Source organism: Panulirus ornatus, chromosome 2, assembly GCF_036320965.1.
Source record: "Panulirus ornatus isolate Po-2019 chromosome 2, ASM3632096v1, whole genome shotgun sequence".
Classification (NCBI taxonomy): Eukaryota; Metazoa; Arthropoda; class Malacostraca; order Decapoda; family Palinuridae; genus Panulirus; species Panulirus ornatus.
The window spans coordinates 30,745,582-30,867,477 of NC_092225.1; the positions used below are offsets into that span (position 1 = coordinate 30,745,582).

Sequence of the window (121,896 nt, forward strand, 5' to 3'; positions counted from 1 at the left end):
AAGGAAGAGGATTACACCTGCTTTCAAGGAAACCTCAGGGGAAAAAAAAAAACTTGGTCTGGAATAAGGAGAGCGAGAGTGATGAACGCTAGTAATAAGGATGGGACACAGGGGGAAGAAGTCCTCGATACAACTATGATCACGCGGGGTGTGACCTGCAGTTGTCTGGATGTGAGAGGGACTTGCCTAAGCTGTCGCCTTTGCTCCACTTTCAGAGATAAACTGTCTGCTGGAAAATATCAGAATCACTCTTAATTGCCTGGCTAAGGAAACGTTCTATAAACTGTTCACAGCTGGTATGAGGCTAATGCTATTCTTCTCCAGTCTGGTCACTGTACTCGAGGAAATATAAAGACTAATAGAAAACATCCAGAGAGGAGCAGCAAATATAGTACTAGATGTGTGTCACCCGAGTAACAACAAGTGGTTAGAGGACATAAACTTTCCCATTATGGAAGACAGAAGAGTCAAGAGCGACTTTACCCTTACCTTCAAGTTTTCAAACCATTCTGATGATATCGACAAAGATACATTTTCAAAAGATTAAAAAAAAAAAAAAACAACCAGAAGCCTATAGTATGAAATAAGGCAAGAAACAGAAGATAGGTTTTAGAAGAGATGTAAAACAGTACTTTCATACTGTTCTGGTGGTGGACGAATGGAATGAACTAAACGGCGACTGTGTGAATGGTGATAGAATACAGTAATACAAAAAGTCCTAGAGATGGGACTCTCCTTCATCATCATCACTCTCTCCTACCCTAGCCACCAGTCTCCCTCACCACCAGCACTTCCTCCCTCCCTGGCTCATCAGTAACACCACTCACTCCCTCCATGGCCACTACATCTTCCTTTACCATAACCATTCCCTCCTTCCTTGCCCACCACACCCTGAGCGGCGGATGGCATTACCCTGAGCGGCGGAATGGCATTATTTAGTGGTATAACCCCTTATCCCCGCCATTTTCCCACATCCTACCTCCCTTATCACCAGCGCAACCTTCCCGTTCACCAATAAATTCCCGAAAACATTTCACCATGATAACCTTCCTGGGAAATGGATGTATTACTGTGTATAGCGGGTTATTCATCGTGCGTTAAGCATTGTCTTCGACAGAGGACAAGACAGCCTATTTCATAGTATAGATTTGCTATCTAGCAAGTTTATTGAATGTTCCGCATGCATCCTTGAGTTTAAATGTATCTCTAGATATTTCTAGATCTCCATTACTTACAGGAGTGACAAGAATCTTTGAAACAGTTGAGCATTTGTTGTCCAGACTAACTCACTACGAGGCAGCCCACTACACTGCCGTCCCCACTAATATTCGTGTTACTTACAACACGAATATTCACATCTACCCAAAACCCAGGAGATCCGGTGTAAGTTATGAGGCTGAAGAATAGAGGTGTTCGCCCTGCAAGTCACAAAATGGGTCAGGACTACGGTGGGGGGCGCGAAAGTGGCCTCTTGAGGTCAACTACTCTGGTGTGCCTTGCCTCTCCTCGACGTTGAGCGTCTACAACTGATCATACAGTGCTAGACCATATTTCTTAAATTTCGCCAAGTCATATGTTGGGGGCGAGAGAGATGTTGGAGGCGAGACAGGCCAATGGTGTGCGTGATGACACACTTTTCAAGGTGAGCAGCTGTCTGTATGTGGAGTGGTTCGCGTCTGGGGTCGACGAGTTATTTTTCTTGTGTCGAGTAATCGCTACGATAATCACAATGGTCTGTTGTTTAATAATGGCTTCCTGACCGCTGGACCTCACACCTACGTGTACTTCTTGCGGGCTGTGTCTCTGCTAACTCGACTAGGGAAGCAGGACAGCGAGGCACAGGGGTTCGAGAGGAATATTTGCTCGACAGGAATATCTTGAAGAGATGGAATACAAAGAAGCAGCTCCAGGCCTTGCTAAAAGCACGTTACCTCAGTGTACTTAAAGATGTACTTATAAAAATCTGCTGATACTACTACTACTACAACTAATTTTTCCTGGGGCTGATAGCACCTTCCCGGAAACCTTAGAAACGCAGCGTCAAAAACAGATGTGTGAACCTTAGAGGAATACTCCACACACGGCTCCATTTTCTGTTTCCTTCCTTTCAGAAAATTTTGATACGGCAAGGGAGGGTTTCTAACCTCCCTAACTATCTGGCTCCAATTAGTCCCCTCCTAGCACACACATGAGCTGCTTGCTGCTTGCGTAGAATTGTTTCGTCCTTATTCTAAGGGATATAATACTAATACTAATACTAATACTACTACTACTACTACTACTACTAATAATAATAATAATAATAATAATGATAATAATAATAATAATAATAATAATAATATAATGATAATAATAAGGTAGAATATGTTATCATTTATAAATGCAGTCTGAGTGTGTATGGTATGCAGGAAAACTTGTCCATGTTGTCGAGAGCTTTTATAAAGAGGGTCGTGCATGTGTGAGGTGTGTGAGGAGAGTATGTGAGAGTGAGCGGTGTGAGAGTAATATGAGAGTGCGTCAAGGCCGTGGGATGCAGCCACGGTTATCTATTGTTTTCTTATGGATGGGGCATTACGTGAGGCGGGTGCCAAGTGGGGCGATGGTAGGTCAAAACCGAGTCATGGATAACCGGGATGGTAATGGTTGCAGTTGGTGTGTGTAGATGACGCCGTGGTGTTGGGTCGATCTGAGGGAGAGATGGGCAGGCTGGTGGGCCGTTTCGAAGGCGTATGTAGGAGGTTGTTGCTGGAACCGAATGCGAATAAAAAAAAGCAAGACGCTGCTTCCTGACAGAGACGGAAGAGTGACAGTGTATTTGCATGGTGATAACGTGCAAAGTGTGGGACAAGGGAGGGAGGACACCTAGGAGTCACCAAGCTCACAAGGTGAAGTTGGAGTCATGCCAGAGAGAAATATCGGAGGTGAAGTGAAAGTTCTGGTGACTGGGAAAGCTTTAAGCCTTACAGCTTGCAAGAACTGTGCATAGAGAAGTTCTTGTTCCAACTCTCGAGATGAAAATTAGATTCATACGTGTCCTGAGGAGCTACTCTGGTCTAGAATATATATTGTCGTACAGAAGAAAGGATTCGAATCCACGAATTCCACTCGCAGTTTTTTTTTTCTTACCGCTTCTTCCCACTGCTTACTTGGATTTAGGTCACTACACATTATCACCCCCAAGTCTTTTTACGCATTTATGTTTAGTAGCTCAACAGAATTCCTGCTGTAGGCAAATTACGGAACATTTGGAAAGATGAACAGAGAGAGTGTGTGATGAGAGGTACGAGTGTTTCAGATGAAGAAGGTAGAGGAATCACTGAGGGTTGGGAGGCGAGGATATATTTTGTGTTGGAGGTCGTGTAAGAGGAGACTTGGCTGGTCCCACACCACCGGTCACTTTAACACACTGAACAAGATTTGAGGGTGAGTGAGTTGCGAATGGAGTGAATAATGCCTGAAACAGACGTGATGATACTACTACTGCTTATTACTACTACTACTACTACTACTACTACTACTACTACTACTACTACTACTACTATTACTACTACTATCAATACTACTACTACTAATGATATGATATATGGTCCCATTGTGGGTGTATGTGGCAGGTGTGGTGCAGGAGGTGGTAAGGTGTGACAGTTCTGCAGTGTTGCTTGAAGGCAGCCACAGCCGTGTGTGTTCTTGGTCCTCTATACCTGCGGGTGGATCTGGTCACAATTACTCCATGAGCCACGACCGAGTGGGTCTGGTCACATGTACCCCGTATGATGCTGGTCCCCCTAAAATAAGACAACGATACCTATATATATACGTATATATACTCAGCCTGTCATCAGCTTGATGCTTCTAGTGACTCCACCTTTCTTAAAGGGGCAGCGTCTACTGAGGACTTTTCTCAGCGGGGACGATAAGCCTTAGCCTTTCACAAGACTGAGTATAATGAGTGTATGATTACGACCAGGGCAATGATCATGATGACACCGCCAGGATAACGTTCGTACACGATACTGGGTAATCTTGAGCTCAGAGTAAAAGAGGGACGTTCCCTAAGCCATTACATAGTTTGGGTGTCAGCACACCAACCTCGGGTCGAGAGTTGTCAGCGACTCGTCTGTGGATGTGAGAGGCAGCAGGCGGGTCTGCTTCTGCTTAGACGGGTCGCGAGAGGTTGAACACCTCACACTCACCGCAGCCAGTTCGCACAGGATCACCTGTCGATTTCCAACGCCATGAAAGGCTCTGAGGTCAAAACTTTGGCAGTGACCTGGACTGAGTTAACACCAGTACTCCTCTGGACGTTAACGGAGTGTGTAGGGCTTCACACGTCCTCCTGGTGGGAGCCATGGTCCCTGGCCATGGTCAAGGGCGGATGTCCTACGGCGCAAAGTACACCACAGTGTGTAGCCCTTGATAAGGGGGAAGGGAAGCCTCGTAGGATGACGTCACAGTCTCTCTAGTTGGATGACATCATCGGCAACTTTGCTTCATCAGAATTTCTCATCTTTAAAAAACAACCAACGGAAGAATCAACACTTCAATTAGGAATGACAGGTTCTACGTTCATTTCTTATACACATCCGTTAAAAAAGATGAACTACGGGGATCGCAGATGGGTTCAGAAAGGCATCTTCTCAAGTTGGTATGGAAGAGAACAGATGCGATGCTGGACATAGTCATATCAAAGGTCTCAGGTGGGTTGGTCTGAGGTCTACCTCACTGACAGCTTCAACACGACCTCGGTACGGTTGGCCGGCAGGCCCGCCGCTCTCTGGAGACTACCAGATTCTCTGCTCTCGGTCATGAGGGATCCAGTGGTGTTGAGAATCCATGAACCTGGCTCATGATGCTTCCGTCGTGACGCTGAGGGCTATGGATTTACCGATGAAAGATGAGTTCTCTTCATCTGTTGTGGGTTTGTAACCTGATCTATATATCTATCTATCTATCTATCTATCTATATATATATATATATATATATATATATATATATATATATATATATATATATATATATATATATATATATATATATATATATATATATCCACGTATATCTCTGAGGTTATGATATACTCCCTATTCTCGCAAGTATACAAGGTCTTATGACATTATACCTACACTGGTCTCCGGAACCGCAAAGTACACTAAAAACTCCCTTACAAAAACTAAGATGCCCACCTCAAAGATGTGCGTCTGGCAAGAGTGAGCGATTAAGCTGCGCGTTGGCATGGGATGTTTAGCATCCCAGCACGGGATGATGTAATGGATGCGGAAACAAAGCGAGGCAACCACGTCAATACTACCTTACCTTACACAGACAAGACGAATGTAATGACCATCGTCGCTAAAGGATGGTATTTGTCACAAATCAACTTCACTGAAATTCTGAAAGTTGCAAATTTCAGCGTTGAGCGGTAGTGTGTGTGTGTGTGTGTGTGTGTGTGTGTGTGTGTGTGTGTGTGTGTGTGTGTGTGTGTGTGTGTGGGAACCCTGTGAAGTCGCCGAGACCCCAACGCTCCTCACACTGCCACAGTTCCACTCACTGCTCATGCTCAGTAACCTCTCGACTGTGCAAGGTGAAGTACGTGTGGCCTCTTCTCGCGGGATGTCTCCTGTTACACTTTGAAAATGTTTGTTTTCGGAGTATTATCTTAACTCACCAACAGTGATTTGCGGATTTTGAGGAACATACACAAAGACAAGGTATAGTTGAAGCATCATTTGCTCGTTATGAAGGTTGTAGGAGGTTGTGGGTTTAGTTTTCCAACTAGACTACTGAAAGAATTTACCTCATCTTTTCACAGTATCAAATATTTACTGAACTATAACCAAACAGGATGACCTTGTGTCATCATCCGTCAGTTCTACTGTAGCTGTATTATACTGTATCGTACGTGAACATGGGACAAACCACCACGGTCTTACAGCATGAACACAGCAGAGCCAAACAGCCCGCCCTGCGAGAGGCTGTTGGCATTCTACCACACAACCACCAACACTGGACGTCCTCACGTGTACAACCCAGGGTTTCGGCCTAAGCCGGTTGCACCGGTTCCTGTTTGGTTCATGTATTACGTAACCGGTTAGGTTAGTGACGGGGGGGGGGGGGATTAAGGCTGGGTTAGTGACTTAGGGGTTAAGGCTGGGTTAGTGACAGGGGGGGTGAAGGCTGAGTCAGTGACAAGGGGCTAAAGCTGAGTTAATGACAGGGGGTTAAGGCTGGAATAGTGACAGGGGGTGTTAAGGCTGGGTTAATGACAGTGGGTGTTAAGGCTGGGTTAGTGACAGGGGGTGTTAAGGTTGGGTTAATGGCTACGCGTTAAGGTGGAGTATTTTTTCTCCTCGTTACTGAGCCATTTTGATTCCTACTTGACATTCTGTAACGGATGGAAGTCTCGTGGTTGTGACATCATCTGATGGAAGGCAACACGTCACACGTCCCATATGCCGGAGCGACATGGGAGTTCCCGAAAACGTTAGTAACGTGTTTCCTGAATACGTACGTGTCTGTACGCCAGAACCAAGTGTTGACTTACGTCAATCATAAACATTTTGCCCCCACGACCAAGTGTTGAGGAGAGAACTGCATTGTAATATTTGAGTTGACCGCTGAAGTTGATAAACGTTGTGGTAGCTGGCTGTGCAATGTCTGCAACTTGCCGTAGGATTGACTGTGCTTGGATATCATTTCATGTGGTCGGTCCTTAAAGGAAACGCGATTTTGCCCTTTAATATCCGGTTCATTGTTAATCGACAACACAGCTGGGGGTTACTTATAAGAAAAAATAAACATGACCATCCTATATTTGACCCGTTTTTAAGTTGTTTCAGTAAACATATTTCTTTTTCATTTTTCTGACGATGTATATATCCACTGGAACACCCTAATAGGCTTATCTCATTCACATCTGAACTGAAGTAACTAACAATACGAAGTTATCTTTATATAGTTATTTCATCACTGGTAATACACATACATCTTTGTTAGATGTGAGTTGTTGTTATGTTAGATGACTATATGAACAGCTAATGTTATATTGTCTGGCACTTGCAAAATCAACCTGTGTCTGGTGTTTTTAACTTTTCTATGCCTTGTACCTAACATAGTCTGTGTCTTATTACATGGCTTTGAATCATTGATCGTTTTCTGTATTTATACAGTTCTGTAGTGTTCCCTGTCTGTCTTGTGTGGGTAGTAGCTGTGAGTACTATCAGACGTGGCACAATCTACACATAATAACGAAATTGGGTTTAAGGATGATGTTGAAAATACATTTATTCCACTGCAGAACACACTGCCATCCCTTGTAATGGAAAGATGAGTTTCGCGTCTCAAGGTTTCGGAGTAACCCGGTCATTTAACAATCATCCAATGGACGTGTAAATGTAGGTACACCGCTGAACTTTCGTTGTGTTTAGAATGCTGAACTCGTATGTTGTTTTTAGAGTGCTGGGATTTCGTACGCTTCACCACGTCAGACTCGAAAGATTCTGATGTGAATTATACTTGGTAGTCGTTACTGTAACTCTTGTGTGTTATCAGCAAAGTGCAGTGGTGTAGTCCACAGCTACAGCGAAGGGCTATATCTGTCTGAGGACTTCACGATACAATGTTAAGGTCGAGAAATTGCTGGGATGGAAAATGATAATGTGCCTTAACGCCTCGATCGATGCAGACAGATATGCGAGTACCTGGGGTTGGCCACAAGCTCTTAGGTTGAACACCGAGATAAGGTCGAGACACAATGCTAATATCAACACAGATGATACGAAAGCATCTAACCTTTATACTGAGACAAGAGCTCTCTGGGATGATACAGTGGGGAGCTGCTGGGAGACTTCATGTGATATCTACTGAAGGAAAGATGTTATGGGAAATATCAGAGCAGGTTGAATGTTCAACGTATGACGGGCAAACATGAGAGACTCCTTCACTTCCTCAGCGTACTAGAGCAGTAGTAACTTAACAAATGGAAACATGTAGCAACAATCACCCCAGTAGTACAGGCCCTCACTACATAGACTTACTCGCAGGGTAAGTCATGGACGGGGACAGAAGTCGGCTTCAGAAACTTAAAGGTCACTTTTTTCATATTTTTCCCCCGGCACAAACATGACATGTCTGTTGTGACGAGCACATGTTCGCGAATACCTGTTGGAGACGACGTATATCTGTCTGCATTCGAGGGATTCGGCCACACGGCTCAAAATTTCTGTCGTTGCAGACTTGAATGTTTACCTTTCCTGGGCATGCTCGACGCGTCCGTTAGTTACTTCAAAAGAAACACCTCGCGTCCCCCCTGACACTTTACCTTGCTCAATTTCCTGTATTGCCTTTGGTATGGAGTCCCGTCTGACGTCACAGAACAGCTTTGTATCAACATCATCATCATGGCCTCATAAGGATCTGCCTTAAAGCTGCATTTATTTTCTTACTTCATCGTCCTTGTTCTCCTACAGGCTGATCCAGCCTTCAGTGAGGAGATCAGGCCGCTGGGGCCTTGGTCTAGCTTGAGTGTGCGTCATTGTGTAGGTGAGTGAGGGATGGGGGTGTAAGGGAACGCTGGTCCTGGCCTCGGCCGCAGTGTTGGGTTCTTGGGGGAGTGAGGGATCTCGGTATTGCTTTACCTAGCTGTCCCTCCCTCCTCCTTGCCTCCAGTTGAATTACAATGTCGCTTCTGAAAACACATGTCTTTAGGTCATATGGTATTTGATATGCTGATGTACGACCATTTGGTGTTCGACGTATCTATGTCCAAATTATCGGGTGTTTGAAATACTGATACCTGATCATTGGTGTGTGACGTACTGATGGCCACTCATTTAGTGTTCAACGGACTGATATTAGATTACTTGGTTATTGACACACCGACGTCCAATCATTTCGTCCTGTCACACAAAGATCACTTTATAAATACATCATCTAGCTTATGTGTTACGCCAACCACCACAATGTCTTCATCACTAGGGAAGGGTCTTGCTACTGCTTCAAAGAAGGAAGAAAAGCCCATATACATATCCCTGATTAACACTATCCCATGTGTCCCCTGAAGAAGGGCCTCTGGTGTGTGTGTGTTGGGGGCTGCTACTGAGGCAAACTGGTCAGGTCCTGTGGCCTTGTAATCACAAGGTCCTCGGCATGTTGCTCTGGCTGGGGCGGCATCGTGATGGGTAAGGCATCTCACCCTCCAGTTCCCGCTCCATCATAGGTGTGAATGAATGACATTTGGCCCGGGATCCTACTGGGATCATACTGGTTTGTTTGGGACACCAGTAGCCCGCAGGTTCTGGGCCATATTGGATTGTGGGAAAATAAACCCTGGGGTATGATAGTGCAGTGTCCAAAAGGTAACTCGTGGGTGAAGAATCATATTGGTCTTCGTGCACTGCGGTAAACCACATTCCACGGGCTTAATAGTTTATCCAGCAGTGTCTGGTTTGACACGTCACTGTCCAGTGTCAAACTGGTCTATATAGGGGCTCAGCCCCCGAGGACGAGGTGCTCCTCTGGTGTCTGATGCTGAAGAGCTTAGTGACGTTAAAGGTGAGCGTCGGTACGGACCACCTGGCGCGGCGCGTGTAACCCTCCCATACATACACTTCACCCACACACACACACACACACTGTATCAACACCACTATAACCACAACCCCTCACACACACACACACACACACACACACACACACACACACACACGCTACTGTCACTTCCACCACAGCCTCTCCCTCCCTCCATACATACACACTGGGGTTATAACCCCTTCCCTCCCAGCTCACAGTCCACACCTAAGGTCAGCGTCTGTTAAATTGATAACAATATAAATGTGATGCTGTAGGCACGGTGTTGCTGACAGTGTCAGAATGGAGTGGGCGGCGCATCATATGGTATAGACAACTGCCACACAGAGTGGTCAGGGCACCGGAGGTTATCACCCATCGCAAGTTGGGTCAGGTCAAGTGGCTACCAGATATCAAGACATGGGTCAAGAACTTACGTGTCTGCTGCCACGGGTTATCTACTGCTGTGTAGATGTTGGTGGGTAGTGTTAGAGGATGTAGGTGACAGGGGAAAGAGCAAGGGAGGGTAGTGCCAGGGATGTTAGTGACAGGGGACAGTGTCACAGGAGGGCAGTGCCAGGGAAGGAAGAGCCAGGGAGGCACAGCCGAGGAGGGTAGTGCTAGGGAGGTAGTGTTAGGGATGTTAATGAAAGGAGGGCACTGCCAGGGAGAGTACAGAACCAGGGCTGGCACTTGCTTTAGTATGTTCTAGAATACACAGAAGTTGACCATGTATGTATGCATGTATGTATGTACGTATTATATTAACTATATCTCACACTTCGTGCTGCTGTGTCGACTTGAGTTGACCCGCTGACTTATCTGTGATGATGCCTCATACAGACGATCCAGGAGAGTCAAAACCATGATAAATGAGTACAGCTGTTGTCTTTGTCGCTTCGAACAAACTGGTGGTCAGCCTTAAAGTGCCTGCGGTAAGTGACTGGCCGGCGACGCTCGTAAAGCCAACACAAGACACTATCTTGCCTTCTCCAGTGTCCCACTGTAATTCTGACTCCAAGTGCCTAAGCGGCACTCGACCCAGCAGCCGGTGCCGGCGTTACAACCACACGCCACACACAAGACGCATGGCCGCACCTGTATGTACATCATGGCCGTCAACCCGGTGCCATCCACCCCTGAGAACCTTCCCGACAACCTCGACTTGACCAGATCGACTGAGCGAGAGTTGTATACGACAGTTCTGCAACTCTTGATACCTCAGGTTCCTGACGGTGGTCAGTGGAGGACGCTGACGCCGACCGTGGGACTCACCTGGCTGGTAGTGGTGGCTCCTGCTCCAGTAGGGTAGTGACGGAGACAACGTTGGGATCCGCTCGTCCGTGACACGAGTCTCCATCAGTGGAGTTACTTTACTCGTGGCCGTGAGGGAAGACATCGTCCTCTTAGGTATGAATCGTGACCTCCTCCCGCCACGTCCATCAGGCGACCTCTTCCCGCCACGTCCATCAGGCGACCTCCTCCCGCCACGTCCATCACACGACGCGAGCAGCTCTGCTGACGTCGTGGGAACAAGAGTGAGAAGTGATGCGACATGTGATCGTCTCTGGCACCTCCAGCTGTCACTGACAGCTGATTCAATCTTGTGGTGGCAGTGGTGGTCGTCATACCTGACACCTCCAGCTGTCAGTGACAGCTGGTGTAGCCCTGTGGTCTGTCATTACCATGATCTGGATCTCGAGACAAACCCAGCTGTCGTACCTTTGCCATGTGTTGTAGTGTCAGCAGGTCCTCCTGACTGACTCATGCCATGCTGCAGTGTCATGTGGTGTCAGATGTTGTATCCCTGAGTCTTACAAACATGACAGTTTCTAGTTGTGATCTTGGACTTACTACGGCGTGTGTTGTGGTGGTGTGTAGTGTGGTGGTGTGTGGTGTAGTGGTATGTGGTGTGGTGGTGTAGTGGTGTAGTGGTGTGGTGGTGTGTGGTATGGTGGTGTAGTGGTGTGTGGTGTGGTGGTGTAGTGGTTTGTGGTGTGGTGGTGTAGTGGTGTGTGGTGTGGTGGTGTAGTGGTGTGTGGTGTAGTGGTGTGTGGTGTAGTGGTGTGTGGTAGGGTTATCTGTCGTTGTCCTGGAAGCTGCACGTTCCTGGCTCTGTCAGCATCGCTGAATAGAATGAATTCTCCGTTGGCGTCACGTAATCATACGACCTTAACAACATTATATGTTATAGACTGACGTCTAAGTTTGGCATAAGCCAGGGGTCTGTTTGGCCATGTGTATCAACACGAACATGATGGTTGATGAACGGCATGCTACTATCTCTGTCCAGCCCTGTGTCATCACCGTCAGTAGTGTGTGTGTGTGTGTGTGTGTGTGTGTGTGTGTGTGTGTGTGTGTGGGAGGACCGTCACCTGCTGGTGGAAAGCAATTGAGAGGCTGGTGAGGCGCGGCGGCTCAGGCCGGTGGTAGGAAGGGTGTGTGTGTGTGTGTGTGTGTGTGTGTGTGTGTGTGTGTGTGTGTGTGTGTGGGCGGGAGAGAGAGAGAGAGAGAGAGAGAGAGAGAGAGAGAGAGAGAGAGAGAGAGAGAGAGAGAGAGAGAGAGAGAGTCTAGCGGCGCGCGCCTGGTAATGTTACTGCATGACCCAGGCTCATAGGACGGCAGGAGGCGCGCCAGGGCGCCCGGTGGAGGTAACTTCTGCGTCGGCGAGGGGAGGTTGGAGGGGCCAGGCGAGGGAGGGAGGGAGGCAACGGGCGTAGTGGAGGGAGGCTGGAGGGGCAGGGTGATGATGGGGGCGAGGTATCATTTGAATGAGGACAGTGAGGGACGGGAGATGCTGGAGGGGTTTGTGTGTGTGTGACTGTCTTCACGTGCCCGGGGGTGGGGGGTCTGCCTGGCCAGCACGCCGGCTCCTCTGGCGCAACCCACCAGGTTGGAACACCCCCTCCTCCTCCTCCTCCTCCTCCCCTTCTCACCCCCGTCATCCACTACAGGTCTTAAGTCTCCCCCCCTCCACCCCCCCACCCCCCAGCACAACGCTCCTACTCTAGGAGTGAGGTTGGCTCAGCTTAATACTCCCCTCCTGTTTTTAACTGTGGTTTCAGCGGGATGTAAACAACACACTTTGTATGTACGTATGTTTACGTAAATGTTCACCGTTTCCCGCGTAGCGAGGTACCGCCAAGAACAAATGAAGAACACCCTCATTTGCTCACATCCACTCTCAAGGTGTCATATCTATTGTACCCACACCATCTGTCGTGGGTGGGTCTGGTGCTGGCCTCACCCACCCACACCATCTGTCGTGGGTGGGTCTGGTACTGGCCTCACCCACCCGCACCATCTATCGTGGGTGGGTCTGGTGCTGGCCACACCCGCCCACATCATCTGTTGTGGGTGGGTCTGGTACTGGCCTCACCCGCCCACATCATCTGTTGTGGGTGGGTCTGGTGCTGGCCTCACCCGCCCACATCATCTGTTGTGGGTGGGTCTGGTGCTGGCCCCACACCAATATGTGTCAGCTACCTGCCTCAGGAACGTTTTCTCTGTAATTCTTTACGCGAAGGTAAGAATCCTCCAGCCGGAGAGAGAGAGAGAGAGAGAGAGAGAGAGAGAGAGAGAGAGAGAGAGAGAGAGAGAGAGAGAGAGAGAGAGAGAGAGAGGGGGGTGTAACCCCCCTCGCATACCGTATGCACTAGTGTACTGCGCATTTCTGGTGCATGTGCCTGTGCACTGAGCATTTCTGGTGAGTATGTCTGTGTACTGCGCATTTCTGGTGAGTATGTCTGTGTACTGCGCATTTCTGGTGTGAGTGTGTCTGTGTACTGCGCATTTCTGGTGAGTATGTCTGTGTACTGCGCATTTTTGGTGAGTATGTCTGTGTACTGCGCATTTCTGGTGAGTATGTCTGTGTACTGCGCATTTCTGGTATGTCTGTGTACTGCGCATTTCTGGTGAGTGTGTCTGTGTACTGCGCATTTCTGGTGAGTATGTCTGTGTACTGCGCATTTCTGGTGAGTATGTCTGTGTACTGCGCATTTCTGGTGAGTGTGTCAGTGTACTGCATGGGAGTAAGTCTGTACAAATGGTCTTAAGCGCCCACTCGTGTATGTGTTACGTTAACTAACTGGTCAGACCACATGGGAATCCGTTGTCTCACCTCCCATGACCTGTCTGCATGACCACACGTGTACTGCTCTAGCTGGTTGACCCCCCACCTCCCCACGTAACCCCCTTTCTCTAACCTATTCTGAGACCCCGATGTGGCTGACCCCCACCAGACCCCCTTGGGGCGGCCTGCGAGACCGTGGCACGTCATCACGTAGTCGGAGGAGCTTCGCGTGTCTCCCTCCCTCCCTCCAGCCTCACAGGTCCCACAGGCTGGGTGCATTACCACTTTAGCACATAGGACGCACATCATCAAGCAAGCAGCGGGAGCATCGGTAAACCCTGGCCCCCATACCCGAGTACCTGGGTTCGCGCCCATTTTTCAGGCCCGTTAGGGTGCCTCCGTCAGGCAGCGCGGAACGGACGCTGCCGAAGGCCAGCAGACAACTGTCGTACAAAAAAAAAACAAAAAAAAAGAAACATTAGTATCCCCCCCCTTGGGAAATTATAGGAAAAAATATATGAAGATATTTATATCCGACTCGACTGAGTTTTCTTTTTTTCTTATTCTTATTCTTGGTAAAGGCCGTAATCATGGTGCTGAACAAACACACACACACACACACACACAGAGTAGGAAAATTCTAATTTCCTTTTTTTTTCTCACCAAAAAAGGTTCTTAATAGAAAATTTTTATTCTTAGTTGAGAGAGAGAGAGAGAGAGAGAGAGAGAGAGAGAGAGAGAGAGAGAGAGAGAGAGAGAGAGAGAGAGAGTTATTTAAAACGGAAAATCTGAACTACTTCGTTAATTTTGCAACATCACAATCAAGAACCAACTTTTTCCTTTCATTCAAAAGGGGGAGGGTGTATTGTATGGGCCCCTAACTTAAGAATGTAATATACAAATTGCAAAGTGACGAACTAGGTGAATTATGAATATGTAGCGCGAACGAACACGTCAGGACACCGATTACCGTCCACATAACTAAACGGCTTAACGAATTCTCTTTGACGATGGCTCACGTCTATGGCAGCCATAAGGACCGACACAGATTGCGATGCTGCAGCATTTTCCCCCCTGTATCAGCGGCTGGTTTATTCTAAAGTTTGTTTCATTTTTCATTTTTTTTCTATCACACCTGTACATTCTGTTAGCCATCAGTAATACTATCAACAGCCACATTACCCACGCTTGCCTTCAAAGCAGCACCCATCACTCTCACTTGATCCCTGGCTAGTGTGGTGGCTGAACGGCTCTGCGTTCTCTCTGGAGTCCCGGAACTCCAGCTTCGAGTTTAGGGTCTGGTTGATGTACAACCCGGCGTACCTGAAGATGCATTACGACCATGCAATGTTCAGAGATACACGACATGCAGATGACTACATCAAAGTGAAGGCCAGTAATAACCTACTAATGTTAATTACCATTTTTCATATAATAAACAATCTAATATGAAAGTCGAGACGGCACGGGGGCATCGTATTTTAAAAGAGCATTTGAAAAATTATTTAAGAAATTCCGTCAATGATTTTAATTCAACTTCGCAATGCTTTAGATGAAGTGATTGTGATTCTAAGATGCTGTAATACAGACCAAACTGCTCTCAAGTCAGAGAATCGTACTCAACAAGGTACTCAAGGTCAGGCGAGGGTCATGGGTTTTTGCGCTGTTCTCTGGACAGGTGTTAGTGGTAGGATGATGCAGGACCCGACCTCATCCTGTGGCGGTGACCGGGTACGGTGCTGACCCCGCCCCTGAGGTAGGTACCTCACGGATGACCCTGTGCCACCTTCACTGTCTCGTGGTAGCAGGAGATGTACAGGAATATTCAACGACGTGTTTCCATGCCTCACGCGTCATGCGAGAGAACATACCTGACCTGCAGTGTATGAGGATTAAGAACATAATAGTATTGCATTACTCCAGCGTTCACCTGGCCAGCAGTGCAGCGTTATCATGTATTTAGCTGTCCTTCTGACCGTCGTGAACTGTGGTTTGTACGTTCCATTACGAAATACGTTACTGAGGTTTACGGCAACCCTGGCACGAGCCGCCTCTCCTGCTGGTGAGGAGATGGGACCCCCACCGCGCCGTCTCCGCACCAACCCGGCTCGGACCGCCCGTCCTTGCCCCGGCGCGTACCGCCCCACACCAACTGTTACGGTGGTAATTACGGAGAACATTCCAGGTACTCCAGGTGACTGTCATACTGATGGCTCCGTCATGAAGGACACTGACGTCCAACTGCAGAGTAATACAGACTCAGGGATCCTGATCAGTATGAAACACACACACACACACACACACACACACAACCTAGCTGTTCATCCTCCCCTCAGGGTTGGTCGATAAATGGGTACCTGGCTCAGACTGGTGTGTGTGTGTGTGTGTGTGTGTGTGTGTGTGTGTGCCTAAGAGTAAAGACGTCACATACGTACAAGAGACGGGGGTACACGAATGTAGAACTCTCTCCCCGTATCACAGGAATAACAATTACACACACACACACAAACACACACACACACACACACACACACACACACACACACACACACACACACACACATACATACATACACACACACACACACACACACACACACACACACACATACATACATACATACATACACACACACACACACACACACACACACACATACACATACACAAACACACACACACACACACACACACACACACACACACACACACACACACACACACACACACACACACACACACACACACCTTAGGCTGTTGTGTGTGTTTATACATACAGGAGTCAAGAGACGGTACATACTGTCTATATGCCAAGTGTCTCCGCATAACACACAAACAGCGACCACACCCGCGAGGGAGGGTGGCGACTCCTGCCTATCCTTGCTGGCCAGAACACATTCTCCTCATCAGTAATCACTGGGTCACCTTATCTGCCCTACATGTTAGGGGATGTGTCCCCTGACTTTCTCTGGCCACCAGCAGCGTGTCCCTGGTCAGTGTATAGAGACGACGGGGAGGACCTGTGACCTCGCCATAACCCAAGCCTCACCTTCACTAGCAGCAGTAGTGACCCATCTTCAGAAGGCCACCCTCATTCACCTCCTCTCATCCCCTCGTGATTCTTATTGATGGCTGGATCCCCATCCTGTCCTCACAGGCCACCGTGCGCCTACACACACACACACACACACACACACACACACACCACACATACACACACACACACACACACACACCACGGGTCTTCACAACCCAGAGGCGATTTATTTGTCCCCTTCCATACAACTGAATCATTCATGTTCATCTTAAAGGTGAACCAGGCGAGGCGAGCGTTAGCGTAGGTCACTCATGTCTGCTACATTGATCGAGAGAGAGAGAGAGAGAGAGAGAGAGAGAGAGAGAGAGAGAGAGAGAGAGAGAGAGAGAGAGAGAGAGAGAGAGGGGGGGGGGTAACCCCTCCTCCCATACCGTATGCACTTGTGCATTGGTCTTCCCAGATAATTTAGCGGTGGTAAAACCCCTGCCCAGAACTGACGGTTCAGGACGATGGCACGGGGAAGACAATGAGCTGTCGGCCTACAAGCCTCTTCACACACACACACACACACACACACACACACACACACACCAGTACCGCCGCTCTCTTCCTGTTAAAAGACGTCGCACGGGAGCAACTACACCATAAGAATACAAATTACTGGCGAGACTTGTGAGTTGATTGTTGAGAAATACAGGGATCAGACCACCGTAGCGTTCGTGTTCTTGTGTTTCTTAACCAAGCAACTAGTTAGCAACACACCCTATTAATATGATTCTTATATCGCAACAGTTTCAACATGTCTCTGTGTGATGAAGAGAAAGTATGGAAGAATATAAAAACAGTGCAAGAACTTCAGGGTAGGAAAGTGGTGGGGACAAACGGTGTGTAACCCGGGTGTGGCCGGGTCCTCACTCATCGACCAACCCTGTGAGGAGGATGAACACCTGTGTGTGGGCCGACAGCCACGCCCAGGATTCGAGCCCATGCTGGTCCGACCCCAGGCTGGTGGTCCTTTGATATGAAACTTTCTTCGCTTCGTATTCACCCCAGTTCGCTGCCTGATGGGTTAAGGATACACCTTTCTGAATGTGACGAATGATGCGACGTACAGTCAGGTTCAGCGGGTAGATGGTTGTGTTGTGTGGGTGGGGACGTGCGAGGCAGCCCGCTGCACCGAGGGAGTGTCATCTTAACATTATTCTCGGGTGCACACGACGCTACAACAACATTATGGTCATCCAAATTATGCCCAGACTTCGTGGGTAAATGGGAGAGTAAATGTCAGGTTATTGGTAGAATGGGAAAGCGTCACCTGCCACCCACCACCACCACCACACCTCAGTGTTCACCAGGACAGCTGGCATACTCATACTGTATACCTGGTTACTCATACCCCTGCTGTATACCTAGTTACTCATACCCCTGCTGTATACCTAGTTACTCATACCCCTGCTGTATACCTAGTTACTCATACCCCTGCCGTATACGTGGTTACTCATACCCCTGCAGCATACCTAGTTACTCATACCCCTGCTGTATATATTGGCGTCTTCCCATCATTACCTTCACACTGCAAACGGGTTACGACCTTCGTCCCATCTCTGAGACGCTTCACTACATTCCCAAATTTGTGTGTTAGTGTGTGTGTGTGTGTGTGTGTGTGTGTGTGTGTGTGTGTGTGTGTGTGTGTGTGTGTGTGTGTGTCACCCTGAGAAGCCCAGCACTCCTTCAAGTATACGTACCTGTCCAACCTCAAACCATCCTTCCTCACGGCCAAGGTGCGACCTGCTGTAGCAGGGGTGGAGTTCCCTCCCCCTCCCCACCTCCCTTCCTTGGGAAATCCCAAATGTGACCGACGCGCCCTCTCGGCGCCTGCTGGGGCAAACACGTTGCTGCCACCATGGCCGCCTCTTGAGTGGCGTGTGATACAAGGGCGCTGCATCACACGCCGGCGGCCATACTGCTCTCAGCTGTTGATGACCTGTGCCCGGGCCTGGGACACCGCCGTGTGCCCACATCTTGGGACCGCAGCCTTGCCCAGCTAAGCCAGCGTGTCCGCCTCTGCGGCCGCGCAAGATCAGACGGTGCCGCTGGGGTCTTCTGGCACGGGCTGGACGGGCGAGGAGCAGCTCGAGGCCGGCGGTGAAGCAGCTCCCCGGTCCAACACGTCTTGGCCGGGGAGTCGGCGACGGGGGAATACGACACCGTCGGAGGAGGGAGGCGCACAAGGCGACCATCTCCAGTGTCCTGTGCCAGTAAGCCAGACCCTTGAAGACCCCCGACCTGTCAACAGTTTGGGAGGTCAGGAGAGAGGACTTACGCTTCTAAATTCTGCACCAACGCCGCGGCAAGGGACCCACACCCAGCGCCCTGGACTGACATTTGAATTCCTCGTGACGGGCGACGCCCTTCGCGGGTGCGGCTGACGCCTCAGGTTAAAGGTCGTATTCTCACTAAGGACCTACGTGCGTGCTCCCAGGGAGCGTCCCGCCCCCATGGTCTCCTGCGCCAGCACCCGACGCCCCGCCCAAGTGCCCATCACACAGTCGACGGGGGTCTCTGGTGTAACTGGTTGGTCGGTCCTCAGAGCTGTTGCTGCCAGATAGTTAACAAGAGGGGCACGATGAGAGAGAGAGAGAGAGAGAGAGAGAGAGAGAGAGAGAGAGAGAGAGAGAGAGAGAGAGAGAGAGAGAGAGAGAGAGAGAGAGAGAGAGAGAGGCGGGAGAGGTCAGGATGCAGGTGAGGGAGAGCGTGTGTGTCGTCATGCTGTTACTGTCGGCCTCTGACGTCACCAGAAGTGCATGATGCAGATCCGGCCTCCCTGGGCCACGACACCTGCCTCAGTCACCCACTGTGCAGCCTCCTTACGTCGACCTACCACACCTTAAGGTTAATCATGTCCAGCCTTGTGTTGGAGTCGAGCATTAAACTAACGACAGAGGGGAAGTGATTGGTCTATCCTCACACCAAGCTGTGGGTTGCCACCCTTCCTGCCTGACCACCACCTTCACCTGAGACGCGGGATAGACGAGGTGTGGGTGAGCACTGCTGTGTGGTGGCACCGGTCGGGACTCCACCAGAGGAACGGTTGTCATCATACGTTCACCACGTGTAGTTACGGCGGCACTCGTCTGTTGTTCGGTTGGCAGGCGACATGACACGCCACTCACCCCCCTCCCCTCCCCTCCCCTGCCACCCCCAGGTGAAGCGCGCCTCCCGCGGCAGGTACCGGCACACTGGCCACCTGCACCTGTTACTGGCAAATTAAAGACCGCAAAAAAAAAAAAAAAAGAAGCTAGAGGGCGAAGATTGTCTACTTATGACGTACACAGCGCCACATCCGAGGTGTGTGTGTGTGTGTGTGTGTGTGTGTGTGTGTGTGTGTGTGTGTGTGTGTGTGTGTGTGTGTGTGAACTTCATGGGGAAATTCCTGTGTGTCTGACGAGGCTGTAGCCTCCGATGTTTGCCGGCCTGCGGCGGGGGAAGATCGTGCGCCTCACGACGGGCTCGCCGAGTATATCGACGCGTCATGGTACATACTGACACCAGAAAACTTTCTACACATTATCCTCTCAACACTTGCGAGGCGCAGGCCTGGCCACCCTCCTCAACGAGTGGGCACGAACCCCAGCGCGGGCCCCACTTGTCCAGCGGTGCCTCAACAATGTATGTGTTTGAGGCGTCGCGCGTTCCTAAGGATGGATAGTGCTGGGTTGATGTTCCTGAGGCGAGTCTCCTTCCCACCAGAACCTGGCGGTCGAGCGTGAGGGAGGTCTGGGGCAACTTGACGCACTGCACTGGTGTGGTAGGTTAGAGTCCTACTGGGCTGTTTGGTAGGTGGGGTTAGTGGTAAGTTTACCTGGTTGTCACGTGTGACGAGCGTTAGAAGGTCTAGGGTTGTGGCACTTGACTGAGGATTGGCGTGTACCATCGTCATCCTCTTGCCCACACAGCCTCCACACCCTCACCCCCTACCGTGCCTCACCTTGACCGTCCCGACCCGGCAGTTCTGACTGGTCTCAGCGGTCAAGTGGGTCTCTCTGCCGGGTTGCGCCACCAGGATCAACCATCCTTCTTGTAAAGCTTGGCAAGGCCGGGCTGTGGTGTGCCGACGTGCCTTGCCTTCCAGGGCATCAGGACGAACGGACGCTGGCTGGACTATGGTTCCAGAACAGAACGACACGGACGCTGCTGGCTGGAGTAAGCCGACACAAGCGTGAGTTAGGACAGCTTTAAACCCTGTGATATCAGGGTTCGTGTATAAACTATACTCTGTATGATGCACACTTTGACAGATGACCTACATAATGACCTTTAAGTCCATCCAACAAGAAACATATTGTATCTAACCCTTTTACGAGGTCGCACTACAATCAGTAGCAAACTGGTTTTAGGGAAAGGATGGACTCCTTTGCAGTGAGTTCTCTGGCAACATTATATGTAAAGAAAAATCAGACCGGAACTTAGGTTCGGCTGTGGTAGTGTAGGTGCGTTGCGTAAGACAACAAATTTATCGTATCCAGTTTTATAACATGGGATGACTCTGGGCGACCAGTCAGAGCGTGACAGGTTGTACTGCCGTGTTTGAGGACTGAAGTGTAGCGTCTGGAGAGGTGAGCAATGTCGCTTGTGAATAGTTGACATGAAACTCATGCAAACTGAGGTGAATGTTATATTATTAAGACTCGTTCAGCGGGTCGCATTCATATCTACTTCCTGCTCCTGCGTCGACTTGGGTCAAAATATGTTTCTCTCTTATGTCGCGAGCGTGTTATTTCCAGGATGCTCGCTTACAGACACTTCATATCATTTTCTGATGATGAACAAGGCTACCAAGCAAGCCGGGCGACGTGGATTGCATGATCACACATTAGAATATCAGATCCTCCAGGTTGGGACACAGAGGCCTCATCATTATGACGACAGAGGTGTGGCTGTGGGAGAGCTGTTGGTTCCTCATGTATAAACCTGAGAGAGGCGGTGGTCACCTGCTGGTGGATACTGGCCACCAGGAACTCTGAGCTCTGTCATCTGATAACATTTTTATTACATCTTTTGTCGAAGGCTTCAAGTCAAGGGTGTCAGTCATCATCGAGGCCAAGCCATTTAATCTATGGAAGACACAAGAAGGTAAAGATTGCTAAAGCTCAGCGGCGTAAGGAAAGCAGCAGACATCACAAGGGCGCCATCCCTGAGTTACCAACGGTTACACAGTAATCATGCGGCGGAGCGACTTCCCGCTTATTGATAAGCGGTGTCGCTAATATCGGGCACACAAGGAGTAACCGGAGTAATATCTACGAAAAGGGGAAAGAGCAAACACAGATGCACAAGGCAAGTGGTATAGATTCTAAGATGAAATTTAGAGAGTTAAGGATTCGGGTGGTCTTGTGGTTCCACCTTTACAAGGAAGCGTAGGAAGTGTGAGTATTGTTCCTGAAGACAAGACCGAAGCAAATGTTCGTGTAATCAAAGCAACTTTTCTGACGAGAGATGAATTCTAGACACCCGGGCAGGACTCGCAGTGACACTGAGTACGTTTGTTGTGTTCAGTCGTGGAATCATGGAGGTATGAGAGGAGACGGGGAAGGTCGCGGAGGGTTTCTCGAGGGCGTTAAACTCAACAAGATTTGTATTGGTCTCAGAGGAAAATCGTGGCTGCAGTCTTGATGGTATCACAGAGACTCAGTTGTGACAACAGTAGACGTGGATCAAGCAAAAGATGGATGGAATAACAAAATAAATAAAGCAATATAGTGTTAATGTTTATCGTCAGAGTACATTTAGTTAGGTTGCTGAATGAAGTCGTTTATAAGAGCGCGGGAGACAGGACTTAAACCCGAGGCACGCCGCTGCTAACAGGGAAAGAGGGAGACAGAGAAGTCATTGACGAAGGTCTTTTGAGATATGAGACAAACGAGTGACGGAGGAGAGACAAAAGAGGGAGGCATGGCCAGGATCAGGTCCCGGATGCCACACTACAACGTGCGTTCGTAAAATCTTAAGGTCTCGGACGCACGTGAGGAGGGCGTCCACACAGGTGCTGAGCCATAATCAAATGTAAATTTGATGGTGACGTCGCTGGCTGGGGGCACATCGGACTTGCATAAACATCATCACCTTCAGCACAACCGGCCCAGCAGCTTGGCCCACAGTAGGGCGAACGTGGGGAAATGGCGCCCGCACACCTCACCGACCTCAAGGTGGACTGGACGCATTACTTGTGAATAACGAACGTCACTTGTCATGCGTCCCACGGTCGGCCAGGCTGCTGTCTAAATGCTAATACGGAGGGACAAATATAGGCAACACACACACACACACACACACACACACACACACACACACACACACACACAGAGTGGGTTTAGTGCTATGTCTTCGTCAATCTAGTGGTTTTCACTGGTCCATTACGTCATCGTTCCTCCTGTATGTACATACCGTTGTCCTTGGCTCCTTGTCTTCGCCTCATTCTATCGTACAACATGACACACTGCCGCTGGTGTTCGAGGACTGGCCGCCCGTCTGAAGCTTGGGCTCCTCATGATTAACACAATGTTAATGTGACGACAGTTTGTACTGTATACCCTGTACTGTTGTTCCCTGGCACCAACCATGCTGGCCCGTCACTCACCAGTTCTACTGTACCGTGTGGCATGTGACTCAACACGTGATTCACCAGATGTACCGTACCGTGTGGCACTCGACTCATAAGTCATGCTGTATCGTCAAGGTTGAGTATACCCTGTCACATGCACCGTCCAGGCCGGATCTACCCTGTGCACGTGTGTATGGCGCATGCTGCGGATATACCCCGTCCACTGCTGAAACACTTGTAAGCTATATCCTCAGCCAGGGAAGGAGGGCCTCTTTCCTGTGATGCGTCCCTGCGTCCCGGCGCGACGTCGCTCTCGTGCAAGGTATATGACACAGGTCTGGATTAAAATGTCAACATCAGAGGGCTGCGAGCGAGCGCCTCGGTACAAACACAGCATGAGAGAGAGAGAGAGAGAGAGAGAGAGAGAGAGAGAGAGAGAGAGAGAGAGAGAGAGAGAGAGAGAGAGAGAGAGAGAGAGAGAGCTGGAGGTGGACGGTCAATATGAGGGGAGAGTGCATCATCAGCGGGGGGAAAGACTTGGGGTCCTGGTGTAGACACCGCCCGGCTCTCCACCTCCAGCTCCCAGAAGATCCGTCCCACACTGTCTGTCTATCGTCTCTCATCACCATGCCTAATCTACGGTGGAACTCGACCACTGTGTAATCCGATACGACGCGATATTATTCTCATCAAGGAACGAATCAAATCTTCCTGACCTTTTGAATCAAGGATCGAGCAGCGGAGCGGAGGGACATCGAGGGCAGGTCTTCGATCAAGCATGCAAAAAAAGGTTTAAAGTGATAAAACAAGTAAAGAGAAGAAAGGAAAGATAATCCGAGAGGCTTTAGCTAAAGGTTGCGGCAGTCCTGCCTTTTAAAAAGGATTAGGTCACAGTTGTTAGGGAAGGCATAAGAAGGGAAAGACTTCCGAGGTTTAGCGGTGGAGGTAAGAAACAAATATCACAACAGCCCAGCCGCGAGTTGCCAACGGCCACAGAGTAATGCGATGCAGAGGCTTACCCAGTATTACGTGCTCTACCTACTGGTGGGAGCACTCAAGCAACTAGTTCTCGGGAGTAGAAACAGGTTGAATATATATATACATACATATATATATATATATATATATATATATATATATATATATATATATATATATATATATATAATTTTTTTTCCACACATATTCGTCGCCTCCCGCGCTAGCGAGGTAGCGTTAAGAACAGAGGAATGAGCCTAAGAAGGAAAATCCCTCAGTTGGACCCCTTCTCTGTTTCTTCTTTTGGAATATATATATATATATATATATATATATATATATATATATATATATATATATATATATATATATATATATATATATAATGTGGCAGGCGAACAAACACTACAGTGTAAGATAAATGGCTCAGGTTCTCAGGTTAGAGTGGAAGAGTTGGTAAGTGCAGTGCTTTAGACTCGACTGTGACAATCAGATGTAGAATTTCTGAACTTCCCCGGATGTAACAGTGTCACTCGGTACAAGGACGAATCATTTCTATGCGTATTCGGAACAATTGTACAGTGGATACGTTCTGGGCTATTGAATAAGACTCACCGTTTCTCGAGAGGCAGACTCAACAGTTTGTGTCTGCAGGATTTCAAGTACAGATTATAAATGTTCCGGTGTTACTCAGTGTGTTTATTGAGTTGGGGAAGTACAAAAGCATCAAAGAAGATGGGAAAGCTATGAGGAGGTTTAGAATGAGAACTGAGAAGAGGGTGAGTTTAAAGGCATTAGTTATAGCTTGGTCGCGTCCACCTCACTGGCTGAGGCAGTTCTGACGAGATGTGATGATCAAGCAAAATTCGAGAGAGAGAGAGAGAGAGAGGATTTTAAAGAAGTGGAGGAACAGTTTGCAGCGTATGAGGGAATTTAGCTTTATATCAAAGGAAAACTTTAATGGTTTGGAGGAGGTGTGAAGAAAGCAGAGCCCCAAGGAACTTAGGGAAAAAAAAAAAGGGAAGGGTTGACCCATCGATAGTTACAGAGACCGACCGTGTTGGGTGGACCTACTCTTTACGGATGCTGAAGCGTTCATCAGTATACACTTACGAAGCCGACTGTACATGAAATAATAGCTGAGAAATGAGCACGGATGTACAACTTAACCAAGATAGGGAAGCGCATGAGTACGGAGGCCCCGAGGGTGGCAGAATAAGCGGTCCTGTACATTGTCGAGGCGAGCGGAAAGGGATCTACAAGAGGCAGCGACCTACTTGAAGTCCATCAGCTGTGTTTCGTGTCATCCTCCCGTCTCTGCCAAGCTCGCCTTCACACTGTCGTCGTTGGCTGCTGAGGACAGAGCGCCAGCCATTATCAAAGCCCGTGTGTTTGCCTGGTGGAGGAAGTGGGGTAATGGTGTTTGATATCTCTTTAGTACTTATGGCATGGACGAAGTCTAGCCACGCACGGAGGACGGGAGTGAGTGGAGAAAGTGTTCCTTGTTGAGGTGGCCAGCTGACGGAAGGAGAGAGAGAGAGAGAGAGAGAGAGAGAGAGAGAGAGAGAGAGAGAGAGAGAGAGAGAGAGAGAGAGAGAGAGAGAGAGAGAGAGAGAGACACGGTACTTACGTCGAGTGCTTACGACGACACCCTCACAGCAGGAAAATTCAGGGTTACGAAGAACGACTCGTCCGAGTGACGTGATATTAAGTGTTCAGAAAGAGACAGAATTAGAGAAAGATAATTTACGAGTAAACCACTGGCACTGAAGTGTCCAAACAATCTATGTAATAAATGATAATTTCTCCATTTACATATAATACCTCCTATATCACGGTGGCTTATATTTCACCTTTCGTACAACTAAGATAAAATAAGGAATGCTGTCTTGTTCATCAGAAACGTATTCCCAGTAATCATATATATATATATATATATATATATATATATATATATATATATATATATATATATATCCAGTAGAGAGCTACTGGTACTAGTGTACTGGACAATCATCCATCATCATTACTGTGGCTTGTGATGGCGCGCGTTCAAAGGGAAGTCTTCACAGTGCGGACGGGTCTGTCATGGGTCGCCGATCCTACCATGACAATGTAGCGTCCTGTCGTAACTCCTTGAGCACGACGGTACAACCTTAGGTACGATGGTCTGGCTTTTGACCTAAACCTTGTGGGTGAGGCCAAGCCAGTACACCCGTCCTGCTCAAGGGTCGGAGAACGGTTCTAGTGATGTGTATAAACAGCATCAAATGTTATAATGTAACCGTACGAGTTTGTCAGAACCTATTACTAATTCATAATCCAACCTAACGTACCATCCATACTGATATTCATATTCCAACCTAACGTACCATCCATATTGATATTCATATTCCAACCTAACGTACCATCCATACTGATATTCATATTCCAACCTAACGTACCATCCATACTGATATTCATATTCCAACCTAACGTACCATCCATACTGATATTCATATTCCAACCTAACGTACCATCCATACTGATATTCATATTCCAACCTAACGTACCATCCATATTGATATTCATATTCCAACCTAACGTACCATCCATATTGATATTCATATTCCAACCTAACGTACCATCCATACTGATATTCATATTCCAACCTAACGTACCATCCATATTGATATTCATATTCCAACCTAACGTACCATCCATACTGATATTCATATTCCAACCTAACGTACCATCCATATTGATATTCATATTCCAACCTAACGTACCATCCATATTGATATTCATATTCCAACCTAACGTACCATCTATACTGATATTCGGGAAAAAAAATGTTCGCTTGGGTTTGCTCGGCGTGCGTTGAACCTTGACCTTTCTCGGGCTGGTGGGGAGGGGGGGGGGGGGTGGAGGGGAAACTTCTGGAGCCGCTCTTGTCTGCAACGGTCGATCATGGAGAAGCGGCCCAAATATCCGTGGAACATTGACGTTACCCTACACTTAATCTGTGAGAGATCTTTATTTCAACGAAGCGGTATTCACACACATCAACATTCTTATTTCGAATATATACGACAACTTCATGAGCGTACCTTCAGTGTTCATACCACAACATTTCCCTGTTGCTTCCTTCTTGATGAGTTGAGTTTGTAATCTATTTTGGGAATTAACCTTGAGTTCGGAAGAAAACTGGGAGGCAGTGTGGTAGCAACGCACGGAGAGTGTGACGTGTGGCAGACTACCGTGGTAATAGTTGAAGATGAGTTGTAACTCAACGCATCATGTCAATATTTCTGCGTGGATGGTGTGGTTTCAATATTGAAGATGTTCCTTGCAAAGCCTTGACCCAAATCCTCTCCTTCATTTTTTTTTTACGCCATTGTCGATCAAATCAAGGTGTATTGCGATAAAGCTTACATTTAGACCATGTTTAACTGATAAACATTAGATCGGAGGCATAAATTTTCTTACAAAATGCTAACGATGTAAAGTTTACACTACATTCTCGTCATGAGTCAGTCCTGTGGAGTAAGGGCTGTGTGGGAGCTCTGGATTGGTTGATGAGGACTTAGTTTTCCGTCAGAATATAAACAAGATGAAAAGCTGCTTTGATACGGAACAATTACCCTTAAAGACAAGCTACCTTGAAATTGATCACCTCGCCTTCGATGATTCTGATGACTGAAGATAATGTGAATACAGACAACGTCGCCAGCCTTGCTGAAAATAATTACCCCTGCCTTTCATCATAACAACCTTGCCTCTAAATATAACTCAGCTTCCTGAGATAAAATGTCACGTCGGCTCACCTCTTGCATTGCCTGGCAGGACCCACGGTCGAAAATGATTTCTCGATCATCCACCGTCTGACTTTATGATCAGTAGGAACCCAGTTCCTTCTAGAGACATTGCACACACACACTTCCGAGACGCGTGATTCATCAACTAGACACATCACATGGTATTCCATCATAGGGTCAGACGGACAAGCGCTCGAATTTACATACTGTCGGCAAAAGACGGTAACTTATTCATGAACAAACCGATAAAAAGAACTCTTATTCCTTCGGACGCGAGGGTCGTCCCGATAATTTAATATTGCTATGTGCGTGTCTTCCACAGTGGCGCAACACAACGGAAGGCTTAATCAAATTTTGCTTAACATAGACAAAGACTCGTATTTACATGATTCGGGTCTTTGTTAAGATTGTTAGTATTTATCATTGCTGCTACAACTGTTGTTTTTCTGTTGTTTCCAATCGTGTGCTTTCACATTCTAGACTGAGCGATAGCTACCTGCACAAGCTGAGTACACAGCTGGAGGAAGGGTAGTGTAGGAAGGTAATGTGGTGTTAAGGTTAGCTCAGAGAGCGGCTGACGGGGGTTGACCGTGGGGGTGTGACGCGGGCCGTGCTGCCGCCCTGGTGATATCAAACAACAAATTCAAACCAAAATGGCGGCAGGTGATATCGCCTGTAATCTGTACAGGAACTGAATTTCCTTTTGTATTTGATAACATTAATCTGTGGACAGATATTTACAGTATTACGACGCATGATTGTTACACCTGTTCTCAGTATGATAAATATAAGTAGCGGACGTTTACACAGGTGTTCCTTACCGTTATGAGCACGAAGGTACGACCCATGGGTATGATACCCTGACCTTTGACCTGACCCGTTGGGAAAGGTCGCAGTTCACGCCATACCCTACTGCTCAAGCTGTTAACTCTCCAACGGCAGAGGAAGGTTAATGGGTTCCTTGTTGATATATTTAGAAACCAGAGCTAAACAAAACAGTTTGTCCAGTGTTTGTGAAGAAAAATGTTCCGTCTCCATTTATTCTATGTCTGCGAGGCGATTACCTTTATGATAGTATTACTAGTGAGCGCTACGCTACCCTTCAAACAGCTTTACGTAAACCCAGCACGACCACGTCTGCAACAGTGTAAACCTGCTCCACGGTATTTCATTTCGAAACGAAAAAGAAGACGAAAAAGAATTGTGTTTGCTCGGGTCGTAACTTTCGGCGGAATTCGACACAAACCGTCGACTGTCAAACTATTCCACTGTGAGAGTAAAATTGAGCTGTCATCTTAGGCTGAGGTTTTCACGGTCGGTGTCTAGGTAATGGTAGAACCACTGCTGCCGGACAGGTAAACAGGAACCAAACGTAGTAATGACCGGGAAGCTGTTTTAATCTATTTATTCAGATGAGGGAAGGAAATTTGCATCGCAGCCCATATCTACGTGGGAATACAGGAAATCATCTCGCAGATTGTGATATGTAAGACAGCGTAAACAGAGCAAGAGGAGCAATAAAGTTTATATATTTTGGTTCTGTATTAGGAAAACGAAACAGTTATTTGTATATTTTGATTCGCAAACAGAACCAAACTGCCGTTTTCGAACAAGATCTGGTCGCTATACTTAACGTTTGGCCTCCCACTCACGCTGCCTCCACGGAAAGGAGTATATTTACTGATATGTATCATAACACGGATCATTCACGCTGGTACGCTATCCAGGATGTATTATCTGAATAAGAGAACCTTTTATTTACTCTCTTAATGTACAAACCTATTGTGTAAAGCATGAACTGCTTCTGAAGACTGTATGTATCTAAGTTCAACTGAAACATTATCGGTTATGTTACATTCTTTAATTGTTTTCCTGTCATTATTATTATCATTATCATCATTATTATGATTATTATTATTATCATATTTCTTGTGAGGGAGCCCCACCTGACTGACTCATTCTTAGCATCTATATACCAGATTGGGAGGGTACGAGATGTGAGTGACAGTAGCACGGGCGCAGTGTTATTACTTCAGTATATATGTCGTGTGTTTTCAGACTGGGCGGAGGGTCGGGGTGTGGCGGTACGGAGCAAGTAGTGTGTGGTAGTGTGAGACGTAACCTGACCTGTTCTCGGAACAGGTTCTTCAAAATGGTACTTACTCTGACATGTGGGCGGCTTGGCTGAACATTCAATTCACCTCATATATATATATATATATATATATATATATATATATATATATATATATATATATATATATATATATATATATATATATATATATCATACTTGATTGTCGTTTCCCACGTTAGCTAGGTAGCAACAGGAACAGACTATGAAAGGCCGCATTCATACATTACGGAGAGAGCTTTACATTCGCATGGCGCCGTCTCATACTTTTTTTTTTTATGCCACTAGATCGTTAAAATGTTTGTGAGCTGTCGGGCTTCACCGCGCCCTTGCTCACGCCACTCCAGCCATCCTTCATCCTGACGCTAAAATCACATTTCGTGACACCATTCTTGACGATCCTGTTTCTCATCTCATTATGGCCTCTGGTAACTCTGGTATTATGTCTTGGTCAACAAGGTTCGCGTTCCCGAGGTATATATATATATACGTTGATCATAACCACATACCAACACAACCAAGCTTTCATTGCTGCCGCCAAGGGTCATTTACTCCCTGTAGAGAACAGCCATAATGAGTCCCAGTTCTAAGATCTGAATTACCTCTGGCGTGACCCACTTAAATCAGACATGTTGCTGCACACAGCTCAGGCACGAGGCTTTTCCGATAATGTGACGCGTGTGTTCCAGTACGGGCCAGTTACTGTGGGTTTACTGTTCCCTTCCCACGAGGAACGGTACCAGGTGTCCTGCTCCTCCCAGGGCACGAGCGCCGGGGCACAACCCGTAGCGTCCCCGCTCCTCTCAGGGCGTGGACGCCGAGGGCACAGAGTCCTGCTCCTCCCAGGGCACGAGCGCCGGGGGCACGGTCGTATTAGTAGGTACAGGAATATGACAACGGCGTCAGGATGTATCCTGACGCCGTTGTAGAAGGCTCCTGCTGCAGGAGGCGCTGCCGAGACAGCCTACAGCTGAGCACCTGTGGCATTGAAATACCCTTATCTTTATGGATGGGGAAGAGGGTCAGACTGTGTGGTGGAAGGGTGATAGTGAGGGTGGTAGACGATAGTGATGATGAAGGTGGGTGGTAGTGATGGTGATGGTGAGGTCCATCATGGCAGGGCTGGTGAGGTATGCGTTCCGGCCTGGCCTAGACTGTGGCAGCCACGCACCCCACTCCCTCCCCTCCACACTCTTATACTGCAGTGGAGTATTCATGCATTTTTGAACGCCCGTGAAAGCGTTCATTTATGACGTTTTTATAAACTGCATTTTCCCACATTCTTGGAGAGTAATATCTATCTATCTATCTATCTATCTATCTATCTATCTATCTATCTATCTATCTATCTATCTATCTATATATATATATATATATATATATATATATATATATATATATATATATATATATATATATATAATCTTACGGTATAATTTCGGGCGGGTTCGAGTAACGGGTGTGTGTTGATCACCCAGGGCGTGGGGGATGGGACGGCACCAGGGCGGCCACCACCTGTGTCAGTACCACAGTGAACAACCCTCAACGTATCACGGGTGACGTCAGTGGTCTGTGAACGACCCTCTCTGTACTGCGGGTGACGTCACTGGCATCTTGCACGCCCCTCTGTGTAATGAGGCTTTACAGGAAATATTTTTTTGGAGAAAAATACGAAAAATTGCAGGTAATAGTTCAGGTTAGGTTTCAGCTCAAACAACTTTCTATTCCAAATTGAAACGTAGCTTACAAACACTTCTATACTTGAAATAATCGTGGAAAGTATATCATACTGATCTCAGTTACCGATACATACCCAGTAAATACAATGGAAATGATCAGATAATACTTTAAAAATATCTTCACTTAACAGCCTAATTAGAGGTCATAAAGATAACCAAACGATATTTCAACACCAGGTTTGTATTCAGCATGAACAATTCTCATAATGATCATGACGTTTTAAAGGAAATCTATTTTTCTGGGAAAAATACGAAAAATTGCAGGGTATTTTTCAGCTCGAAACAATTTTGATTTCAAGACAGAAACAATATATATTCAAACACTTCTATACTTCATATATTCTTTTTATTCATTTATTATACGTAGCTGCCGTCTCCCGCGTCAACGAGGTAGCGCTAGGAAACACGAGGAATGGCCCAACCCACCCACATACACACGTATATACATACACGCCCACACACGCACATATACATTTCATCGTATACAGGCATATGCATACACAGACATATACATATATACACATATAATCATGGAAATATATATCATAATGCTCGCAGCCTCCGAAAGATAACGAATAAATACAATGGGAGTTATCAGATATAAATGATCAAATTTCATCATCTAACATTGACTGAAGATGACCAAACCGCTGGTGACGTCAGTGGGATCTGAGCCTGGCCGGGACCAGCTGCCGGCCGCGCCGGTAACCACACTCAACTGGTGTCGCTCCCTGTGTTATGGTACCGCCCATATCCTGGCTCTCTCTCTCTCTCTCTCTCTCTCTCTCTCTCGTGTGTGTGTGTGTGTGTATACCTCCTCAGAAAGTACTTACTAAGAGAGTTTTGCCATGATGCAAGGAGAGCAAGTGGTGCTCAACACGCACACACACACACACACACACACACACACATATATATATAGTACTGATTATAGATAAGGTTTTCTCTACCGCCACCTATATTGTATATTTTTTGGTCAGTTTTGGGTTCATCTGGAACTGTTTCAGGCCATTGATCAATATTTGAATGACTCTGTGTGTTTACCCCGTGCAGATGTCTTGCTCACACGTCCACGTTTCCCAGTAAACTCACACACATTTTTATGGTTTGATGTCTTGATGCGTCCCAAGGTATCACAGCCGAACTGACCACTGTGTTCTTTGACGTTGCTGGAACGCTCCTAAGACCGAGTGTACAGTGTACTGGATACCTCCAGTTTGCTTCCATGGGGAGAGAGAGAGAGAGAGAGAGAGAGAGAGAGAGAGAGAGAGAGAGAGAGAGAGAGAGAGAGAGAGAGAGAGAGAGAGAGAGAGAGAGAGAGAGAGAGAGAGAGACGGGGAATGGTGGGTGGGGGGGGGGGATCACCTTCCTGCACGTGTATCTTGCATGAATGTTGCAGTAACATGTGTTCTGTCAACAGCGTCTTTGATATGCAGCCCACGCACGCAATGTCGGCGGACGTGGCATTTCTTAGTCAACTGGGCTCAGTCTTGCATGTGACACACACACACACACACACACACACACACACACACACACACACACACACACAGAGTGGTAATCTGAGCACAAACTCAGCGTATTAAGAGCTCGATGATCTGCACAGTGAACAGTTCTTGAAGAGGTGCAATGATAGAACAACCAGAGAACAAGACATGAAATGAAGAAAAAAGAAATAACAACTTGTTATACAGGATGTACAGAAGTACTTACATTGTGTAATAGTGTTGGATGACTGGAAAACAATGACTGAGGACGTGGTTAGTGCAGACAACATACATAAATTCATGAAGTTGTGGGTAGTAGATAATGTTCATGAGATGGGCTCCCACGAGTGGAGACCTCCCTCCTCCACATAGTATACACAGATAGTGACTCACACACGTGGGCGGTGCTGAGTCGAAGGCGTCACACATGGCCTGTCGATGGGCAGTGGGTATCATGTATCCTGGCCGCCGGTGTTACCGGACTCCGGCCGTGTGCTCGAGGTTACACCGCGAGCGAAAAAGTCACCTTTGGCGATGTTGAGTCTCTGGGACTACAGACTCGTCAAGGAACTTCTGACTTCAAAGGAGCCTACATTTCTCTGCAACTGAAAGCAGCGCAGCCTTTGGAAAGGTCCTGGGTAACACCAGGATTCCTTCATGGTCGTGGGGTAATTATAAATAAATCATAAATATCCTGGATGGCCAAAGGTTTGGATGCAGTGCAGCGGGAGTGGACCGCGAGGACACGGGTTCAATGAGGTGCCTGAAGAGTGAATTTAAAGATCAGGGACGTCAGGGAACGGTGGAACTGCGTGAAGATGATGACATGGAATACAAGACCCAGGGAATGACCGAGAGGAAGTGAGGGAACGGAATCACTTCGGGATGGTTCCAGGGGACGGCATCAGTCGTTGCCACAGAACAGGGTAACTTCTGTGTTGAGGAAGGTGGTTCCAAGGTTGAGGCAGGAGGCTTCTGGGCTGAGGAAGGTGGAGGTCGCATGAAGGAGAGACGAATAAGGTGGCATCGAGGGGAAAGTGAGTGAAATTATAAGCGATATTGGACGACAGGTGATCGCATATATAAGAGAAACTATAATGTCATTAAGAATCATATTGTTCAACGCTTTTCAGGCGGTTCTCTGTCCCCCGGAAAATTACGAGGACAACAAGAGTTGGGTCTGTTCAGTCGCGTCTGGCTACCAGCTGGCGTAGAAGGATGTTCAGTTATTTATCCCCAGAAGACTAACTAAATCGTTAATGTCAGAACTCGAGTCTTGTTTTCCGGTCGTCATCCATCATCGACGACCTCAGATCTATCGTGTGTGACCTTCGTGCTCAGACGGAATGTCATTCTCCTCGGCCGAGGTGAAAGTGTTCCCGTGCGGCATGTGACCCATGACAGCGGCCTGTGGGTCTGGGTCGTGTGTTCGGGATACATGTGCCGGCAGGTGAGGGAGGGAGGGAGAGGGGGACAGGCGAAGGGTCGTTTGTGTGGCCGTCCAGGGACGTTAGGATACTACCCTCCCCCCCCCCCCTTGTATTTCCCTGGCAACCTTTAACAACCCTGAGCTGATGACCCATAACCCTTAACCACCCTGGACTGATGATGACCCACAACCCTTAACCACCCAGGACTGATGACCCCACAGCCCTTAACCACACTGGACTGATGACCCCACAGCCCTTAACCACCCTGGACTGATGACCCCCTCAGTAGTGTGGCAGGAAAACGCCGCCCGACCACTGCATCTGCCTCCCACCAGTCTACTGTTCCACTCGTCCACTTGCCACCTGTCAACTGTTCCATTAACCCACCAGTCACCTGCACATCTGTTTAATACACATACGGGTAGTCCTCTACGTTACAACCTAGACGGTGGTGTAGTTAAGGGGAGGTACAGTGGTGGAGGGCGTGGGGCCGAGGGCTTCAGCCCGTGACCCTGGATGCCTTGACCTCCTCCGCCGTCATCATCAAGGTGATCAGGTCTTCCCTGAGGGAGAGGCGTATCGCTGTCGGCAGCATCTGATGCTTACTTGTTTATTATGTACATCGAACTTAGGGTAGGTTAGGTTAGGTTGGAGAGAATGTATAATGGTCTTATTTTCAGCCGAGACTAAACTGCCTGGCTCTTCCTCCCCTACAGGATGGCAGACAAGCAGGCCACCACCTTCGGCGGCGCCACTCTAAAGCCGTCGTCTTCAGGGGTCCTGAAGAGGTCGTCTTCGGTGGAGATCCTGACGGGGGTCAGGCCACGACACGACCGGCTGGTGGAGTCCCCGGTGACCATGAGCAGCAGTCAGTTGTCCACGCCCTCCGCTGCCACCTCCAGACCCCTGCAGGTGGCACCCTCCTCCAGCCTCAGCACTGTGGGCACCCCGCCCTCCGCCTCCCCACCACAAGACCGCAAACTCCCAACGACCTCGACGCCGGTCTTTAACGGCGGCGTCGACCCGCTGCAGCTGGGCGGCTCGGTGGGTACGCTCACGCCCGAAGTCACTGAGGGCGCCTCTCCCAAGGTGGTGCCAAGAGCGACAGGGACGCCGCCAGCGCCCAGGAGGAAAGGTCGCCTGGCTGATATAGTGGCGGGTGAGAAGGGCGGCCTACCTCCCTTGGACACCACCCACAAGGTGGACGCATCTCCACCCACGGGCACGCCCATCGGTACGCCCATCATTGGGAAAGGTGGACACATCTTCACCATATCCACGCCCGTAACTGAGGAGGACCTGCCCATACGACCACCACGGAAGGCCGTGGCGTGTGAAGGAGACCCTTTCGACCAGAGGCGGAAGGTGACGCCAGTCCCCCCCGTCCCCGTGGAAGGTAAGTGAGGGTGCTAGGGAGGTGAGCCGGGGTCACCAGGAGAGGACCTGGGACGAGCTGGGTCAAACTGGGTCAGCATAAAGTGAAGATGACCGTGAGATCCCGTGCCACGCAGCTGTGAGGCTGGCTGGCACTGGGAACAACCTCTTTGAGTTGCTTGTATCAGGCGGTCATGATGAACCTAGTCGGTTCAGTTTCTAAAAAGTCTGATGACGAATGAATCTGATGAAGCAGGTAAAGCTTAAGACCTTAAAAATGAATTTGCATAGACATTAATGATCTAGCAGCATTCAGGGTATAGATATAAAATTAGCATAAGCCATTGGTGGTTGACTTCCGTGTATTTAGAACAGTTGACCCTCACAACTTTGGTATACAGTGACAAGAGGCGCAAGATTTGATGTCTACCAACCATCTCGTCACAGGTCCACAGAACAGCAGGGTATTACATGGTACAGAGGCGTGCTGAGGCTATGCTCGAGACTGTAGCAGCAGCAGCACAAAATACTGAGAGTCTTTCTGAAAGTTAGGATGTGCATTTGTAGCAGTTTCATGTCCGAGTCTCTGGGTCCTCCTCCTTATGAATAAGTTGGAAGTCGCTGAGGTATCAAGAAAGTAAAGGTTAAGTTTAGATAACACTTGTGACGGGAAAGTGGCGGGTATGATCAGTTAATTAGGATAATAATTACACAATAAGGCAAGACATGACTGAATGATTGAGGCGAGTGTTTTGTTTTCCTCCACGTGACGCAGATGAGAACACGGAGCCGGTGTGGCAAAGGCGTCTCTCCCTGCTCTTCGTCCCGCCCACAGACAACGACCTGGAACCCGACAAGGTGAGTCCTGCCCTGCTTACTCCTCCTGGCCTGTTCTTGACTTAACGTCCTGAGTCTTAGTGTGCCACAGTCCTGCGTCTTACTGTGCCACAGTCCTGAGTCTTACTGTGCCACAGTCCCGAGTCTTACTGTACTCCCAAAGATACACCATCGCCAAAGGTGACTGACTTTTCACACTTGCTGTGTAACCTCGAGCGGGTGGAGTCCGGTAATACCTCTGACATGTTTGACCAAGGATCCTTCATCTTTCTTTTCCATTTCCAGCCACTGGCACCCATGTACCCCACACCCAAAGCATATAATTTATTGTAACTGGTGAATCTTTGACTGGGGTATTTCAGGTGGGAGTCTTTCTTGAATTCACGAGGCCTGTGTAGCCACGGTCATTCTACATCTTCTCGGGGTTTGGTTTCCTAACTGTGACTAAATGCATGATTGCGCTTCCTAGGTGGAGAACGGTGCCTGATGTCCTTCAATTGTAGGTCAATGTTCATGAAAATGAGGCCGAATCTTGACGATGCATCTGAGGGTTTTACTCACAGTCTGGTCAGTACAGTGAGGCTGGAGGGTTTCTAGAAGGCGTTTAAAAGAATCGATGTACGCGTGATTCTTTTCCCCCCACACAGCACGTGTCTTACCCCCTCCTCCAACACTCTGGCCTGGCCTTGGGTGTGGTGAGGACGTAGTGTGTGTGTGTGTGTGTGTGTTGGAGAGGACAGGTGTGGGCTTCCCCCGCCAACACCTGCTGGTTACACCTGTATCTCTACGCCTCCCTCCCCCTCAGCGCTCATTCATCCCTCTAAACCCACTCCCTCTCCGTCCAAACTCATTTCCCCCATCTCACCCCACTCCTGTACGCCACTCCCTCTCCCTCCCCACTCGTCCATTCATTTCACACCACTCCCCCTTCCTCCCCATTCGTCCTGTCCCACCTGACGTTGCCCAAAACATCTATTTTCATCTTAAAAAGTTGTTGAAGATCCTGCCACTGCTGTTCTACATCTGTATTAATAACATAATTTGGATTAACCACATGGTCGACACTCTAGGGCCTCGCTGTAGGGCCACAATATTGAAAGTAACACCAGGTGTGTGGGAACGTGACCAGGTCAATACCTGCTTGTTAACTCGTAGGAAGAATGGCTACTGTTGTTTTGTTTGTGCAGAGGAACGCCTTCCTCATGTTTCACTGTGGAGGTTCGTGAGACCTGAGTCAACATAATTCTCTCTCTCTCTCTCTCTCTCTCTCTCTCTCTCTCTCTCTCTCTCTCTCTCTCTCTCTCTCTCTCTCTCCAGATCGGAGTATCCTTGAAAAGCGATGTTTCTCTTCCCTGAAACACCTAAAAGACCAGACTGTGTGGATAATCTCAAACTCTCTCTCCGCACATCTCCGATTCGTCTTCATTATTGACACTTCTAAAAGTGTTGCGTTTCGTCAGTTTACGAACCTGTGTCATACCAGTCTCCATTTTCTTAAAATCAAATGTTATGGTTGTCATTTTCTACACTCTGTGATTGACAAGTCTCCCGGTACTGAACAACTCCAGGCTAGTTTTCAACATTTTCAGAGCCTCCGAAAATTTTCGTTATATAATTTCTTTTCTTTACAACGTAATGCCTCAATGTTTCTGAGAAACCAGAAATAGTTTTGGTTCCTCGGCGTGTTGATGTGAGGCTCCACTGTAGCCAATATTGCCCTGGCAGCTCTCCCTTTAGAGTCAGCTTGTCTTGTGTGGTTCCTCCTTCGGCAGGCAGGGTCAAGCAGCACCCGACAGGCCACCACCACGTCCCAAACATGACTGTGTGAACGTTGGCAGCTCGGGGACTGGCCGAGTCTTGGTCTGCTTCGTTCCGTTCCGACCCAGACTGTGGAACACACTATACCATCCCGAGTCTTAAAGTCTGTCTCTCCCTGAGAGTTAGGAAGGTCACTCTCACCGCTTGAGGAACGTGTGGCACGCTTGGTGTGGTACTACATGGGCCGGCCGCAAGTACCCGCGATCGGTGCCAGTGTAAAGGAACAGAGACGAAAATAAAGTGAAGCATGACGTCATGGGTGAAGCATAACGCGGAAGAAACGAACGCCAGCGGTACGTGGTGGTGAAGGTTGCTGTCGTGACGTAGACACAAACTCACACAGAGGCTGTCATTTCTATCAAGGACCGACGGTATCTCCACCACCACAACACACACACACACACACACACACACACACACCCATCGCTACATGTAAGTGCAGGTGGTGCCGCGCACCCTTACCGTATATAAAGCTAACTCAGTGGGAAAGACGATGGCTCTCTCTCTCTCTCTCTCTCTCTCTCTCTCTCTCTCTCTCTCTCTCTCTCTCTCTCTCTCTCTCTTACACACTCAAGAGAACGCACACATAAACGAGTTACTTCAGTTATCATGATCAAGTGTTTCCTGTGGTTCCCGGTGGTCAGTAAGGAGCAACATGATCGCTGCGGGCTGTGAGGAAGCCTATGTTGTTACTAGGGTGGTAGAAGCCACCCTCGATCATCGCCGTTCGTCACGAACCCTCACTGTATGAACTTGGACTATCGGTCAGAATCTAAAGATATGTTCCAGTGCACTGACTGGCAGTTCAAACCGACAGTTTGTAAATGTAAATCAAATTCATGATAACATTGCCTCACACACCCAGTCTCTTGTGGTTGGATCTTGTGTCGAGTCCCTTAAGAGAGAGAATTTTAGATGCAGCGTGGAGGCGTCTAACGGGTCTACAAGAAATTTGGATTATTGTTTTTTCTTTTTTTGCCAGAGAGACCGTGTCATCCTCTCACCCACAGGCCGAGGTCCCCTACCGAGGAGATTTCAACGTATACCACGGGGAGTGGTTGAACTCCCATGAAGATGGTGGGATGGTGGGAGTACGGAAGTCCACAGGTCTTCAGTGATCTTGCGCAAATGATCATCCACCCCAGCCATCCTCCTGATCGCCGTGACTATCCTTCTAACACTGCGGATCTGTTCTTCACCTCTAATCCCTCGCACTGTCGCAACACAATCTCGCCCACAGTTGGTATATAGTAAATGTAACTATTTTGACAGCACCTTCACCTCCACCTGCCCCTTCCAAACGTAAATATTGGCACCTCAATAAAACTGACTGGAATGACTTGAGAACATTTTTTTCTTTTTACTTTCCTTAAGTGTTACTATCTCTAGTGTAGCGAGGTTTCTGTCGCCGTCAAACGCCTAGCTAAGGTCATAGATGCGGGAATGGGAGAACATATCCCCTCTCTCTCCTACATTACCTCATGTTGCAGTCCAAGGTTTCATCTACCGTTCCATTCTGAGACCATTCAAACAAGGGATCAGGCATATCGGTTTGGGAAAACTCTCCTTCCTCCGACTCCCATTCAGCATTTACGTTGCCCGTAATCATTGCGTTACTTTGTGAGACAAAGCATTTCATTTATCAATAGGAAGTGCGACATTTCCTAATCCACTGATAAGTCTTTCGGTCTTACGTGAAAGGCTTCTCTAACAACAACTGTCCCTCCAGCTTTCCTTCACTTTTCCGTTCTGACGGTACTGTAGCTGTCTCTCCCGGTAATAAAACAAATGTCTTTGATTCTCGCTTTTTTTCTCTAACTCTTCCTCGGATGACATTAACGTTCCTTCACCACTGATGCTCCTCTTACTAATCCTACGGGTGTACTGCGGAGGATGTGGGTGTAGTGAGGAAGTTTAGGCTGTAGTGTGAAGGATGTGGATGTAGTAGTATGGAAGATCAGAGTGTCGTGTGGAGGATCTAAATATGTGGTATGGAAGATCATTGTGTGATATAGATGATCTGGGTCTAATACAGGATCAGGATGTAGAGGGGAGGATCTTGATATAAGCTACCATTCATTGGCTTATACTCGCTATGTTAGCTACGATGCAGCGATTTTCTTTTTCCCCTCTATACCGACATCTCAAGATCATTTGTTTAGCGATACTGTCTCTGTATAGAGATCTTATTCCTCCCTCTAATGGAAAAACCACAACTGGCACAGCTTGGTATATCAGGTGTGACCCAGAAGCTGAAGTGCAGGTTCGATTCTCGAAATGTTTGGAATACCTCCGCCGGGCGGGTGGAGCAGGGTTTACCAGGAGCATTCGTTTAGTTTATACAATTCTTCTCATTTATTCTATATTTTCTCATTTCTTTAGTTCATAGTATCAGATTTTGCAGTAAGGCTCTTATCTTATGTATATCCTGATGTACTTAAGGTATCTTCAGCGAGTAAATAACACAAGGTAATCTTTCGTATTTTCGGTTCACTTAAGAATGCTGCTCGAGTACATGATTTTGGAGAATATTGGCGCCGTCATTTAGTGGCAATTTCACGTCGCTTCATCAGCGTGGCATGTTTGTCTTGTGCGTCTGTTTGTTGGTGTGGGCAAACGACAAGCCTTGCTAGTTGGCACTGTACTTAGGTACCGCCATCTCATGTTTTTAGCTTACTCATGTTAACTTGAGTCTCCGGCTATGAAAAAAGAACGTGCATCTTGATACACCTTTGCAGTACGTGATAAAAAGAGGTTCAATGACAAAGGATGTAAAGTTTCTCCGGAACCAACAAGTAGCAGCTGATGTCGCAGAGATGTACAGTGATCAGGTTGTGGCAACAGTGTAGCGGAGCGGGGCAGTGTGAGAGACGCGGTGCGTGGGGCAAGGAGTGTTGCTTCCCACCTGAGAATAGATGATCTTCTTGTACCCAGTCTCGCTTACGTCCAAGTGCAAGTCATGTGTGAGGCGCTACTGTGAAGCGACAACCTTTTACTGTGAAGTGCTGGAAATTCTAATGTGATTAATTAACATATAACTAGAAAAGGTCATCTTAATTCTGTGTATTTTGGTGTAGATTGATTGAAAAGAAAAATGATTCTGTGTGTAATGATGTGCTCGGCGTACACCTGACGAATTTTTTAATTTCGTAGGGGAAGGTAAGTCATGATAGAAAAGGTAATGTGGAATGACGTTGTACTAAATTGAAATATAGATATAATTCTTGAGGAACAGAAATGGAAGAAAATGAAGCCTTATTCCTTTGATGTTGTGGACAGTGGGGACACTATGGGGAATCACGCAATTCAGTTGATGTACATCATGCTGCCATTTAACACTTAATGTGTACTTAAACATTGTATGAGAACTCCCTCTGTCTATGGTAGAAGCAGTCATAAACCACGAATAGGCCTCTCCCTCAGCCTACCACTCACGGCCACCAAGCGATTGCGACAAATGTAGCCACAAGGGGAGGGACAGGATTATTTCTTCTTTCAGATGTAATTGAATAATGAATTCTATTCGTCTTACAGTGTGGTATCGGATGTTACGAGATTACCAGCTTATATTTAATACCACAGATGCATACTACTACTAATCCCCACAGTATCTGGGGAAATAAGTTGGGCAAATGGCAACTCCATTAGAGTCGAACTTGACTTTTACGTTAATTTTTTTGTACAGTGACCGACATGGCAAAGGGTAAAACAAGCCCCAGTCGAGGCCATCTGGGCTGAAAGAAAAAAAGCCAAAGGAAAAGAAAGTAGAAATTGATCAGGGATCCGCAGGTGTATGTATGCAGACCTGACTGAATACAAGAAAGGTTATACGAAGACGAGAAAGACAAAAGGCGGAAGAGAATCTCACAGTTGGCTTTAAAGTGTATACAGCAGGGATCATTGATTAAGCCAGTTAACGTCGAGGTACAACATTAAAAAAAAAATCTGTAACACCTTCTTGGGAACTGCAAATAATTCTAAGATCACAGTCACCCTCTCAGTGCACGTCCGATGAACGGAGAGTTTTCTGTCAAACAGGTAGAAGTCGACGTACGGAGAGTCACGCTCGAACTCATCAGAAGTTGTGGTCATGCGCTCAACTGGTTTCCGATATTGCAGAACAATAGAGGTGACATCATTTCCTAAGATAAGCTTTCACAAAAGTGAGGAAATTCTTGTTTTAACGAAATATGAATTTTATTCTGAATATTGAAATTTTTCGGTTATAAAATATGTTACTAAAGATCTGGTAAAGGAGACGCTACGGTAGTGACTGTTGCCGACAGTTGATCACTTTTGCTGGAAGGGATAGCGTTAGCAGTGCTCAGGGACAAACACGAAAGCATTTCCAATCGTCTGCTACGTTCATACATCTGATGCTGTCTTCATATTACTGAGAAGAACGCCCAGAGGACCAGCATAGTGCATTAGCATTAGCATCATCAGAATGTTACTTGGATTTGCTGTTTTCATATTAGTGTGAACTCCCATTGGATTAACACAGTACATCTGCATCATCAAAATGTTCCTCACCATCAACTGGTGTACCTCAGATGTAGGGGTAGGGGGCTGGGACTTTATGGGGAAGAACTTTCCGTTTTGCGATAATGTTACTTGTCTCCCTACTTGCCGTGCTCTGTTTTTGCTCAGGCCATCAAAATCCTCCACTATAACTGAATGCTGCTATTATTATCATTATTATTATTATTATTATTATTATTATTATTATCATTATCATTATTATTATTATTTAGATATTTACAGTGGTTAAAACAAATTACAACAAATCCAACTTTTTGGCTATTTTCACTGGTTAGAAAGTGCAAGACGGTGATCTGGTTGCGTATGGAAACGTTGTTATATTTTAACAAAAGATGAAAAATGGAAGGAAGAAATCTGTATTTGTTGCTTCGTTACGCCAGGTGCGACCACTGTGGCCGAAGGGGAACGTAGGGTAGGTTAGGGAGGCATCTTATTTGTGTAAGAAAAAAAGAAAAAAAAAAACGCGGCCACTTTCCCTTTTTTTCATCCCAGTACGAGGCGAAGCGGCTCGTGCCGGCGTTGTCAGCCTTAACGTATGATTTTAAAGATAATTACTGAATGAAAGATATCATTTAGCAGTTCGTGATGGCGTTGTCAGCCTTAGCGCATGATTTTCATGGTAATTACTGACTACAAGAAAACTGAATATAAGAAAATATCTGAGGATTACAAGGGCACAGTTTACCTCGACGGTGTGATCTGAAATGTCGCTCGCAAGTCTGCTGGATTTTTTTTTCTTGAGAACTAAGTTGAATAACAGTTGTAAGGATGTGTAAAGCCATCCTGCTTGTGTACGGCTGTTTATAGCCATCCAAATTGTTTTAATGTTTCTTTAGTTAAGGTATTACGTAAGATGAGAGGGGAGAAAGGTGATAGTGTTGTACTGCTCACCCACAGTGGAACACACTGAAAAGTCCCACAGTTGATGTACTTGATATTTCCTGAATCAGATGAAATGGTGGATTGCTTGGGTGATGTGTGTAGGAGGAGGAGGATGCTGAAGGTAGATCCTCCACTCTATCCTTAAAAACCCTCTTTTATCCTTAAAATCCCTCTTTTAGTTTCACAAATCTGATTCCCAGAATCTGTGGGTGTTGTATGTATAGATAACGTAATGGTTTTTCTTGTGAGCGGCTGTTTCATATCCACACGATTTTTCTCCCTCTCCTTAGTATGGAGTACTGCTCACCTGGGGTTAAGGTTAGTGCTGTTACGGAAAATTTAAGCAATCCCGGGCATGATAATCGACCCAACAGCCAACCCAGCTGTTCATCCTCCCTTCGATGCTGGTTGATAAATGGGTTCTCGATGTAGGCTGGAATATATCAACTACCATAATAGACAAAAATACACGGGATGGTTCCTCGTTCACCCTCTCCATTAACGAGAGTGGAATCAGAAGCCTTCCTCTCCTTGATTAACATGGGACGCGTATAGAAATGCTGTAAAACGGATTGTGTATTGATACTGGCCTTGCATTACAATGAGCGGCGTGTGTTAGACTGGATACTTCAATGAATAACTGACTCGACTATTACTGAAATTGGTTACGTCTGCATTACTATGGATAGTGCACTGGATTGGGTGGTACAAATAATATACCAACTGACATGGGGTTTCAAAATTAAGTGAATTATTAGAGGGTATTTTAATGAGTTACTTGTAGTGAAATGGACAGCATAGGTTGGTTTGATATTTGGGCATTAGGCCTATGAGTGCTAGGACCAGTGAAAGTGACAAGGGCAAGTTACACCCACCAGTCGACAGAGTCTTAACGGCTTCTTTAGGTGTTTGTGATTTCTGAAAGACCGTACGCGCACTCACTGTATATAATGCCTCGTAGGCGGCATATTAGAACGTCTAGGATTTTCTAGAAGGACGCTGTTTTGAAAGGAGCGATGCGTATTAAAAGGAGCGACGCTATATCGAAAACAGCCGGTTAAAGTGAATAGTGTGTTAAATTTTGAGATGTTAAAGATAACACTGTGTGGAAATGAGCGGTGTATCAACATTGTTGATGTAATGAGCGATATATTGAGTTAGATGTAATAAAACGAGCGATATATTAAGTTAGATGTAATAAAACGAGCGATATATTAAGTTAGATGTAATAAAACGAACGATATATTAAGTTAGATATATCAAAATGAGCGATGTTGTTAAGTGGCTGATGTATTAAAATGAACGATGTATTAAGATGGGTGATGTGTTGATACGAGCATACACGAAGACAGTTGATGAATTAAAATAAGCGGTGTTGTAGAATGGTTGATGTATTACACTGAGCCGTTGTTTTAAGGTGGTTCATGCATCGAGTAATGTGTTAAATATGGTTGATGTATTATAATAATCGTGTATTGAAATGGTTGATGAAATGAGCGTTATGTTAGAATTGTTAATTTATTACAATGTGCGGTGTATTTAATTTCCAACGAACGCGGTTCGATCGTAACTTTAACGTTAATAACAGTGTCGAAGTCTGAAGACTCGCTTTCCAGTATCGCCGGGTGGGACCCAACCTAAACATGCATGATAGTACGATAATAGTATACACTGAGAAGCCTTACTCGTGAGTTGGATATATTAGACTTAGTTCTGGCCACAAACGAGATTCTCATTGGGAGTGTCGTGGTTGGAGAAAAGTTTGGTACGAGTGGTCGTAAATTACTTTACGGGTAACATTCATTCTTGTTTGTAATGTTGATCAGGAAAACAGTCGTGAAATAACAACAGATTTTACTCTCGCAAATTGTAGTTGCGATTTTCGCATTGCTTTTGATGGGATAAGCTGGGATGATATCGTCGAAGAAAAGGGTATGGGCGTAGCTTGGGAAAGTTTTAGTAACACAGTCGTGGAAGGAACGTTATGCGCCAGTTCGTTGCAGACAATCATTTTCCAGAACTTAGCCAGAAAACAATCAGCGTGTTGATATAAACTACATAAATTTCATTAGAAAAAAAAAGTCAAAACGATCGAAAGTATGAGGCGTTTACTGATGAAAAAGTCGCAAAAGACGCCCCATACAGTTGTCCGTTACTGTCAGAGAACGGCGGCTTGCTTCATGACAATGGAAGCATATTCGTAACCACTGAAGACAAATCTTGTGTTCCAGTTCTACTAATACCGGAAAATAACATTTTGAAGCATATTGACAACATACGGGAACAAAATATAATGCCAGCATTAAACGGAATGAAATAACCAAACTGGCAAGTCCTGAACGGTTTTTAAGCAAGAATTTTAAGACAAGACAACATGGAGGTAGTTAGGCCCTTAACTGGTCTTTTGAATAGGTCACTCGCTACAGGGAAGTTTCAGAGGGTTGGAAGTTTGGCAGTGTAACACAGATACTCAATGATAATAATTCTCTTCCAGGAAATTATCGTCCGCTCGCTTGACGTTCTCAGTTGGTAAACTTACGGAATCCATAATCTGAGACAAGAATGTAAATTGTTTCGTAATTCAGATGATCAGAACTTAACGATTCGTAGCATGAGTTTTCTACGAAATCGCTCATGTCTGACGAAGCTGCTCGATTATTTGCGAAAGTCAAATGATATAGATATTGTTGTATTTAGGTGGATAGGACTTAGATGACTGGTCATAAACAAAGAAATGTGCATGACGGTCAATCTTCAGAAAAGATGGACGTAAGAAGTGGCGTAAACAGTGCGATGAAGCGGGAAAAAATGTGCACGGAATTCTGACCTAGATTGAAGCTAATCCCATGACAGCGGAATCGAAGATGTAAATAAGTTTCGCCTCGACAATTTAGGCTACAAAGGTTATTTCGTATTGGTATTCAGAGCAGGTAAAGACTTTGACAGCCATAATCTATGCAGATGATGACGTATAGATTTTTCTAAATTCTCTCGCAAGGACGAATCCAAAATCGTGGGTAATCGTTTTGTTATATCGGAGGCAAAATCTTCATTCTCGAAAAGGATTATTAAGACATGAAATAACTCACCAGAACAGTGATTGAAAGCAGTACCATAGATACGTTAAAGAAAATATGTTTTCAAGTCCATGATATACTATACACTTATATAAGAGGTAAAGTTTGAAAGTATTTCTATTATATATCACCTCGGTAGGATCCAGTGGTCTGTTTCTTTTTTCAGTTATTTGTAGTTTTATGGAAACTCTTGACTGTATTACATTGAGCGGTAAAATATATCCAAGCGGTTTATTAGAATGAGCGTTAAAATAAATAGGGCGATGTAGTGGAAATAGGTAGTGTATGCAAATAGGTGATTATTATAATTAGCGGTGAAACGGATGATTACTCAAATGAGCGGTGTATTGAATTGGGCGATGTCTTAAAACAAGCGGTGTACAAAACAAAATTGCCGCTGTATTTAGATGAATGGCATGTTAATAATGGGTGATACATTAAATTGGTTGGTGTGTTAAATATTGACACTATCAGAATAGGCGATATGCTATGTATGGGAAGCTTATTAACATCAGCGGTGTAGTGAGTGGTTTACTGAAATGAGCGGTGAATCAAAAATCTTTCATGTATTTATTGTAGTTAGAATATAAATAATGTATCAAAAATAAAAGACATTAAGGTTAGCAGTGAATGAAAAATTAGTGTTGAGCACCAGACTAGATGCATTAAAAAGGGGCGTTATATTAGAAAGGGTGATTGTAAAAAAAAATATGAGTTGTGTTTTGGTATACAGAAATGAACGGTGTGTTGAAAATAGCTGTAAGACAATTATGAGCTTCTTAAAAGCAGGTGGTGTATTACACATAGGTGGTATATATAAAAACAAATCAGGGATTTAGGACTATTAGAAATGTACGGTGTATTAAAGCTGAGTCGCGTATACTTTTTGGAAAAAACTGGTGCATTAAAATAAGTACTGTATCGGAAATGGGCTTCGCATTGGAAATGGGCGGTGTATTAATAATGGGCGCTTTATTTACGTATATAGACTGTGAAGAGCGTTGAAATAAAGCTGACGGAGCCAAAGAGTTAGTGTGTTGTACTACAAATGGGCGATGTATAAAAACTGTGCTGTGTATCAATTTACATAATTAGGATATTAAAATGGCTGGTGAATGGATGACGTGTTACAACGATTGGTGTATCAAATTGGGTGGTGTATTTAATGTGTGGTGGTTAGCGGTGTATTTGGTTAGAATACTGTAGTGAACTACGCAAAAAATGGCCGTTGTATTACATGCGGATGATGTATTAAAATGAGTGGTATTGTATAGAAGATATATATTAGAATGATTGGGGTATCGAAATGGAAGTGTACTGAAATTCCCGATCAACTGAGATAGGTGAAACAATAAAATTGTCGTTATTAAGATCGACGGTGTATGGAAATGGGTGGTGTGCAAAAATGGGTGACGTACTGAAACAGGGGGAATATATGAATGAGTGTAGTAATATAATGAGCGGGATATTAAAATGATCGGATTATTTCTTTTAAAAAAGCATAGTTAACGGAAGGGGTATCAAAATAGGCGAATTATAGTATATAAGTTTATGGTGCTTTAAAACGGACATTATAAAGTTAGACTGCATTGAGTATTATAGTGAAACTGACGGAATCTTAGAATAAGTGGAACATTAAAAACGGCGGTGTATTTTAATGGGGTGATACGCGCACCCATACAACAATGTTTTGGAAACAATATTTCCGCTATCGGTAAACGCATGTTTGTTGGAACAAATCTCTCCATTATTTACTAGTGAATTTCACATTTCGCTCGTGCTAATGCGATATTATCCCGGTACTGTGATGGTACGAGATTAAGTTATTATATCACAACATATTCTGTAATGGCAGACGTCGCTCGCTTTAATCACGCATACAAATATTCCACTAAACAGAGCTCAGGCTTATATAACTTTACGGCTAATGTTACTATGAATATGAATTTAAAGAAGAAACTTTGTGTCAGTTATTTCTATGTGTTTTCTGAACATTAGAATCGGCAACGCGACACAGTTACCTAGGATAAGTTTACACTTTTGCTGTTTTGGACTGAAGTCTACGTATCAGTTTGTTACAAGCTGATGAATGGAAAAGTCGAACGTTCCTGCATCAAAGATAATGTCAAATGACCGATTTCATTCAGCATTTGTAACTTGCTGGAAGTGGTGAATGTAATGGAAATAAAGGAAATACTTCGATGTGAATCGGTTGGACGTCGAGAATGTAAAATGAATAAAGGAAACACTCACTTCCTATTGAATCGGATAACGTGTGCGATATCCATTTCACAAACATGGAGGCAAGTTGCCAAGCGCACGATAACAACCATGCATGTAGGATAACTTTGATGCTTGCATTTTGATCATAATTGTTTTCAATCTCAAGAGGAAATGCACGATAGTTGTGAAGGACGCAGATGGAACAGGATATGCATGTAATGTGACAACGCCTCGAGTAAGTTGTCACATTTTTGGAAACATTAAACCGCCAAGTCTCCCGTGGCCTCAGCGTAACTGTTAACGTCACAGTGGGGGATGCTGTGCTGCTGCTGGCTTGTGTCGTTTCTCTCTGCAGTGAGTGATCCAGTCAACGTACATTTAAAAGTCTTCCTACCTCATCTTGATGAAATTCCTGGTACCCCAGGCTTAACGTCCTTTTGCCGGTATAAATACAGTAGTAATTCATCAGCATCAGGGCACAGTACACGCATTGGGTTGCACTTTCCTAGACATTTTGTCATTCAAGTACTCTCGTGATAGTAATTACCTTGAACACTTTCCTCTGTGAATTCCATCATGATGATTGTGGAAGGCAAACGTAAACATAGTCATCTCTTACTTGGGTTTGTTCATTCAACGTGGGATCTTGGCCATTCAGCAAAACCAATCAAAGTGTTTATTCAACATGTTGCGTCGGGTCATTGGTGTTAACGTCCCGGATGCCCATTGAAGCCGAACTCCGAAACCAATAAACTTATTTTGCTTGATTTTCTTCATAGTAACAATGCGTTTCATTATAGGTCACACACACACACACACACACACACACACACACACACACACACACACACAAGAACGTTAAACAGACAGTTCTTTACGTCGGGAAGTGTCAGTGAAGCAGTGCCGAGCGCTAATGGAATAATTAGAAGCGAAAATTGCTTGTGGTTTCCAGCACGTAAACATGTTCACTGTGGTTAACTCAACACTTGACTGCCTTCGAGGAGGGTCACCTGACGTCTGTACCAACAGTAAAACTAATATTCTGCCTCAGTATGGAATACACGAAGGATTAAACAAAAATATGTTAACGGAGTTCCTGTGTAGTTCATGAAACACCAACGATATTTTTCATACACACTTTTGTCCTGATTACGATAGATGGAACAGGAGTATACTGTAACGATGTCTGATCAGACACGTTACCATAATGCTACTTTAGATATTTTTGTATATTGTTTGGACTATACAAGACCATCCATTTGTTTTTAATTCGGTCATCATTCATGACAGTGAGAGAGAGAGAGAGAGAGAGAGAGAGAGAGAGAGAGAGAGAGAGAGAGAGAGAGAGAGAGAGAGAGAGAGAGAGAGAGAGAGAGACTGACAGACAGACACAGAGAGAGTGGATGTGAGCAACTGAGGACAGAGCTATCGTTCTTTTCCTAACGCTACTTCGCAAACGTGGGTGACGGCGAACAAGAACGAATAAGGAAAATGTTTTTCGTTTTATGTTTTCGCATCAGGAGTCAACACTAATTAACGGAACATTAAATTAATTTACTGTTTGTAGTTTTTGAAGCTGAAAGTCCAGGAAGAAAAAAGATACTGGATATACGAAGACAAGTACTTTAGTCGTCTGGCCACACATAGACCCACTGGGTTTAGTTTGGTTGGCTGGTTGGTTGGTTATAAAGGCTCTAGACCAACCAGTTGCCAAGGTTAATGCGGCCGTCATCGTCATGTAATAACCAACCGATCAAAAAGAAAATCTTTAAACACCATCTTCAGGTGTTAAAGATAATTCTCACACCACATCCACTCTCACTGTATATGTATGACCCTCGTGTCTGCTTGGGGTACAACATCAGGTTATTTTGTCAGGGTTGCCTTCCCCTGCTGGCACCACCACACCTCTGGATAAGCGTCTGTGATGTTTCACGATATATTCACTGGGTCAAGATGGTCTGTAAAGATACCTGTAGCGGCTGTCAAAGAAGAATACATACAGGCGCTGCACCAGTGTATATTAAGTAGGACGCACCGAACATATTTTGTTTCTTCGTAAATGCGGTAAATACAATTTGTTTCGTTGTACTAAGGAAGCGTGCGTTAAGTCTGTAAACTTAACATTATAATTAAGGAGGTTATTGATTATGACTGCTCTGGGGCCAGCAAAGTTAACGATAAATTCATAACTTACAGATTTTTATATATTTTTGATGTCCGGTCCATTCTAATTGACTGATGGTGTGATACAAAACTACCTCAGTAGAAATACTGTACTGCGTATCTGTGCCATAAGCATTTAACACCTTACGTCATGAATGGCTGAAGAACAAGACATGAGTAAGGGGGAGAGTCCTACGATGGATGGTAGTGGAAAGGAACTAAGGAACACTACGGCTGAAACCTTACGCCAAGAGAAGGATTCAACTTGTCGCAAGTTCCCACTGATTATCATTATATATATATATATATATATATATATATATATATATATATATATATATATATATATATATATATATATATATATAGAGAGAGAGAGAGAGAGAGAGAGAGAGAGAGATGCTCTGTGGAAGGTATTAAGAATATATGGTGTGGGAGGCAAGTTGTTAGAAGCAGTGAAAAGTTTTTATCGAGGATGTAAGGCATGTGTACGTGTAGGAAGAGAGGAAAGTGATTGGTTCTCAGTGAATGTAGGTTTGCGGCAGGGGTGTGTGATGTCTCCATGGTTGTTTAATTTGTTTATGGATGGGGTTGTTAGGGAGGTAAATGCAAGAGTCCTGGAAAGAGGGGCAAGTATGAAGTCTGTTGGGGATGAGAGAGCTTGGGAAGTGAGTCAGTTGTTGTTCGCTGATGATACAGCGCTGGTGGCTGATTCATGTGAGAAACTGCAGAAGCTGGTGACTGAGTTTGGTAAAGTGTGTGGAAGAAGAAAGTTAAGAGTAAATGTGAATAAGAGCAAGGTTATTAGGTACAGTAGGGGTGAGGGTCAAGTCAATTGGGAGGTGAGTTTGAATGGAGAAAAACTGGAGGAAGTGAAGTGTTTTAGATATCTGGGAGTGGATCTGTCAGCGGATGGAACAATGGAAGCGGAAGTGGATCATAGGGTGGGGGAGGGGGCGAAAATTTTGGGAGCCTTGAAAAATGTGTGGAAGTCGAGAACATTATCTCGGAAAGCAAAAATGGGTATGTTTGAAGGAATAGTGGTTCCAACAATGTTGTATGGTTGCGAGGCGTGGGCTATGGATAGAGATGTGCGCAGGAGGATGGATGTGCTGGAAATGAGATGTTTGAGGACAATGTGTGGTGTGAGGTGGTTTGATCGAGTAAGTAACGTAAGGGTAAGAGAGATGTGTGGAAATAAAAAGAGCGTGGTTGAGAGAGCAGAAGAGGGTGTTTTGAAATGGTTTGGGCACATGGAGAGAATGAGTGAGGAAAGATTGACCAAGAGGATATATGTGTCGGAGGTGGAGGGAACGAGGAGAAGAGGGAGACCAAATTGGAGGTGGAAAGATGGAGTGAAAAAGATTTTGTGTGATCGGGGCCTGAACATGCAGGAGGGTGAAAGGAGGGCAAGGAATAGAGTGAATTGGAGCGATGTGGTATACAGGGGTTGACGTGCTGTCAGTGGATTGAATCAAGGCATGTGAAGCGTCTGGGGTAAACCATGGAAGGCTGTGTAGGTATGTATATTTGCGTGTGTGGACGTATGTACATGTGTATGGGGGGGGGGGTTGGGCCATTTCTTTCGTCTGTTTCCTTGCGCTACCTCGCAAACGCGGGAGACAGCGACAAAGTATGAAAAAAAAAAAAAAAATATATATATATATATATATATATATATATATATATATATATATATATATATATATATCATCCCTGGGGATAGGGGAGAAAGAATACTGACCACGTATTCTCCTGTGTGTCTTAAAAGTCGACTATGAGGGGCTGGAAATCCTCCCCTCCTTTGTCTTTCCCAAAGGAAGTGGAATGCTTTAGGCACCAGAGAGTGGATATGGCATCGGATAGCACCATGCGAGCTGACGTAAGTCTAGGGTAGGAGAGAGGGCGGGGGGTAAGGTTCTGGGTGCATAGAGGAGTGTGGGTAAACTAAGGCCATTATTTGTTAAGGTACAACAGTCCCAACGGTGCTGTTTGGATGTCCCGCGTCTTGGATGCAAGAGAACAGATGAGGGTGGACGTGTTGGAGATGAAGTGCCTGGGAGCAGTATATTGTGTGAGCAGGGTTGATCATGCGAGGAATGACAGTGTGACAGAGGCATGGTAGTAAACCCAGTCTTACTGACACAGAGATGACCAGTGTGTGTGCTGGAATGATCATATGGAGAGGATGAACGAAGGAAGACCGACTCACAAGATCTGTCAGAAGTGGATTCAGGAACACATAAAAAAAGTTTAGCTTCACGTGTGTGGCGAGATGATGGTAGTAAGATGTGCGGTTTCGATAATATCGTCCGGTTCAGGATGTTGATGAAAATTAATTTATCAAGAAAATATAATGGCCAAAAATTACGGTGGCTCAGCTGGCGAGTAGGATGTAAGTTTTATTGGCCAGAGGAAAGTATGTTGGGTTACTGGCGGTCCACAGCTGGCCAGGTTGTCCCACCATCCGGGTGAGGGAGCCACTTAACGAGGCTCCAATTGGTAACAGTAGGGAAGGCTGCCGGAAAACTTCCTCACAGTGACGGACAGATGGACGGACGGGAGGATATATGTTAGTGCAGCTGCTGCACACACACACACACACACACGCGCGCGCGCGCGCGTTCCTCCTGCAGGAGCTCCATATGAAGACAGACAAACAGGCAGGCAATGTGATGCCCCGCGGGTCCCCCACCCCTCCACTACGAGTGTTTACGTTTTTGTGAGGTAATTCAAACCAGAGAGCAGTGACACCATCCTTGGTGGGGTTCTCTTACACTGTACGTGCACAAGACTTACTTCCTCGTGCTGCACTACGATTTATATTTTGTCATTTTCCTATTTTTTCTTGCGTGGAATTTACCTCAAGGCCGCCATGAGCATGGCGCTGGGGATGACATGTGTGTCCGGCGGAGGGACGCCAGACAAGGACGTCTCCCGGCAGAGGGACGCCAGACAAGGACGTCTCCCGCTGGAGGGACTGGAGTGCGGTACTTTTCCTCAAAATACTCTAGCGAACCATCTCTTCACGACGATTGTTAACGTCATGACGTTACTCCTACCACGTTGAGTTTGGGACAAGAGACAAACACGGAAACCAGTGGCTATGTCTTCCGTGTGGCAGAGGTGCCGGGCGGGCGCCCCTCCCAGGGTTCGAATTCCACCCGTGGTGTATATATTACGGCATCACATTGCCATTACTGATCTTTCATAAATAAACATCAATTAAGTCTTAATATTATGGTGATCTGTCATTTATTCTGTCGCAAAGTGATAATTCAAAGCCTCTTATCTGCTGTTATGGAGTTTGTGAATGATCGACTGCCTGTTGACCAGGAGACCTACCCCGCACTCACGCCAGACTTAAGATTGGTAAAGATGGAAGTTAATCTACACGTGTGTCAGGGTGCGTGGTCAGCGACTGACACACGATACCTGGCTGGACCGAACGCTTGCTTCCCCGACAGGAAAACAGGAATGTCAACAACAACCACGAAACACTGGATGATTCCGCGGCCAAACAGGCCACCAAATCACACCCCCAAACATACATACACACGTCAGAGAGCATACCAGCTCGACTTGAACGGCCATACATGTATGTAGTACAAGCGTATGTGGTGTTCAAGCTTGACTGTCGGTTGGTGGTTATATAACTCGACCTTCGCTGCCTTACTGGCCCTGGCAGATGGTAGGCCTAATGCCCAACCACTAAGTCAACTCTAAATTAAGGTCGACACAGGGTGGTGTGGTGTTGAGACACGACCTTCATCCACATGTGTAATGTTTTCATGACACTCGTGTGATGCAATGTAAGCAGAACATTGTGGTACTGACCCTCCTGCTCCCACAGTGCACCCGTGACCTTCGCTAACCATAAACAAATCATGTTGACCGAGATATAACCCTTTCAGTATGTTCACACGAGCCACTTATCACGAGGGTACGATCCCTGACCCACGAAGGCACGCTCCTTGGGTACGAGAGCCAAATCTTTGACCTGAATAGATCAGCACTAGATCTAGGCTGGACGACCTGGTAATGTATGCTCTCCTCTCGTCTCACCGACTGTCGTGTAAACATTCAGCATGAAGATTGTTTCTTATATAATTCATAATGTTCTCTCGCGTACAGTAATTTGCTTTTACAGTTATATTGATTATTGAGGGAACGAACTTTTTTCGCCACCGGTCATGATTAACTCCTGGCCAGTCTTGCGTGCTGTTGGAAGGCCACTTCTTCCCCCGGGATCACTCAGGGTCACTGAGGTGATAGTGTCGACAACTCACCATCTCCAGCAAACGTCTTGTCTGTTATATGGCACATGTTAGTGTGCTTCTGCTGTTGTAGGATTATAAAGATATGTTTTCAGTGTCTGATTTTTCATTGCCCGTTTGGTAAAGATTCGGAAAATCATGTAAGCACGACAAAAAAAAAAAAATCTAGCGGGCATTTCGCACGGCATTAAAAAGAAAAACTGGGAATATGGTTGTGATGAATAGTTGATGTGAGGCTGTGTCCTCGGTGTCGTTGCTACCTCCCCTTTCGGGAGGCGGGAGTCGTGCCGTAGCAAGTAAAAGGTTTATTTCAACAAGTTTAGGTTTATGAAGGTTCTTAAAATTTACCGACGGTCGTGAGAAAATGTTGTAAACACCTTTCAAAACACTATGGTATTTGTCCCTGAAATCATCTGGGGATTATTTACTGAATCATACACCACTAAACCTCACTGTATCAACAAAACTGAATTTCGTAGTAAGTCTAATCGTTGTAGGTCTTGTGGTACATCGTAACTTCAGTTTATAATGTCTGAATAAATAATATTTGGATTTTTGGATCGTGCTTCATGACGTCGAGTATTGGTCACCGGAACTCCTTTATAGTCTGATTATCAAGACGTTCCCCTGCCGTACATTCTATACACCCATATCCTTACGTCCATACGAACAAGAGTCTTCCAATCTGCAGCAGCAGGGATAATATAAATTCCTGTGAAGTTACGTAACAAGTTTTTGCGCGAGGCTGGCGAGAAGACGTGTAGCGGCGAGGCTGTTACGTCAACATGGCACGTTTGAGGGGACTGTGTATCCGTGGAGTCGAACGTTGGGGATGGTTAGTGATGCACTTTGATTGTTGACTTGGAGTACAACTGTTTCTATCGATCAGACTTTTAGGCCAACGGGTGTTATTATTGCAATGAGAGAGGCAAAGAGTACACAAAATATACAAGGGCCTATTAGCCTGACTTGTTAGTTTAGTTTTACCCTAACAGAGCGAGATTAAACTTTATAGGCTTGAGGCCACGGTTTAAGGTCGTTTAGGTTATGAAAAGAATAGGGCTAAGGAGAAACCCTGTGGCACCCCATTTGTTGTGTCCAGCCAGCCGAAGTCTCATCGTGTAAAACGACGCAGGGCTTTCTCTAGGTTAGCTACTCTTCAATAGGCGTAGTTAAAAAGAAAAAAAATAGCTTCCCTAGAATTCAGAATGAGCAAATGTTCCATTGTTTTGGTATGGTTAGTATGGTTCGGTATGGTATGATACGATTCTTTATGGTATAATATGGTTAGGTATGGTCTGCATGGCATGATATAGTTCGGCATGGTATGATATAGTTCGGCATGGTATGATTTGGTTCGAGATACGATACGGTTCGATATGATTTTGTATTCCACATTCATCATAAAATCTATTCACCTTGCCATTTTCGTTGACTTAAATTTTTGAAATGAAAATTCAAATGATTCGTTTATTGAAATAGGATAATTGACTACTTTGTTGATACTCATTTTTAACGAGTATTTGCAGTGTGTTTATGACTGGCAAGGAACATAGGAAACCTTAAAGCATGGGTTAACCAATTATCATGTGGTTATGAAGGAAAACAAAATATAAGGAATGACTCGTGTCGGTAAACAGTCTAGCAGTTTTGCTAAGGGAAACACTTGAGTAGGTTGACAAAAGCTTACTATTATAATTATATGGATATCATTATTTTGCTCGCAAGCGAATTGTCAAACCAATGCATGTTAATTCTTCCACCATTTTAACGATTGCTTCTTTTTTATGCTATCTGAGACTGCACGGGTGACTGAATGCTCTAATCAAGGCCATTTCATCAACGGTATATATATATATATATATATATATATATATATATATATATATATATATATATATATATATATATTTATATATATATATATATATGTATATATATATATATATATATATATATATATATATATATATATATATATGAAAAGTGATTCGCGTTTGTCTTAGAAGAGTGAGGCTATTAACTCCTATGTAGTGTTTCATCATAAGCACCGTGTGTGTGTGTGTGTGTGTGTGTGTGTGTGTGTGTGTGTTGTATTGAATGTAAAAAGTTCAGTTGATCCTTATTTCATCTTTAGGAAAGAGACTTATGAACCACTGATGTACTAGACGTGCCTGAAGACCCGGAGAACAAAAGTTGGCCAGTTAGGACTAGGCTATACGTTCAGGTTCCGTTATCCCCGTACTCGATCTGACACACTGTGTCCCTGATGAGGAGATAAGGTAGTATCATTTACGTCTCGCATTTACATAATAAGATGAACCGAGGCTCCAACAACCGTAGGTTAAGATTTATGTACACCCGAAGTTTAAGTGTTAGAGACAAATGTGTGAGTTGACCACATTATAATTATTTGTGAACAATGAGACTGTAGTTCTTGTTACAAATTTATATATATATATATATATATATATATATATATATATATATATATATATATATATACACACACAGCTACAATTTTTTTCCCATTGCTTGACCGTATTTTAGCACATCATTCCACATATTCCACAGAATGCTGATGACAAGGGTATGACGATCAAGTTCAACTTTAGGTTTATGTCAGAGGCCATAAAGGTTTATTTTCTTCTCCTCTAACGCGTTTCATTTCAAACAATATTAACAAAAATTGTTTTTCAACAAGTCCCTTAGTATGGCTCAATATGGCGGGAGACATACTGGATTTCCTTGCCATTGTTCGCCTTTCTATTTTTATATGCTTTGTTTTAAGGCTCAGTTGTTTTTCTGGTGTGGCACATTCCCACTTCCTCGGTACAGCTGGGAGGTTTTAAAAATACTTGCCCTGTGTATTTCTATTCCCAGGATTAAGGGGCCGAGGTTGGGGAGGTGCCAGTGTCTGTGTGTATGCGCGTGTGCGCGTACACTCTAGGTTATGGCGGATATAATTACCAGCGCAACATCTGATCTGTCTTGGGTTATCAGCGGCTCCGACGAAGCTCCTTACCGTGCCGCCCTTCTTTCTTCCTTGGTGAAGTTTTTTGATCATTCACATGTATGGTTCGGGGCTTCATGAGCTTGTGCAGTACCCAGGCTTCCAGGGCGAAATAAATGTTTGAGCGGATGTGCCACAGTTGAATGTAATGCTGGGGTTGGTCATATCTGGTAGATCTAATAATGAATGATATAACTTGCATGTACAGTAATGTTTATTATCAAACTCGCTCGTGAAGTCTCAACCCCAGTTGAACGAAGGCAAATGAAGTCTTAATGACGTTACTTTAGGCTTTAGCTTATATGTTGTATAAAATGGAGAGAGAGAGAGAGAGAGAGAGAGAGAGAGAGAGAGAGAGAGAGAGAGAGAGAGAGAGAGAGAGAGAGAGAGAGGGGGGGCGGGGGAGGGGTAAGGGTTGATAAAGACACTTAATACTTTGGAGAACCAGTTTTGAACACCCACAAGATCCGGGAGACTTTAAAAAGTCGATACAGCTCCACGACGTCAAACATGAAGCCAGAACGACTACAGATCCCACAGGCCAGTTACGCCAACGCTGCACGTCACGGACGGTTTGGAAGGAGTACGAGAATGGAAACTGAATCTATAGAGTTAAGCAACCAACACGACCGGTGCCAACACGGATGCAGGGCTGGACGATCCTGTCTCCTTCACTACAATGATAAGATCCTGGAAGCCGTTTGAGGAAAATATGAATGTGTGTGTGGGAGGGACACGTGTGTGTGTGTGTATGTGTGTGTGTGTGTGTGTGTTTACTATTTTTCTTATTTGTTATTATTGATTGTGTGTTACTGGGAGAGAGTTTTAAACCCGTATTGCCCAGACTTTTAACCTTGTATATATGTGCTATGTCTGTGTAGTTAAGTATGTATTGCTTACAAACACCCCAGCCTAAGCCAGGTAAACTGGTGTGTGTGTGTGTGTGTGTGTGTGAGGGGCGGGGGAACAAATGTTTATTGATTTTATGATTAATGATAGAGTGTCCTGGAGCGGAGACTGGTAATACTAATAATAATAATAATAATAATAATAATAATAATAATAATAATAATAATAATGATATAATAATAATCATCATTATTATTATTATTATTATCATTATTATTATTATCATTATTATTATTATCATTATTATTATTATTATTATTATTATTATTATTATTATTATCATCATTAATATTATCATTATTATCATTCACGTTTTACTGAATTAACAGAACAGCCAAAGGGTGAAAATATAAGGCAATAATACACACAATATAAACATTGGCATTGTGAAGAGAGAAGGTGGGGGGAGGGGGGGTTAACAGACAGTCTTTATACAGTCACTGGAATGGCTGCCTGCTTATTATTGATGATGTTCACAGTGTTTGGGATGGGGATTTTCGGGTCGCGGTCTGTTCGAGGGACGGAATGGGTTTCATGCAGTTGTGGTGTTGAATTCCAATTAGGGGATGAGGCATTTTAAGCGGGGATGATGCAACGTCTTCATCTGGGACTGCTGAATGAGCTGCAGGTGAGGGTTGGGAAGGTCAACATGTTTAGCGTCTTTGTTAAGCTGTATAAGAGGGACCAAGGATGATGATCTTCTATGCACTTCTCTGTACCTCTTCTACTTGCCTCTGTTGTGTGATGGATAAAGAGGAAAAAACCAGACGGAGGAGACACAGTAGGTGAATTGGGACGAATGGAGGTTATGCAGATGTCTTTGAGTTAAGACGCAGGAAGTCCAAGTGTCCTAAGTTTATGAAGAATGTAGGGACGTTAGCTGTATGACTTGATTATTGTCCTGACGCGTTCACTCCAGTTTAGTTTACCGACCAGAGTAACACCGAGAAGCTGCAGGTGGGCTGAAGGGAACTGGGGACCTATTAAGACAGCAGAAAGCAGGGCAGAGTTGGAAGCCAGGCTGGGATGTAGGACAACGAGCTTAAGTTAGTTAATGGTGAAGTAGTTGGTCCAGTTCTGGAGGCTGTTCGTGGTGTTGTTTAGAGCTAGGTAGCCGGGAGAACTGCTGTCAACGCCGATACCAACTGCAGAGTCGTCAACGTACTTTCATGGAGTAGTTACGTCCTTCAGTGTACCCTGTATGTAGTGAAGTGAGTGTGTGTGTGTCACGAGGGAGTTGTGAGTGTATGTGAGGGATAAGTGTGTGGCATGGGGGAGGGTATCAGAAAACACTGAATGTCAGCTCATGAAACGCAAACGTTCGACGTGGATAATTATGAAGAGCTTTGATGAATACCACATTCATCGTCCCCAGCATCCGAGACTGAGACTTATCTCTCTCAAAGCCTCCGTCACAAGCCCCCCTTCACTGCTCTCATACGTTCAACTCCTTCCCTCCGCACTTCTTAAACCCCCGAGTTACTCAGCAGACCCTTGTGAGGAGTCGTCCTCCACCTCAAATGCCATTCTTTGCACCTCACGTCTGTGGAAGTCTTTACGTCCTCTCAGTTCATCTCCTCGTAGGGTTCAGCTCGTGATATACAACAGAGACATACCCATAAGTCAGTCACAGCCCAGTAGCCTTGTACAGTGCGAGGCAGCATCAGCATCGTCCTCCGCTGGGGTACGCGGGACAGTGTTTGGTCCCTCACCACTTGTATCGCTGCCATCGTACGCTCCTCGTTTGACACATTACCAAGGGGGGGGAGAGAGAGAGAGAGAGAGAGAGAGAGAGAGAGAGAGAGAGAGAGAGAGAGAGAGAGAGAGAGAGAGAAAGAGAGAGAGAGAGAGAGAGACTGTTTATGTGTAAAGGAAGGAGGGGTGTTTTTGTGGGGAAGTGGATAAGGTTAATGTTTCTTTTGAGTTATGAGGAGTGTTTAAACGGAGGCGGGAGAATGTTGTGTGAGAGGATGTTTTGTGTGTAAGGGAGAGGGAATGTGTATGCACAATAAGGAAGACGTGTTCGTATATGGGGAAAGTGGACGTAATTAAGAAGGATGAGGAAGAATGTTGATAAGGGCAGGTGTCTGCTTTAGTGGGAAAATGTGCAGTGTAATACGTGTGTTAGGAAGTTGAGGAAAACGTGTAAGTCAGGAGGAGGGGAGGTGTTGGGTTTGAGGAGGTGGAGAATGTTGGGTCTAAGGAAGGGAAGAGGAGATTACAGAGGTGTACTGGTTCTAGTTAAATGTTTGCTAGTTGCCCTCGTAATCTTACTCACCTTAACTCCCAGTTAAAGAAAAAAGGGAATCTATGGCACTGTGGGTGTTACAGGTCGCAACACTACACACGAACTTAATCACCGATTTTTTTTTTTTTTCTTCTCTCGCCAAGTCACGAGATGCAGCTCATGGCAGCGGAGCTTTCTGGGGGCATCAGTAAGGCTCAGCGTGGGCGGGAGCACGATGAACGACTGACGTGGTTTAATTTTATTCATGTTTTATCTGTGTTGTGTGGCAGTGTTGGCAGCGTAGCTGTGGGCTGACAGCTGCTGGGAGTACAGGTGTCAGGTGGAGCGCCCCGCCTCCTGACACCCTCTATTGTCTTCGTAGTTCCAAAACTGTCGTGGTTACACCCTTCTGGGGTAGACACAGTCTGAGGCTGAGTCATGGCCCACAAGGCCAACGAGAATGCCTCTCACACTGCCACAAATAGCACACACCGCTCTCACCACAGTGTAAAGGAAAAATGAACATTTTCTACGTATGTGTAAACTGCAAGTGGTATCAAAGATCCCAGCATGAAAAGGGATGGGAGGGGGGGCTGTGGCGGTGGCGACTCATCTCACCGCGCGCCACGCCAACGGTCGCTGGCTGATGTAACGTTTCTCAGTCAAGGTTAGACTGATGTGTCACGCGCGTCGCGGACGCTTCCTTCCCAGCACATCTGCCCGTGTCTACTGCTCATTAACTCCTTATTAACCAGCAACATTATCTTGACATGCATGTGATTATTAACCAGCAAACGGTGGTTATATATTTATAGTCCTGTTTTATGCTTCCCCTCCTTTACGTAACTCTTAGGGACTTGAAATATATGCTGATATTCTGGGCGACTTTACGACATGAGGACTATGTTGCTACCACTGGGTATGAAGGCCTGGCCTTTGACGACCCTCTAGAAGGTTAGGGGTAAGCTATCATACCCCAGGGTCATTCCTCCCTCTGTGCTCGTACCGGTGTACTTATATGTTTTAATGTCGTTTAGCATATATCCTTATATAGGACGAAGATGCGACATGAGTACGGTGGTGTGATCCTTGAGCGCAACGATACGACCCGGGAGTACTGAGGCCTATAGGGACAGGGACAGGCCGCCATACCCAAGGCTATGTTCCAGGGTCGTAACATCGTGTGCAAGGAGTGATATAGTATACTCCTATTATGCCTAAGTTTAAAATAGAGTTGGACCATAATCGTCGTATATGTGTACGACAATCTTTGATGATTTCGCGGTGATTAATGTGGCGAGAGGTTCGTACGAGAAGGAATACTTCAAAGCATAGTTGTCGAGCAACCTCTGTTTGCCAGCTGACTGGGCCGGTGTGAGCCAGTGTGAAGGGCGGTCTGTGAACGTGGAGACACAACACACTTGCAGCAACCTCTCATTATGGAGGTACGAGGACAATCCACCGACCTTCAGGAGTACACATACACACACACACACACACACAAAGACTGCCCACCCTTCTTCACATTCAGAAATAAACTATATTTAGAAGCCAGGTTAAGAAAGTAACATTAGTTGCGTGATATTCATATCCTGGATCAAGTTTTCCTATCTATCCGGTAGATCTGGTGGTGAGTGCATGTGTGCGTGGATTGGTCGCACTTGAGCTCTGGTTGATGGCCGTGACCGCTTCCTGGCGCAGGAAGGTACTGCGCTGGACACTGATGCCAACATAAACACCACACCCATCATTATATCCACCACCACCAACCACCGTCATCACTATCACCACTTTCATTCACTACTGCCACGGCCTCTCTCACCGCCACCACACTCACCATCACCACAACCTGCACTGACAGTGTCACCACAACTAGCCGCCTCCACCAACAACACCGTCCCGAACACTGCAACACCACCATCGCTTCTCCATATCTGCGACAGCCACGCACCATCACCACACATCAAACCGGTAATGATATCGATAACAGTGTTAGCTACAAACCAGTATCATGAACTGGGGGGAAAACCTCCCATGGTAGTGAACTTCACACGTCCTGGATACGTGCCAGCAGACGAGAACCGGATTGTTTTGGCGCTGGCCGGTTGTATTGTAAGATGACCGTCACATCACGGCAGCTGATGAAGGTGAAGGTCCAGAATGACCCAGCAGGCACTAGCATAGGCTGGCTGATGGTTCCGCGGCTTGATTCTGCAGCTAATTCAGACTGGATGTCCGCAACGACATGATGGCCAGGTCTTTTGGCCTGACCTTCAAGACCAGGCTATCATGCCGTCAGTGGGCAACATCCAGTTCTAACTGGATTGGAATCAAGCATTATAATCATGACCCCAGTGACAGTCACTCCCAAATGGTATATGTCAAAGTACCAGATGGCTGGTAATTCCAGATCTTGCTGACCATCACTGTTTTCTACTGGTCATTGAAACCCTCTTGCTGAAAATTGGTCTTGTTTAGTTTGTTGTTTGCAAAAGAATTCTACATATTTTTTCTAATTATATCATTACAAAAATTTCCAATATGGTTTTATATAATCATATCATATATAAGCAATGATGGTTTCAGTTATTTTCAATTACGTTTTCAGATCAACAGACACATTGCATCATTCGTTGGTCATTTCATCATGGTTAGGTTGACACCGTTGTGCAGCAATGTTCTTGGGGAAGTACATTTAGTGTTCATTCTAAGAATTTTTGGTTCTCTATCACGCGATACTGGCTACGCATTCGTGAAGAAAACAGTTACCAGAACATCAAAGTTAAAGTAACTTTCTTTCAAGGAAGAAGTACGTAATAGTTTAAGTTCTCTAAGAAAATTGTTAAACATCCCTCGGTCTTAAGTTCCAAACCAAATTACAGATCAAAATTAATTTGTACTTATATGCTTTTTTATTCTCTCTTTTTAGGTGTATCAGCTCTGAGGTGTTGTGGTTTATTATCCATACACTTTTAAACTTACGTTTTAAGGTTTCAACTTTCCATGTCGAAGTTTCCCAAGCTAGTAAAAAGTAACTGTTCTCTGTCCAAATATAAACGGTCTGATATTAATTACATTCCGACAAAAAGCCAATTTCCTCTTAGATATACTGACGTTAAAACTAACAGAAAGATTATGAAATGGAAGAGAAAATTGGTGAGTGACGTGCGCTGACGGTGGAAAATGAAATAGATTGTATGACGAGATCGCTGTGCAGCTGTGTGCTCGAGGTATTGTGAGCCTAGTATTGAGCAGACACAGGATAGCTCCGTCAAGTGGAGTCAACAAGGTTAGGGTCGTCATTCACTGCTGGCATAAATGCATTATGGATTGGTTGACATCAGTCGATCTGTAGTTAACTTCCATGTAAACCAAGGTATACCCTGCATATCTACGATACTCTACTACCTTACTCGACAACGTAAACTATCATATGCATCGTACAACCAAGAAGATGTAGACATATATATGCGTGCTCATATAAAATTCATGGATGCTGAACCAGAATTTTCCATTTTTTTTCCCCGTGTGATATGAATTACTCCGTTAGTGTCACATGTTTATTTAAGGCTCTCCTCCTTACTTTATTTTGACTAAAGCTTCAAGAAGTGGTAGAAGATGAGTAAGGGACCGTTACTTTATAGGACCGATCTCCGGCCGCACACTTTGAAGTCTGGGAGCCTTATTAAGTTATTTTTCTTGGGCAGATGCAAGCCTCAGGTAAAGGGTAATTAAAAGAATATGTCATCCCCTCAAGACGGGGAGAATGCTCAAGGTCCCGTACCCTGTGGAATTTCTGGTAAGACGAAATTATCGTCACATTTCAGACACTGGCGTCCATGGCAGTTATCTGTTTACCCAATCTTGCATCTAGCCAGACGACGGTGATCAGTAGCCTGATACCTGACGAGGGGTAAAGGGCCAAGAAATGCAGAGAAGCAGGAAGGGACACCACCAGCTACTACTAGTGTGTACTGGTCGTCCTCTAGGAGTGATGGTTGCAACATAAGCTGGTGGCGGCTGTGGGCCAAGCCGGGGTCTCCGGGAGCGCGAAGCCTCGCCACACTCTCTCGAAAGACTTCTCGAAATATCTCGTAGTATTAGTTCATTGTGTTCTCTGGTGGTGGGACATCTTACAATAGACCATCGTGGCTAGGGTACTACAAGGAAAATATATATTTCTAATATCTAGTTGAAGCTCTTTGCCCAGATTTACACTCAGGGCCCACTAAAACAATTAGGAATAAACATACAGGTGTTTGTGACTATAAAGAGGGTGATGTCAGAAGGCAGTGTGGCAAATACCGTCCTTAAATCGGAACTATTTCGTGAGTACATGAATAAGACTTTATGTGCTTTTGTTTCAGCGTTATGGAAACGTAGCATGTTTTCAGTTAAATAAATTTCACCTACTCTTTTTATCTTTTATTTTGCCCTCTTTTGCTTAACGAAGTCCTGATTCCTGTAGGAAACATACAAGAAGTCGAGTTATGAATATCTTTGTCATACATTCAGGACAACTTCTCTCCTGTTCCGTTACGTAGAATCCTTACAGACCAGGTGTTATGCGATGAGTGATAAGTTATCACACACACACACCTTCTGTGGACATGCTTTGGTCAGTGTGGGTGGTTGGAAGGCCAGTGGTGACGGACACCCGCCTGCTTAACTTTTGTTTAGCTTTCGTGTCTGGGTGGTTTTGGTTTTCCCCTCGAGAACTGGTCGTGGCCTCAGAGTAAGAGATGAGTGGAAGATACATACATATATGCCTGCAGTTTGTTCGCATGGAAAGCGCGTCTCCTTGAACCAGCTGCTTGGTGTTGACACAACGTTGCAGCCCTTGGCTTTGATGGCCTTACCCCAAATGTCACAGGCCAGGCAATCATATCTAAGGGTCGTGAAGTCGTGTTTAAGGGTGTAGTAAGCGTCGTGCTTATCGGGGTAGTAATACCACATAAATAAATACAAATGATAAACCAACTACGTTTATTCTTCACGACTGTTCAGTCAGTAATGTCGTACAGCGTCGCTCCGCCTGATACTGATCGTGTTTGTAGGTTCCGTTTTACCGGTGCTCAGTGTGGCATTCGTTCTGATCAGGTCGGATCCGCATGGGTTCGAATCCTGGGCGTGCCAGTCGGCCCACACTCAACCTAGGTGTTCATCCGCTTCTCGTGGCTGGTCGATAGATGGGTACCTGGCTTAGGCTTGTGTGTGTGTGTGTGTGTGTGTGTGTGTGTGTGTGTGTGTACATAAATTGGAGTAGATATGGTACATACATAAAATGTTATAAGGTAGGTAAACACAAATATAAAACTCTCCCCGTAACACATAAATACTAATAATAAACTCCTCTCTCTCTCTCTCTCTCTCTCTCTCTCTCTCTCTCTCTCTCTCTCTCTCTCTCTCTCTCTCTCTCTCTCACACACACACACACACACACACACATAGAAGAGAGATAGAGTAGACACGCAATGAATTATTAAGGAAATATTCCTGGCAGATCTGTGAATCATGCTGAACTATTCATAAATTCAAAAGGGCCAAGATGGCGGCGAGACATCGAATGATATGACAAGACAACTCGGAAAGGAAAGTTTCTGACACAGATGAAGACAGATGACAAGAGCTGCACTCAAGAGTCAACTTAGTGTTTTTACGGTTGAGGAGTCACAAGTTCGATCAATGGCGGCCATTGTGGAAGGAGGGGCACTGGAGACATGCGTGCGAGGCTTGTTGGGAGTGTTACGGTCCTTGCAAGTCTCATGATGGGAGCCAGACCTTTGTGGCCGTTGTGGCGGGCTGGTTTTAACACAGGTGTCTTGTGAATGACAATTTTGTCAGTTCGTACTGTCAGACCTTGTATGTGTGGGGAGATGCAACAGTACACGGAGGTGAGTAGGGGTGAGTACTCTACCTTGTGGAGAGGCTACCAATGAGGCTGACCCGTGTCCACCCGCGTATGCGTAGCTCACCACAGACCCGCAAGGTAGGATTGTCGGTGTGAGCTACGATGTCTCAGTGAGGAGAATGGAACACAAATTTGAGGTCTATAAAGGTAATACATCTTTCTGTTATCGCAGGGTACTCAGAAGAGTAGTTTTAGGAGGGCCTTTACCTACTACATGACCGTGTAGGTGTGTGTGTGTGGGGGGGGGGGGGGTAGAGTAGGTCTGTCATGATGGAGAGCAGGGATACGCTTGCCGGGGCGGGGGAGAGGAGGCATCCCAGGCAGAGGAATGAGGGCACCAAACAGGAGGAGCAGAGGCGAGGACGTACGGGGAAGGGTAGCGTAAAGACAGTGAGGGCGGAGTAGTACTAGAGATATGGGGACAGAGATGAGGAGGACTGCGGAGACTGGGGCTAGGAAGGTAGGGAGGGTACCAGAAGTGAAGGGCAGAGGAAGAGAAGAATTAATATTTTAATTGTGACTCAGTAGTAGGAATATCGACATAACCTGCCATACCTCTTTTTGTCCTCTGTTCCAAAAGGGAAAGTATATTGCATTAGTTTTCATTTCCGTTCTAGTCCCAATCTTTCCACCCACCTTTTATCTGTTTTCGAATCATAATTTCCAAACATCCTTGTAAGTGCTTGTTGAAGTCACCGAGACGACGTACACAATGGAGAAGAAAATGGTCTCAAATTAACCCCATTTTCTTTTCTTTATGTCAGGGTTGTAAAGGCTAGGGTTACACTGGCTCAAATTACATATAAAAGGTCATGGTTCCTCGGCGAGGTCGTGACCGTCAGCATGCACGAGACGGAAACCATTACCTTATCTTGGATCACCGTATCTCACGGGCTATCAGCATCATGCTTCCTGATTGATACAGATATTAGCAGGTTATCCTCACTGAATTATCTTTATGCCTCCAAACTTTTATCACAATATCCTGTGGGTTTCTGATATCTTCTACTATCACAAACGGACTCGAATGATGTATTGCTGTTTGAACTCCTTTGTATTCCTTTGAAAACACTTGTATTCTACTTTTCTTTAACACTTCCTTTCTCTTCATGCATGGCTTCTGCTACTGTGCCTACGGTTGTTCAGCTTCGCACGGATGAGAAAAGATGATAACATGGAAAGTATTAAGTAACTCCATACGATATGGTTGACACGATAGATTTGCTGCCGTTACCCCTCCCGCTCATCTTCCCACCTTGCAGTATTGCCAACTCCTGACGGTAATTACGGTGACGAAAAACAGACCAGAGAAGAAGTGTATGGATTGCAGTACTACATCCTTTAACCCACCGATATTTCAGTGTAACCTAACAGCATACAGACAAACGTTCTGATCCCAATTAAACGGGTAAGATGAAATTTGTTTACATTACACTTTAACAACATAGGTTACGGCGAGTCTGCCAGAATATATTTCACGTCCCTGCCTCAACACTCGAACCTTGAGCCGCCAGACTGCACCCACCAGGTGGCGGGCTTACATACTCAACTTGTAAGTCACCCAGAACCTGACAAGGGTTTCTGATTTAGCCTTGCGTTCTTTTACAGCATATAAATCATTGTGTCAGCTTCACAACACTGGAGCTTACTAAATCCTCTATATCATAAGATCCATTAGCGCTTCATATTTTTTTTTGAGATAAGGAACAAAAACGCCTCTCCAAAAACTGCTGGGTATTTAAATGTACATAACGAAAACTGATTTCGTAATGAAACTTTTATTAGAATTTCCCACTTTAATATATATATATATATATATATATATATATATATATATATATATATATATATATATATATATATATATTAAACTATTCGCCATTTCCCGCATTAGCGAGGTAGCGTTAAGAACAGAGGACTGGGCCTTTGGGGGAATATCCACACCTGGCCCCCTTCTCTGTTCCTTCTTTTGGAAAAAAAAAAAAAAAAATAGAGAGGGGAGGATTTCCAGCCCCCCGCTCCCTCCCCTTTTAGTCGCCTTCTACGACACGCAGGGAGTACGTGGGAAGTATTCTTTCCCCCCTATCCCCAGGGATAATATATATATATATATATATATATATATATATATATATATATATATATATATATATATATATATATATATATATATATATATACTCCTATGAGTCCACGGGGAAAATGAAACACGAAAAGTTCCCAAGTGCACTTTCGTTTCATAATCACATCATCAGGGGAGACACAAGAGAGAAATATAACAGTCAGTTGATATACATCGAAGAGACGAAACTAAGACGCCATTTGGTAAACATGTGATTGTCCAAAACATATATATATATATATATATATATATATATATATATATATATATATATATATATATATATATATAGTATGCTTCTCCTTGCTTTACGCACTGTGGTTTCGGATGCACAACAATTTTCTCAACGTAGGTTTACGTCTCATTAGTCTTCATTTCAGATGGTTTTTGAGGGATATGTTAGTGAATTGGCCCAGGTGGTGGTTGTCTCGACGCGTCCCCTCTCGCGCACCACAGTTTCCACGTTTTATATTTAATGAAAAACTACTATAAAAGAATACAATGGCAGTCATCCGTTACAAGGCATTCTTTACTTCAGATGATTAGTATGAAACCATGTCATTAAATTGTGGATCCGAACAAAAACAGACAGTTTCTCCTGGTGTACAGTTCAACATATCACTAACATAAACACTGTGGCAACTACTAGTTTACACGATCTCGTCTACCACCTGCCCCGGCTAATGTTAGTGATATATATATATATATATTGCTATATATATATATATATATATATATATATATATATATATATATATATATATATAGTATTTGTGCAGAGATTGTTCTCATGTAAAACCCAGATTTCTCATGCGTTTAAAGATATTTTTGATATCATTAGATATGAAGCAAAGAAATAGAATGTCAGAACCCGCTTATGAAAGACCCCTCTCTTAGTAGACGTTTAATTTTATCCATGTGACTGACTTCAGTTAAGTGATATTTAGTTGTACGAGTTTCTTAACGAACATTATATAAAGAACTACATAACGGATTTTTGGTATCGCATTATTGTGCGATATTAATTCAAGTGTGTGAATTCCAGATCAAAATTTCTTCTGTTTGGATTTAACTTCGTATAAGGTCGATTATCACATTCCATCTGTTATTTCAGAAAGAAGGGGAATAAAGTTATACTGTAGTTTGGTGCTTAGGCTATCAACAACAGACCGTTGAAAACAAATCTGGACAAGGGTGTACCGCCCCGGGACTGTGTTCATTAGGTCCTGATTGAAATTTTATTGATTTTGATATTTGCTGCTAGTGGCTATATCATTGTGCACCCATCCTGTGGGAGGTGACCCAAAAATGGTTAGAGATCAAACAAAAGGTCCATTCTAGCTTAACCCTGTGGATGAAGACAAGAGCCGGTTGCCTTTAGCGAACATTAGATACTTTAATAAAAGAAATAAAAGAAAATCGTTAGCGCAGCTGGAACTGATATAATACTGCTACACTTACATCAAGTCGCTCGCTATAGCAAAGATGTACAGCGGCGGCAGCCCAGAGCAGTAATCCACTCTGTAGTTATAGCTCAAACGAAGCGGTGTAACCTTATTCTTGTCTGGCGCCCTCTTCACCCCGCGGCTCCTCTTGGCACACTTGACCCTCCCTTAGCACCTCAGACTTGGCATCCATGAAACCGTTTTAAACCTACAAATATAAGGCAGTGCTTTTACACTACTGAATCGACATAAACCTACGCTTGGGGACATTTATCCTCCAAGCAATATCTACCCAACCAAGGCCTTGAAAAATTATGCAGAGTGAATGTTTTGCAAAGGAAAAAAAATCACAGCAGCAGATCCAACAGAATAGGTCGAAACTGTTGAAGATTTCGGAAAACAAAGTGCCATCCCTGGAGTGAAAATTACAAAGGAATTTATATATACAAAAAAGGCATGCACGAATAAGGGTTTACTCAATAAAATTAGTGTAAAAGGTAAAGAAGAGCTATTTGAGAGTGAATCTCAAAGTATTAGAAGGAAGTTTGAAGGCTAGCTGTGTAGATGAATGTGTATCATACCACCAACCGCGTGCGAAGCGAGGCTACAGGACCCCTAATGTGGAAAGTCCACCAGCTCTGTTTGATCCACTGTCCTGCTTCTTATGCCCATCAAGGTCAACCTGTCTATTCCAGTCTACCAAGAAAAGTTTGTCATTAAGTAACCACACGACCTTAACCCATAGGGAGATTGAAAAGCCGTTAACTTCCCTTCGCTTGATTGATTGAGTGATATGTGCCGGTAGATTGAGTGCACACATAACTGTCCAGCATTACTTCAACCCTGAACCAGCTAGTGTGTGGGCTCGACTCAGTTTTTAGCTGCCTGTGTTTTTAGGCGCACAAATGGAAATGGATATTATTTTCATGTCTTTGATGCTTTTAGTGAAAGCTGTTTTGCCTGGGTCTACACATAGACTTAGCAGATTTTCCCCCAGTAGGCTACACGTGCCTGTATTAGTTTTTAAAGACAAAGGCGAGGCATCTACGTCATATAACTCTGGGAAGAGCACTGTGAACTCAGATTAATGCGTAAATATACTTTTCATTATTTTTCAAGGTCAAAGTAATTGTGTTATCACACCGACGCCAAAATTGTCGGAAGGAAACTTGGCATCATGGAGCGTCCGAGTGTTCGCTTCTGCATTTTCCAAAGACAAATCGATCTTGGATCACCGTCTTCCTTCCAGAAATATTATCTTTTGAACGTGTTAACTTCAAGCGAACTTAACCCTCTTTTTAAGGTCCTGTGGTTTGTGAAATCTGAACGCGACTGGATGAGAACTAATTAAACGTAGGTCAACCATTCTGGAAGCAAATTTATGATAAGTGAAGTGAGATTATACTGAGAGGAATTTAATGTCGTTGTGAAGGTGTTAGGAGTGTCTGTGGTTGCTAAGGATTCTTTTTTTGTGATTTGCAGCTTTGCTGTGTTTACTTATGACAATGGATGACAAGGAAGGTGAGGCGTAGTTCAGGGTGAAAGGGATAAATTGTTTATTATTCTTTTCCATGTCCAAAACTGGTGCCGATAATTGTTCTCCGGGCGTTTGGTCTGTTGATGGCTATCATGCTGATGTTTGTGTTGTGAGGAAGTGAACATCACGTACGCGTCATATGTGATAATCCAGTTTGGCCAGAGTTCTACTGAAATGATTTACCATCCAGGGTTATGGGAGGGTGCAGGTTGGGTTCACTTCTGTGTCCAGGGTAAGGTGGATTACTGTGGATTTCACGGAGGATGCAGACATTCTGTTTTGCTTGAGCAAATGTTCTAACTATATTAAGTAATGCTGAATGTTTGTTGTTGCTGCTGGAGTAACGTCATGGTGTTTTGACGTGATTGTGAGGTCATCTGCATATAATATTTCGCAGTTTGGTCTGCAGGAGGTGACCGGAGGCCTCGTAAGAGCAGAATGAAGAGAGCTGGTGTAAGAAATGCTTCCTGGGGCATCCTATTGTAGAGTGGGAGGGTTTTAGAGACGAAGCCTCTGTGAACGACTGACGCCTGGTGTTCAGATAAAGCCACGTCAAAGGTTGTTTCTCGCTGGCGTTGTTGTCACATCCAGGTGGAGTCCTGAGGACACCAGTCGTGTTTGTACTGTTAGTAATGTTGTTAATTTGTCCTTGAACCATGATGTATTATGTTACCTTGCGTTATATTACACTATTATCATTCCTCCTTTTCTAATAGGACGCGGAACCTGTGGGTTTCTGGGGTCCCACTTCGGCAGACCTGTAACCCTTGAGTTAATATCCTGTGCTGTGTTTGCATGCGCCTACCGCGAGCCCATACATCCTTCACCTAAGCTTCACTGAAATGTTTTGTCGATGTATACATTCAGACACAAATGTTTTAAGAATGAAAAACCTGAAGGAGCCGAGAGAGGATTGACTGTTTACGATCAAGATGTATGTTTGCTGGCGTCAGTGTACAGTGGAATGGTCAGAGTAAAAGATATCTGGGGTAAAATCCATAAGAATAGCGGCGAGACGCATTCATGGGCCGCCCAGCTTGTGTTATGGATGTCGTCTGCGTGTGTTAATGTGTCCCACCCAGCTTGTGACTTGTTTTATGAGTGTCGCTAGCGTGTGCTAATGTGATGTTTTTCCTGTACTTCAGGTTGAGGAGGAGACGAGCTCATTGTTGCCAAAGTCCTCCCCGACCCTCCACCTCAAGAAGAAGCTTTCCACCGAAAGCCAGGGCTCCCCCGTCAGCCACCGCAAGGAGAAAGAGAGAGAGGCTGGGAGAGAGAGAAAGAGGAAGGAAGGTGTGGTCCAGAAGCAGCAGGAGGAACCTAGGAGGCGGAAGCAGCAGCCGCGGATCGTCTTCCAAGACGAGCAGGAGCAAGAGGAACCAGACGTCTCATACCTCACTGGCATAGACGACGACGATGACAGGTGAGGTGCGGGCCAGATGCTGGCCAGGGAAGGTGTATCATAATGTGACTTTATACAGTAGATGAACCCGGCCTCACGACTCGAGCCACAGTTAACCCATGTCTTGCGACCGGATTTCTCACACTCCTTAGGACCCTGAAGTACCTGCATAATGATACTTATGTACACACTGAGTGAATGGAGACAACCTACGGATCTTTTAACAACCTCTTAGGTGCTTTGTCTTGTGTAGGTCAGAGGTTGCGCTGGCATACTCAGGGGTTATGCCGTCCAGCCCAAGGGTCGTACCGTGTGCCCAAGGAACCGTCAGTGGTACGCAGTACAATGCTGTGGCGCTGTTTGTGTGGATTGTCAGTGATAGCACAAAACTGTGGCCAAACATGGTACCAAATAGAGTAGCAAAACACATTCTTCCTCTTCGCCTGTGTTGGCTGACTGAAGACAAAGCACACAAAGGGCCCCACTGACGGAAGCAATTGCAACAGATGCGGTCTTCACAGAACTTTGTACAAAGGCCCACAGTGATGAGGGACTGCAGATCTCGTCTTGCAATCTCTCCAGTGTTGAAAATAGAAGCATCAGATAATGACGATGGGTTCGAGCGAAGGACACACTCGCGTCTACTGGAGAATTAATACTTAAAACGTTGATATAGAAATTAGAGTAATTATAGATAGACAACATAGAATAGTTATAACTGAGTTTCAGAGCTATCACGTTAGCGAGCCAGACCTCTTCTGCTGCTTACGTCTTGAGGAGGACACGACACTAAGGTTGTGGAGGGAGGGAGATAACTTCTGCGTTAAGAATGTGGTACAAGAGAGCATCGGTATGCGATAAGAGATAAGACAGATAATGTTACGATGATCACCTCTCAGGTTTGCCTGACCCCCAGTGGCTCGCACCTGGTCTGGTACGCTTGTGGTCCGGGCGTGCGGATCAGCCTGGCTGGAGAAAGGCACTGAGAGTGACACGCTACACGTCTTTTGAAGGGGAAGGATTGCTCGGACATGGAGAAGAAACGGTAGGATTGAAGATGTTGACCACCAAGTGGGAGGTGATGTACATGGCTGGAGGCACAGTGCGTATTGCTGGTCCACTTTCAGAACAGAGAGGATTTATTGGATACTCTCCGAAACTTGTCATACATATTTCCTATATCAGATTTTGTTTATGCCTTAATGGTTTTCTACGTTCAGTATGTTTACGACGACCAGAGTAGTGTTTCTCGTTATCTTACATAAACAAAAAAACATGCATTACCATCTGTTGACCGTGAAGCGATGTTTCAAGATTTACGCTCTCCTCCGTCACTGCTGCTGTTAGTGTTTCGTTCGCGTCGAATCCTTCAGTGTTTGTCTCGTCTTCTGTGACCAGCCTTCACGCTAATGCCTCGGTCCAGTGTCACCAGTGCTCTCTGTGTGTCTTGTCCTTCTGTCTCCATTCTTTGCCCCCTGCTTTGTCAGTCCTGTCGACTCCAGTCCTCATGACTCTACTGCTTCCTACTCATCCTTATGCTTCGTCTACTCCCCCTGTGTCTAACCTTTCTCTCCCTACTTTGTCCTCCTTACGCCACGTCTGTCTCACTCCTCACCCTTCCTTCTAAATCAATCTTTCGACTTTTCCTTGGTCGAAGAACCCTGTAGGCAACGTGCAATGTTTTCTGGAACACTGATCTTCTTTCCCATTGTTTCTTGTTACAAATTAAAGCTTCGTGTGCATGTTTTTGGCAGCCAATAGCCAGACTCTGGTTAAAAAAGCTCCATTTATAAATTATAAAGACTAGGCTTCCATCTTCTTTTGTTTAATTTAGCGGAACTTCAGTTGAAAACAGTGAATCTGTTGCCTTGTTCCTCTGCCTCATCCCTCTCTCTCTTATTCCTCCTCTTTACATTTTTCATCATGGGTAATATAACTTTCATCTTCAAAGTCACATTAATTTGTGTTTCCTCCAGTATCTATACAGCATTTCAATGTTTTTCCTTGCGGCTACCCTCCCGAAAACATCCTTTTTCAGAAATTTAGTCCATTTTCAATGATTTACTTCATTTCTTCTTGTGGAACTACGTTATATTTTGATGTGAGTCACTTCATTTCCTGCTGTGCTGTCTTCCTCTGTCCTTTTCGCCCGACAATTCCTGTCTGTCTGTCCCGCGACACAGCTGGAGGGAAGTACGTGATGACTCCCTAACACCAGTAATCGCTAGAAAGAATTTATGTAAACATTTTAAATTCTGCCTGCGAAATCTTGGTGAAAGGCGAAGACTGTCTGAAGTGTGCGTTTAGCATGGTGATCCCTGCATGTTACCGGATTAAAGTGATGGTGGTAGAGAGACAGGAACGAACAGAACTAAGAGACAGACGGACTGAAGCAAACACCTTCCCTCCAACCCGTTGGCGTTGTCAACCCTGCTTGATGACAAGCGTTACAAACGCTCCTCTACGCTATAACACGGTAAATAATACCATGAAATTTCATATTGTAATTCCCAAATTACCGAAAATTCTATTGTTAACCGGACCCCTCACGAGGCGTCAGTGTTCAGCCAGTCTTGACGAGTTCGTGAAAGTGGTTTTCATATAAATTATTTGTATACCGTCAGGCCACTGGGTATAATGTGCTCTGCTGAGGTGAGGCTCAAGTGCATCAGATGGGCCTTATCTTGGGTGTGACCAGTTTACAATTATGCTTATTATCGATACACAAATATAATAGAAAACCTTCCATGTTTAATTGTCATACATGAAAAAAAAATCTGCAGCTCGGTAAATGGTCATTCTTTGGTATGGATGTGGATGTGAATGTGGAAAGGGAGCTGTGGTTTCGGGCATTATTGCATGACAGCTGGAGACTGAGTGTGAGCGAATGGGGCCTTTGTTGTCTTTTCCTGGCGCTGCCTCGCGCACATGAGGGGGGAGGGGGATGTTATTCCGTGTGTGGCGGGGTGGCGATGGGGGTGAGTAGGGGCAGACAGTGTGAATTGTGTGCATGTGTATATGTGTGTGTATATATGTGTGTACGTTGGGATGTGTGGGTGTGTATGTTTGCGTGTGTGGACGTGTGTGTGTGTGCTTGTGTGTGGGGGTGGGTTGGGCCATTTCTTTCGTCTGTTTCCTTGCGCTACCTCGCAGGCGCGGGAGACAGCGACAAAGCAAAATAAAAAAATAATATATATGTATATGTCTGTATATGTATGTATACATTGAAATGTATAGGTATGTATATGTGCGTATGTGGGCATTTATGTATGTACATGTGTATGTGGGTGGGTTGGGCCATTCTTTCATCTGTTTCCTTGCGCTACCTCGCTAACGCGGGAGACGGCGATTAAGTATGAGAAGATATATATATATATATATATATATATATATATATATATATATATATATATATATATATATATTGCATTAAGAAATTTCATTAATTTTCTCAAAAAGTCGCAGTGAACTGTTTGTGGTGAGGATCTACCAAACGAAATAGAGAGAAATATGTACTAGACTACCCCTTACAACTGCAAACAGCAAAACACTTGTCTTATTTTCGTCCTCAACCAACATTCTTCACTTTGAAAACAAAACCTGTAAAATGGACTTTTGTCGTGAGATAATGTGACGAAATTCACAATAAGCAGCGAGGGCCCGCGAGTAAAAAGTCAAATCTAATTCATTTTCGTAGTTTTTCGCCTCTTTCCTGCTTTTAAAAAGTAGCGTCAGGAGTTTTCAAGGCAAAAGATCCTCGCTTGACGCGATTTTCTCCTCCAACACGAGACAAATGAAACATTTACTGTCTTTCCAGCCCTCCCGCCCGCCTGGCTCATGGGACGCTAGATCGTACGACAACACCTGACTTTCCAATTTGCCTTGGGTGATGTTCGCATGCACAGTAGCCTGTGTAATCTACTCTTTCGCTTCCATTTCTCCATGCGCCTGCCACCATCTTCTAACAAATAACTGGGACACCTCATTTTATTACTATCTTTCCAAATAAGATAAGAGGTGATGGTTAGAAAGAGAGGCTACGCTACACAGTAGCACTGGAGTCCGGGTATCCCTGCCCCACATCTCAGGACACTCCTGTTGGACTACCCAAATGCCCTTCACCAGTGCTGTCGTCTGACAGGGTTATCTGTCTTTAGGTCAGTCTCCTGAAGCTTGATTAGAATATAAAAATCACATGGCAGCATGGTTGCCGTCCACAAACCAGTCCACCAGCACTATTAGTAATGGTAGTCCTTAATAATGTTTAGCTGGCCGTATTATCTGTGGATCTTGTTAGTCTAAAAAGAGAAAAAATAATAGGCTTCAAGCTGCTTACATGTGCCTGGCCAGAAGACAAATGTCCAGGGGAAGCGCATCCATCCTAGATTACATCTTCATCATCGCTAGATCTGCACCTCCTCCAGCAGCACAAAGGCTCTAGAATTATATTAGCACTCACAAACCCTTCCCATGGGTGCAGACAGTATTTCGAGAGCCCGACATTTTTGTCTTGTGTAAACTGATAATTTCGTTATCTAAAGAGATTATTTACCGGCATCCTGGCTTGCCCGAGCTGATTATTTTGTTATCTGAAGCGATTGTTTGCCGATAACCTGGTTGTGGAGACAGCGATAAGGTGTTAATTTGACTACTGGAGAGAAACGTAGCGCTCGTTTTGCATTCTGCATCAGATACGTATTCCCAAATATGCAGCCAGAATTAAGATATGAACATTATGTAAGCAACTACAGATAGTCGACTGTTCATACCCGGTCATTATTGGTCACACGTTTACATTAGTTACAAACTTTGAGTTTATGACCTTACTGGGAGCTTGCTCCATTCCTGCACTACTGTTACCATACCAATTTTTGTACTGAACCTAAACATTACCGATTTGAATCTACTGCTGGCGTTCTTTCTTGATCTTAGAATTTTAGTGCTTTACGTACTACTTCCTTATTAAACCAATATTTCCATTTTTTTTACCTATCACATCTCTCCTCCTGCGCCTCCTCATAATGCAAGATTAGTCTTCTTCATAACTCTTCATGCAGGAGGTGCGTAGTAACGGGAACTGATTTGGTCATCCTTCTCTCCGCTAAGTTAGGTTAGGTTAGAGTAAGTTAGATTTTGGTACCCAAGCCTAGCTGAGGCGAGGAAAACGTTAGGGGCTGAGGAACGAATATTCAATTTGGAGAAAGTGACATACAACCCATATTTCCTTAGTATTTTTAAATTTTTCGTAATACTGACATATTTTTTTTTTTCTTTTAATGCTTTCTCTTCCAAAGTTGTAGCGCACGATCAAAATGACGCCTGACAAATGCTAGGTACAGCTGTAGTATATTTACATTCTAATTCATTATTAACGTTCCTAGATAAGAAACCAAGTACCCAATTAACTTGAATCGTACGTTAAAACATTGTTCTCTCGGCTTTAGATGTAGACGATTAATTATCCCTAAATCCTTTTCTTGCCTTAAGTTTTAGATTTCTCTGAGGTTGTTATAATATTATTTTCTCTGTTTTGTGAACCTTAGACAAAACATTGCATTTATTCGCGCTGAACTTCATTAAATAATTTCCCTTCCAAAAACGGTAGCCTATCTCCCTGTTGTCATAATCTGTCGATTTCAACACCATCATCGAAAAATTTATTTACTCTACCGTCGACAACTGAATTGAGTAAAGACTGCTGACGTATATCATGAATAACAGTGGCCCAGGATCGAACCCTGAGGCACCCCGCTAATCAGTGTCAATGCTGAGTGCTGACTAGTCAATTAGCGTGGCCAGGGATGGGGGGCATGGCCCTACGGCATAACAATTATTCTCTTTTGGTTCATGTCACAGTGCTTTGTTTAAATATTTACTGTTACGAGTTGCACAGCTGAAGTTATGCACATACATGTATACTGTAAAAATTACCTTACGTAAATATTTACGTGGTTGTAATTACTTTGCAAGGTTGAGGCTTGGCAACTGATATGAACAATGACCACGGACGAGTGCGAACAAGGTGGAGAGTTGAGAGAGAACTGTCTTGTGGTTCATGAATTATATTTTAGAGTTCAAGGAAAGTCTTGCCGAAGGCTTTACTGGCGATGGCTATAACTCTGACGTTGACGGCCTTAGTACCATTGCAGTTCATTAGACCGAAAGCCTACATATCCAGCTAGCTAATCGAAGGTGAACAGTAGTTATCGGCCAGCCATTAATGAGTTGAGACAGTGTTATGGTGTTACCTCTAACAACCAGTGTTTGTAGTTACTTCTCTTGACAACGAGTGTTATGGATTTACAGTGGCGTGATCACTGGTAACGAATCCCAGCCGTGTTTACTGAACTGGCTCCTTGACAGTGAGTGTTGGTAATCTGTGCAGTGATATGATAAGTCCTAAGTTTTGTCTGTGATATCCTGGAAAGCTGATGTTGTTTGATGGACAGGCAACTGACAACGTCAGTTTTATCAAATTAGATTCTTTTAAACAATCGCCTAATTGGTTACCTATGTACTGCATATGCATAACATGTAACTTTAGCAGTACCCAGTTTGGTTTCTAGTAATGTATGATATTTGCATAATATTCAGCTTTGAAGTTAGGCTACGTAGGTTGCTCGGGAAATATTGAATTAGCGTTATTACTTACAGCTTTTACGAAAACGTTGTTCCGTATAGTACGATAAGGATCTTCGTCCATAAATGTTTAATTAAAGTTCAGGTTTCTTTTTGTTTGTTTGTTTGTTTTTCGTCTAGTTTAGATTAGATAAGGACGGATAAGTTTCGTTTTCTTGATTTAGGGGAAAATATTACAATCACTGTACGTCTTTTATAGCAAAATGTGCCGTGTAAAATGCGCGGAATAATATCCACTACCATCTTTACACACTAACTCCGTTCCTTGCGAAACATCTTACCTATATATATATATATATATATATATATATATATATATATATATATATATATATATATATATATATATATATCCCCTGGTTCAGCTCATTGAAAGCACGCCATCCCCTGTATACCACATCGCTACAATCAGATCATCTGTCCCTTGCACGCCTCACACCCTAAAGTAACGTGAGGTAAAACCACAATGCAGAGATGGGCTTGGTGTTCATAGATAGTATATCAACGCGCACCTCCACTGAGAGGGGTATGTCTCCTGGCGAACCACTGTACTTCCAGTTCCCCAGTAAGTCGTACTTTTCAGAGGCGGAGGAAGCAACAACAGCACCGCGGAGGAAGGACGCCACCGTAGGAAGTGGCTTCTCAGTCACATTTATCACCTGGGTGTTGGGCTGGCGCATTCCATAGGTCACACACTCCCTCCTGCTTCAAGGCTCAGGAGTGTGGACACGTTGAGACACAATCGCCTGAACTGTAAGCAGATGTTGTAACAGTGTCGTATAATGTATGCGTACCAGAAACAATGCTTTTCCACGAACCGATTGGCTGGTTCCACTGATGGGTTTCTAATGTTAAACAAACTGCTTGTTCATGGCACAACAGAACTAGTTTATGGTATACCAGATACCACAATATGACAAACTGAATTATTCTACTGTAAGGCTGGCGTTCATGCGAACGAGAAAAATGACTCACAAGTTTATGAGGGGAGAGAGGCTGTGAAGCTGGAGCCAAGAGCGAACACTGAACCCCACCTCGTGCAAGTGTCATACACGGGAGAAGTGCGGAGGGGTTGTCGACGTTATGCACCACGATAAGGGAAGTAGGTTAGCGTGTTGTTCCGTGCAGACCAGCGGATCTGTGTTCTCTCGTTATGTCGTTCGTTTGACGGTCACCTGGGTCGCCAGGGAACTCTGGGGTCGTTTTTACTCTATTTCTTGTTATTTGTCAATTACTGTTTTTGTTTATCGTCATAACTGTTAGAGTGCTGTTGCTGTGGAAGAGATTGCCGAACTTTGAGGCTTTAATCTTAGACAAACTTCATGGGGTGTGTCAGGCATAGCCATATGGCTGTGTCTCGGTGACGTAGATGTAACCAAGTATGTGGCGCTGACGTAGTTGTAACGTGAGCCATACAGCGGTGACGTAGATGGAACTTGAGGCCTGTAGCTGTGACGTAGATGGAACTTAAGGCATGGAGCCATGACGTAGATGGCCTTGATGCCTGCGGTTGTGCCGTATAGTTGAGGTCATGTGGCGGTGACGTAGACGTATCTTGATGCGTATGGCTACGACGTAGACTTAACTTTAGGCATGTGGCTATGACACAGACGTTAAGTTGACGCATGCGGGCGTAACGTTGATCTAATTAAAGGTATTCGGCTGTGACGTAAACACACATTGAGGTGTGTGTGTGTGTGTGTGCGTGTGTGTGTGTGTGTGTGTGTCTGAACTAGTCCTTTGACCTGTAGCGCGCGGCAGTGACGTGGATGGGATGGGGGCGGGGGTGAACAACGCCCCGGCAGTGATGATATAGGGCGGCGTTGGCGCTAGTTTCAGAGGCGGAGGAGGGGCGGCGGGCAACTTTATGGGAGCTGCCGCGATTTTTCTTGAAAACTGGCAAAGCTTCCTAACAATAAACCAGATTCTTGGCGAGTCCAGAGTACGGCGGAGCCGCGCTGGGTCTGCCAACACGCGTAAACCAGGCCAGTTATTGTCACAGTCCTGCCACACTGCCGCTGTACCAACTGCACCTTCCACCAGTGTTTTAGGACCACGATCCTTGTGTGCCATAGTACAGTACTTCAGCACGAAGGTACGGTCCTTCAGTGCCATGGTACGGTACTTCAGCACGACGGTACGGTCCTTCAGTGCCATGGTACGGTACTTCAGCACGACGGTACGGTCCTTCAGTGCCATGGTACGGTACTTCAGCACGATGGTACGGTCCTTCAGTGCCATGGTACGGTACTTCAGCACGATGGTACGGTCCTTCAGTGCCATGGTACGGTAATTCAGCACGACGGTATGGTCCTTCAGTGCCATAGTACGGTACTTCAGCACGACGGTACGGTCCTTCAGTGCCATAGTGCGGTACTTCAGCACGACGGTACGGTCCTTCAGTGCCATAGTGCGGTACTTCAGCACGAAGGTACGGTCCTTCAGTGCCATAGTACGGTACTTCAGCACGAAGGTACGGTCCTTCAGTGCCATAGTACGGTACTTCAGCACGACGGTACGGTCCTTCAGTGCCATAGTGCGGTACTTCAGCACGACGGTACGGTCCTTCAGTGCCATAGTACGGTACTTCAGCACGACGGTACGGTCCTTCAGTGCCATAGTGCGGTACTTCAGCACGACGGTACGGTCCTTCAGTGCCATAGTATGGTACTTCAGCACGACGGTACGGTCCTTCAGTGCCATGGTACGGTAATTCAGCACGACGGTATGGTCCTTCAGTGCCATAGTACGGTACTTCAGCACGACGGTACGGTCCTTCAGTGCCATGGTACGGTACTTCAGCACGACGGTACGGTCCTTCAGTGCCATAGTGCGGTACTTCAGCACGACGGTACGGTCCTTCAGTGCCATAGTGCGGTACTTCAGCACGAAGGTACGGTCCTTCAGTGCCATGGTACGGTAAATCAGCACAACGTTACGGTCCCTGATTGTACCGATAGTACGGTACTTTACTACTATGATATGGTTGATGAGCACGACGGTACGACCTCTGGGTATGATGACTTGGCTTCTGACCTGACCTTTAGAAGGAAAATTCAGTAAAATACATTTTTTAAAATTTACATTTCACTCATTTTGCCTCACTGTCGAAGTAATTATCAAGCAGTTAATAGTGTTCCCAGCCTAACCAATCACCAACCACTGGTTCATTAAGTACCCAGGCTGACGTAGTCTCAACTGAGGCCAGGTCAGGACAGCATATCCAAGGGTCGAACCGGCGTGCTTAAGAGCCACAGTAAAAGATTGGCCAACTTACACTGAGGTTATAACATGTTTAGACAATGCTGTTAAAGTTACGGTCATGGAGACTGGAAGAAACAAATATTAGCAGTTGTCTTGATCTATACACCAGCATCTACATGGCCGACCTCATAAATACATTGAGCAGTTAAGACACATTGATACCCACGCTAACAGTCTGGCAACTCCGACCCAAACATAGTTTTTGTTTCTCGGGAGACTCTAGTCTGCCACATGCATGGTAGAGGCAGACAGCGAGCACTGTGGAGACTTCCAAGTGGCAATCTCCAGCTCCCGAACTGTCTAATAAGAAAGATTTATCCTAAATCTGTAGTAAATATGCCTCAGGTCAACAAATAACACCCATCTTGCAGAGTATCTTTGACCTAACCGCACAAGCTGGGTAGTGATTAAGAAAGAACTGTCCAGCATTTACTGGGATTACATTGTGAGTCATATCTCCACAAGGCCAGGTCATGGAGACGTAAACTACTTAAGTGATCATCAGACACGTTCCGGAAACAAACAAACATGAATGAGACGATAGATCCACGGATAGACTGAGGAACTGAGGCCACTTCCCTGTCACTCCATCTCTCACGGAAGCGCCTGAAGAAACGAAGGAAAATGCTATGTTATGGTCATAAAATTCACGAGGGACAGAGCCACCAACCTTACGTCACCCGCAGACTTCCATGTCATCCAACACTCGCTATGGTCCATCATCTTCATCACTAACATCCCCAACATCCACCAACCAGCATCCCCTATCATCCACCAGTCAGTGCTCCTGTCATCTAGCAACAGTGATAAACTTTCTACACCGTTTACGACTACCAGTCATCCGTCATCACTGTCAACATCTGCCAACATGCTTCATCACGTATCACCACCCACCGTCTCTCGTCACGCTGAAAGGTGTGTAGAATCCACCACGAGACATCGTCATCCCCCGACACGGCTTCAAGACCTGCACACCACCACCATCCCCACCATGAACCAGCACGCGGTGAGGATCGTACAGTGCATTTTCACAATGCCAGTCCCCGCGAGTCATGCAACAACAGCCCCGAGAGCCGATCATACCTGGCCAAGTGTTGCCCCACCCTTGCGTTACCGAGGCTGTTCCCTTGGTGGTGGTGGTGGTCGAGTGTGACGGTGGAGGTGGCGAGTTGCTCGTCACGTGTTTCCGCCTCACCTGTTAACTCGGTTTCCGTGTTTCCTTTCTCACGTTTTCTTTAAATCTAACGACAGGCTTCATGTTACTGGAATAGTGGTTGGGTAGAGAGAGAGAGAGAGAGAGAGAGAGAGAGAGAGAGAGAGAGAGAGAGAGAGAGAGAGAGAGAGAGAGAGAGAGAGAGAGAGATTGCATGTATGTGTTTATATTTCCGTGTGCAACTGTGTGAGGAATTACCTGTTGAGTGCACTATAGACGTGGTCCTACTGAGCTGTGGACGCCAGACACCTGTTGTCTGTCCTGCAGATGTGGTCATACTGAACTGCTGACGTTCGACACCTGTTAGTCAGTTCACAGTGGCAGCCAACAGCATAATTTCCAGTGTCACAATATATTTCAGCCACGAAGCCTTCAGCATTCTCCCCATCAATGTTAACATTCAGACAGTCAATATAAACATTACACTGTACAAGCTGGGTGAGAGTGTATCACCTTGCTGCATCCCGGTGAATGATTTAAACATCTCGGGGGAAACATTTGCACTCACTCAGGTACGAGCTCCTGACACACACACACAAACACAAAAAAGGGAAAGCTTACAAGATTCGATATACTTTAAAGGCAGGACTGTAGTTTACAACATAGTCTGCAATATTTTGTGCGATCAAAAGCATTATGAATATATATACATATCTGTATAAGAGAAGTATCTTGTAAAACTAGAACGCCCATTCCAGCTGTGTAACCCTTTTGGAAACAGAATCGGTGATGTGTGGGCAAGAGCGAGTAATGTTGTCCGTCCAGCTTGACAAGTTCCAGTATCTGGAAGTCTAGCAGTAGTGTTGGGCCTTTAATATCCGGGTTTAGACGGGCCCTTGATTTTGTTCTTCAAAAGAAGGTGCATGATCTTGCAAAGGATATCAGTTTTCCCAGATGATATGATGATTTACATCATTACGTTGCTCAAACTCTAACCAGTTGGTTATCACCACAGGGGAAACATGTGGTGTAAGTATAAAGTTTCTGTCGTTGTTCTCAAGTTATCGCACAAACAAGAATGTGTCTACAGACAGACCAACAGACACACATATACTGACCCAAAGTGCGACATAAAGTCCTAGATGCAAAATGGGAGGTGACAGGCATAAAAATCTGGCCTTTGTCTGCTGCATGTGGTGAGGCGAGGGCCAGGCTCTAGGGCAACATGTAGCGAGCCAAGGTCCCTTTGCTAACAAGCTTCCCTATGTTAGCGAACTCACTCAAGCGAAGTATGTGCTGGCATTTCCTCCTGACTCGACTTGCCTTACACTCCGTCCCGGTCATGCAACATGTAAACACAGTCGTTGCCTGGTAAATCCCCTGATGCATGGGGTTCACACTGACGCGTCCACCCGTGCGTATGTCCCTCTTCAACATGATCGTGGAAAACCCACTCTACTGACGCAGGAAAGTGTTGGGTCCTGCGTCGTGTTAGCAGAACAGGGTGTGATAACGCAGGTTACTCTAGCCCTCGGGGGAAAGTGGCCAGAGGTTTGCACTGGTCTGTAGAGTGACATTATTCTCTCGACGCTGAATAAGCAAGGATTGACGTGTGCGCTCCACTCACCACCCGCATAGGCGGCCCAGGTTGAGGCGTGTCAAGCTGTCGAGTGGCGGGGTCCAAGGTGCAAGAGAGAGAGAGAGAGAGAGAGAGAGAGAGAGAGAGAGAGAGAGAGAGAGAGAGAGAGAGAAGGGGGCACATCTCGGAGCATTATCCATTAGAGCGCCTGGCGCCGTCTCACATTTAACATCCTTCTTGTATCAGGACGTATAACGGACTCCTGCATTGTTTTCACCTCAGTCTGTGCTTCTGAATCGTATATCGTGTGTGTGTGTGTGTATTTATATATATATATATATATATATATATATATATATATATATATATATATATATATATATATATATATATATATATATACACATATATATATATATATATATATATATATATATATATATATATATATATATATATATATATATACACTACCGTCCCTCTTTAGGTAGCGAAGTTACCTCTATACATATACCGTCGTATCACGTTGAATATTTCATCCAAATAAACGAAGCTAAACATCGACTGGTGGTTGCCCCGCGCCGCTGGAGGACACAACAGAGCGACAGATGCAGGGGAAGTTCCCCGAGGCAAACTGTGGTTTGGCCAAAGATTTATGACGGGGCAGCCTTCTCGATCAACGCGGGCCTTTCTGGTGCTTGTCTGATAGAAATATGATTCACGACCATTACGAACACGTGTGTATGTGGGCTATGACATGCTAGCGGTCCATGAAAGCCTCAGAAGTATATTCCCGCGTGGTGCTGCAGTGGCCCGGTCAACCACTCGCCCGCCGCCGCTCAAAATGTTTCGGCTCCTTACGATACGTGAACAAGTCTCGTGCATGGATTTCGTTCGACCGTCATCGTAAAACATACCTTACTTTATATTCAAATATTCTGAAATAATTCAGCAGCAGACTAGTTTTGCCACCATGATAATGTGAATGTTAGCACAGCTGGTTGTTCACCTGTATTGTTGGTAAGAGCTTCGAAAGGACATCGTGACAATTTTATTTTCTCTAAAAACCTGTTCCAAATACAGCATCACATGCGCGCGGGGCCCTCCATGATGTAGTGGTTAATGCTACTGCACGGACCAACCCGGGGTCGGACTTGCGTGGATTCGAATTCTGGGTAGGGCAGTCCACCCACACCCAACTCAGGTGTGCATCCTCCCCTCACGATTGGTCGATAAATGGTTACCTGGCTTATACTTAAGTGTGTGTTTGCATACACATATAGGAGTAAAGACAAGGCACATATAAACAGGGTTAAGAGATGAGGCAATACGAGTGTAGAACTCTACTGTAACACAAATAATCACACACGCACACACACCTTACAAATGGTTTGAATGAGCCTTTCTACCCCACAGCTCGGTCATACGACCAAGCTGTTATGTGCATCTTTGCTTCGTCAGGTTGCTGGAGGCCGCGGCCAGCAGTCGTTAGAGTTCCTGGTAGACGCTGTAACAAGCAACTTATACAATATTGAACTCCGGGTTTGTACACTGCTGGCACCTTACATCAGACATCTCGTGATGGTAACACTTAATAGTCCTCCCTGGCCGTTGTTGCAGTTGTTTTCCACTGTAGTTGGCTATTATGTCTTCCCGGATTTGCAAGTGTAAACTATGATATCTCTCTCCCGTCTGGTCTTCAGATACTTCAGCCTCAGTGGTTTTCGTTGCTTAACAGGAATTTAAATTTCTAACGGTCAGTGCGGCCTGGAGGCCTTGAACACATTATAACATACCAATTCTTTCATAGTGGTTATAAATATATATATATATATATATATATATATATATATATATATATATATATATATATGTATATATGTATATATATATAATCGCTGGTCATTGTCTTTGGTAGTAAATATTTTAGTCATTTACATGTATTGACATTCTTTGCTGGGTAGGTTTCCGGTTCTCGTAATACGTTCAAAATTTCTTTGTGATAAATGTAAACATTGTACGTATGCCCCTATATCTTTCGGTATGCATGTCATAATACTTGTGCATTTATATATTCATATGCTCCACGAATGCATGCATTAATGTATTTGCCGGTATACTACAAGTTTCTCAGCCTACAAGTGTCTATAATTACCCACAATTATCTGCTTCTTTTTGTTCAATTGTTACTGAAATATAACCAGATGAATATATATATATATATATATATATATATATATATATATATATATATATATATATATATATATATATATATATTAACTCTTATATGTATCTGAAACTTTAGAAGCAGCAGTAACCTTCTGTCTTAAACCCCGAGTCTTAATGTGAGACCAGCCACACTGGTGTAGGTCTACACTCGCATGACCTCACACTGGTACTCTCGGGGATGTAAGCCTCAGATACCCTCTGATATAATGTTCTAGTAGGTGAATGATTCGCGTCATTTACCATGCTCCACCGCGAATGATGAGCTCATGAGACTGCCATTTCCTGACCTACTAACGTGTTGTTTTCTCTCCCCTTGGTGTTCCTGCCTCGCATGACCCCCTGACCTCGACCTGGCATGCTTTGACCCACGCCTGCAGTGAGGATTCTGGGTCATCCTCCTCGTCACTGGCCACCACCGATGAGGAAGAGGCTGGTGGAGATGACTACACTTCTTGGGATGACACCATCTGCTCCAATCGCTCGTCCTACTTCAAGATGTACTAGTAAGTCTTATTGGCTCCCACCCCTTACTGCTTCATCGTGGTGGCTCCCACCCCTTACTACTTCATCGTGGTGGCTCCCACCCCTTACTATTTCATCCTAGTGTCTCCCACCTCTACTGCCTCACCCTAGTGTCTCCCACCTCTTACTGCTTCCCCCTGGTGGCTCCCACCGCCTTCGTCCTGCTTTCAGTAATGAATTATGTTCAGCCTCGTCTAACTCATACACCTGAGGAGCTCCTCTCCCGTTACCTTTACTTAGATACCTGTGGGGGATGTCTTCTACACTTACTAACTGCTCAATCTGCAATGAAGCTTTGTTAACATAGCTAGATCTACCAAGCTGTTTGTTGCTGTAGGTCGGTATTTACTACAGTTGGCTCTGCAACCTGACAGGTCTGGTAAAGCTTCGATGTTATGTTCTTTGACGCGGCCGGGAGGGTGGAGAGGCCTCTTCCCATGCTGTTCCTCTTGAATACCAGTAACAAGTGCAACAAACGTGCAACCCTTGACGTCTATGCTATTTTTCTCATGTTGCCCACGACATCTCTGCACTGAGGTGGATTTCATTTGCACAGTACAGACACATATCTGTTATTCTAGTACGGAATATGCCTCGTGTGCAAGTTAGGAGATAAGCCTTCTACTGTTTTCCACACGGGCATATCCTGTTTATGGTCACATGTGAGCAGTTTTAGAGCTTTTGACAGATTAAGATATTTTACTTCAATGGTGCAGTAAAAAAATCTTTCTAAATAGGCGAGATCCCATCAGTTCTAACCTAACCAAAACAAATTTTGTGCCTACTCAAACGATATGCAGCTAAAACAAAATAGTATCAGTTTGTCGCAAGAAATGGTTCAGTGTACAAAAGATGAAACACACCGGAAATGTTCGAACCATTTCAGTTTACCATAGCATCAGCTCTGTCGCGCGACGACAGAAAATGGACTCTCTGGTGGGGGGGACATTTCGTGTTCAGCTGAACTTGCATACCATACTATAACGCTCAGTATATTCAAGGCCTGAAGTTTTTTGTTATCATTGTGAAGTCATAAACCACTATGAACAGAAACAGCCTTGCATCATGAGCAACAGCCAGCCAACACCTGTCCTGAGAAGGACAATGTCGTGTGCTAGGAGACGGCGCCGTTCTTGCTATCCATCGGCATTGTGGGAGCCAGATGGTGCGGCAGACATGGACGGGTATTAAGACTAATGAAGAAATGAAGGTGGGGATAAGACTACATACAACCACACACTGTACTGATACCATTCATCTCCAGCCACTGGTATAATATACAAACTACAGAAATGCACATAACGCATGTTTGCATTCGCCATGATAATGATTTTCACGGCTGAACAGCACAGATGCTTAGTGTAACGATCATATTTCAAAAGTGCCAGTAAATTTCCATCATCAGAATCTATCCATTTCATAAAAGTCAACAGTTCCAGAATTTTGTAAAGATGCGCAAGCACATGCTACAATCTCCTTCCAAGTGTGGGAAAACATTTGACTGCCCCTTCCTGCTTCGCTGCGGAGGGAGGAAAATTACGTTACCCTTAGGCCTGCGGTACCTGTGCAAGGAGGCGATCTCTTTATGACCTGTAATGTATCAGGTAGGATTATGCGTGGCGATGGTCTCTGGCAATGGAACACCGCGGGCGAGAGCAGTGTTGTGCACAGATACACCTCCTGTGGCGAGCGAGGCATCTCTGACAAGACCACGCCACCCCGGAAAAAAAAAAAAAAAACCGCATCTGAACATAAATTCATGTGTATGTTAATAAAATTAGAAAAATATAAAAAATATATCGACAGGTCAGCAGCCATTACTCTGATACCGTGGTTTCCCACTACATTGTATGGGGAATGGGTTTATGTGTTTCACCAACTTCGGCACCATCACTGCCTTATCAAGTTAGGCGGTGACGGCGTCTCTGATGTACGTCTTACCTCGGAAACCGACTCGGTATTACCGGCATAACCTCAGAGCCAATGCAGCTCGTTCAGTACACATACCTCGATAGCGCTAACCGCGGATCATGTGATAGATGACGTAAACCTGCTGGGTACCTCAGGGCAGTGGTTCCCAGCGGCAATAACGTCACCTGCGCAGAAGCGATGACGCAGTGGCATGGGATAAGTGAGGCTACATACGATAACATATTGCCAGTAAGCTGAACAGTTTTGTTAAGTGACTCCCACGTGACATCTGGATTTACTTCAGTGGAAGATACAAGGTATTAGGTAGCTGGAGAAAGCTTGTGTTTTATTCATTGTGGAAAATTAGTACTTTAGTAATGCAGAATAAACACTTTACTTTATACTTCAAAATGTGTATGTTGTCAGTATTGATGTTCTAAGGTGGACTGCATTCTCCGTAACTGACTCAGTGTGATGGCTCGATCGCCAACCACTGAATGAAAGATAATAACGCACGGTTATTCACCACTGAGCTTACAATTCTTACACAGAGTAAAATCTTTGGTTTGTATATAGCGCCAACAACTGAAAACACTACAAATGCCCTCAGATGGAATGAAATGCCAAGTAGAATTTAAACAGGAAGGGAGTGTGCTGGGCACAGAAGTGCAATTGCATTCAGAGCCCAGCCGGACATTCTCAAGTCTTCCATCTACAATGTGGCCTTCACATCATAATACAAGCCTGGTCATCAGAAGCTGTCTCCCTGTGGATACCAACGACTTATACAATCATCACATACATCCTAATACTGAAGCCGGATTAGTTACAACACTAATGGGATCTCAGTAAGCGTATACATTTGAGCTTGGCTGTCTATATGTTCATCCTTGTCAGGTAATCCATTTACAAAGACAGAACAAGTACAAGACAGGTGAATGTTTGCCGAAGCAAGGAAGAACCTTGAATAAGACTGAAGGGTGAATGTAAGAGGGGTATATGAGAATAATGCTTATCTCCAATCGTTTGTCCTATATGTCATGAAAGTGGTAGGAAGAAAAGGTGATCTGCCTTTGCATTTTGCCCTTTTGATACATGCATTTGTGTGCAGACCTTATTTCTTGGTCATGTGAGAACAAAGTCCAAATGGTCACTACGTCCCTGCCAGTACGACGTCCAAGGGAAAGCACGTCGCCCTACTATGTACGGCTTGAGTTTATATAGAAGTGTTGTAACTTCTAATGAGATCTAAGAGTTATGTAAGAAAGGATGGACAGCTGAACTTCGCAATTTTATTTCCACGGCAACCGCTTCACTTCCGTAACATGTTCTTACACTTTCTGGCATTTATCCCTACATCTGTCTTCAGCTTTACTGTTCTTATTTCTATTCATCACCCAATAATTCTAGGTATGATAACAGCTAATGTGTAACTGGGGTCCCTCAGTGCATTATCTTGATTATTTTATGACGGCAATCATTTCCGCCTGATAACACCTGTTCACTGCGTTATGACAGACATGTCTGTAAAGCATCTGCTCACGATACTCTGTCATCGGTGATAAATTAACACATTTAACTTATCCCTTGTGTACGATTACAACCCGGAGACGAATTATCGCCAGCCCACCCAATAGCTGTTTGAACTCTTTATTGCATATATGTTAGCAGCGAGAGTATCATGGCTCAACTACTTTATTTACGGTAGTGTGGTCAACTCTGAAGATGGTTACTCTGCCCCTTGCCTACGATAAAGTCTAACATTGTCAATATAGTTTTATAAATCAACATCATTATTCTCTTAACTTCCGAACAGGAAATGCAAAATATGAAAATTAACCTAAACGTGATACATCACCATACTAAGTGTTACTGAAGGGACGGTCAAGTTTTACCTATGGAAACAGCATACATACCACCTTATAATGGGCATTCAAGAAAATTTATTATTCTTTATATTCACGACCATTTCCATTCTATAAGCACTTCACTTCTACAAGCCTATAGCCAATATCTTTCCAAATTCATTTCTTTTTCATGTAAATCTTTTTAACTGACAAGAAGTCAGACTTCGTATTATAGCTTTTACGCCATTCGAGTTATCTAATTTAGATGGGGAAAACAAATTTCGTGGCAAATACTGAGTTTCCTTGTATCGTCCGGGCCTGGTTAGTACTTAATTACCTAGTTGGTACATCGGCGCCGCAAAGACAAGAAAATGACTAGGCGTTGTAAACACAAAAGGTCGCTTCTTAACTTCTGTTCAAAATGCAAAAGGCTAGAGAAGGCCAAAGCAGGACGAATTATGGCAGAACCCATTACATACGGACACCTGCACTACCTTCCGCTGAATCTCAAGCCAACTCGCCCGCTGTGTTCTGAATGAACTTGCCCTTTAGCCAAACACATAAACCTCATTTTCCCTTGCATTCGGTTGAAAAAGGACAACACAAATCATGGATGTAATCTTCCAGTAACAAAAATGGACCGCGATTTAAACAGAAGGTTGCCAGACTGTCATGTGATGCTGGCTTACGTATACAGTCACTTCTGATTGGGCCCTTTGTATTTTCAGAAAACTGTCACATCACAAATGGGCATATGAATAGTATGCAAAACTATATCGACCTTAAGAAGAGGCACTGTAGGCAACAAATCATAAATGTACAGGAACGACCTATAAACAAAGATAAACTGCTGAGGCAAAACACATCACCCTACGAATGTGGTGTTACAAGACTCGATTGATTGGCTGAATTTGTACTTTTTTTGGGGGGGAGGGGGGCAGTTTGGTGAGAGTAAGTCTGAAAAGAGCATTTGAGGCATATGCCTTAATGAGATCCATGGCAATTCATATAAAATTCATTTCGCTGAAGGCGAACTCTATAAAACATTTAATTTGAACAGTATTAGAACCGTTAAGTATTATCCGGCTATATTGGACTAATAGCTAAAATCATTAGAAATAAGTAAATATTCATAATATTGCACTGGACGAGATGAACGTCTTTGATATTTTCTGGCATTTGTCCCTGTTGAAAAATCCTGCGTAGTACAGGTTTTACCCATTTGTGTTAAATGCTGAGAAAATATGATGTTGAGGTCAGTAATATGAGAAATAAGTGTATTCAGGTATGAATCCAATCTTTCTAGCAGATCATTTACATAGATCAAGAATAATACTAGCCCCAAGACTGAGCCCAGCGGCAAGCCAAAGGTAACTCCACACCATTTAGCAAAGGCCCCTCTGATCCCTTCCATTAAGATATTCTTTGGTCAATGGAAAACGTCTTCCCCAAATGCTTGCCTCGAAATTCAGCTTCTTTGTCATCTTCCTAGGTGGGACAATAGTACATGTTTTTAAAACTTTATGAAACCTGGTTATATTATTCATATTCTTTAAATGAAGTCAGTTTTATTAGTCTAGTCCTTGCCTTGACAGTTATGACTGTTGATGGTAGCTCTTTGTATAAGGTTCATTATTCTTCCAAAACAGCACTTCGAAAATATCAAATAAAAGAAGCTAAAAGACAGCTAGAACCACTGTCACTGCAATTAATTTCTAAGGCTAACAACACTCCACACTTACATTAATATGCTTAAAGATTTCACTATTTCAGGAAATTGCCTTAACATCTTGGATAGAGTTTGAGAATTATATGCAAATAAAAGTAACTTTTCATTACAGCTCTCAGAGAGGTATCATAGGTGGTAACCGAACTGAAGATCTCAAATCCAAGTTGTCTTATGCCTCATCTCAAAACTCCTTGTCATCATTAATACGAGAAAAAATGGGGGTAAGTAAGGTGATACAACTAGTTAGTCCAAAGTCTTTGGTGCTGCTTTATCAAAAATGCTTGATATTTAGCTACTTAGGGTCCCTTTCCTCTTTTATTAAGTTGGACATAACCAAATACATGTACATACAGAGGACTTTTTTATATGCTATAAGTTTTTATGAAAATATAGTAACATTATGATATAGTGTACTGTTTTGGTGGTGCCATTTTAGGCAAGAAGTGTTAACTAATCCTGAGACATACATGTTTCAGATTGTAAAGGGTACCTTTGTGAGTGAGTATAGCAAGGCCAGAAAAGAGAGAGATACGGTTTACAGTATTTAAGATTTCAAGAAGCTGAAGAATATATGGATGCAGTATTGAGAAGATATAGGCAATACAATAAAAAGCCAGCATTTCAAAAGAAGAGGGCAATAATGAATGGGTATAAATAAATAAGGAAGGAGCTGAAAAGAATTTGAAAAAGAATGTAGACAGGACATGTGAGAATCTGAAACTGATACATAAATTTATCATAGGTAACTTATCAGATAAAGAGAGACTTAGAAGAAAAATATCAAGACATCGTTTCATAGTATCAGTTATGAATTAATGGAATATGCTAAATGATGATACTGAATTCATACAGTAGACAGATACTTGAAGAGTTATTTGAAAATGAAAGAATAAGAGATTGGGCATTTAAAGAATGTAGAACTCCCTCGTCTTCCTTCAAAAATAAGTAGTTACATACTAGAGCAATTACACATGTATTTATTTTCTTATGTTAAGTGCCTGCCATATAGAAGAACCACTTGACAGTGTACAAGTAAATAGAATCTTGTAGAACAGCTTTCATTATCGTCCATCTCAATATTACATAAATGGAAATCTTTATCTATCCCATTTACATTATAATTCAGTTCTGAAATACAAAGAAGTGAAGTCAGAAAGCTGCAGATAGCTGAGCTTTTTATCTTGACAATTACTATATAAAACCAAAAGCATTGTAGCCATACCCTTTTAGGCTTTAAGTTATGCATTTTAGAGTGTGAACGATGAAATGTATGATATTAGATATCACTGATTAAATCACTTCCATATTATATTACTATTATCTTCTTTTTCTCTTAACAGAAACCACAGATGTCAATGTCAAAAAAGACTACAGCAGATCTTGGGCTAATGGTGCTAGTGGTGGTGTTGTTAATCATTATTATTGTTGGTATTACACTTACCACTTACTTTTATAATCTTCATTTACTTGAGGTAAGAAGCTTCTGTTTAGTGTACAATATTTGCATAGTCAAGTTTACATGCAAATATCTTATTAAAGTGCATTTTCAGGGATGTATTTTATCCTCACCATCTGTAATTAAAAAAAATCCTCAGAAATCTTTGGTTTCACTGTCAGTTAGACAACATATTTTATTACAGATTTAACTTTGAAAGGATTTTTTTTTTCATTTTTCTTATCTTCTTTCCTTCCTCAGCTCTCCATATTCAATTGCATCAAATTCTATGAGACTCCAAGGATTCTAGAAATTTATGATGCAGAGTGGAGTCCTGTTGCCACAGCTCACTTGGGAAGCAATCTTCCTAAAAATTCCATACCTGAGGATTGTACACATTATCTGCACTACCTCCGCAAGCACAATTACTCGCTGCCACATATCAACTTTGATGATGAAGAGTATGAGTAAGTTGAATTTAGGAAAGATAAAACATGTACAGGGTTAAATATTACTTAAATTATTGTCTCTGCTAAATGCCAGTTCTTTGGAACAAGTAAAAAATTTGATATACAGTAAATGGTTGCAAAAGATGTTAGAAAAGTAATTGGATACATATCCTTAATGTAGCAAATGGCAAGATTTTTAACCAGACTCTTATTTCATTATGGAATTTTGAGGGTGTATACAAACTCATTATATCATTAAGAGAATATATAATATCAGAAAAGTAATTTGCTGATTGCTGATTGAGAGTCAGGGATAGAGAACAGTTTGGATTTGAATCACTATCATTCAGTTCTAATCCAATCCAGCAACAAACCTTCTTACAATCAATTCATTCACCTCCATGAATACCAATGTAAGCATGAACCCATCACATAGATATTGTTTTCTGTCAAGCGAAAATCAGTGCAAGCAATTCTTGTATTTCCATCACACCTGGGTGTGAATACCTCAATTTGTTGGCAGCCTGCAAAGCACTGTGAGAGTTGGATTACATGGTGTTGCAACTCTTCCCCTTTCTGGTCATCTTAAGTGAGAAGAGTATGGTAAGCTCAGAAGTGAAGATAGAATTTACAAAAGATGGATTAATGCCTCAAAACCAATGCCACTATTGGATTTGAAGCCGTAAGCATATAATTATGGTGAACCTTGGTGTTTTGAAGTGTGCTTTAAAGTGTTTGCTTAATTTCATTTTCAGTGCTTTCCCTTTTCCATTTTACAATCAAATCCATACAATGTGGCTGTCCTAAATTGGCACATGGTGGGACCTGGGGTACTCCCAATAGGCAGAATCTTGAAGAGATTCAAATTACATGACTTTGTAGCATCACAGACTGTAAATGTTCAAAAGAAATTTATGTAAATTTGAAAATAGTATGACCAAATTAGAGTTGAAGTCATGACTGTCATAGCCATTCCATTCATTATCAAGCTTTTGTAGAGAATGGAAGGCAGAAATAATGAAGAGACCTCGCATGAAACATGGGTTTCATATTATCATAGATATATTCAACTTTTTTATTCACATGGATTTGTTTGCATTTTAGTCACACTTATGAAATTAGAAATATCTAATGCTCTCATATGATCATTACTAAGATTTCAAAGATGAAGCATGATCATAAACCAATCTTTCACGCATATCTGTCCTGACTCTGACACTGCTTGGGTTTAATCAATGTTTAGGGTGAATGCAACAAAGATGTTTGTTATATACCCACCTCGATAATCCTAAAATGTATATTGTTGTCAGAACACCCATGTGAAGGAAAAAAATCCATTCTTGGTTATGTCCATTACATGACCTTCATTCTTCATAATTCAACAGCTTCTTGATAAGTTTTGCTGTCTTTGTAACATCATTGTCAGTAAGAATGGATTGGTTTGCTAAAGTATAACTGCAATATTATATTCTTAAATGCAAGTTTTAGAACATTGCTAGATATTCCAAAAATATCTTTTTTCATTGTTTATTTGATATTAATTTGGTTCTACAAATCATTTTTTTTTACACAAATATTATATGTTTAGGTATATTTTACTAACAACAAGAAAGTTTCAATACCTAGTATAAGTGATAGAAGAGAATGGGAATAGAGAAATCATCTACTAATTCCACTGAGGAAAGTCCCTTCAGTATTCCAATTGTACCAGCTAGCTTTTCTATTTTGTGTGGGGTCATTGCCAGGTAAGGAAAGCAGGCATACCAGTATATGATGAAACCCTGGATAATATATCAGAAGTTTTCATCGAGTGTTTCAAAAGTCAAGCATGCCAAGTGTTACAAAACTTTTTATGTTAACTGTACCATCAGAATTATTTCATTATTTTCTTTATGATTTTATTTGCATAAAAGTTTCTCTTTCCTCCCAACAGGGACATGATTTGTTTGGACTGGACTGCACTGGCTCAATTACAGCTTCGTAAACTGTATGCAGAAGGGAAGGTTCAATGTTACTCTGTGTGGTGGGCAGCAACACGTGATGAATTTACGCTTAAAGACTGTATAATGGCAGATAAGGAGCATGGAATATGGTGGGGTGGTGGAGAGATGACTGATGGTGGATACCCAATTACAAATGCAAGTATTGCACCCAAACACATGGTAACTGGAAAACTGGGAAGAGATTCTTGGGGTCAGCTCTTGCGTCGTACCTGGCTGTCTGAACATGCATCTCTTCTAACCTTATCAGAAGATTTCGGTGGCCAAGTCTCTATTAATCATGAGAGCAATGGGCAGATATGTTTAGAGTCTCGGCCCCATCCATCCCTGGTAGCTCCACTACCAACAATGAAATATACTTTATGTACTGCCCCCAATCTAACTTCTCTTGTATATTATTTGCACCAGAAGGCAGTAAACAAAAGAAAAATTGTTGCAGAATCTGCAAGAAATCTTGTCACTCACATTGTTGAAAAGAAAGAAGGAACACCAAACAGCACACCTCACCCTACAAACATTTCTACATCTCACCCTACAAACATTTCAAAAAACACACAAGGCATATTAAAAGAAGTCTTTACAGAAACAGTGATAGAACGTGTTCAAGAAAGGCTGGAACATCCTGTCTGGATACCATGGATGCCTCCTGATGAACCAGAACTCACGCAGAATGCTGTATTGCAATATGTAGACAAGATTCTAAGTCAAAAGTATGGATTCTGGGGACATATATTACTTCCACCTTCTTGGCAGGCTCAACCAGGTGACTTAGAATTTGATCGAAAGAGATTTCCTGATCCAGTGTCATTAGCAGAAACATTAGAGAAGAAAGGTTTCCACTTAGCTCTTACCATTCATCCTTTTGTTAGTGTTGAAGCTCCAGCTTTTAATGCTGGGACTCAGGAAGGCCTTTGGGTAAGACAGAAAGACTCTGCACTACCTGCATTAACCCAGTATGATGAAAAGCATCCATCAGTAGTCACAGATTTTAGCAACCCTAGAGCAAAACAATGGTTTTCATCTCGCTTGCAACGCCTACAGAAATTGTACACCATTGAACGTTTTCATTTACAGCCAGCTGATGCTCATGCTCTTCCCATTTTTCATGAATATCACATGCCTCTCCCTGGACCTGATGCAATACTGATACACTTCATGGCCTCTGTAAGTACTGTATCTCCTCCACTGAGCACAGAAGGAACAGTCACACCACCATTGCCACCTACTTTCCTAACACTTGGGACAGCTGATGGCTCCTGGGCAGGGCTAGAGACTCTGGTGCCACGTGTTTTAACTCTTGCTATGTTAGGCTATCCCTTAATTGATGTTGGACCCATTGGTGGAATAGCAAGAGCTGGACATGTCCCTGATAGAGAACTCTACATACGATGGTTGGAAGCTGCAACATTTCTACCAGCAATGCAGGTTAGATTTTTTTTATTTTCTAATTACATACAATGCATGTAAAAATATAAAATGATGCATACTCAGATGCATGCAAAATCTTTCCCTTGGAACTTTCCCTCTCACCCCCCACACCACCAAAAAATTTGGAGCTGAATAAATACACTTAATTCCTCACACACAACCATTTGTAAGGAGAGTTAAAATTCTGCAAAATATTCACATATTTTGAATCTTATCCACTCACTTACACATCTGGGAAAATCTCTGTGAATATGGAAAAAGTCCTTATCAGTATTGTAACTGTTGCTTGCAACCAGTTTGTTACTGATGCTACCGATAAACTTTATACTTAGCAAACAAAGCAGGGCTTTCTTGGAACCTTTTTATAGGCATGCAATAGCTTGAAGCTCTGATATATCTTGGGGATGTTGCTGTTTATGCACTTCATTAAGTGCTTTATCCACTATGCCAAATTTTGCTTTCATTATTGTCAACATAAGAATGGCAAGATCAGTCTATTTACATGCTACTCAACACTGTTTTGAGGCTGTATTCCTGAACTTCTTTTTTGCCTACATGCTTATTGCACACAAGTGCAGCTGATACCACATTCAGCCATACTTGCAGTCAATGAGGAGTGCTCTTGGCCCTTTTGCATGGTTTCTATTAATCTCATAATGTTATGTTGTGGTTAATCACAACAGTTATGTATGATTATGTAACACTTCACAACATACTACATATGTACTGTATTAATATGCACTCTGAGTATTTTATCAAAGAAAGCTGTAATTATTAGGTGACAATCTGTGGACCTGTAGACTGCTGAAACTACAAAATTCACTTTTGAATCAAGATCAAGTACAGCAAATGCAGAAGCAATGGACAAGTGTTCTGATATCTGCCAAAGATACATAAGCATACCCAATATGGATTCAAGCATCATGGCACTGGGATCATAGATGTTCTTAAAGGCTGTCTGTTTCTGTACATAGCATCATACTGAAGTTTTCATGAATTAACCAATTATAATTTGTCTTTCTCTTTTCAGTCCAAACCTAGCACCATTAATTGTTCTGAAGGTATTTACTTTGCCTATGGCCTTTGTGATGATGTTTGTGGTGCATCGTTTCACTCCCATAAAGAACTGTACTTGCAACCCTCTGTTCTCCATTTTTATATTTGACATTGATGTAAATATGAATCATAGTTTCACATCATCCTCAGCTGACACTCGAATCAATTTGAAAATCTCATCAAGAGAAAATGCCTAGAAACTATAAACTGACATAAACAAATACTTTTCACTGGGTCACATAAAACATGCTTTTCAGTGGTAATAAGTTCTAACTTCTCCCATTAGAGGAGAGTGAAGAAATTAAAAACTACAAAATATTTGATGGTAAAAGTCATCACCATATCATATACGAACAGTAAGAAAGACTTGAGAGTGATAATGTCTGATGACCTTTCCATCACTGAACAAAGCAGGGCAATAGCTGCTTCATCTAAAGAGATGGTAGACTCGATCTTGTGAACCTAATAGACATGGTGATACCTCTGATGGCTCTATTGAAAGCACTCACAAATAGAATACAGCTGTTCATCAATATCACCTTTCCAGGTGAGCAAAATTGCAAAGAATGTGTGAAAAGACCCTTTATGGCTCATACAAATGCTGTAAAGGCAATTACCTAATGGAAACAACTGAAATCATTGAGGCTAAGCTCTCTCGAGTGCAGATAAGCAAGGCATATCATTATTTACACTTGGAAAATCCTTAAAGGCTTGGTCCTCAACCTACACTCGAAAATAATTCCTTATTGGCATGACAGGCATGGACGACTCAAGAAAATATCACCCATAAAACCAAAAGGTGCAATGGGCACAAAAATATCCTTGAACATCTTAGGCCTAAGAATATTTAACACACTGTCTGCAGTCATCAGAAACACTATGCAATAACCAGCAGAGAAATTTAAGAAGGCCCTGAATAAATATTTACAAAGTACATTAGTCCAGCCAGTCTGTGATAAGAACTTGGGCCTCTGAGTTATGGCTTCCAACAGCTCTGTCAGTCAGGAGCCCAACTCCAAAGACTACTCTTGGTATACACTATACACCTCACTCAAAGACAATCTCTTATTCTCCCTGAAGCTCACTGGTGCTGTCATGCCCCATCTCTCATTTCCTTTTGTCACATCCCATACTGTCCTCTCTGACTTGCAAGTTTCTCTTTTACCAGTCACTTGCACTCTTTCATTGCAAATATCATCCATACACTTTTAATTTCTCTTTAGCAATTTAACTTCCTAATCTCTCCACTAGCTAACTTTTCTCATATGCACAAATCCCATCTTCTGCATACCATACACTTCACCAGCACATGTAAGCAGTATTCCCTTAAGTACCTTCCATTCCTCACCCACTCCTAATGTTGCCTCTCTTCAGGAAATCTTTCTTGGTATTTCTACATACATGCATCTTCTCCAAGCTCACACACTTACACAACTTCTCTCCTGCACATCATTTCCCCTTTTTATAAAAAACAACAAACTTTCATGCTTGCCTCCAATAAAAAAATATAACATCCCATTTGCTACCCCTCTCAGCATGTTCACATCCAGCAACCTTTCCTTTGCATGTCATGTCTGTCATGTCTTTTAAGATGTAATCCAGTAATAAGACTGAGTGTGAATGAATGTGGCCTTTTTTGTCTCCTTTCCTGGCACTACCTCATTGACAATGGGGATGGCAATGCTGTTTCCTAGGAGGCAGGGTGGAGCAGGGAGTGGATGAAGGCAAGCAAGTGTGAATACGTGCATGGTATATATATGTACATGTATGTATATAAGTGTATATGTAAGTGGATGCGTCTTTCTTCATCTGTTTCCTGGCGCTACCTCGCTGACACGGGAAATGGTGATTAAGTATAATAAATAAATGAATATAGATAAATGAAACTCACTAATGTAAAGGAAAGGAATGATGAAAATGTATACCTTTACCTTGTTATGTTTATGGTGAGTGATTTTGTTTCAAGACAATTTAAATATCAAATTTACAATTTTGTTTATAATTCTAAAAGGTCTGGTAAATTACATCTTCACTTATATCTTCACAGGTCAGTGTGTTACCAAACATGTATGATGAAGTAGTGGTAAACCTGACATCTGAATATACAGAAATACGAAAGAAGATGGTTCTCCCTCGTCTCCTGGAAAAGATATCAGGTGCTCTTCAACTGGGGACCCCGTTGATAACTCCTCTTGCACTCTTTGCTCCAAATGACTCTGATGCTGCATCAGTAGATGATCAATGGATTTTAGGGAATGACCTGTTAGTAGCTCCCATTACCCATAGGGGACAGCGATTGCGAAGTATTTACCTTCCAGCAGGAATCTGGAAGGATGAAATTGATGGGCATTTACGACGTGGGGAGCAGTGGATAAATAATTATAAAGTTCCTTTAACAAAAATACCACATTTTACTCTCAAGTCACTGGATGACTTTGACTCCTAAGGGCTACAAATAAGTGTGCATAAAACTGTCAGTATGTCTGTGAATTGACCATTGTATATTAAGATTCAGTGACTGGCACATAATATTCCTCTGAACATTTTCTTACGTGTTGTTGAGATTAAAGTTACAAAGGTAGTTATTAAAGGGGAACTTTGATTGTTTTAGTATATGAGAAATTTAACTCATTGATTTACATGATAGTTGTGGAATTATTTAATCTTTTCATGCAGCTTTCTAAATCTGTATTCATTCATGCACATTGTATCAACATAATGTACTTGTCAGGTAACTCGTGTAATAAAGAATTGCTTAAATTAAAACTGGACATTCAACAATGCAGTACTTTACATGCAGCAAGTTAATGCATGAATCAGTGGCTCTCATATTTTGTTCGATTTTCACAGTCTATATAACACCATATATTTAGTTCAGTAAGGTCAACAACAAAATCTTATGGTAAAAAAATCTTTGTGTCCTGAAAATCTGGTACACAGAAATAGCAAATGTATGAAAATAACATCAGTGTTATATTTCCCTAATAAGTTTCTGTTTGTAGAAATTACCATTTCATTAATACACAGAATATTTGACAGTGAAGTACATACCAAGTACATTGGGCTCATTTGAAATTAGTATGTACAATTAATGAATATGATAATGTAGGAGATATTTCTGTATTTGTACATTATTATTTTTGGGTGGCTCATCTGAAATTAGTATGTACAATTAATGAATATGATAATGTAAAAGATATTTCCATATTTGTATGATATTATTTTTCCAAGATATCCAGCAGTGCTAAAAACAAAGCTCGTGAATGATAAAACTTGGTTTCACTGTCAAAATTACTATTAAAAAGTTCTTTTGATTAAGATTTACTGCATCAAAGATCAAGCAAAAAGGCCTGCTTAGCAAAGTCTTGACAAAGCTTTCTAAACCAGCTACTGACTACAGGTCAGAACTAATATGGAAGATCAGTTTGTTATTGTTTGACAGTTCAAGCACTTTATTAATGGAATAGAGAATAATGTATTCCAGCAAGTGATGCATTAGAGTATTTACAAAGAATGTACTAAATTGATGAATGAAATTAATGAAAGGCTGCACAGAATAACACAGTTGATTAGGTTTAAAAAATTCCCTTTTTGTAGCTAGCTTTTTGTAGCCAATCATTTTCTTGTGCTTCTAGCCCTCATTATTCCTCAGGGAGTTTAGCTGCATGAGAAGCACACAATGGCCAAGGCTATCAGCAGCTCAGTAAATGCTAAAGGTACCTGATAGTCATTACATTGTAATAAAAATACTTTTAAAGTCCATAATCATGCATGGTAATAATGGACTTGAAAGTGTTGATCTACGATATTGAAAATTTGTAGAAAAATATTTCCGGAATTTACTATGAATAAACAGTAGTTTCTATCAACAGAATTGTCATCAAGTGGAGCAAAGTGTAACAAAGGCCATATCAGTTCAACAGGAAATGAACCTTCTCAGTTAAACAAACATTTATCACTGGTACATTTGTAGTGACCAGAAATTTTATTGTACTTAAAATATACAAAGTGTTACAAGACCATTATCTTAATGGGTCCACTGGATGGTCAAAGTGCAGTGTGGCTCAAGTGGTGTACAGCTTCAAAGCTGAATTACGTTTCATATATATATATATATATATATATATATATATATATATATATATATATATATATATATATATATATATATATATATTTTTTTTTTTTTTTTTTTATACTTTGTCGCTGTCTCCCGCGTTTGCGAGGTAGCGATATATATATATATATATATATATATATATATATATATATATATATATATAAAGAGTACCAACCAGTGATACCTTAAAGTAGCTTACTGCATAAAGATATTTCTTAATATGTACATAGATTCATTGTTGACTATTTTATATGTGTATATTCATATCATATGTTTATTGCCATAGAGCAAATTAACATTAATTTGTGTGATTTCATTTTGATGCTTTTGTTATATCACAACTGTACAGCATTATTTATTGTATATAACTTTCATATTATTACATATAATTCTTTAAAAAAATTCATATCAGTTTCAATTTAGCTTAATTTATGTCAAAAGACTTATCAGTATGCATACAAAATCTAATATTCTGTTCATTATTTTAAGAAATCTCGGGCTTGAGATAATTAATACTAGTTGGCAAATGATGTCAGACTTTTAAGTTCAAGAAATTTTGAATGTGATGGCAGTATTTGGACATGAATAGATTCATTTGTTAGTGTACCTTGGGTGGGCAAAAATTGCACACAATTCAGTACTGTGGCAAAGTTTCATACTCTTTATGTACCTTACTTAATGCAAGGTGGTATATGCTTTATGTCATGCATACAGTTTAGATGTTTGATGTTAAACAGGCTGTAATATGAAAGATGCAAAAGCAATGCAAGAAACATTTGCTACAGTAGTCTGCTTGGTGTAGCAAAAGGCAGCAGTCCAGCCAATGACTACCTACTAAAAGACTTTCATCCTGGTCACGCATCCTGTCTGCATGACAGCAACTGGTCATATTACTTCTGTCATGGGAATGAATGTTACTGATAACATAACCAGCAACCAAATATTGTTAAACTGGTATTTATTAAACTTAAGTTCTTTGGGCATATGTATACATTTTACTAAAATTGTACGGTGGACACACATTAACATTAATTTTGAATTTTTCTTCCCATGTTTGAATAGCTTCATGCTTTTTAGAGGTCTACAAAGATGTCACATATCACCTGCAGCCATAATTGGCTTGCAGGAAACTCCCAGACTTCTTAGAACACTTAGATATCAACGGTGGAAAAAGGCCATGTATGCGAGTCCGCACATACACACTGAAAAACTACTAACACTACTGATAATAATAATATTGTGTAAATATGTACATATGTATTTGAAAATTGTACAGTATATATCTGGGCTACTAGAGTCAGTAATGAATTTTTATACTCTGTTATTATGAGTGCATCCTTATTACATGGCTCAAGATGGAAGCAAGTACACCTTCACAAAGCACTGTAGTGGCTAAGACAGGTCAGTAATATTTTTCTTATTTATGTGCCCCCAGTATTACTTTATAAGTTCTTAATACTTCAGTACAGGAAGATTCACCCTCTAAGCACAATATAGGGAAAAGAGAATGGATGATGATGCATTGGGTCACTGGGTACTTGCTGGGTTTAAAAATGATGGCCACATGCTGACTTTGATTACCCACCAAGGTTTAAACGTTTTTGCTGTGCTAGGTTTGAATGTCTTAGCTGTTTAAGTATTTCATATTTCTGTGGTTCAAATTTTTCTCATTTTCCCTGTCCTGTGGAGATACCTTTTATTCTTGGAACAGCATTTAAAGGGCCTGATTTGATCAAATTTTGAGCTAACTTACAATAAGACTACATACAGACTGGTTATTTTATGTTAGATAAATAATAATGAATATACAACAAAAACTGCTTAAGATATCATTAAAATCATTTCCTTTACAGTTACATTACTTGTGGCAAAATTTAACCTACTTAAAGGTTTGTGGTGATAAAAGTTCAAAACAATTTAATGAAAAGTAGACTGATAGATATATCGTTACTGGTACAGTTGAAAGTGTATATATCTCATGATTCCTTCATTATTATGTAGAAATGATGCTTGGCATATTTCATAAAAGATAAATACCTTTGTATTCTTACTATAACATGATAAAGTTATCCCAAAGAGCTCAGAACCTTGAAGCTGTCCTGCAAGCCATGCCATCATAAACATATCTAATGATATTATGGCTTGAGATCAAGGCTTGAACTTCATATTGCAAATTTTTTTTTCAGTATATGTCTTAATCCTTATGAAATGGACCTATGGTATGTGACTGGTTACTGAATTCCAGAGTTCCTTGTGGAGACCAGCCACATGAGGATTAATGGTTATGATGTCCCTAACCTTTTCTCACATAGCAAAGCCGTGGAATTCTCTTTTTGTCTATCCCTCTAGCTGAAGCCTTTCCTCTTGAAGACTTCCTTCCTGTATCATAATTCTAAAAAATAAAAGGGGAGGTGGGTGGATTTTTCCATCAAAGGTTTTGTCATCTGTATTTACACTACCTCACCGAGGCAGAAAGAGGCAAGAGGGTAGGTACAAATATATAATGCTGAGTGGGTGTGGGGGCAAAGGTTCTGGATGTACTAAGGAATGTGTGGAGAGATCACTGTCTTTAAGGCCAAAGATGGGTATGTTTGATAGTACAGTAAGTGCAGTGTGGATGTGAGGCATGGGCCTTACATAAAAATGTTTACAACCATGCGGTCTGTTGCTGTTTGAATTCCCAATGTGTTGGATATGATATGTTTGAGGACAATATGTAGTGTGAGGAAGGCTGTCCAAAAAGGAAATGGTAAGGTATGAAAGAGGTACAGTATTAAGAGGAGTCTGGATGAGACAGCAGAAGAGGGTATACTGAAATGATTTGGACATGAGGAGAGAATGAGTAAAGAAAGGATGACTAAGAGGGTATACATGTCAGAAGTGGAAGGTACAAGGAAATGGGTGAAAACAATGAGGAGAGGGAAAGATGGGGTGAAAGATCGTTTGAAGGCTCAGGATCTGAACATGCAGGAGAGTGTTACATGTGTAAGAGATACAGCAAATTAGAGTGCTGTGTTTTACAGGGGACATCGTGCTGTCAATTTTCTGAACCAGGGCATTTGAAGCAGTTGGGGGAAAACCCTGGAAAGGTCTGCGGGCCTAGTTTTGGATAAGGAGCTCTGCTTTTAGGGCACTGCACATGTGTCTGGAACAAAGAAACATATCCACTCTCTAACTGACATGTATAATTTCCGGAAGTCTACCTTAGACAAACAAGCCACACACAAGAAAAAAACTTGTGTACTCCTTTGAAATTACAATTTCACAAATTCTTTCACAAGAAACATTTGAAAAGATACATGAAAAGAAGGACTGGTTAATACAAACTTATGTGAAGCATCATTTTATAGGGATATTCATGAACTTATTCAAAATACCCTCACAAGTACTTAAAAATGTTGACCTGTCTTCTGTGTCTTGCTTTTTCTATCTCATATCTTTTCTATATTGACAAGGTTTTAATCATTGGTGTAAAACAGTGATATGAATGATGTTCTCAAGGAGAATAATCAGACATGGAACAGTAGAAAAAATGTACTAACAATAATGAAATGAAAAAATAAAATGCCAGATAATAATATGATTTTAAAAAATTGTATTAAGCATGTAATAAATATTCACATTTAGTAAATACATATTTGTTACATTTCCTTAAATGAATTACCCTGTGATAATGTACAGTATCTTCATTTAGTTTATTACATAATCATTAGTTTAACTGGAGAATTAATTCTAATGTTAGAATACCACATTCCATTTGTTTTATAATGTGGTTGTCATTATGCAGTGTTAGCTTTGTCAGTTTGCAGTTTCAGCTTTGTTTATGACATTGTATCTGTATTTCCTAACACTAGGCATATGGTGAGATATATTAAATGGTGGACTGCACTGTATATTCATCAAATGGAGTCTTACATTTAATGATCTGAAGGTACTATATATCACTAAGCCCAAAAACGATGTGGTTTGGGTAATGTAAGCCTACCTGGAACAGATCATCCTAAACATAAAATCTTCAGGGAAGAATACTTATGAATATAAATAGTTAGTATACTAATCTTCTTTGTAATGCTGATGAAAAGCAAACTCAAAATCAAAGTACCTGTATATGAATGTTATTGTGAAATACTCGTATTATATTTTCTCATCTAAAGTTTGGCGGGAGAACTACACTGAGCACCTTTACCGAAAACCATTCCCATTTAGGATTCATGAATGTTTTTAGAATAATCACAAACATTAAAAGAATTTTTTTTTTTGGTAAATGCTTCATGCATGTTGTATTTTAACAGTAAAGGTAGGCCATTTAAATGGGGTCGCATGCTTTGGAATAAACACTTTTGGTTGGTATGGAAGTGTTATAATACTTATAACGTGGTTATGCACCGGCGGAGGTGTAATGCTCGACCAACTTGAACCATGTCTTGTGATTATGCTTGGGAAGAATGTAAGGTTATTTTGCTGCCAAGTATGGTATAAAAATCTAATTATATATATATATATATATATATATATATATATATATATATATATATATATATATATATATATATATATATACTTTGTCGCTGTCTCCCACGTTAACGAGGTAGCGCAAGGAAACAGACGAAAGAATGGCCCAACCCACCCACATAAACCTGTATATACATACACGTCCACACACGCACATATACATACCTATACATTTCAACGTATACATATACATACATACACAGACATGTACATATATACACATGTACATAATTCATACTTGCTACCTTTATTCATTCCTGTCGCCACCCTACCGCACATGAAAGGACACCCCCCCCCTCCCCCGCATGCGCGCGAGGTAGCGCTAGGAAAAGACAGAGGCCACATTCGTTCACACTCAGTCTCTGGCTGTCATGTATAATGCGCCCAAACCACAGCTCCCTATATATATATATATATATATATATATATATATATATATATATATATATATATATATATATATATGGTAGCAGGGGCTAGAAATCCTCCCCTCCCATTTTTATTTTTCCAAAAGGAGGAACAGAGAAGGGGGCCTAATGAAGATATTCCCACTGAGGCTCAGTCCTCTGTTCCTAACGCTGCCTCGCTAACGCGGGAAACGACAAACATATATATATATATATATATATATATATATATATATATATATATATATATATATATATATATATACATATATATATATATATATATATATATATATATATATATATATAAACTTGTAAATTACTTATAAAGATGTTTATACAGTGACTTCATCTTTGTATACCATTGGGCTTCTGTAAAAATCATATGAAACAAATAAAGATATAATTTCATAAAAATTTTCCTTTAATGCACTTTTCCTTAGCTCATTTGACATGTGTAAAAGATAATCAGCTCTGAATTGGGTGGTAAGTAAGATACTGATCCCTCTGTAATTGCTAGAAGCAAAGAGATGATGGAATATCTGTCCTTCAGCGATGAAACTTCAATTTCCTAAACATGAAGCGAAATGATAAACACAATATCATCTTACTTTTGCACACTATATAATCAGCTGTTAGATATCTACAGATAAAAAAAATTCTTACTGATATGCTTACTGCACACGTAAATCAGTTAACAATAAAGTTTATTTGTTTACAACTTTTGACAGTATGGAAAAATATTATAGTACTAAAAAGGAAAGCTGCTGATTTTTTGAAAATTTCCTGTGTTAGTACAAATGCCAGGAGGATTTTAGGTTGCTTACTTACTGATTGATAATACTAAACTCATAATGATGAAATTATGATCAATAAAACTTCACAGAATTTCAAAATAAACGAATGAAAGTTTCTGATCAAGACCCCCAGAGTTTGGCCAATAATAATAATATGGCATGCTTGCTTTTCTTGACTTGGGTAGTAATACTTTGCTTGGAGTGAGAGTTGTATCAAGAATTATACCACAAGAAAAATGTCTATCTAAATGTATATACCATATCATTATTTGAACAGTGGTTGTGGGAAAATCAAATTTGACTGTCTTGAGATCATCTTATTAACCTTTGAGCTGGAAACGGCAAAAGACAAATGAATTCCCTAATTAAGGCCATCTTATTAATGATATATATATATATATATATATATATATATATATATATATATATATATATATATATTTTTTTTATACTTTGTCGCTGTCTCCCGCGTTTGCGAGGTTGCGCAAGGAAACAGACGAAAGAAATGGCCCAACCCCCCCCCCCCCATACACATGTATATACATACGTCCACACACGCAAATATACATACCTACACAGCTTTCCATGGTTTACCCCAGACACTTCACATGCCCTGATTCAATCCACTGACAGCACGTCAACCCCGGTATACCACATCGATCCAATTCACTCTATTCCTTGCCCTCCTTTCACCCTCCTGCATGTTCAGGCCCCGATCACACAAAATCTTTTTCACTCCATCTTTCCACCTCCAATTTGGTCTCCCACTTCTCCTCGTTCCCTCCACCTCCGACACATATAACCTCTTGGTCAATCTTTCCTCACTCATTCTCTCCATGTGCCCAAACCATTTCAAAACACCCTCTTCTGCTCTCTCAACCACGCTCTTTTTATTTCCACACATCTCTCTTACCCTTACGTTACTTACTCGATCAAACCACCTCACACCACACACTGTCCTCAAACATCTCATTTCCAGCACACACACACACACACACACACACACATACATATATATATATATATATATATATATATATATATATATATATATATATATATATATATATATATATATATATATATGTATGTATGTGTGTGTGTGTGTGTGTGTGTGTGTGTGTGTGTGTGTGTGTGTGTGCGTGCGTGTGTGTGTGTCGACTGTCGCTTTGTGTCTGTGGTGCCTTTAGCTCGACGTACTATAAATGTGGTGGCTCTAGCAACGTGTATTTGAGTGACGCAAGTAAATTTAGATCAGTTTGATTTTGTCTACTTTCTGACGTCTCCACCCACCACTCTGCTAACTCTGTCACTGCTTCCCATGGTACTGCGTCTCATAATTACTGTGTAATTACCTATTTGTACAGTGCGGGGACGAAGTTATACATTCGTGGGGGCCGGTCCTCATCTCTTGAACTTTCTCAGCAATCATATGACTTTTTACACTTTTGAATGCTGTCTGCATTCCAGTTTTACCACATATCGTTTACCCACCACTCTGATTACATAAGTTTTTGTTCACATTTCTAACATGTTTCTTGCTAGGTATACAGTCCCTGGTGGTTTCATCTTTCCATCTTACGATGAACCATTCACTGTGAAGTCGGTTTCTGCTCCGTTGGAGCTTACCATTAAGTAGACCATGCAATATCCGGCATACAGGGTATCACATAACTAAGAATCTTAATCATGAATACACACTGCTCAGTAAACCAGTGTTAAAAGTATAAGAAGAAAAAGACATTATCATTATTATCGCTCGCTGTGTGACCCAACCACTTGCAGCGGTAATATGGCAACACACACACACACACACACACATCCAATAAACCCACAGAAAACAAAAAGGCACGCTAAACTTTGGTGTATTTCTCAAGTTGCCCTGAAATGTCTTGAGAAACAAACGAAAGCTTGGCGTCCCTATCATTTGTTTCACTGGGTTTATTTGGCTTTAATTTCCACGGTACCATTGTGGTTATTTCAATATATATATATATATATATATATATATATATATATATATATATATATATATATATATATATATATATACATATTGTAAGCATTTTATATATTTGTTTTAATATATTTTTTCAGATTTTTTTAAGACTTTATTTTTCAGATTTTTAAGACTACATTCCCCTGTTCGGGGCTGGCGAAAATTATGTATTGCCCACACTGCATGACTGTGTTTAAGCAATACTATATAATTTACTAAATTCATTTACCTGAGTTACAATAAAATTTAACATGGCAGCATACCTACTGTGCATGGAAAGGTACATTCTTGCATTTACCATAACTGTAAACAGCGAAGAAATGCAATCATACAAGAATTTGGTACAGGGTCTCGATTGACTGCAATATCTGTCAGAGGTAAGCCGTGCTTAACAGTGCTACTGTGTAAGCCAAGCCTCGTTGTTAATGACTCACGTGCGGGAACAAGTTCCAGTGGATGATCTTGACACTACGAAGTCAGAGCTAGGCGTCCGAGATCACTAACCACAGCCCAGAAAGGTCCTGAGAGCTCTTACCCATTTTATTACTTGCCCTTTCAGCTCCTCTGTGTAAGCAGGTTGAGAGGTAACTTCCATGGTATACGGTGGATGTCATCTTCCCTGACCTTACTTTCCTTAATGACCGGCGTGGGAATTCCCAGCTTCTTTCCTCGTCTCCCTTCCTCACACGGGGAGTTTACACAATCTCACCACACTTCACACGCATCTATCCACATCTTACTGCCCACACATCTACTCACCAACCTCCTCACACCTACACCTTACACTTATATAACTGTACATACACACAAACTTACACTAAACACGTATGCACATATATATGCCAAGCAATATAATAGGGTCTAAATGCGGAGTAGTGTTAATTAATACTATGGCCATCTTCATCCACACCTAATCCTCAACCATGAGAGAGAGAGAGAGAGAGAGAGAGAGAGAGAGAGGGAAGAGTTGTACATAATATCATGTGTGGGTTTACTTTAATCATATCAAGTAAGAGTCAGTGCACTGCAGACGCACATGACCTTACACTGTACAGTATATACAATCTATACAACTGCATGCCTTTTTCTTGGAGCAAATTCTTCAGAAACAAACTTGTGTCTTGTTTTGCTTAAAGTACTTTTCGCTGACGATGTTTAGGTGTGCCTGCAGAGGTAAATCGTGATCCCCAGGACCCTATGTCACATCTGCACTGTTTACGTTCTGAGTCTCGTGGTCATCACCAGAGGTCCGTTCCACATGCCTGAATTCTCGCGGGCTCGCATAATGAGTTTGAGCAGTTCCCTAACTGCTACATGCCTTTGCAAACTGTGTGCAGCAGTGGTCTCCTCAAGGTTATTTGGGTTAATGCATAGAATGCATAACCTGAAATATTTGATAATCATAAGTAAAGCGAAACCAATGTAATCAGGCCGCCCAAAGGAGCAACAGCAGTGGTCTGTATGCATGAAAGCGACCACTTTGGCCACTCTACATTCAGCCTAAAACAGCAGGCCAATGGGATTACCTGATGATTCGCTGGTTCTAGGAAGTGAAGCCTTGAGAGTGCTCCTACCCTAAGCTACAAGGGCCAACTCACAGTACAGTTCCTTAACCCTGTTTTCGGTAGAATACTGTACGGTACCGTTACTAAATGTGAGGCGTAAGAACATTGCACAACAGCGTAACAGGACAAAGGTAAACTGCAATGTTTATAATCCGGACCGTAAGTTCTAAAGGGAGATACAGATCTGCTGTTGTATTCATATCGATCACTTGACTTAATATTGCAGCTGGTTATGTGAACCATACTGGTCCCCATAATTCTTTCCCTTTTACTCAGAACTTCCTCTCAGATCGCTGAAACAGTGTCACTGTACCAGACAACACTATTCTTAGGTATGACGAACTGGCCTTTGATTTTACCCTTGAGGGTCGGGGAAAAGGCCAGGATATCAAACATAGAGATCGCATCATCGCCTTCAAGGGGATCACAAATACCCAAAAACAGTAGAGAGGAAGAAAAAAAGTTAAGAAATGGGGCCCCACGAACGTATAAATCCCTACCTGTACTCTACGTGTGGCCAATGACAAACATATGATTACAAATACCAACAAACATACATGGTAACGTGCGTCACATACATTGGATTTACACACACACACACACACACACACACACACAACCTGAAGACCTTGACTTCTGATAACAGTCGTGACTGCCACTAACAGCCCTCATTTTCAACCTGTTCACTCAACATGTTCGATTATAAGTCATCGTCACTCAAGACACAGTCACTCCCCCGTTTCTTAGTCTTCGTTACGCCTGTGTAGTTGATTGCGGAACTACACACTTCCAGAATTTTGGTCTATCTGGGTAATATTCATGACTAGTTGTTTATATAATACTTGGTAGTTACTGAGGCCATTAGAATATGTATTACGTGGCTTCCTCACTCGGGAAGAGTTGCGAGTTCCACAACAGATAATGAAAAAAAAATATATGGGAGATTTTTTTTTAGTTCCCAGGATGATAAGGATGTCCAGAAGATTCAGTGTTACTTCACATCTAAGTTTCATAATGAGTGTCAGGCGTGGCCCAGGGTAAGAGGGTGGCCAAGACAACATTCACTTCAGCATCTGGGGTCAGTAACTCCTGGGAAAATTTGTAGTGAAGACTCCTGATGACTTTTTCTCTTTCGTGAATTTAAATCAGATGTAAAATGCAAAAGATGATGAGGAAAAAGTTTACAGGGTAAGGGACTGATGGTTCGAAGGGAGATGGTTACTGCGTTACGGGAGATAACGGGCTGATGGATAAACGTAGATGGGAAATAGATTCTACTTTAAGACAAGGAAGGAAATGCTTTGTTGAATAGCATTCAAAACCACATGTTATGTTTGCCAACCTTAGGTCGTCCGCAGACTTCATAGAAACACTTAACAGTGCTAAAAGGATCTCAAACACACACACACACACACACACACACATACACTAGCAACTAAGAGTACAGGATGACGTAGGAATATATCATTGGGGACAACGTGGAAACCTGTAGTCAGACGAGTGTGGAGGTCAGCCGGAGACGCAGGCTTGGCCAGGTAGACTCTGGTTCCTCCTTACGATGGCACATACTCACCAACCGGTCTTTCTCACCACACACCCACCCCACCGGTCACTTTCAGTCATGGTGACCTGCACGATCAGGCACGACCCGACGTGACCTAAAACATCTAACATGCACCATCATCACCAGAAGAAAGGAACACACAAGAAAACACAAAGGGAAATATTACACCACCGCCACACACCGATCACTGCTGCTGCATCTTCTGCTCACTGGAGTGACGAGTGACTGTCCTGCCTCCCTAGATGAGTACGTACTTCTGGCGACAACTTACGATTAAATTGTAAAGATACGCGGTTCTCTACCATACATTATTACGATGACACATACACTATTATCACACACACTATATATATATATATATATATATATATATATATATATATATATATGTATATATATATATATATATATATATATATATATATATATATATATATATATATATATATATATATATATATTGGTGTTAGTGGACGTAGCCGGTGTCATGGGGGCTCCGCCTGTCGGTTATACCCCGACCGAAAAGTCATGTTTGGCGAGGCAGCGCCACTGCAAGAACAATCTCGTCAAAGAACTTCTTACACCAAAGGGATCCACTTCTCCCAGCAACGGGAAGTAACGCAGATTGGGATTGCAGGAGCTTTTAAAAGAAGGGATCGGGTCGCATCAGGACCCTTTTAAGGAATATATATATATATATATATATATATATATATATATATATATATATATATATATATATATATATATATATATATGTATGTATATATCCTCAAAAGTGCATAATTGTTTGACTTTATAAACTGGAGCGCCACTTGAGAAATTGCAAAACAATGTAGCAAGATGAGTCGTTGCAAAGACTCGAAAGAACAATTGAGAAGTGAACGAGAAAAACTGATAATAATGTGGGCCTATAAAATGGTTACTGAGACATGATCAGGAAGGAGAGACTCTCTTGCCACACACCACATCGACACTAATGCTATCGAGTCTCTAAATGTGACGTACACAAAGACAGATTTCCAAGTTTCAGAAAGGAGAGTGTGTGTGTGTGTGTGTGTGTGTGTGTGTGTGTGTGTGTGTGTGTGTGTGTGTGTGAGGGAAGGCTACCCCGTCAGGTGGGTGTTTCCCCCGAGTTTCTGCCTTGTTCATAACCAATAAACTGGTCATGGTGCTGCCTGTGCCCCGGTTCGACGCCCGCAAAAGGTTATGTGTGAGTGATTACAATCCAGAGTTTTACAGTCGCATTGCCATGTCTCAAGTTTATATATATATATATATATATATATATATATATATATATATATATATATATATATATATATATATATATATATACCAGACAGACAGACAGACACATATACACGAAGTATGGATCAAGTAAACATGTAAATCCTGAACCCTATTACAACAGACCACCGCTATCACCTAGTTGACTGACGAATGACCACCACCACCACCTTGACTGACGTAGTGCGTCGGCCATCACCATCACCACCACCATCACCATCACCACCACCATCACCATCACCACCACCATCACCATCACCACCACCATCACCATCAACCACCACCATCACCACCACCACCACCATCACCACCACCACCACCATCACCATCACCACCACCATCACCATCAACCACCACCATCACCACCACCATTAACCACCACCACCACCACCACCATTAACCACCACCACCACCATCACCACCACCACCATTAACCACCACCACCACCATCACCACCACCACCATTAACCACCACCACCACCATCACCACCACCACCATTAACCACCACCACCACCATCACCACCACCACCATTAACCACCACCACCACCACCACCATTAACCACCACCACCACCACCATCACCACCACCATCACCACCATCACCATCACCACCACCACCACCACCACCACCACCATCACCACCACCATCACCACCATCACCACCACCATCATCACTACCACCACCACCACCACCATCAACCTGTTGACTAACGTCAGTGGGGACGCCCGTCACCCGAGGGGAGGCCACAGTACACACTAGTTCATAATACATGAGGCAGCCTTCATACCGAGGCCAAGCTACACACAGCCGCTTGCCCGGCTGTATCTACCTCCACCAGGCTGTGTCATCAACACCACCAAGACACCTGCACACCCTAACACACCTCACTCTGCTACGTTGTGTCTACCGGGATGACGCTGTCAGACCTCGCACCACCACCCGAGTGACAGACAGCCTCGCTCAACCTCACCACGACTCGGAGGATCCAGTGAGAAACCATGACGACCCGCTGAGCACACGATCCTTGAGGGCACAGATCAAAGTGCCAGGCTACCTACCGCTGGAACCTCGCAGTGCGCTCAGTGTTGCATCCACCAAGCTGTACACAAGCGAACACCTGACTGAAATACTACTGAAACTTGCAAAAACAATACAAGTCATTAATAATGTGTAAAACTGTTAACCAGATGGGTGAAACATGGAACACTTATGCAACCTTCAGTGTAGTACGACTGCTGGGGATGAAAAAAAGAATATGTGTAGATAGTTTCTGAAATATTCTCAAAAACACCTGTTTTAAGTCCCATGAACAAAGATGGAATCTTCTTCAAGTCATGAACCATGTTGAGTTCCAGGTTAATCCTTATCATAAGGGATATAACTCACACGAAATCCAGAGCGGAGGTGAAGGTTTCATGCCATACAATTCAACAGAAGCTGGGACACATAGACACTTAGACACAAACGTAAACAATTTCATGAGTATCTGATCAACAGTTCTCAAGTGAATACAAAAATTATGTTGCAGGTTAATGTGCGACTACCGACCACGGACGGACGAAGCGATCCGCAAGCGCTGCAAGAATAGATAAAGTAGTAAAACGAAATGAAATACGGATACAAATAAAAGCATTACGTTAATCCGTGTTTTTGTTGGTCAGATGTTACAGGTTTCTCCTTGCTGTGCTTGACCAGACGCACTGACCGACACGCCAACTGCTCAGTATACATCTGTCGACTGGAAAACCCTCCCAAGGCGGCCTCCCTCCACGACCCTGACCTATGGCACCAGCGCTCACCAGACCAGGCAGGCCACGAGATCACCACCTCATCATTCCACTCCTGCTGGTACCTAAGATCCGACCAAAACCTGGGACGAGCCGTCACCATATATTCTCCAGGCGGACCGCAGGCTGTAAGGCTCCTACCGTATGCAGAAGGCTACCTTACAGCATTCTTGATCACATGTTGTGTCGCTCAACACACACCCTCCTCCATACCCAACACCACAGTTTTCCTCTCCGAAGTCGAGGACTACAGACAGACGAATATCAGGCTCCTGCAAGACGTGAGAGAGCTGTCGCTCTCTAACAGTAGCCTCTTTTGTCTCTCCGGAGAGACATTTGGAACAGATGAGTGTGCGAGAGGACACAAAACAGCCGAGCGCGTGGGAGGCCGCGAGGTGTGAGTCGACCGAAGTCACGCTCAAATATACACGTTCCACAAAAGCCATGACATTAACAACGGCTGCTGGCACCAGAGGCGGGTAGGGTGTCGTGCCCGGCGCGAGGCGGGGCAGCTAGCTGCAGCGGCGCGTGACCCAGGTATCGTCGTCGTCGTCCACTTCCTGACCCACATCCCTTGCCTGACCCGCCATGCACCGTCTGCCGCCTCACATGATGCTTGTCCGACCCACCGCTGGTCTCGGACGTCCCCCTCAGGCACGTCACATCCTGCTGCTGCTGCTGTACACCATCCGTCCCACAGCTGCTGCTGCTGCTACTGTACACCATCCGTCCCACAGCTGCTGCTGCTGCTGCTGTACACCATCCGTCCACAGCTGCTGCTGCTGCTGCTGCTGTACACCATCCGTCCCACAGCTGCTGCTGCTGCTGCTGTACACCATCCGTCCACAGCTGCTGCTGCTGTACACCATCCGTCCCACAGCTGCTGCTGCTGCTGCTGTACACCATCCGTCCCCCAGCAGCCCACCATGTGCTTTGCACATCGGTTCTCAGACCATCACTTTCATTTGAATAAGGACAGATATATTATGTGACAAAGACTACTAATTATTACACAAAATTCTAAAATCCTTAAAGCATATATATATATATATATATATATATATATATATATATATATATATATATATATATATATATATATATATATATATATATATAAAGAGCGGTTTGTTGGATACCAGGCAGAACTGAAGATATGAACCCTTTCGGTCGGGTACCACTGAAAATATAAACCCTTCGACTAGTCCTCCATTGTTGCACCTACAGTGGTGAGACCCTCAGCTCCTGCTCATTCAAGAGGTGGACAATAAAGTCTAGGAACGTCCATGGCGGCCTTCTTCTGAGGGAGAACTTCCTTTTTAACCAACTGAATCGTCCAGACCCAGGGAGCGTGGATGCCGAGTCTCACGCCGGTCGGCTCAAAAGGCTCCAGGAATTCCGAATAGTCAGCGATTGTGTGATACCAAGAGGCGGAGGACAGACACACCTTTACTTTCAGTTCTGACGTGACGCAAATAACACTCGGGGGTCACCAACGGCTGGCACTCGATAATCTGTCGGGAGCTTCGTCATCCCGCTAACGCAAACACTCGTACGGTATCCTGTCACTCGTTCCAGTCCCACCACGATTCAATTATTCTCATTTTCATCTATGTTGCGCTGCCTTCCTGAGGGTCAGATTCAGTTTAGTGTTCAGGTGAGGTGGAACTAAAAATTCACCTGCAAAATAATACCTGTCATGCTGAAAGAATGGAAAGTAGGAAGCATGACATTCATGTCTTATGTAATACTAGAAAAAAAACACACAATTCAGATATGCCAAATAACTTCGCCATCTAGATTTTGCTGAACATTTTGCCGTCCTGATCGTGTGAGAGACAAGAACCACGTCACACATCACTATAGGTCTCCCTGCCGCGGGGTGTGCAACCCTTCATGACATCCGAGTATAACAAAACTGGACACCCACTAGCAGGTTGTCACAACCACTCACCACAGGGAGAGACCCGAGCCGAGGACATCATGACACACACTGTGTCTAACATCCGG

The 121,896-nt window shown here is 43.4% G+C and overlaps 1 protein-coding gene across 2 annotated transcripts; it reads left to right on the top strand.

The window, feature by feature from the left end:
- The first annotated feature begins 5,557 nt into the window (after window positions 1-5,557).
- LOC139755675 (uncharacterized) lies at window positions 5,558-109,596 on the top strand. 2 transcript variants are annotated; one of them, XM_071674325.1, is made up of 10 exons: window positions 5,558-5,706; window positions 35,554-36,233; window positions 36,987-37,069; window positions 74,343-74,620; window positions 89,844-89,969; window positions 95,588-95,696; window positions 96,816-96,947; window positions 97,172-97,377; window positions 99,293-100,784; window positions 103,891-109,596. In XM_071674325.1, exons 2-10 carry the CDS (start codon window positions 35,555-35,557, stop codon window positions 104,287-104,289), a joined length of 3,504 nt encoding a protein of 1,167 aa, XP_071530426.1. In that variant the 5' UTR covers window positions 5,558-5,706; window position 35,554; the 3' UTR covers window positions 104,290-109,596. The 2 variants fall into 2 exon arrangements, with proteins under 2 accessions (XP_071530426.1, XP_071530434.1); XM_071674333.1 differs by lacking the exon at window positions 89,844-89,969 and having other exon boundaries at window positions 5,572-5,706.
- The last annotated feature ends 12,300 nt before the right edge of the window (window positions 109,597-121,896 follow it).

Bases quoted from the DNA above. Each gene is read 5' to 3' on its own strand.
- LOC139755675 (XM_071674325.1), top strand. From the start codon at position 35,555: ATGGCAGACAAGCAGGCCACCACCTTCGGCGGCGCCACTCTAAAGCCG. The intron at 36,234-36,986 runs GTAAGTGAGGGT...CACGTGACGCAG, and splicing joins CCCCCCCGTCCCCGTGGAAG to ATGAGAACACGGAGCCGGTG. The intron at 100,785-103,890 runs GTTAGATTTTTT...ATATCTTCACAG, and splicing joins CATTTCTACCAGCAATGCAG to GTCAGTGTGTTACCAAACAT.